This window comes from Gigantopelta aegis, chromosome 8 (assembly GCF_016097555.1).
Source record: "Gigantopelta aegis isolate Gae_Host chromosome 8, Gae_host_genome, whole genome shotgun sequence".
Taxonomy (NCBI): Eukaryota; Metazoa; Mollusca; class Gastropoda; order Neomphalida; family Peltospiridae; genus Gigantopelta; species Gigantopelta aegis.
The window spans coordinates 71,127,122-71,271,300 of record NC_054706.1 but is presented as its reverse complement, the minus strand read 5'-3'; the positions used below and the strand labels follow the sequence as shown (position 1 = coordinate 71,271,300).

The 144,179-nt window shown below is 36.7% G+C and overlaps 2 protein-coding genes across 4 annotated transcripts; one reads left to right on the top strand and one right to left on the bottom strand.

The window, feature by feature from the left end:
- The first annotated feature begins 51,554 nt into the window (after nucleotides 1-51,554).
- On the top strand, nucleotides 51,555-94,365 carry LOC121380080 (Golgi-specific brefeldin A-resistance guanine nucleotide exchange factor 1-like). Of its 2 annotated transcripts, none has more exons than XM_041508832.1 (37): nucleotides 51,555-51,846; nucleotides 52,506-52,614; nucleotides 57,705-57,771; nucleotides 59,433-59,564; nucleotides 60,997-61,224; nucleotides 61,669-61,778; nucleotides 62,152-62,427; nucleotides 62,901-63,098; nucleotides 63,459-63,618; nucleotides 64,269-64,489; nucleotides 65,207-65,305; nucleotides 65,710-65,904; nucleotides 66,406-66,583; nucleotides 67,447-67,560; nucleotides 68,016-68,143; nucleotides 68,636-68,838; nucleotides 69,143-69,266; nucleotides 70,089-70,214; nucleotides 70,536-70,618; nucleotides 71,180-71,243; nucleotides 72,909-73,081; nucleotides 73,531-73,630; nucleotides 74,141-74,317; nucleotides 75,187-75,254; nucleotides 76,724-76,916; nucleotides 77,514-77,629; nucleotides 78,212-78,603; nucleotides 79,312-79,478; nucleotides 80,286-80,511; nucleotides 81,081-81,416; nucleotides 82,349-82,479; nucleotides 83,893-83,994; nucleotides 84,414-84,527; nucleotides 85,214-85,382; nucleotides 86,374-86,505; nucleotides 86,980-87,114; nucleotides 89,524-94,365. In XM_041508832.1, the coding sequence occupies exons 2-37, from the start codon at nucleotides 52,516-52,518 to the stop codon at nucleotides 89,604-89,606; spliced, it is 5,619 nt and encodes a 1,872-aa protein (XP_041364766.1). In that variant the 5' UTR covers nucleotides 51,555-51,846; nucleotides 52,506-52,515; the 3' UTR covers nucleotides 89,607-94,365. The 2 variants fall into 2 exon arrangements, with proteins under 2 accessions (XP_041364766.1, XP_041364765.1); XM_041508831.1 differs by having other exon boundaries at nucleotides 86,980-87,218.
- Nucleotides 94,366-97,080: 2,715 nt separating this feature from the next.
- LOC121378493 (peptidyl-prolyl cis-trans isomerase 7-like) lies at nucleotides 97,081-125,860 on the bottom strand. 2 transcript variants are annotated; one of them, XM_041506687.1, is made up of 5 exons: nucleotides 125,753-125,860; nucleotides 112,316-112,346; nucleotides 110,387-110,575; nucleotides 108,624-108,699; nucleotides 97,081-104,516 (listed from the first exon to the last, which is right to left on the bottom strand). In XM_041506687.1, the coding sequence occupies exons 1-5, from the start codon at nucleotides 125,816-125,818 to the stop codon at nucleotides 104,375-104,377; spliced, it is 504 nt and encodes a 167-aa protein (XP_041362621.1). In that variant the 5' UTR covers nucleotides 125,819-125,860; the 3' UTR covers nucleotides 97,081-104,374. The 2 variants fall into 2 exon arrangements, with proteins under 2 accessions (XP_041362621.1, XP_041362620.1); XM_041506686.1 differs by lacking the exon at nucleotides 125,753-125,860 and adding an exon at nucleotides 124,621-125,057.
- Between the last annotated feature and the right edge of the window lie 18,319 nt (nucleotides 125,861-144,179).

Sequence of the window (144,179 nt, the reverse complement as noted above, 5' to 3'; positions counted from 1 at the left end):
AGTAACCCTAGTAACCCTACGTGTACTTTAACGTTGTTCCATTCCAACCATTGTCGCTAATGGAATAATAATGGAAACAAGACTATTACTGTATCAAACGTTTTATAAATATGACTCTGAGAGCCAAAATCGTCTTACAAATTATATAGATATATATCGTGCTATTTTTTCATGCTACTTCATTTTGGTATGTCTTCTCTAGGTGGATGGCGTTTACTGATGGGGTCTGCCCAAGGAGTGATATGTGGTAGGTCCGCTAATAACATCTATGTGGTTGTTTTCCTTTCCAGTTAGACATAACAAGATCCACGAAATTGTTTTCCTTCCAGTTAGTACTAACAAGATCCATGTGGGTTTTTTACTTTCCAGTTAGACCTAGCAAGATCTATGTGGTTGGTTTCCTTTTCAGTTAGTACTAACACGATCCATGTGGTTGTTTTCCTTTCCAGTTAAACCTAACAAGATCCATGTGGTTGTTTTCCTTTCCAGTTAGTACTAACAAGATCCACGTGGTTGTTTTCCTTTCCAGTTAGTACTAACAAGATCCATGCGGTTGTTTTCCTTTCCAGTTAGTACTAACAAGATCCATGCGGTTTGTTTTCCTTTCCAGTTAGTTCTCCACTACTAGAACACGTAGGTAAAATTATTTGGTATGTATTGTTCTATCAATGCTATGAACACATCATGCTGAAATCCCGATTCTCTTTCTAATATTAAATGAGCAGGAATGGGACCGTTATGGGCTTAGATGTGTGACTGAGTACGATTCATATTACTGGTTCATGACTGGCAATCAAAGATCATGGCATGTGATATTTTGTCTATGGGGGACTGGAGTGCATATAAAAGATGCAATGTCTTGAAATATGTAATCTATGGACCTGACGTTTTGTTTTGATCACGTCACACCATATATACATGTATATCAACAAATAATGATACTCCCATCATGTCAAAGGTCATAGTATGTGATGCCTTGTCTGTGGGAAAGTACATATATATCCTAATTGAAATATGCGACGGGTTTCCACTGAACACTCAGAACTACCAGTATTCAATTATTAACATCCGGTAGCCGATAATTAATTAGTCAATGTGTTCTAGTGGCGTCGGTGTTTTTTGGGGTTTTTTTTTTTGGTGTTGTTGTTTTTGGGGGGGTTTTGGTGGTGGGTTAAAGCATTCATTCCAATGCCGGTCATGGCAGAAAGGTGGTTCTTTCAATTTCTGCATATCTTAGTACATTAAATGTTTTAAAACATAATTGTAAGATGTTCAAAAATTGATATTATAACACGATAGCATGTCACCGACTAGTTAAAAATACGTAATTTGTGGCCTTATGGTTTTAGTATTAATAAGTGTTTATATTCTAGCTGCACAACTAGTCATACCTTCTCTCCGACAAGCTCGGTAAATTAAAGTGTGCTGAGTATTTCAAAATACTAACTCGTATGTCTTTTCTTTTTCTTCTTTTTTAAATTTTCTTTTTTCTGTTTATTATTATTATTATTATTTATTTATTTATTTATTATTATTATTATTATTGTTGTTGTTGTTGTTGTTGTTGTCTTTTCTTTTCTTTTTTCTTTGCTTTCCTTTTTTTCATTTCATTTTTTTCCTTTTCTTTCCTTTCCATTTCTATTCTTTTTCATTCTATTCAATTTTTTTTTTCTTCTGTTTTTTATCCTTTCCTTTTCTTCTCTTTTCTCTTCTTTTCTCTTTCTTTCCTTTTCTTTTCTTTCTTTCTCTTTTCTTTTCTTTTATATTCTTTCATTTTCTTCTTTTTTTTCCTTTCCTTTTTTTTTTTTTTTTTTTTCTTTCCGTTCTGATACTAGGTGTCATCAACTCCTGGTGTTCAGTACAGTTGCCTGGCTCCAGTCGATCCTGTTGCGATCGCAATTCACCGAGTTCGGTGACATAAAGACCGGCAAATCCTCCGTAAGCTCCAGTGAAAGGTGCTAACCAAACAGCTGAAGATGTCTAAAGCTCGTCGGACAGGCGCGGACAGAAGCCCGTATGGATGGACAGGATTATCTGTGAATCACGGGCAAGATTAAATGTCTCTAAATCGCATTTTAACTGACGAGTATCATCTTGGATACGGCTTCCTGTGTATGGCTGGTTAGGCGCGTGTCAAATAAATCACACACCGAGGTAAAACGTGCAAAACGCGAATCGTCAGCCCAATGGAAATTTAATGTTTGCGATAAATAAATAGGAATGTAAAAAAATATATATATGTCCGAGATATTGTGTTTTTGTCTCCTTTGTTTGTTTGTTTGTTTTTTTGTTTGTTTTGTGTTTTGTTTGTTTTGTGTTTTGTTTGTGATTTGGTATGGGGTGGTTTCTTACTTTTTAGTTGTTGGTTTATTTAGTTTTTGTTGTTTTGTTTGTTGTTTGTTGGGTGATTTTTTCTGTTTGTTTGCTTGGTTTAATTTTTTACAAGATGTTTTTAACAAATTAAAAAAAAAAAAAAAAAAAAAAAAAAAAATGTACCGGTATACACATTTTAATTATTTAAGTAATATATTATGCATTACATGTAGGAAAGGAGGAAATGTTTTGTTTAACGACGCACTCAACACATTTTATTTACGGTTATATGGAATTACATGTATACTAGTTCAGTAAATAAATATTGTACAGAATATTGTTAGTAAAATATTGGACAAAGTTATTTTTAAATTATTTAATAGTGTTAATAAAATTAATTATAAGATAATCTTTTAATATATGTATTTGACACATTTCACAAATATTTTCTAGCTGTAATGTACAAAATGCTTTTCATATTTCAATTATGAATTATAACCTGACTAAACCTTACTACAGAATAATAATTCTAAAGAGCTAGTTACGTGAAATAGTAAATTTCTCCATTGTAGTAAGTAATTTATATAGTAATGGTATTGTATTGTATATTTATTTATTTTTGTTTATAAATGTTTGAGGAACGGAAAAAAAGAGAAAGAAAAAGAAAAGAAAATTTATCAAATTTTAAAAATTACAACAAAAATCTTTTGTGAGAGTTGGGGATATTTTTTGTTGTTGATATTTTTGTTTTATTTTGGTCGGTTATTTCTGTAGAAGGACTATGGTGTTTTGCTGTTGATTATCGTTTGTTTCTTTTATATCTGTTTATGATATAAACTGGTTACATATTTATTATGTTCAATTAAACATTTATAAAGACAATTACGTTTTTGTCTAATTTAATATGTACCTTCTACAGCTGTTGTTATTTTAATGTAAAAGTTTTATTTGCTAGGCTGGTTTAATGAAATGAATATGATTTGAATGCGAGGCGTTTATACAGAAATTAATACACTCCTGTTCCAGTTAATAAAACTCGTTTAACATGCAATACGATTTGTCTAACGTTCAGGTGTGGGGTATTAATTACACGGTTCTTCCGACAGACAGATTATCGCATTAGTGCCGCTATCAAACGAACTATCCACGGACTTCTGTTCAAGTAAAAAGTTCACAGTCGCAGTTAGTGTGAATACGAGATGCAGCTTTTCATATTTGCATGTAACTAGCTTCACCTGGCGATTTCAAAGGAAATATTTTGTGAATGTGTTAATGAATAAAACGCCATGAACAATAATTGAACAGCGTATTGAGGAATTACATTTGTCTGTCGGATATCGAATTTCAAGTGAAACCAAATGTTGAATTTTTTATATAATATCTATTATCATATTTCAAAAAGAAACGTTTTAATTTTTTTCTGAGGCTTAGACCTTATAAAAGGTTATTTAAATTTTGTTGTGATGTGTTTTTAAATTACGACTATCATAGGTCTATAGCTCGTGATATCTTGACCAGTTTACTCTAGTTTGTAAAGAACACAAATAAGTGGACTTGTATATAAAACAAAATAAATACTAACCTGTGATATTTGTAATTATACAACGTTTGTTTTTTCACATAATGATATGTTTTATTTTTATGTAAATAATAATTTTCATGTTACTATTTTAATACCCGATTTATTATTTTTATTTTATTTTATTTTGCTTGGGTGTCGCTAAATCAGTTATTCATTATAATCTTATGCATTATAATAACTTGTCTCACATTATGCTATTTCCATTATAATAAAAATGATACTTTAAAATAAAGAAACAAAATATATACGGGTGTACATATAACAAGTAAACCCCAAGTTTGTCCCTCTGAAATAATTTGATATTCGAACTGTGTTCATTGCACTTTTAACTCTTGTCTCATTTTCAAAAGTGTTTAAATTGTCTTTCCTACATGATCAATTTGTATATAATATATTTTATACGCTTTTCGGTCTTTTATTTCTTTATAGAGTTGACTGATATTATCAAAATATATAACAATATTTACCTTTTATGCAATATGTTAATAATATATATCTGTTTAGCCTTATTTCATTCACTTTAAAAAATTTTTTATTGTTAATACAAATATATAAATCATAAATTAGAATCTATATTATTTGTTTTTACACAGGAAGACGACGAAGGCAGTTGAGTTTTGAGTCTAGCTCACCACTCTACGCTAATAGTCTTCGTTTCATGGCAAGAAGGAAAAAACATCGTACACAACGTTATTTAGCCGGTATAATTATAACATTCTCTAAACAAGAACCAAATTATGCATACCAATTATCAAGAATATTATCTTAGAACTTTAGCGACGAACGTGCTCCTTGAAAATACCATTCATTTACAAAATTATATTTCTTTTTTTATTTGTGTTGTGTTTTTAATTTTTTGCAGTGTTAAATATTGTTTGTGTTTCGTTGAGAAATTGAACGAGTGTGTGCGTGCGTGTGTGTATTTATGTGTTTTTATGTGTGAGTGTATGTGTTGTTGTTTGTGTGTGTGTGTGTTTATGTGTGTGTGTGTGTGTGTGTGTGTTGTGTGTGTGTGTGTGTGTGGCGCGCGCGCGGGGTGATATAGTGTTTCTACACGACGTCATTATATACTTGACAAAACAATGAAATTTTGAGAATTATTAATATTTCAAGTTTCATTTATGTCATTTCTTTGTTATTATATGATAAATAATTGCCTTTTAAATATATATATATATATATATATATATATATATATATATATATATATATATATATATATATATATATATATATATATACACACACATATATATTTAAAAGGCAATTATTATCATATATTATAGATGATAGTATCATCTTTATATTAGAATTAATTAATTTTTGCAACACATAAATGTCGGTATGCAAGATACTAGTATGGAAAACCAAGACAACATTTGGTTAAATTATAATTATTTGTATATTTAGATTTATCGTCGCTACTCAAAGATTATTTATTTCCAAGCAGAGAAAAACTGGTTGCGAGATATACATTTTGGAACAGTTCCACCAGTTTAGTAAGAATCATAAATTCATTTTTCAAGTCAGTATAAAAGAGATAATAATTTCTATACGAATTTAGAAAACTTGATTCAGAATTAATACTGACATCAGTATAAAATAAAATAAAACAGTATTCCAATATGGTTAGTAAAATTTATATTCCAATTAAATGCTTATTTCAATATAATTTTTTAATGTGCTTCGGGACCAATTTAAATTTGGATTAATAAACTTTTGATTCCAATTAAATGCTCAAATTAACATAAACTAAAATAAACATGTCTTCGAATTTAGATTGATAAAATTTGATCGTTCTATGAGAAGTCGATCGGCAGTTCTTACCTGCGAATAAAGCTAATTCAGAGAGTTCGCCTGGTGTGTGTTGGATTGTGGGATTCATGCCGTCACTGTGGATACACTCTATCATTTCCAGTTTAAATCACTACACGACTGGTATATCAAAGGGCATGGTATGTGCTGTCCTGTCTGTAAAACTGCAATTAAAAGATACCTTGCTGCTGCTTGATAACAAAAATGGCAACAAAAATTACACAAGCGGGTTTCTTCTCTAGCATTATACACGACTGCGTCAGAATTACTGTATGTTGCATAGCCAATCGTCGCTGGTTGAACAATGTGATGAGATCTTGTAAAAACATATTCTTTTCCTTTCCACATTTCACCGGAAGACGTCTGCTAAATAATTGCGAATCGGCTGCTCATAAAGACAGACGACAGCACAAAATGCGCGTTTTTAAATGTACGGACGACATTTTATATAAACAAAGATACGAGAAGGACTGAACTCTGATCGGTCGGGATTGAAAACACTTCATAAAACAGATCCTCATGCTGTAAGGCTGGGATCAAGAAGGATGAACGCAAATTAGTCGCACATCCAAAAGTTTACTTTTGAGTAATATGGATTACCACTACTGCTAGAAGTTCCTACGAATCCGTCTGCCCGGGGTGTTCAGAAGATCTTACTGTGGTCATAACTTGGTATTTAGAGCATTTGGGCGAAAGGGTCTTAAGCGTTATTTATCCCACGAAGATCAAGCCAGAGCTCCAAAAGGACGCGTTAACTTTATACTGTGAGATCGCAAACATGCGATCGCTCGTAATTATCATTTATTAGTTCATTCGCTTTGACAAACCCGCTTCCACAATGTGGCTGTTGATTCGTGGTCTAGCTGCAGCTCACAACCGGCTCGTTCTTTTGAACTTGGCATCATTTGCAATGCATTATTCATATTAAAATTATAACTCCCTGGATTTAAAACATCACCATAAATCATTTCCCGCTTCAGGACACCTATTCAAGTTTATCTCGTAGTTTCGGAATTGATGACGATCCAAACTTAAAAGACATATTAAAGTTTATATGAACTGGTGAAGCTGAGAACACGATTCGCAGCTTGAATATTTATACAAATGCATTAAAAAGGTTTTTGACTACGCGTTAAGATAAAAATGTATTTTCAACCTTCATTATAAAAATACGTTTTTATAGGAAAATAAGTATAATTTGTTTGAGTCAAGGTGAGAATGCAGAATATAAAGTAGCATGAAACTAATAAAAACAAATTAAAATGTCTACATTACTTGTTTGTTTTTAATCGTGATGTTTACAGAACATATATTTGAAGCATATAAAAAGGAAGATAATATTCGTAATTCTGGAATATTGGTCTACACCTATTTAATAATAATAATAATAATAATAATAATAACAATAACAATAACAATAACAATAATAATAATAATAACAATCACAATCACAATCATAATCATAAAATAATAATAATAATAATAATAATAATCATAAATTTGTTCCAGATTTCTTCATATTCTACTATTAGAAAAGCGAGCATTAAAGTAATGGTAGAACATTAATTACGGGAAAGAGACGGTTTTTTGGGGTTTTTTTAAAGTAATAGTAACCTATTAAAACCATGTCAGGAAAAGTGTATAAATTTACTTGTGATGTGGTTAAGATAATATGCGCGCGCGCACGCACACACACACACACACACACACACACACACACACACACACACACACACACACAAATAGACCCTGCACACGGATTATGATACAAGGCATGACTACGATAAAAATAACATCCACTACATCTTTTAATACATTTTTGTTCAACAGAACTGTTTGCATCGTTACAAGCGTTACTACGACTGTTTGGAATCAAAGCAATGAAGCTAAATCGTATCTATCCACCTGAGTGATCCCAGTGGATATGTTAATAATATTGTAATATTCATGATTAGTGAAAATGGGATATTTTTAAAATGATGGTATGTGGGGAGGAGGGGGGGGGGGGTTCATTCAGATCTGATGAGATTATTTTGTTTAGGATTCAGCTTAATTTGTTTGTAAAGTTTTAACATAATTTTAATACCCCATTAGCACATGACTTGTGTAAACATCCACACACAACAAATGCAGTCATAGTCTCGTGTATGCATTTGCCTGCACTAATCACGGCATTGAAAGAAGATGTAGAATCGTTATCAAGTGTCGTTATAACGTGGGAATTCTTTTTGTCCTTCACTCAAACACGACAGCTGCCCCATCAATAAATCTGTATGTTTAACGCTTCCTACAGGCGTTTAATTTCAACTGTTCTTTATAGCATATTGTTTAGATAGCACAATGTTACAGACATTTTACCTCATTGATCCATTATAATCGGGCGCCCGTAAAATATAAGTCTTTTAATCAAATTTGAATATTTAATCAGTGCGACCTCCACGTAATCAGTCTTTATTAATAAATAATATAGCTGTGATGTTTTTCTTTAGATTAATGAGTCTTTAGCACACTAAGTATAAACAGAATAACGCTCAGTTATTTCCCCATAAAGTGTGGATCGTGGTGAGGTCAACCGAGGATGCACACGTCTCGATTATACAACTTTCTTGTATTTTGGAAACTGTTCGCCGTTATGGGAAGCAATCAGATTATTGTGAAAAATAGTTGGAAGAAAATAAGACTTGTTGCATTAGTTCATTGTTGTTGATGTTTTGTTTTGTTTTTGTTTTGTTGGTATTTTGTTTTGGGGTGTTGCTGTTGTTTGTTCTTTGTTTGTTTGCTGTTGGGTGTTTTGGGGGAAGGTTTGTTGTTGTTTTTTGTTTGTTTGATTTTTTTATTTTGTTTCGGGGGGGGGGGGGGGTAGTGGTGGTGGTGGTATTCATATATGTTGTACAACTTTACCGTCAAAAAGGTGGTACCTGCTAGCGAGCAGGGCCTGGGCCAGTTGCCCCACCCCCACCCCGAAAACATGGAGTATAAATATGTCCTTTTTGTTCAGTTGAAGATGACCGTATTACTGTGTCATGTTTTCGTTCCTGTTTTACTTTACCCCCTCCCGAACTATTTTTTATTGGTTGGGTACGGCCCTTAGAATATGTATTGTTTGCAGTGCTTACTTTGACGAGGAGCGTAATATTTGTGTACAGTCAAAGCTGTCTTTAAGATTATGTACCGCCATTAAATTGTTTTAACATTTATTATTATAATGCGTAATATTTTGTTGCTTAAACAAAAAATTCAGTATATCTGATCTTTTATGTGTGTTTGTTTTATAATTTTCATCATTTGTAATTGCATTTGATATCTAGAAGTTGTAACATGCAATGCATTCTTTTTCTACCATATAGAAACGCCAGGTATGTACTACTCATGCTATTCCATTGTATGGCAAACATTTTGAGGCCAAATTCACAAGACGTTGGAAGTTCATTTGTGTTTGGTATCTATTTAATTCGGAAAATTTCGTGAACACGGAATATGGATCACAGCAAAAAGAAAATTAATCCACGATGTTTGTGAATTTGGCCTCTTGGAGACCAAGTAGATATCCATACTATGGTTGTCATGCTTATGCTGGTGTGGAGTGTCATAACACAGTAGCCTATTTACGTACTAACATTCAAGCAAACTATCATATGCGCTTATTTATAATACTAGTAGTTGTCTAGTCTGCCTCTACAAGACATACGTTAATGACTTAATGCGAGAGAAAAGTCTTAACTATTCTCTGCAAGAGACAGAGCTATGACATGATTACGAATTGTTACTTCGGTTTTCTTGCGACCTTTTCGTTTTACAATTAATACATGCATATACATGTGCATAACACACGTTTCTACTGAAATAGGGTTTGAGCAACCAAGAGAAAAATATTTGTTTTTGTTTACAATCGTTTTGTTGTTTTTTGTAAATTAAGCACCTTCGTTGTACACGTGGGATGGTGTACACGTGGGATGTTATACACGTGGGATGGTGTACACCTCCAGGATACATCCTCCTCTCTGTATATCAGAGGGAGAGACCTATCCCAGTGATAAGGCGCTCGCTTGATGCACAGTCAGTCTGGGATAAAACCCCATTCGGCTATTTCTCGTTCCAACCAGTGCGCCACAATTGGTGTATCAAAGACCGTGTTATGTTCTGTCTGTCTGAGGTTGCATATGCGGCTTCGGGTTTCCTCTGTGTGGTCTTTAAGTACCCCACCACCCCACCCCACGCCAATAATCATGATTCAAAAATATTATTGGTAGTAAATCTTAAGGCAGAGATGAATTTTAATTGTAGAATGCAGGAAATTGCATTTCACATCTTGTTTTCAAAATTTTACGGGATATAATACCCCCGAACCCCAGGAGCAAGAAACTTTGCTTTGCGCCCTCGATCTCAGTCAGCCCCAACCCCCAATGTCTACTTGCTTCCGCCGTGTCTGTAACCACATGTCCGACGACATATGACCGGAATTAAAATATGTCGAGTGCGTAGTTAAACAAAACATTTCTCCCTTTCTTCCTTCCATCCTTCCTTCCTTCTTTCCTCCAGGGGGCGGGACGTAGCCCAATGGTAAAGCGCTCGCTTGATGCTCGGTCGGTCTAGGATCGATCCCTGTCGGTGGGCCCATTGGGCTATTTCTCATTCCAGCCAGTGTACCCCGACTGGTATATCAAAGGCCGTGATATGTGCTATCCTGTCTGTGGGATGGTGCATATAAAATATCCCTTGCTGCTAATCGAAAAGAGTAGCTCTCTCTCTCTCTCTCTCTCTCTCTCTCTCTCTCTCTCTCTCTCTCTCTCTCTCTCTCTCTCTCTCTCAATATCTGTGTGGTCCTTAACCATATGTCCGACGCCATATAACCGTATATAAAATGTGTTCAGTGAGTCGTTAAAAAAACAACACTTTCTTCCTTCCTTCCTATAGATCCCAAATTCTGTCAACATAACCCTTGAGCCGATTTGTGATACCTGCTTTTCTTAAACGTAGGTGTTTATTCAATATAAATACAGGTATGTCTAGACAAACACAGACTTTGTTATTTTGTTCCTTACAAAATCATTGGTTTACGAACATTTAGCAGGCCCGTCTGAGATCACATTTAGGTACGTGTGTGGGGGAGGCTGGGTGTATGGATACGAATAAAGATAAATTCTGAGGCAAATTTGTATTGGGATCATTTTGAGACGTTTAAAATTGATTTACATAATTTATAAACATGGGTGGAATATCTCACCCATCCCAAACCCGAATCCAACGACCCGGAAGTAACAGCCACTTCGGAGTCGTCTAGTTTGACGCCATATTCATTAGTTAGATGGAATCAAATATCGCGTTACTAGCCTATATTACTGTGAATTGGGTGAGAGCGCCATCACTGGGTTAATGGTTCAAGGTTTAATGTTTAATGAAGAAATGTGTTGAGAATGTCAAACCACCATTGTGAAATACCAATAGTGTATCAAACATTTCTAGGTGAGGCAAAAGAACGTAGAGGTTCAACTGTCAGTCCGTAACCAGTGGTTTAGTGGCTATGCGATCGGACGTAAGGCTGGTAGGTACTGGGTTCGCATCTTAGTATTGGCTCCCACCCAGAACGAGTTTAACGATTCAATGGGTAAATATACGGCCTTCTCTCTCATTAATCACTAATCCACTGTCATTCCTAGGACAGCGAGCTTGAACCTTAATTGGATATAAGCACTGGAATAAGTACAAGTGACACTGAAATGTAAGTCCGATGGGTAGTGATCTGTCAGAGAGGGTTCGGGGTCATGATTGCCTGAGAGAATTTTCAATTTCAGGTGTTCAAATACAGTATTTGTAGCATTCTAAGCACAATAACAGCGGTAAGTGGCGCCCCACCCCTTTTTCCAAAGGCCCCTGTTGTAGATTGGTTCTCCGTAATCTTGTAGCAGGGAGAGATTTCGCGTATACGATTGAGCGCTTACCTGAGGTGCTTAGGGCGTAGCATCGAACCATATAGGCGGACTCATGTTTTTAAATTTAGTTTTATCCGGTCCACAAAAACGAAACGAAATAAGAACCAGCCTTAGACAATGTTCTATGGTCGAGAGGCCTAATTCACTAAAGTTTTGCATCTGTGCGATCTCGCAGTGCAACGCAAATGTTGCTTACGAGAGCCCGAGAGAGATGTGTGAATTAGGCCATTTGATATAACAGTCGTTGAGCAATACCCGAGAAGGGGAAATTATCCTGTGTATTTTCAGAGTTGAAGTCGGGACGAAACTCTACTCTTACGCTACAACTCGCTTTTTTCACAACTTGTTTGGTTTTCGGGTGCCCTAAACAGAATAAATCTCGCCGTTTTATTTATACATATGCGCTTACTTAGAGCTTGTTATGTATACAAATAAGTATAATCAGCCCTTGCAGAGAAAACAAAATGAAGGGGGAAAAACACACGTGCATCACATACTTTATTAATTTCGACGCTGTACTCCGCCACCTCATCTAGTTACGGTGCTTCCCTAGTCGGTCGGTTTACGTCGCTTTCTGGCCAAGTCTTTCCGGTGAACACGAAAACAGATCGGCCTATTAGCAAGTACGGGTCTTAATGTTTATAGCATGTGCCAAAATATTCATCTTTAAATACATATTTACCTATTTGAAAGTTAATTTCCAACAGAAAAATGAAATTGCTTTTGCCAAACTACAGCCCCTCTGTGAAACCAGATACTTGTTCGGCGCGTGGTTCGCCTTAATTAAAGGATTTTCGCAGACGAGAGTGAAACATTCTATCATAACTAATATTTCCACAGAGCTTTGAGGAAATAGCTACAGTTTCATTTGCTAAAGCTGTTAGAAACAGTTATCGCAAGAATCAAGGTTAATACTTCTATTTTCAGTGTGGGTTACTGTTTTGAAAATCACATTATTTCACGTTTTGTAACAGGTTTTGTTTGAAATGATGGACAATGAAATGTTTTGTTTTTAGTTTCTTATTGTGAAAGCAAAATACTTTCTTTACAACTTATTTAAAATATGTGTTTACCATAATTTAATTCAATTTAATTTAATAGGTTTTAACTTGATTTATGGTTTTATTTGAACTGGAAATAATAATTTTAAAAAAAGAACTATGGTATTAGTTTAATCTTGGAAAAACAAAAACACTACAACGAAGAAAAGCTACTTTTATGTAAAAAAATATATTTACACAACTTTGGGGTTGTTTAATAAGACCTTTAGCTCGATTACTTTGGAATTCACTCATGACATTAAACTGTAGTAGAAACGCAACGAAAAAACTCAACACCCCTATCCAAAACACAGTCAGACGGTTTTGCGTAGCGGTGTCAGATTTAGTCTTGTAGTATTTTTGCTGATCATTAAAATGTATTAAAAACAGACAATAGTTTAATGTTAATATGAATAAACTCGAAAAGGACCAATCTAGACGTCTGTGGTGTTAGATTTAGGAAAAGAGGTGTATTTTAGATACAGTACTTGGCGGTCGTTTGGTTGTTAACATTGATAGTCAGTTACATACTGTGCACTCCAGCCGTATTCTTATACATCAACAGAATATGGCTTGAGAACATTCTAACTACTAAAAGTTAGTTTGTTTTGTTTCACAACACCACTAGAGCATATTGATTTATTAATTATCAGCTATTGGATGTCAAATATTTGGTAATTTTTACATATAATCTTTTATATGCACCATCCCACAGAAAGAGTAGCACATACGATGACCAGTCGTGGTGCACTGGCTGGAGCGAGAAATAGCCTAATGGTCCCACCGATGCGGATCGATCCCAAACCAACCGCGCATAAAGCAAGCGCTCTACCACTGGGCTACATCCCATATCCGCCCCCACCGTGATTAAAAGTAAGATGTATCTAGGTCAGTTGGTTGAGCTCTCGCCAGAGGTGCTTTGAACAACCTCGGTGGAATCATTTTATGACTGGGGTTTTTTCATTGTCCCCACCAGTGCCCCACAACTGGTATACCAATGGCCGACCTATGTGTTGTCCTGACTGTGGGAAACTGCATATAAAACATCTCTTAATGCCAATAAAAAATGCAGCATGTTTCATCATGATAGAATTACCAATTACTTAACATCCAACAGCCGATTAATAATAAATGAAAGTGTTCTAGAGGTGTCGTTAAACAAACTAAACTTTTAACAGTGGACAATCCCAGTGTTTTTCTCATTCCAACTCGTCTTTCACAGTGCGTCTTTCAAAGGCTATGGTAAATGAAAGGAACATATAAAGACAGCTCAGCACATTTTAAAGTACGGCTATTTGGTCAAGACAAAGAGTCGGTGAGGAATCTGAATGACAAAAATGTTATCCATAGTCAAAACCGTACCTTTGCACAATGTAGAGTCGAATGGGCAGTTGACAAAATAGTGGTTGATTCCATGAATCTCTATCTAATTAGTGCCTCGTCTATATGAAGACAGCCACTCCCGATGTGATCCTTTACTTGACAATACACCCTTATTGCACCGCTCAAAGAGGACAGCCACTGCCAGACTAGCTTATTAAATCAAAACTAGTACAGGACAGAGCTCATTTGAATTACTATAGTTGTGTTAAACTGCACTGTATGTTGATTTCTTTTAGGGGGTGCATTTGTTAACTTTCATAACTCAGTTATTCTCAATAGAGGGTTAACTTGTAGGAAGTCAAATTCTACAACCAAAATGTAGGCACTCGTGCTTAAAACATGTTAGGCATGAAGCCACCAAATATTAATAATCATCCATTGAAGAGATATGTTTTTACAATTACCACCGTCTGTGGGAATGTTATGAAATGGCGCAAAACGCGTTCCAGTGGATTCTTTTCTATTCTTTAAGTCTGGAGCACCCATGGCTAGGGGCGTTCAACCGTGAAATTGGCGGTCATTGTTTGTTAATAAACACACACTTTAGTTTTCATGGCTGCCCATCTCAGCCTTGACAAGGGGTTTTGAAAAAAACAAATTTGATATACTTTGGTGCCACAAGTCCCGTTAAGCTATGAGGTAGAAATGAAAGACGCGGCTAATATTACGGGAGTCTTTCGTCCTATTAGCATTACCTACGCAGCGGTAGGACTCTTTGGAGTCGATAATAATCGGTGCAAAACTCAACCTGTATATCGCTGAAGGCTACGTAAATTACAGTTCATGGTGGAACTTTACACGACAACATACGTATATCCACATTTTGACACGAGAAGCCTCCCCATCGTGGGCTATATTGTTATTACACGGGTATTATGGGAATTAGGTTAAGAAAAATGTTTTTAACTCTTTTTTTAAAATCCAGTTTTACCATTTAACGTCCTGTATGTTTGCGTACTAGTATCTTGAGTCCGATTTCAAAAGGTTTTGTTAAATGTGTTTCGTTGTGAAACAAAATCGCCAGGACTTACATTTGAAATGTTTGACATAATTCAGAAGAATGGAACACAATACAAACTCAAAACAAATGTAGATATTAGTTGCTGTCTTATACTCATGGAGGTTGTACAATTAAATGTTTTTAAAGTAAGTGGAAGTAGTTTCAAGTTTGTTTTGTTTAACGACACCACTAGAGCACATTGATTTATTAATCATCGGCTATTGGATGTCAAACATTTGGTAATTTTGACATATAGTCTTAGAGAGGAAACCCGCTACAATTTTTCCATTAGTAGCAATGGATTTTTTACATCCGCCATTCCACAGACAAGATATCACATATCACTGATATACCAGTCGTGGTGTACTGGCTGGAACGAGAAATTGCCCAATGGGCCCACCAACGGGGATCGATCCTACACCGACCGCGCATCAATCAAGCGAGCGCTTTACCACTGAGCTACGTTCCGCTCTCATTTAAAGAGATGTACACCAAGGTGTTATTTTATCTCCGTATCTGTTAACAGTACTAATTGTGAAAATTGATGTAAACAAGCTATAACGTCAACAAAAATGTAAGTAATGACGAGATAACATTGTGTTTTTATGCAACTACGGTTTAACAGGTGAGGATCCAGGGGCGTCGAGGTATGGACATCCTGCTAATGACGAAATAAAAATTCCCAATTATTTTAAAAGTGCATTTAGCACTAAAATACAACTTCCATTTAAGTAGCTGGATCTAGACACCCCCTCCTTGTTTAAGTACTGCACACTGTCAGGTGAGCGGCCTGCCTGGCCAGAACGCAGGTGGAAGGGTACGTGTTTGAGAATAAACCTGATATAATTAAAAAGCAAGGGATCTTTTACACGCACCTTTTCACAGACAGGACAGTATATACCGTATCCTTTGATAAACCAGTCGTGGGGCATAAGTTAGTACGGGAAAGGAAAACAATCAAAGAATGAGTCCATCGAGGAGATACAATCCTCCGATCCAAGCATCTTAGACGACCGATCTAACGAGTCAGTTAGATCGCGTCTCAATTCTTCTATACAGGCTACTTATAATGATTATCAGCATTTTCTGTAGACAGGCAGTACATACCACGGACTTTGACATTCATGGAGCATTAGTTGGAAAAGAAATAACCCGTTTGTTCTAAGATTGATGATAAATGATGGGCCAGTCATGCACGGGATTTGAACCACTGCCTTCACTGTGAGAGTCCAATGTGCTGATCTAAATATTAGGAAACTCACTGACAGTCATTTGAAGAAGAACTCATTTAAAACACACGCACACACACACACACACACACACACACACGCACACGCATGCGCAATCATAAACTGATTGGGAGCGGCTTAGCCAGAGATTGGACCTGGAACGGACGTGCCTGAAACCGTTGTATAGGCATATGTGGACACGTCAACAGAGTTCTGAGACTGATATTTTAAATATATTTTTTGTTTTATTTTATTTTCGTTTTTACACTGTCTTGGGTGGGAGCGGGACGTAGCCCAGTGGTAAAGTGTTCGCACGATACGCGGTCGGTCTGGGATCGATCCTCGTCGGTGGGCCCATTGGGCTATTTCTCGTTCCAGCCAATGCACTCACGACTGGTATATCAAAGGCCGTGGTATGTACTACCCTGTCTGTGGAATATAAAAGATTCCTTGCTGCTAATCAAAAAGAGCCCATGAAGTGGCGACAGCGGGTTTCCTCTCTCAATAGCTGTGTGGTCCTTAACCATATGTCTGACGCCATATAACTGAGTGCGTCGTTAAATAAACCATTTCTTTCTTCTTCTTTTTTCTTTCTGTCATGGGTAAACACCTCAGCTAACTAGGATGCCAGTCAAGGTTGGGAGTATTAGTTAATAGGGGTTAGTGAGGGAGAAGTAGGTTTAGTGGCCTTACACTTCCCCATTGAGCCGTTAAAACTCGCTCTGGGTGGTGCATACGATGGCTTAACCACAACACTGTCGAGGACCGTGCAAGACCACAAAACGTATGGCAACTTTTTCATCTGGACTTATATTTCCTCTTCAACATAGTAGCATGCTATAATGAGATAATCCTAACATCGTTAGCCAACAATTCTTGGAAGACTAACTTCAGATCCCGATTCTGTCAACATAGTATTACTGTTACAAGCACTAGTCTTCGAGGTTAGCCATCGTTAGCTATTCGCGTCCATTAACCATTGTCGCATGGGATTTTTTTTAAAGCGCAGGTGGAATTAATTTAATTGGTAAATTATCTGACCCGACACCCGAGTTAAGCTTATGTGACTGGGGTAGATATCCTAAAGCAATGGCGGGGTGGCCTCTCCGAGCGCCAGCATCGGTCGTAAAACTTAATATAAGTTGTAAGTATAGAATTGTGTTTACATTTCCAAGATGTGACACGTTCTTTGATTGTCTTCCCATTATGCTGCGGGGATCATTTTCTCGTGATAGATGGGTATATCAAAAACTATAAACCAAAATTACATGGAATGGGCATACATTGGGAACCTCCCGGCTCGAGTGTCTGATCCCCGCGGCTCAAATGTTACAAAAGAATTAACCCACGAAAGAAAACAACTCACGGCGCGTCGCGGTTGGTTTGTTATTAAAATTCGACTCTTGTTCTTTTCAAGCGGAACGAACTTAATCCTCATCTGTACGCACGTCATGGGGTTCCCAGCAAGATGTTCATTCAGAATTCGAGAATCGCTCCCTTCTTTATATCATTCTCGCTAAACTCCTTGTCTCCTTACCTTTTTTTCAGTGAAGAGGGGGAAAAAGAACTCGCCTTCCCAGTGAGATATTATTCGGAAAGCAAGCAGGTTGAATTTGAATAACAAAGTCACTCCAGTACGACTTGGAAATAACACTAAGTCTTTCGTTGTTTGGTGGTGCTTTCTTTTTGCCTTGTGTTGCCATGTGTTGCCTTGTGTTGGTGATATCCAATACTCGATGGATGTTATTTTTCAAAAAGAAAAATAACTGATTTATGACCGTTTTAATCGCACATCGAGAGCATTGTGGACATGCATCTACTTTACAATTTCTAACAAAATCAGTCCTTTGTGGATGCAGAACCACAAGTACAGAGACAGACTGTTTTTAAATGTCGTCTGCGGTTTCTGCATTTTAACTGTTGGTTAGGAATGTTCAAGCGTGAAGTATGGTCAAAAGGCAGGAGATATTCAACATTTACTTCTTCTTTTTTTACGCAATATGATTTTGTTAAGACATGTTTAAAATCCGTAAGGCCATCAATCATAGAAACATAATTTTGAGCCTCTTACCTACTTCCACACCATTGCCATGTGGTGTTTTTGAGGACAGTCATAATATACATCCCGCCAGCTGTTGTATACATTAATCGCTACCAGTAAACGTATTACAGAGCGGCAGTCTTCCTATAGGCGGAGTAAGAAAGATGCAGTGGTAGTTAAGCCTATAGACGAAGTAGGGAGGATGTATAGTTCTGGGTAGTAGCAGTTCTGTGTATAAATGAAGCACCCGATATACAGAGACGTAGGCGAGGGGTTCGGACAAACCCCCAACCCACTGAGTCTAAAACATTTTTTACAATGCTATATTAGGATATTCATATATAGGTATCCAGGGAAAATATAGACCAAAGGGTCCGCTAAAGTAATATTTAACACAACACACACACACACACACACACACACACACAAGTCGAGATAACGCTACGCTCCTGACATTGATTTATGAACATTCCGGACCTGTATTAACGTCCAGTGGTTTGTATTGTGCCGAGATAAGAATTTGAATAAGAGCCTATATTGCCTAAAAGAGGACTGCCACTGTTCATGTCTTTTTCTCTTCTTTTTTTTCTCTTTTTTTTTCTTTTTGTTTTTGTTTTTCAGAGATTTTATTTTGAAAACGTCAACGGTTTTGTCTTTCAAACTGTAATATGAATGTTGTTCAGTTAAATTATTAATCTATTCAATTTTGGGTACATTGAAAACAAAAGTACAGAAATAAGAAATATTCTTAACATGTCAGTCCCCGCCATCAAGTATCAACATATATGTATTTAAAACCACGTAAGAACACTAAACAATTATATAATAATGAGATATCCTAACACAACAGATAATTGGTTAATACAGTGTGCAATATGAAATAATCGAATAATCCAGTCAGTATAAACCCGTATCGTATACTAACCAACGTAATGGCCACTGTCGTTGCATAATGCCTCATCTACTAGCTTAAGAGATTTTCTCTCAAAGTGTTTGTTGTCCGGTCAATTATCACATATTTGGATAATAATGTCTTTCCACTCTGGCTAAATCTCGCGAAGATACTGCTCCAATTTGTTTGTCAATGGATTTCTTGTTAGTGGGGATTTCGCCGAATGTTTTATGTCCGTGGTAAATACCCGAACAAACGTGCGAGGAAATGCGTTCAAAGTCGAGACTGTGTCAATGGGATTTTGATAAATCCAATAACTGTATCGATTATTAGCAAAGCTTGTGATGAATAATCGTACAATAGATTAGTTATCTACGAATGTCGTTGGTTATGCTTAAAATATACACGTTGTAGAGGATCCTACCTTATTAATGCCGTTCGCACCTGTCAGCTTTTGGCGAATTTTTGTGTATGTATTGTGTATATATTAATCAAAAGCAGATTGTGACATATCAATCTGAGTAAACAGGCGTGCATGACCGATTAGGAAGTTATTAATGATACGGTGCTGCTTCAAAGAAATGCTATCGCGTGTAGCTTTGAAGTGTTCCGTATTTCTGTGAAGGAATTTAGCCTGTTCTTGTTAGACAACTTAGTACTACTTTCCAAGCATGTAATAATCATTAGTCATTAACCTTGAAAAAAATTCAGACGTACTGAGAAACTGGCAAGTTTTAGTTTTTCATAATTATGGTCAAGTAGATTCGAAGAGGACTGGTGACATGAAATATACAAAACGTCTTCAGAATTATCTTGGATTAAACCGCAAACCAAGATCCAAAAGACACAGGAACTGGGTCTGGTTCTGGGTGTGGCGAGTATGGTACCAGTCGAAACAGTAACGTACCGCAGACGACATATAATAGAACATGTGCTATATTTTGACAGCGCCAGACTCACCAGTCAGTCACACACACACACACACACACACACACACACACACACACACACACACACACACACACACACACACACATTCACACACACACAAAAGAAAATGTCATCTTTTTCAATATAAAATTCCCCACGCCACAGTCTAGTCATCACACACACACACACACACACACACACACACACACACACACACACACACACACACACACACAATTTCAAGCTCACGTGCATAAAATCTGCATCGAACGCAGACGTCTGTGACAGATCTACGACGTTGAACGGGTTTCAACTCTCCTGGTTCGACGCAGATCGGCAGGAACAGTTACTGTGATCCCATAAAAATGTGTTTGGTCTCTCCACCGGTTGGTGACATGTAACATATTTGATAGAAACCAGCCTTAACCCTTCCGTGGGACTAAACAGTTGGATACCCAAGGTATCTACGGGATACTTTTATACCAGAGTTAAAAACTGTTGGTTGTTTACCCCACCAATTGAAAAACATCTTCGGTTTATTCTTTCTTCCTTTTTTCTTCTTCTTTTTTCAGTTTTTTGCTTTGGCCGAATTTTGTAAAATTGTTTTTCTAAATTGTTTGTTTTGGGGGTCTTTTTTTAAAGAATATTGTTAATTGTTAGTAATTTATCGCTATTTTATTTTTTATTATTCAATTTCAGCACATGCTAGGAGGTATACATTAACAGCAGTGAAAACGAATTTCTGTTGGCTTGAACTTAAGATATTCATTTAACGCTCTTTGAATTCAGAAACAAAATATCTGTACTAACGAACTGTTCTCATTTAACAGGTTGCATCTTACCAGAAACCGATGTTTATGGGATATATATATATATATATATATATTGGTCTCAATTAGTGAAATAACCATTGTACTTGCACAAACACGATGACTTTAACTTTAAGGGTACCGAGAGCAACACACACACACTATCAGGCTTCAAAACAGTTTCCTCGTGAACTCGTTCAAGTATGTACAAGAGGTAGAGCAATTTTACGGACATTAACCTATGCCATAAGCATTGTTCTGTATTCTAGCAGCTAATTAAATGCGAAAAGCAGATACGTCCACTGAAAGGAAGGCAACCCAACGAATTTGTTGTCGGTTTAAAAGTCGCCTACAAATGGCGTGTGTTAGCCGGAAGACATCATTGAAGAAAATGACTTCCATTAATCGGTTGTTTGTACACCACTTGTGCTAAAAGGGTCAGTTTTTCAAGATGCTTCAGCGCCTCGGTTGATGTATGGATTAGGATCACATCTATAGATGCTTCTGTGTACACCTTCTCTGTGAGAACAATGAACTGACCTTGTAGGTATCAACTGGGCAGGACGTAGCTCAGTGACAAAGCGTTTGTCTGACACGCGATTGGTCTAGGATCGATCGCCGTCGGTGCTCCAGTTGGGTTATTTGTTGCTCCTGCCAGTGATCAACAACTGTGTAGCAAAGGCCGTAGTGTATCTTATCCTATCTACGGGCTGGTGCATATAAAACTCCTCTCTTGCTGCTAATCGAAGAGTAGCCCTTGATGTGGTGAAAGCGGGTTTCCTCACTAATTGTCTGTGTAGTCCTCAACCCTATATTCAACGCTATATAACCATAAATACAAATGTTTTGGATGCGTCGTTAAATAAATCTCAGTTTTTTTCTTCTTCTTTTTTTGTATATATGTACGAAAGGCAGTCAAAAGGTTTATAGAACTACATACCAAAGTTTGGTACACCATTATGTGGGGGGTTTTCTGAAAGCTTGTTTGTACATTTATGTATTATTGCTCACCATAATGCCTGAAAAACTATGGATAACTTTTATTAAATTCAGAACATCAAATCATTATCTCCCGATTGAAATAGGACGATGAAATAATACACCAGTAGAAAATAGGTTATGCACTTGTTTTATCTGATGTACATTATTATGACGAATGTGCCATCTTGTCATTTATTTATTTAATTATATTTTTACAATGTACCTCATATGCCGTTGAATTACAGCCAGAGTGTAAATAAAGTTCATTTCAGTTCACACTTTGTGATTCTAGCGATATTGGTGATGAATATCATTATCTATTCACTTGTGCCTTCTTTACCAAGTCTCGAAAAGCACTCCTAAAACAATATTATTATGCGAACCTCCGTACCTTAAAATTTAAAGAATTAATGACTAGTAATAAAATAGATGTCCTAAGAAAAGTCAGCAAATTAATTGAAGAAATTAATGATAAATTTAAAAGACCATAGATATTTGTATCAATATATACCACATGACTCGAGTTAAACATACTTTATTATTATAGCACAGATATTCCTATTAATAAATCGAAATATACTAGTACATGTATAACAAATTATATACTGAACTTCAATATTATTGACTTAGTGTATATATGTATTTTCTGTATACATGTATTTATATAATTTAACTATTCATATACTATATTATTTACTATTTAATGTTCTCCTGTAAACCCTGTCCTGTCTTGTCACATATTATATTATGTAATTGTTTCTGTTTCCCAATATGCCGTTGCCTAACGGCCTGGGTGTAATAAAGTTCTGTTCTGTTCTGCTTAACGGTAACCTACCTGGGCTTGAACCCATGAATTTGATTATATTGGAACAAAGGGCTATCATCAAGTTTCTAACAAAACAAGGTGAAAAATGCTCGTGAAATTCTCAAGCGTATGGTTGGTGATTTAGTTTTTCCGGAATGTGTGCATCTTCCTTCGTGGTACCCGGTTTGAAGGTGATCACAGTTTCAAGACTGTAAAAATGGTGTGCTGATGATTTAGCCAGAAGAGATCTATTTTGTTGACATTAGAAGCTTGAAGGATAGTTAGGCCAAATGCACTGACGCCAAGTATGATTGTATTGAAACGTAATGTGGACACATTTGGTCTATCCTAGTAACTAGTTATTTTGTTGGTGGTGGTGGCGGTTTTGTCGTTCAGATTTGTTGATGGTAGTACTAAACCAAATAACTTCCGGCTGGGTCAAAGTTCGAGGTGCACCGAACTTTTGATAGAGAAGTGAACACCACAAGTCCTGTGATTGGTTATAAATGTGAGTGTGTTAGTTGTACAAAATAATAGTTTCATCTGGGTAAAACAAATATGCAATTTTATTTCATCTAGTACCAATGTGTCAAGTAGTCTTGTGCTTGAAACATGTATGGGGTACCTGTAAAAAAAAGTAGTCGAATTTTGTGCAAAACTAGGGTAGTCATAGACGCTACCCGTTATCTCAGAAACGAGCAGCTTGACCCCCAATTTTTTCTGATTCACTGTAAGTGTGAGGGGTGGTAGTATTTATATCCGTGTCGTTTATGTCGGTTGATACGCTGCAGGTAGGAGTTTTAGCCACATATGTTACTATTGTCGTCTATGGGATTTGATTTGGTAGTATACACCCTGATGGTTGGTTTGTTTGTTTATTTTGGGGAGTTTTCTTTGGCTTCAGGGAATGTGTTTCTCACTATTTACGTACCATTTATTTTATACCCAGAATAGTATGTAGACAATTATGTATCTTTTTGCTTCATCAAAATGTAGATACAGCATCAGCATGTTAGTTAAATCTAACACTAGATATTTTAAAGTATCTTTTCAGAACACGGTGTCCCATTTATTATCTTGTAAATGTTTGGGGGGTTTTAATATCTAAATGAATGACATTAGCATCAGTGCGATTTAGGTGTATGAATATTACGCCTACTAATCTATGTGGGGGTTTTCTACTTGAATGCATTTCATTTCATTTATAGTTATTTCCGTGCTCTTATCCAACTGGGTTTAAACACGCTGTCTAGGGCACGCACCTCAGCTTTCTGGACTGTCTTTCCAGGACGGTGGGTTAGCGGTTAGTGTTAGAGAAGTCAGTGTAGTGGCCTCACCGAGTCGTTAAACTCGCGCTGTGTGGGTGCCGATACCAGGAGGTGAACTCAGTACCTACCAGCCCTATGTCCGATGGATTAGCTACTATACCAACGATTCCGGGACCACTTGAATGTCACCTGCAATGTTAATTTGCAGTTCCTTCCTACATTACTGCTTAACAGCTGAATGTGGGACGGTGTAATTATTGGTGGGGGTGGGGGGTCAGTAACTACCTTCTGATTCTACTTTACCTCCCGTACCACCCGTCTGCTCTTGAAACTAATTACGATAATTGCTTTTAACATAATTAAAACTACTTATAACAGTTTATGTCTCCTTCGATTTGGTCCGGTATTTCAGTCATGCCGAACAGTTATTACAATAAACATGTCCTTGTGGTGCTAGGGACCCCACGTGGGGCTTAGTCCTTTAACGAGGAAATTCAATAAATATTTTTTTTCTTTTTTCCTTAACTTAGGAGAACATAAAACTTACATATTATTTTATTTGTATTAAACATTGTGTTTAACGCCGACGGCAAAAATATTCATTGCTAGTAGAGTATTGCCCGTCATTGTATAATGTTAAAATAATATTTTGATATTCTTGGGGTAAAATTGCATTAACCTTAATTTTACGGCTCATTGCAAAAGATTATTTTAGTTTGAATGCCTGATTTTTTTTTTTATATTAACAACAATTTTGTAAAATAATAACAAGACAAATAAACGTGTAGGGTGTAACAAAAATATAACCTTTATAGAATTTTATTTACTAATCTAGGTCACAGCTAACATTTTCTTTTGGGGGTAGATGATCAAAGGAATATCGCGTGAAAATCAAGTCAATGCAAAGTAGATGTATGTTTAGTTTTCAATTGAGATGGTTGGTAAAATGAGAAGGGCTGGGGAGGGGTGTCACTTTAATATAAATGTTAACAAATATGCCCCTGTATATATTATCTAGTTCAATCCTTATAACTCCAAGCTCATAAAGAAATTAATGTATGTTGACCTACGTTTACTAACAACCATCTGAACAAATATCGCAATATATTATCGTATTATTAGTACCTTACCGGTCCAAGCGGACTATAAATTTCGTCTTCATTCTTCTGTCCGTCCGTCCGTCCGTTCGTTTGACCCACATATAGGTTTTTTTACAATGTCTCAAGATATTTACCCAGGTTTGACGTTTATGGTCCTTGAAATTAGGAGATACGAAAAAAATAATTCTGGATTTTTTTCCCACAATGTCTCAAGATATTGAGCTGCAATTTTGTATATAGCTTTATCATGTACAGTTACAAATCAAGTTTAAGTTGGACGGTGATTTACCTATTTATTACACACTTATGGCTAATGGACGTAGGAGATACTAAAATTGATTGGGCCAGGTAGGAATTTCTTTAGCAGTATGCTTGTTTACATAACACGTTTTAATATGTCACGGTGGGGGTGTTTGTGGGGTGTTTTTGTTAGGGGGTTGCGGGGGTCCTAGTTACGTAACATTAGTTTGACCAATGTAAGTATGGTGTCGGCCCGGGAAGTCGACAAATCTATTTTGTTTAGTACCGGGACGTAGATAATAAAAGTCCCGGGACGTAGACATATCTAATTGGTTTGTAAGTTCTGCGCTGCAGTTACGAGCCGCCTTTTTTGTTAACAACGAGATGAGAATTTGTAATTACGCTTCCATTAATTTGAGTAGGTACCTGTGCGTTTTTGTTTTTTGTTTATTTGCTCGTATTATGCTCTACCAATTTAAGGGATTACTGTTTTGGGTAGTAAATTTATCTTTCTCTTATAATGAGCAGGCGCTTGTGCATTGGTTCTTTTCCCGGTTTAATCTATATAAAGTTTTATATCAAAATGGAAAACTATTTCACATTTAACATTATGGCAGCTGCACAAGTTAGAGTGACTTTTATCGACACGTTAAGAGGCGGACGAAATTTGTATTACAACCAGCACAAATTTCGCGTAAATAGAAAGCGTGGAGAGAAAATTTACTGGAGGTGTACTACGTCGCAATGCAGAGCCTACGTTGTGACTGTGGACAACATGATCCAGATGGCAGACCAGATACAGCACAACCACGTGGTGGTGCCATTTATTAAGCACGTTGATGCGTTCAAGGCGAAACTCATGGACCGAGCTAAAATGGAAACAACGCCAATTCCTAAGATTTACGCCGATGAGATTTCCAATCTCAGGAAGAACCACGACGTTGTTCCTGGCGGATTGTTAGCCGAGATTCCACATTTTAGTGCCATCAAGACGATACTATACCGACAGCGACACAAAACCCTACCCCGACTACCCCAGACAAGACAGGATATCAATTTAGAAGGAGAGTGGACCCGCACCGAGGGAGGAGATCCTTTTCTACACCGAGTTGAACGAGGAGATCTTCACAACTGACAAGAACTTGGAGTTGTTGTGTGACGCTGATGTTGTATTATCAGATGGAACATTTTCTTCAGCACCCAACGTCATATGTTTCCTCTTGTGTATTCACTGATCCCAAACCGCACAGAAGACACATATGTACGGACATTTCAATACTTTCAAGAGGCTTGCCATGATCTGGGTTTCCATTTAAATCCGAGGACCTTTCAGATGGATTTCGATATGAATTCGATATGAATTCGTACTAGTAGGTGCGGGATTAAGCTCGATCGGTAGAGCGTTCGCGTGGGATACTTGACACATAGGATCGAACCTCCTTAGTGGACCCATTGGTTTTTTGGGGGTTTTTGTGTGTGTGTGTGTGTGTGTGTGTGTGTGTGTGTGTGTGTGTGTGTGTGTGTGACAGTGGAGGCATTGAAGATGAATTCCATTTTGTATCAAAATGTTTATTTATAATGATATTAGAGTATCATATTTAAAGAAATATTTGTATACAAGACCATCTAATTTTAACATAATCAATCTTTTGTCTTCAGAAAATATAAAAACTTTAAGAAATCTTGATAAATATGTAATTTAATTTGTAACTACATATATATAACAATTATATGTTTATATTTTTATTATCCTAATTCTTACGTTTAATTTTTTTCCCCTGTATTTGTATACTGTAACCTATTACACAACTGTTTCTGTTTTATAACTGTATTCTTGTCTGTTTTGTGTTTATAGTCATGCTGACTTTGGCAAATAAATAAATTGAACTGAAATTGAATTGTAGTAATATTGGTAGTAGTAGTAATAGCTGCGGTACAGTATCATCTCGTTGTTACCTTTTGACTGCGCACACCGTCAACCAGGTAAAACGGCAATTAATGAGTACCGGGAAATCGACAGATCATCACTGGTACATTTCAGCTTGTCCCGCTAAGTAGACACAATTTTAAGATCATTTATACAAGTTGTCGACTTCGCACGCCATAACCGTAAGTATTATAGCAAATGAGTGATTACAAAATGGAAATACGCATATATATATGTATGATCAAAGATGGTGTAAGATAGGAATTGTATGAAAAGTTAAAACGTTCATTTGGTTTTAAAACACCACTAGAGCACATACATTAATTAACCATCTATTGGGAAGGAAGGAAATGTTTTATTTAACGACGCACTCAACACATTTTATTAACGGTTATATGGCGTCAGACATATGGTTAAGGACCACACAGATATTGAGAGAGGAAACCCGCTGTCGCCACATGGGCTACTCTTTTCGATTAGCAGCAAGGGCTCTTTTATATGCACCATCCCACAGACATGGTGGTACATACTACGGCCTTTGATATACCAGTCGTGGTGCACTGGCTGGAACGTCCCGCCCCTCGTCTATTGAGTGTCAAACATTTGATAATTGTAACATATACCGTAGTCTTTTGAGGAAGCCCACTAGCAACAAATGATATTTTATATGCACTTTCCCATAGATAGGACAGCACATACCATGGCGTTTGATATATTCGTCGCCGGACTGTAGTTGGAACGAACAAAAAACAAAAAGCAATAGAAACAGCTAATGAAGACATTCCTGAAAGGTAATAATAATCTAACTTGGACTGTACGGGGACATTCCGTGACGTTAGACTGTAGATTTCATAATCAATAATAATATCGCTAGAATCCTCATGATCGATTTTATTATTATCGTCGATCATCGGAGCATCACAACATACCTACGGTAGCATGTCCGTCCATCATAAAAGTTTAAATTATAAAACATGTCGAGTTAAAAACTGCAGAGATACGATTTAATGTATTAATTTAAAATAAAACTTTTGTTTTGTTCAACGGCACCACTAGAGCACATTGAGTTATTAAGCATCGGCTATTCGATCTTTCCCACAGGCAGGACAACGCAGCAGTAGCCTTTGATATACCCGTCGTGGGGCATTGGTTGGGCGGGGGTGGGGGGAGTGTCAGAGAATAGGCCCACCGAGCGGATTCGATTGTTCAAGCCAAACACCTCAGGTGACTACCCTACCGACTGAGCTAGATCTGGCCCCTAATTTAAAATAATGAAAATATATCGTGTTCACTTGTTTTAAGCCAAATGATGCCCAACTTATCTTGTATGAGTTGTTAATAAAAACATTCATCAAATCCATTAAATCTTATGTTATCCCCTCCCCCATTTTTTAACATTTTTTAATTATTATTATTTTTTTTTTTTTTTTTTTTTTTTTTTGCAGGTAGATTAAATGTGAGGTGCCACATTTTTTATTGGGATACTACCTGTGTGTTTTGATACGCTGCTTATATCAGTTGTATTAGTAATCGTTGACATTATGAGAAATAGGAATTGATTTCGTACACTGGAACCATAAAGGAGGCGATCAGCTGCAAGACAGACTAAAGGGAAAGAACTCTAACGTAGACGTTTTATATGTCAGTATTTGCTAAGACATTATCTCCCCACTAATAGTGTGAGAATGCTGAATTTCCTCTTCCTATTATCAACAACGCTTTCTTATTTATTTGTTATTTTTATCTGTTGGAACTGTTTTCATATGACGACAAGCGAAGAGATAAATTATGGTTGCTGTCATATCAATTGTGAAATATCTCAATTTTCGTTTCAGATTTCTCGCCAAAGTGAATGCTGTTCAGTGTAATGTAGAGAAGATATTAAATGTCCTTTGAATTCATATCAAGTTTATGGGCTTTCTTTTCGAGTGAAATGTCCTTTCAATTCACATCACCTTTATGTTTTTTAATTGAAATATTTATCTATAATAAAGAGAGTGGACGTAACCACACATGAATAATGTGGCTTTTGTTCTATTTGCTGTCGATATACTTCAATGGCACCCCTTCCTCCCCACCCCACCCCCTTCCCCCACACATCAATCATTAGTTCGGGAAAATGCTATTCGTATGGATTAGTAGTATGTAGTCTTTTAAATACATTTCCACACAAACAATGCCAATTAGCATATAACTTGTGGGGGGAAACTGGTTGGAACTAGAAACTTACAGTGGGTGCTCCTAACATCTAATAAGTAAAATAACTGAATATCCAGTGTCGCAAATAGCAGTGTTGTAAATAACTTATTTTATTTTGTTGAAAATAACTGTAAATGTTTAAAATAACTGAATGTGCAGTGTTGTAAATAACTGTAAATATCTCGTGTTGTAAATAACTGAATTTTCTGAGCAGAAAATAACTGTAAATATATCGTGTTGTAAATAACTTAATTTTGTGTGTTGGAAATAGCTGTATATATCTCGTGTTTGGAAATAATGGAATTTTCTGTGTTGGAAATAACTGTAAATATCGCGTGTAGTAAATAACCGAATGAGCAGTGTTGGAAATAACTAAATATCTTACTTGTAAATAACTATAAATATCCCTTGTTGTTAATAACCGAATGTCTCATATTGAAAATAAATGTATGCCCCTTTGCTGGAAATAAATGTAAATGTCCAGTGTTTGAAATGTGAAAATGCCCTGTGTTAAATACAACTGAAAATGTTCTGTATTGTAAGTAAATGTAAAAGGTAAATGTCCCGAGTGGAAAATAACTATATATCCTATAATATAATTAAATGTAAATATATATCATAGTGGTAATAATTGAAAATGCTGTGGTTTGGAAAAAAACTCTATGTGTCCTCTGTTGTAAGTAAATGTAAATGAACTGTGTTGTCTTTTATTTAAAACGCCATATTAGATATCTGTAAAGGATATATGAAAAAACAAAAATCAACAATTTTATTCATAATGTAATTAATTAAATTAAACTATTCTGGAGTAATTGACTAAACTAGTTTCAATAAATTTATTAGAGTATCTGTTAACTAGAGGCGATACCAATTTCTTATTATTGCTACGTTTTATACTTTGAATGGGGAAAAATGGATATCTTGTAACATGCATTATATCTTTTTTTATGGCTTTTTAGGGTGGACTTTTTTTCAAACAAATTTATGATAGCTAATTGCAAGTAATAAAGTCTAAAGCCCACGCTGACTGCAATTTACCGAAGCGCGAGCAAATTGTCACAAAGTGTGTTCCTTATTTCCTCTCAGAGTATCATATGAATTAAATGGTTCCATGACCCACCAAATTATATACAATTTTCATTTTCCAACAAATAGCCTCACTTCACCGGGGGCACTTTAGGCTGACATTTTCGCCATCAGACTTATTAAGGTCATAGCGATAATTGCAAACTTTTATCGTGCCAAAATTCTTCATTTTGTGACTTTTTTCCCCCGGATGCCCGCAGAGCTTGAGTCCATCCTTTTACGTATTTAACTCTTGTCATTCGATCTTGATAGATGCCTCGTCATGGCCAGCTACTTATCTGTGGAATATCGATACAACCCATAATAGGTATAAGATAAATTCCTGTTTTTAATATTGCTCGAAATCAACAACGCCGGTATACATTTCATGGAGGAGAGATCGCGGGCTGGCTCTAAATCCCCCTTTGTCACAAGTCAGATAAAACACAAATTAATTGGCATTATCTCTATTCAGCTGCCAACACCAGGCCAAATAAGAAGAGGTTTGACGTTGCTTAACAAATCCACGGAGAAATTATCTCATGAAATTGACAAGTATGTCGATTTCTCATCATTTACATTGCACTATCATATTGCGAAGAATATCTCCAAATTGACCTTATTGTCAATTTGTTTCACTCCGCGCTGCAAAATTATTTAGGCTCGCTAATAAGACATAAAATAATTGATGATCATTAACTTTCAGAAGTAATGGCGTCTGGCTTTTAATTCTGTTAAGATATTTTTAAAAATAGGATAGCGTGTCCATGGGCAAAACAAGAGAATCGGGAAGAAGTGAAAGGCGCGCGAGTGTTAGGGTTGTGCAAAGGTCAAAATGGTCAACTGCAAAATATGTTCCTGTTACATTCAAAGAACACTGATATAGTGGTATTAAAATGCCATGTTTCGTCTTTTTAAAGTTTATTTGCGATAATTAACTAATCACTGATCGATGTCAGACATGAACTCTAATACATAATTAACTTTAAAATATCAAAATTTATAGTGTGCCAAGTTACGACGTGAACAGTGGCTTCTCAAAGACGTAGACGCACTCAACACATCTTTATTTATGATTATATTGTCACTAGTTTTATAGACGTAACCCGTGTAACGGACATGTTTAGATGTTTAACGCGTTCCTCCACCCACCCCCCCCACCCACCCCACCCACCCAAAAAAATTAAAAGAAAAAAGAAAAAGAAACAGCCATGTAGATAGTGAGCCCTTATTAGCCGAAGCTATATACACGACCGCCGTCAATATAGCCACCTCTGTGTTAAGTGACAAAGATGGCGACATTCATGACGGTTGTATTTATGGAATTCATCTGTGTACGTAATATTTAGCACGATGTGTGCGCGGTAGTCGACTAGACCCGAGTGCAAAAAGACCCTTGCGAAGTTCGGCATCGGGTAAGTATAGAGAATCTGAACAACAAAACCGTATTCCCATGTCAAATTCGTATCTCTGCACAAGGCAGATTCGAAAGGATTTTTTAGGCAATGTCGTGATTGTTTCCATGATTTACTATCAGGTGCTCCTCTCCCCTAGGAGATCCGTAACAGGATGTTTCATCCCTCCTGCACCGCTCGTAGGAAGACTGCCACTAGACTAGCTTAGAAAACCCAAACTTGCACAGGATAGAGCTCAGTGGAATATATACAGCTGTGCTGTCAGCAGTACACATCATAGACGAGAAGTGGTCAGGAAGATACATACATACGATACATAGATATACATACATCAATGTATACATACATATATACAAGAAAGAAATAGTGTGGCAGATGGGTGCAAAATATTGGAAGAATTATTCACATTATCCTAAAAGTATGAAACTTTGCACACATGTTCAAATTTGGATACATAATCAATATTAATATAAAAACACATTATTAAAAATATGCTGGTTATATTAATCTGTTTTACATATAGTGTATAATATCATCTTTCCCAGTGAATATAAAAACAGACCACGTAAATATAGTATGCAAATTAGCTCAAATATTACCGAAAGTGACTGACTTTTGTACACTTTAAAATTCTTGTGTTGAAGGTTTGATTATTTTCCAAGTTTAATGATGAAATTTAATGTCTGTTGAAAAATACATTTCTTTCATTTTTACAACAATATGGCGGCCATTTTTAATAAAACCGGAAGTCCACTTAAACCAAATTGTTTCTATATCAGATATTTATAAGAACGCTAAAGAATATTTAGAAGAAGTGAACAATAATTATTACAGCTGTCTGCCGTACTTAACGATGCACTCGTGGCATTTTTATTTACTGTTACGTGGATGTCTGACTTAAGGTTAAGGACCGCACAGATAACGAGAGAGAAAACTCGCTGCCACCACGCCATTTTGTTCCATTGGCAGTAAAGGGTCTTTTATATGCACCATCCGACTCAAAGTGTAGTAGATCTACAAAGTTTTATTTAACGACGCACTCAACACATTTTATTTACAGTTATATGGCGTCGGGCATATTGTTAAGGACCACACATATATTAAGAGAGGAAACCCGCTTTGTGGTGCACTGGCTGGAACGAGAAATAGCCCAATGGGCCCACTGACGGGGAACGATCCCAAACCGAGCGCGCATCGAGCAAGCGCTTTACCACTGGACTACGTCTAGCGGAGCACTAGATGGAATGACAAATAGCCCAGTTGAGCCAATGACGGGGATCGATCCTAGATCACAGGCGAGCACTTTACCATTGGAATATGACCCGCATCTGCTGCTCGTACAATTGTGGGTAATAATAAAAAGTAAAGAAAATCCATCTACGTCATGTACCAATCAAAAATACAGTCTGCACATCCTTGCTGACAAATTAAAGAGTTAAGGGTGCAAAACACGAAAGCTATAACTGTCTGCAACCCCCATTCCCCAGTTCAGTTACGTCCACGGGGAGACGGACAAGGACTGAGAGTCTATTCCAGAAGACATCGAGGATCTTTTACATCCTCAATTTAATCCACAGTCTGCTTCTTTTAGCACTGAATTACGACATCAAGGTCGTCTGAGACTCCCAACACACACTGCTTCAGGTAACCAGACCGCATAATGGTCATCCTGCAATTTACGTGCAGATATTATCTACATCTTCCTCTTCGGGACTTAACATTATCTAAAATTATTGTTGCATTTAATTTTGGTCTGAAGGAAATGCGAATGTAATAAATAGCTCGATTAGGGGCACCGTAGTTATTAGAAGGACAATTTCCTGGAGTGCTCCCGGGGGGAGTCCATGATCATATTTGTCAGCTGATTTTATACTGCGGTAAGAGAGATGTGGGAAAATGGAAATTGCACTATAACGTGGTTTGAGGGCATTTCTCTCTCTCTCTCTATCTCTCTCTCTCTCTCTCTCTCTCTCTCTCTCTCTCTCTCTCTCTCTCTCTCTCTCTCTCTCTCTCTCTCTCTCTCTCTCTCCTGTCTGTCTGTCTATCACTCTCTTATTCTCTCTGTCTGTCTGTCTCTCTCTTTCTGTCTGTCTGTGGTTCACTCTCTCATTCTCTGTTTCTGTGTATGTCTGTCTGTGTGTGTGTGTGTGTGTGTGTGTGTTGCTGTGTGTCTCTCTCTCTCTCTCTCTCTCTCTCTCTCTCTCTCTCTCTCTCTCTCTCTCTCTCTCTCTCTCTCTCTCTCTCTCTCTCTCTCTCTCTCTTGGGAGGAGTCAATACCGTGTCAAAACATATTTTGGATTATACCTGTTCAAAGATAGCGTTCAGTCAAACGCGACTTTCAATGATACGGATCAAACAATGGCTTCACGGTGTTTAAATGTTTAAACCTGATGAATTTTGATTTCATGGGAGTATTGACGAATTTTCAAGGCAGGTAATAGGAATGGAAAAGGTATGAAAAGTGTAAAGAAATTGTCTGACAGTATAAACAAAGTCCAGAACAACATGTTATGTTTATTCACAGCACGCTGTTTACCTTGGTATGAATCGGAATAATTGTAAAGTGTTGCTACTTTTGTAACTCTGCGATCTTGTTAGTGTGGTAGAGTTGTAACATATAGAAGTATAATAGTGCAAAATGTGATACTAACATGCTACTTTGCATGCAATTAGGATACCATGTGTAGAGTAAACCCAACCTGGCAGTGTCCCTTATTGGTCGGATGACGTCCCAATTCAAAATGTTCTTTTAATGAGGTTTGCGAGATATATCTGGTTTTCTACAAATTCACTCGTAAATAAATATGTTTGAACCTAGAAGATCGTTTTCTATATGCAAAATTTCAATAAAGATCCTAGTGTTTACGCATCTGCTATGTTTAACCTATATATCCACGAAAATAATTTCTAACTGTCATTTGCATTCTCCTCCCAGATGGCACAAAATCCTCGTATAGTTCACATATCAAAACCAGTTACTCCCGTATCGCTCTACTACAGTCTTTGAGGAACAGTCTAGCTCAGTCGGAAGAACGCTGGACTGGGGACCCATTTTCGGATTGGGGGTTTTCCAAACCAACCAGTGCTCCACGACTGGTATATCAAAGGTCGTTGTATGTATTGTTCTGTCTATGAGAAAATGTATATAAAAGATCCCTTGCTGCTAACGGAAAAATCAAGTGGGTTTACTTTGAGACTACGAGTCAAAAATTACCAAATGATTAATAAATCAGTGCGCTCTAGTGATGTCGTTAAACAAAACAAACACACTGACTTTGATGAACTGTGGCTTCTTGATTCATTCTTACTATGATATTCCGGGTATGCCTTCTGCAGTGAATATTGTTTTGTAGATAAAACTGATACATAAATCGTATTGTTTTAATATTCTTTTCATCAGACAAAGCACCCATGAGGTTATCTATTCAATGTCCTCTTCAAACTTTTCAGCTGCAGTTTGCTTCATCCGTCTTCTGAGTTGTTGACACCATAACTTACCTCTCTCGACTCTCAACTTCTTCCACGGGTGCAGTCTCTATGTACTTCCCCGCACCCATCTGGCAGCCTCGTCCTCTGCCGCTATAAAGCTGGTCTGACCCACAACACTAATTAACGATTTCCAGTAGTAGGGGAATTTAGTAGGTGGTTACAAGTACCTCTTAATAATGCCATAAGTAACCACTAAACACTTGCCGAAATGGTCAGACTGAGCACACAGCTAAAGCTCATGTCGCCAGCACACAGCTAAAGCTCATGTCTCGATTGGAGACGCAAGGAGACGCAAGGACCAGCAGAATGTGGAGAAAGATAGTAAAAGAAGTTGAAAGATAGGAGAATCTGCCAGATCGGCAAGATATAAGATGGAATTCAGGAGAGAAAAAAGAAAGAGTGCATTTGGATTTTTAAAATTATTATTTTAAATCGCTTCGCATGTATATGGTACTATCGTCTGTGGACCTTTATTCTAATAGGTGCAATGTCTGATTAAAGACATATCTGCAGTAGCAGGGTTGTCGCATTTATATCCATAGCTCTTTCAGATGGATGAAATGCATGTTGCTGTTACTAGCCCAAGCAGTGGTGTCCGCAGAACACAAGCTATTTTTCAGAGGTGACTCAATATCTTTGTATCTATAATATAATACCAAAGGCCGTTTTAACAGGTCGGACAACGTCTGTACAGCCGACAGGGTTCTTTGTACTTACCCGATGCTGCATTTCGTAAAGACAGGCACAACGGAAGCATGTAGACATTGGGCTGACTGAGATCGATGGCGCAAAGGGCCCGAGTTTCTAAGGGGGTTGGGGTATGCCCCTTTAAGATTTAATACCAATAATATTTTTTATTCTGAATTATTGGCGGGGCGAGAGACACCCCCCACGCACATACACAGGCACCGCCCCCTGCTCCGTCGTGCCTGAAGGGTCTTTTTGCATTCAGGTTCAGTCGACCATCGTACATAATGGAAAATATTGCGTATAAAAAATACTCTATAAATACAACCATAATGGAGATCGCCATATGTGTTAATTAATCAGAAGTGACGATATACACGGCAGCTGTGTATTTAGCCTCGACTTATCAAAACTGGCTATCTACATTTAGTAGATAAATAATAAATACAATACAATTTTTAAAACCTAAATAATTGCCCCCCCCCCCCCCCCCCCCCCCAAAATATAGTTCTGCCAAATTGTGTTTGAATCAACTGAAAGTATCGGTGTATGTTGGACTATAAATTAGACGCATGACACTTACAGCTGCGGTATTATGTACCTCGTTTTCACAATATGTCGCCAGGTTAATATTACGAGTCGATTAATCCATGACCATGACGTCACTGTCAAATCGACATACGAGGCTTTAGTACATCAGCATATAATGTGGAGATTTTTCAGTTTTGTTGTTGTTTGTTTGTGGGTGGGAGGATGTTTGTTTTGTATCATTTTGTTGGGGGGGTTTTCTTCTTCTTTTTCTTTTTTTTTCGGGTTTTTTTTTTTTTTGGGGGGGGGGGGTTGTTGGGGATTCTTGGTGGTTTCATGTTGGTGGTAGTTTTTTGTGTTTGTTGTTTTTGGTTGCGCTTTATTTTATTTATTTTTTTCCTTTTTTTTCCCCTTTTTTTTCCTTTTTTTTTTTTATTTTTTATTCTTGTTTGGATTTTTTATGGCAGTAGAATGCTTATGGTTATTATTTCGATATAACCATAATTGTATGAAAAATTAAATAAATTCACAATGATGAAAATAGACTTACTGTGAAATATTCTTCAATTGAAGTGGAACGTGTATACAATAACAGTTGTCCAGAATGTATATCAATACTTGAAAGGCGATTTTTACAAATATTATTAAGTGTTTTTATTTTTATTTATCTATGTACGCACCTCATATGAATATTTCGCCAATTTCGCACCAAATTAATTTATTAAAACTAATATCGAAGCCTTGTTCAACATGTTATCTGTTCTCGGTAGTGATGCTTTCACGGAGAAAACCTAACGATTATTTAGCCACGATTGACCTTCAGATTCACCAGCACGTGTAATATAATGCTAGTCGTACAGTATGTTTTACTTGCGATAATTTGTTTTCAAAAAAAAATTAAACATTATTAATTGTTTTCCCCATAGAAATCACGATTGGACGTCAAATGCAGTCAAAGCGCCATATGCAGGGAACAGACAGAGAGCCCAATCGATCCCCGCAAAGAACCGCTCCGTGACAATATGTCACCATTGTGGCCGACAAACGCACAAGGTCAACAGACATGAAAAAGTCAATACAAAATGTTGTCCGATGCTGAGGGTCACTAAATTTGTCCCGGGATCCCCCCATTCAAACCTGAAGGACTGCCCTCGGGATTTGTGTCATTTGATCAGGGTCTGCCCTTGAAGGTTTCTTTGTAGAGGTCTTGTCACCAATAACTTGCAGAAACGGATGCTCCACTCTCTACAGAAAGAAAGAACCTACGTAGTAAAGGTGAATTAAAAGAAAACAGATGAATGCAAACAGTTTGGGGATAGAAATTTACTTTCATTTAATTTATTTCGTTTCATTTATTAATTTATTTGATTACAAAAACATTTAAATGTGATTATTATATTTACATTGCCATCTTATCTATTTTTACATTTATCTGTTACAAACTAATCTATCCTACACGTACTCTTTGTTTAATTAACTCGACCGGCCTCGGTGGTGTCGTGGTTAAGCCATCGGACATAAGGCTGGTAGGTACAGGGTTCGCAGCCCGGTACCAGCTCCCACCCAGAGCGAGTTTTAGCGACTCAATGGGTAGATGTAAGACCACTACACCCTCTTCTCTCTCACTAACCACTAACAACTAACCCACTGTCCTGGACAGCTGAGGTGTATGCCCAGGACAGCGTGCTCGAACTTTAATTGGATATAAGCACGAAAATAAGTTAAAATGAAATAAAAATTGATTAACTCAAGAATATCAAAACTGTTATGTGCTGTCACAGAGCGTAAACAATAGATTCCTCAAGAATTCTAGGAAATCTTCGACTTCAAATCATTATTGGCTGGAAACATGTACGCAATAAGTGTGACGTCACACGCGTAGCCTTTTCATCACTCTCTAAATATTTTCCAATAATTTTGTTTTCCATGGTAAATTATGTGTTTGTGATTTTTATGAGGATATTGTTAAATGAATATTGAACAATAAAAAAGGGAATATTTTAATAAGCATATTTTTCTTAATTTGACAAATAAACTGTTAAAATGCGCAAAACATCTTCGCAAGACTTTGATATTTGTAATACATACAAATACTAATGTGATGCAAACTGAATGATTTAAAATAAATTAAATAAAAAAATTAATTTAGATTCACGTATTTTTTGTTTTCAATATACATGTGTATTAATGTTTTTATTTAAAACAAAAATGTATACATTTGCAACTTTGATTCATTCCCTTTAATTAATATGTTGATTCGTGTCGCTGATTCTTATACTGCTTTGGCATTTGGAAGTTTGCACTGAGATCTTGAATGTATATGTTTTAAGGCAACACCACCATTTGTCATTTTAAAAAAAAAAAGTTCCTGGTAAAAATATACTATAAAATTCTGATATGCCTTTTGAAATCTATCTTTGATTATTACAAGTATGTTGATCTCTGTAGTATTTAAACAACCCATTGGTTTGAAGATACTTGTTATAATGTAGTACTGATAACAACTGTGCAAGTGGTATGGTGTCACAAGTATAACAGCAACACGGGACGGTACTCTGACATGTGGGTGACTGACTGAAAAAATATTGTGGTTGACCTATATTGATTTTTTACACAGTACTTGTCAGTTGAGAGCACTCCCTAAAATTAGTAGTCGGATGATCCTCTCGATAATGTTGTATTTTTCACAGAACTGTATGGAGTAATTAATGGTGGTGTGTAACCTTAATACTTTATTTTCTGTGTGTGTCTTTAGCTTTGGTCGTAGGATCAAACCCTCGACTGGTATATCAAAGGCCGAAGTGGGAGCTGTCCTGTCTGTGGGAAAGGAAGGAAATGTTTTATTTAACGACGCACTCAACACATTTTATTTACGGTTATATGGCGTCAGACATATAGTTAAGGACCACACAGATATTGAGAGAGGAAACCCGCTGTCGCCACTCCATGGGCTACTCTTTTCGATTAACAGCAAGGGACTTTTTATATGCACCATCCCACAGACAGGGTAGTACATACCACGGCCTTTGATATGCCAGTCGTGGTGCACTGGCTATCTGTGGAAAAGTGCATATAAAAGATCCATAATGGAAAAATGTAGCTGGTCTTTTTATGAGACTATCTCAGAAAAATCAAACGTTTGCCATCCAATAGCCGATGACGAAATCAGTGTGCTCTAGTTGTGTCCTTAAACAAAATAGACTTTGTCTCCCGGTGTGGTTTTAGGCATTCGTTAATTTTGGAGTAGTTGAGGCATTTATGGTTTTATTTTATAATTTAAAAAAAACAATTGTACTTTGTAGATTATTAATTTAAACATTAATTTAATTACGGTAAGGCCCCTGAAAAGTGTGTTTCCGGAAAACTGACCCTAGCTAGAAAACAAGGCTGATCTTTTGTATTAATAAGCAGGTGAAAAGACTACATAACGTTTATCTGGACCCGTAGGGATGAATCTAGTAATAAAAAATATATCGTTTTTTAAGCCGACATCTACCATACTTAATTTTTTCAAGACGTTCCCAGACATGCATTTTTTTTAGGTCTAGGATGTACATTTATTATATATTGTGTGCGAAGCAAAACTGATGATCAACGAGACATTGTCGCCGACGTTAGTGTCAGAATAGTGTTAGCATAGTGCCAATGCATACATCTTCCAACAATAAAACTGACACGTTTTTATTGAAATAAAGCGTACATCTTTCAAGCCCTATGTTAAATGCAGTATGAACCATTTGGAGGTGACAAAATAATAAATTAGATGACAGAACTATGACTCAGCTAAACTATTTCAGTTTTATACTGATTATTACACCTTTGTAGTAGATAAACAATGATTCACATTCCATTCTGTTGGGCTTTTTAAAACTTATTGCGGTTTTATAGGAAGGAAGGAAGGAAATGTTTTATTTAACGACACACTCAACACATTTTATTTACGGTTATATGGCGTCAGACATATGGTTAAGGACCACACATATACTGAGAGAGGAAACTCGCTGTCGCCACTTCATGCGCTACACTTTTTGATTAGCAGCAAAGGATCTCTTATATGCACCATCCCACAGACAGGATAGTACATTCCACGGCCTTTGTTAAACCAGCTGTGGAGCACTGGCTGAAACAAAGAATCGGTTTTATAGTACCAATCCAATGTAGTCTCCGTAACATCCCTATGTTGGCAGATGAAAAATATATGTAACCTTTTTAACAGAAATATTTGCAGAACGAAATTTTGGATTTACAATCATTCTACATCAACAGTGCCAGTAAGTTACATTATTTTGGCAACCAAATGCATATATGAATGATGTTCTTTATTGCAAAATAAATAGATAAATTAATTAATTAATTAATTAATTGACAAATAAATAAATAAATAAATAAATAAACAAACAAATAAACAAATTAATTAATTAATTAAATTAAAAAGCCGATGTAGGTCTAATATTGGCAGAAGATAGATTTGTTCGTGAACACTTTGACGCCTGACAAGCTCTTCTAAAATACAAATTTGTGATATTTCATTGTCGAATACATTCCATTTCTTAATGATGCTTATGTTAAAATTACACTTGTGCATTGAATAAGCCATTCATGTGTAGAAGGAAAAACATCATTTCTGTTTACACGCATTCCCTTAGTGACGTCACAATAGTTTCGATTCTCGCCGCATGCAAAGCGCCAGCTTATGGGAAGGTTATATTGTATGTCAAACATTTGGTCATTCTAACACGTTGTCTTATGGGAAGGTTATATTGTATGTCAAACATTTGGTCATTCTAACACGTTGTCTTATGGGAAGGTTATATTGTATGTCAAACATTTGGTCATTCTAATACGTTGTCTTCGGAGGAAACCCGCTACATTTTTCTATTAGAAGCAAGGGATCTTCTATATGCACTTTCCCACAGACAACACAGCACATACCACGACATGTGGGACTGGGGAAAAATACAATATCAGAATGGGTCCACTGAGGAAGGAAGGAAGGAAATGTTTTATTTAACGACACACTCAGCACATTTTATTTACGGTTATATGGCGTCAGACATATGGTTAAGGACCACACAGATACTGAGAGAGGAAACTCGCTGTCGCCACTTCATGGGCTACTCTTTTTGATTAGCAGCAAGGGATCTTTTATATGCACCATTCCACAGACAGGACAGTACATACTACGGCCTTTGTTATACCAGATGTGGAGCACTGGCTGGAAAGAGAAATGGCCCAATGGGTCCACCGAGGAGATTCGATCCTTCGACGAGCGCTCTACCGACTGAACTATGGATTCCGCCCGAGTAGGTACAAGAGATACGTACGCAGTTACTGTACCTACCGGCCCCCAGAACAAATCCGATGACGGAATACTTTGAAACTTTGCTCCACGACCACGTGTGACATGTTAATGATTATTTTATAGCTGAAGCACCGGGCGATAGCATCTGTTGTGATCGTTGACGAGTAATGGTAGACTCTGCCTCGCTCTCCGTTAAGTGAAGATGGTCTTCAAGGCAATTACCCAAATGACACGTAACGTGCTCTGCCCATAACTGTCATAACCCGATACTATAGTCACGCTAGCCGTGCACTTCTGTCATCGATGACAAACTGCCGCTAATGGCTTACTCCAATCAAACCACGTTAACACGTTTTAGCGTGACACTTCATTTTGTCATAGTTAAAGATCACATACACACACAAAGTAATTTTTTAAAAACCCACAAAAATGAAAGAACTTTTTTATATTGGAAATGCTAAAATTAAACAAAATATCCCGAAAGAAGAATATGTATTAGGTTTTATAGATAATATTTGCTTTCATGTGTGGAAAATAACAATTTTTATTAAATACTAAGGCATCAGTAACGTCAGGCGTAAAGTTCATATTGTGTCACGCGATAACTTATTACAACGGGTTAAACTGGTCAAATTACCTTCTTTTCATCACGCATTCCTCTTTCATTTATAAGCATAAGCGAAACATGTAGGTTAATCCTATTTGATATTGTTCTAGAGAAAAAAAATACTACAAAATTCTGACATGCCTTTTAAAACTCCGTAGTATTAAAATAATCCATTGGTTTGAAGTTACTTGTTATATGTAGTATTAACTGATCACAACTGTGCAAGTGGTATAGTGCCACTAGAGAGAGTACCCTTTTAACATGTCCTCATACCACTACGGTTTCGGGCATTAGTTGCCACTAGAATAACAGCAATACGGGGCGGTGCTCAACCATGAGGGTGGTTAACTGAACAAATTCGTGGTCGATCTATGTTGAATTTTTGTAAGGTAGTTGTCAACAGAGAGTATTCCATTTAAAGTAGTAGACATGTGATCCTCTCGATATTGTTGTATCTTTCATATACTTAGTAATAAATTCTGACAGAAATTTAATTGAAATTCACGGAGTAATTAACGGTGGTGTGCAATCTTTGCGATCGCTTGTCGGTCATAATACAAACTTCTGGCTTAGTCCTGTAGAGATGACAGACTTTAGTAGACACGTGAATGAACACAAAAACAGTCTTGTTCTGAAACATAACTGACTGCAACACATGTACAGTTACTATAATACCTAGCATTATACAGACAGTTTGTTTGGTCTGTACTTCACAATTACAGTCTGTTTCTGTAGTTTAAAACAATTGTCATGCTCTTTGAAACATTAGTGACTGCACACAGTATTATAATACCTTGCATTGTACAGACAGTCTGTTGTCTGTAGTTTAAATATATTGCCGTGCCCTGTTCTGTTCTGAAACATTACTGACTGCAGTACAGTATGTAATGCCTAGCATTGTACAGACAGTCTGTTGCCTGTAGTTTAAATATATTGCCGTGCCCTGTTTTGAAACATTACTGACCACAGTACAGTATGTAATACCTAGCATTGTACAGATAGTTTGGCATGTACTTCACAAGTATTGTCGTGTTTTGATCCGAAACATTACTGACAGCACATATTTTATAACATTGTACAGACATTCTGTTGTCTTTAGTTTAAAACGTAATGTCAGGTCATGTTCGGAGACTTTATTGACCGCAACACAATACTGTAATACTTAATATACAGGCAGTTTGTTTGGTCTGTAGTTCACAAATATTGCTCCGAAATATTACTGACTGCACACGGTTTTATAATACCTAGAACATTCAACAGCCTGCTGTCTAATACATGTACATAGCATTCTACAGACAGTAGTTTACAACTATTGCTGAGTAGTGTTGTGAAACAATACTATAATACCAAGCATTCTACAGACAGTAGTTTACAACTATTGCTGAGTAGTGTTGTGAAACACAATACTATAATACCAAGCATTTTACAGACAGTAGTTTACAACTATTGCTGAGTAGTGTTGTGAAACACAATACTATAATACCAAGCATTCTACAGACAGTAGTTTAAAACATTGCTGTATATTGTTCTAAGGCACATTACTGTAGTCTATAATACCAAGCATTCTACAGACAGTAGTTTAAAAACAGTGCCGTATAGTGTTCTAAGACACAGTACTATAGTCTATAATACCGAGCATTCTACAGACAGTAGTTTAAAAACAGTGCCGTATAGTGTTCTAAGACACAGTACTATAGTCTATAATACCGAGCATTCTACAGACAGTAGTTTAAAAACAGTGCCGTATAGTGTTCTAAGACACAGTACTATAGTCTATAATACCAAGCATTCTACAGACAGTAGTTTAAAAACAGTGCCGTATAGTGTTCTAAGACACAGTACTATAGTCTATAATACCGAGCATTCTACAGACAGTAGTTTAAAAACAGTGCCGTATAGTGTTCTAAGACACAGTACTATAGTCTATAATACCGAGCATTCTACAGACAGTAGTTTAAAAACAGTGCCGTATAGTGTTCTAAGACACAATAGTATAGTCTATAATACCAAGCATTTTACAGTTTGGTTTCTGTTGTTTGAAAATATTACTGTGTTTTGTTCTGAAACATTACTGACTGTACAGACAGTTTCATTTGTAGTTTCTAAATATAATACTTAGCATTATACAGACATTCTGTTGTCTGTAGTTTCAAAATAATGTCAGGTCAAGTTCGGAGGCTTTATTAACCGCAACATTTAATATACAGGCAGTTTGTTTGGTCTGTAGTTAACAGTTATTGCTTCGAAACATTACTGACTGCACACAGTTTTATAATACCTAGAACATTCTATTGTCTGTAGTTTAAAAATACCGTCGGGTCATGTTCGTGGACATTACTGACTGCAACACAGTACTATAATCCCATTACGAACTGTGTCATCGCTTCGACACAACTTCCCATTTGGCGATTGTATTAGCAGGTTCATCTATCACTTTCCGTGTCAGCTGGGCGATAAATTTCTTTAAAAGCATAATCCATCAATTATCTGTTTTGTTTAACGAGACATTTGCTGGACGGCATTTTATAAAAGAAAATCTTGTTTAAATGTGCGGATTATCGCTAAATTATTCCAGTGGTGAATGGCGCGAGGTATGGTTCTAGGCAGACACCAAGGGGAATCCAAATAATGTTTAAAAAGTAAAAGTCACCACACCGTGACATGGTTTCATTTGATCATTAAATTAGTTGGCAATAATTGTGAAATAAAACGGAAAGAGTAGGTAAAAAAAAAAAAAATTAGTGTTTCACGTATACTGATGTTACTTACTTACTTACTCTAACTTATTTGCGTGCTTATATCCAATTAAGGTTCAAGCACGCTGTTATAGGCACACACACACCTCAGCTATCTGGGATGTCTGTCCAGGGCAGTGGGTTAGTTGTTAGTTGGTTAGTGGTTATTGAGAGAGAAGAGGGTGTAGTAGCCGTACACCTACCTATTGAGCCCTTAAGAACTCGCTGTGGGCTGGGCTGCGAACCCTGTACCCAGTCTGTTGTCCGATGGCTTAACCATTGCGCCACCGAGGCCAGTGGAACTGATGTTACAAGCTTGCTTCACCATATTATGACATCATAAAATTTGGGTGGTTTTAATGACACCACTAGAGCACATTGATTTATTGATCATCGGCTATTGGATGTCAAACATTCGGTAATTTTGACATATAGTCTTAGAGAGGAAACCCGCTACCATTTTCCATTAGGAGTAGCAAAGGATCTTTTATATGCACCATCCCATAGACCACGGCCTTTGATATACCAGGCTGGAACGAGAAATAGTCTAATGGGCCCACCGATGGGGATCGATCCTAGACCGACCGCTTGTCCACTTTCGAACCCTTTACCACAAGTCTACTTCCCGCTCGAACAACATCATTATTACAAATAATGCAAACACAGAAACAACTAAAGTATACAATAATTGGGTTTTCATATTAAAGTCAATATCCTAAGTTTTCGACGGTTGTTAAGATAATGTCAATTAATACAGACTTTTTAACGACTGTAATTACATATTTAATATATTTTTTTAATAACATATTAGTGGTTGTATATTAAACGTGTTTCTGACCATCCTAGTGTTTGCACTAGATCAAACTTCATTTTATTTCGTAATATATATTTTTGTAGTACGAGATTGTCGGATAGGACAGTAGGATTTGATTTCAGCCATGGTTTTGCGATGGCTGTCACTGTTTTAAGCAGAAACAATTTAATGTTTGTTTTCTAGAGTACACTACTAGAACACATTGATTAATCATCATCATCATCATCATTATCATCATCGGCCATTGGATGTCAAACATTTGTTAATTCTAACACAGTCAGAAGAAAACAGCCAGGTTTTTTCATAAGTAGAAAGGATCTTTTATATGCAATTTAGCACAGACAAGACAGCACATAGCACATACTGGTTGGAACGGGGGGGGGGGGGGGTCCAATCAGAGAATGGGTCCACCGAGAGAGGGGCGGGACGTAGCCCAGTGGTAAAGCGTCCGTTTAAAGGCATATTGTCACAGACCACTGACCTATTTAATGGTCTAACAAAGTATTACCTGAACAAATATAATTTGATTTGTCCCTAAATGTACTTTTTTCAACCATCTTCATAACCACCATACTCCATTTATTAATTACATTTTGTAAAACTAATTGAATTATGGCAATGGTCCATAAGTCAAAAACCAAAACTGCCGAGAGGGATGACATAGATTTCACTCCATCATGGTTCAGTTAAGGTGATGCAATAGCTAGATTTGGTTTCCAACAATTAATGTAATTTTTATTTATTATCAATTTTTAGAGAAATAAGGTCCTTAAATATGTGACAGTATGCTTTTAATGCGTGGTCGGTCTGTGATCGATTCCCGTCGGTGGACCCATTGGGCTGTTTATCGCTTTAGCCAGTGCACCACGAATGGTATATCAAAGACCGTGGTATGTGTTATCCTGTCTGTGGAATGGTGCATATAAAATATCCCTGGCTGCTAATCAAAAGGAGTAGCTCATGAAGTGGCATAGCCTGTCTGTTGATCAATCCCTGACAATAAAAAATATATTTTAAAAATAAATAAAAACAATCATATTAGTGATTCGCCGTGTTATGAAATAACTAAAAACGGTTTCCATTTAAAAAATAAAACTTTCTGAAACTAGAAATCATAAATACGTGTACATGTCGACTATATACTTTTGTTTTGTTTGTTTTGTTTGTTTGGTTGGTTGGGAGGTAGGTTGGTGCTGGTGGGGGTTGTTGTTGTTGTTGTTGTTGTTGTTGTTGTGTTTGGTGGTGGGATTGTTGTTGTTGTTACTGTTATTGTTATTGTTGCTGTTGTTGTTGTTTGGTGGTGGGGTGTTGTTGTTGTTACTGTTATTTTTATTGTTGCTGTTGTTGTTGTTATTGTTGTTGTTGTTGTTGTTTGTTTTTGTTGTTGTTGTTGTTGTTATTGTTGTTGTTGTTGTTGTTGTTGTTTTTTGTTGTTTTGTTTTGGGGGGAGGTAGATTTGGGGGTTGTTATGTTTTGTTATTTATTTATTTATTTTTACCACACACACACACAGACACACGGACAAACACACACACACACACACAGACTAACGGACGCGCAGACACACACACACACATTATATATTATGTACACGGCATCTCCTCCAGTAAGGAATATTTCCCGCCATGTTAATGCATTTGCTAGTTGGAGTATGTTTATTTCACAAGCAGTAAATCAATCGTGTTTGAGCAACTAAAGGGAGACTACAAGAAAGCCTTATTCGATAGGACGATCAATACTCAAAGAGTTATTTCCCTCTACATGTGGTGTCCAATACCTCCATATGGTTTTATTACTCATGCTTTTATCAATATTGTTAATATGTAGGATGTGAGAGCTAAAAGTTAAATACTCTCTATTCATTCAAACCCGTAAGTGTTTCGTGTATGATAAGAGCTTTAGATTGCTCGGTGTTTCATATATAAGATTAAATGTCTCTTGTTGATCGTTAAAATCATTTACTTAATTAATATTTCGATGTTTGACACTTAATTGCCGATGTTTTTCGTTTATGTAATCGTTAAATATCCTTCATTTGATTTGTTTTTAGTTCGTGTTATTTCGATTGCTGACATGATGTTCCTGAGAGCCCAGTTTTACGAAGTGATTTTACGTGACCTTAGCGCTAAGATTATCTGAAGTGCATTAGGCAGATATGCATTTTAGGTGGTCTTAATCTGTCTTTCTTTTATTATGTTTTAGGATAACAGTTTTTGGACGATTCAAATAATATTATATATAGCAGCCTGATTACATTTTACTACTTAGATTATAAGTATCTGTATATATCAGGGCCGTACCCTCCGGGGGAAGTTGTCCCCCAGAGAATCTCACCTCTGTTTTTTTTACTCCAGAAAATAGCATACACATCTCAGGGTGTAATTTGTATAGTGTTTCATTTGTTTAGAAAAGGTAATAATTTAATAATTATATCCCAAAACATGCCGTTGGTGTAGTTTGGTTCTGGTTGTTTATAATAGAATAATAGAATATTGTGTAGATTTTTGTCACCATGTCCTTATGTAATGGAATCATAAATCAGTAGGTAAATTATTAATAAAGATATATAAAAGCTTCATAACTCTTTTTGGTATTGGGGTTGTTGTTTTTTTCCGTGTTTTGCTTTTTCGTTGTTGTTGTTGTTTGTTTGTTTGGTGCGGGATTTGGGGGGGGGGGGGTGTTATTGCTGCTGTTGTTCTGACTTTTTGTGATATATTTGAGAGGTTTATTTTGAGGAATGTTTTCTTCTTTTTTTTTCTTCTTTTTTTTTCCCTTTTTTTTTTGGGAGGTGGGTATTGTTTGCTTTGGCTTTTGAAGGTATTTTATTTTGTTGGTTTTATATTTTTGTGCATTTTGTAGGTTTTTGGAGGATGGAGTGGTGATCTTTTGGCGTAATAAAAGCACATAAGATACTTTTTAATAAATGCCAAAAGTTCAATGAAATACAACATGCATCATTTATTCGTTTTTGTAGTCAAAATCAAAATTAAGATAACACATTTTATAATTAACTTTTTGAACTATGGTATATATATATTATATATATATATATATATATATATATATATATATATATATATATATATATATATATATATATATATATATATATATATATATATATATATATATATATATATATATATATATATATATAATATTGCAGTATACTCGCATATTTCGCCACCCTACAAATTTGTGAATTGATAATGCATTGATCGATTTATTTTTGACGATTAAAGGGAAATAATCGCAAAAAAAAAAAATCCGAAAATTAGCTAGGGTTAGAAGAGTAATCGTTATTAAAAGGAACACTCGTTTTCAGCGCTTTTGGGGCTGATCAATATGCATATTTTAAATTTAAAGCAGTCTGTTACTTGCTGTAAATAAGTGTACAATAATTGGTATATTAAAGACTTCCAAATCAAGTCTTTGTGCGCTGGGCCAGATATTTGGTACCTAAAAATATGTCGATTTGGTGTACTCAACACATTTTATTTACGGTTAAGGACCACACAGATATTGAGAGAGGAAACCCGCTGTCGCCACTTCATGGGCTACTCTTTTCGATTAGCAGCAAGGGATCTTTTACATGCACCATCCCACAGACAGGATAACACATACCACGGCCTTTGAGATACCAGTCGTGGTGCACTGGCTGGAGCGAGAAATCCATAACCAATGTGCCCAATGCCTAAAAAAAATTGTTTTTAATTGGGACCCAACCATACCTAGAAAAGGGGCCGACCCTAAATCGTTTCACTATATTTCAATAATCTAACACATGAGTGAGTGAGTGAGTGAGTGAGTGAGTGAGTGAATACATATATTTTAAAATCTACCCCTTGCTACCACCCCTTCTCACTCCCATGGCAAAAACCCTACGGTTATGCTGCAAAATTGTGGAATTTTCAATCCGTAAACTATCCGTAAAGTGATCGGATACGCTAACTCATACGCACACGCATGAGGAGACTCATAAATGGAAGCTTTTCAACCTGTTTGCTGTGATTTGTACTGATTACGTTTAGGTATCTGGATTACGAAAATTTAATTTGCCCTACTCTTAGAATGGTTTCTGCTAAAACAATTTCTCCAAGTTGCGGTATAAATTTATGAATGGATGTATATTTTTCCTATTTGGTTTTATTCTGCAGTAAAAAAAATTAATGAGATTTGTGTTTGTGTGTGTGTGTGTGTTTGTGTGTGTGTGTGTGTGTGTGTGTGTGTGTGTGTGTGTGTGTGTGTGTGTGTGTGTGTGTGTTTGGAATTGGGGTTTTTTGGAGGGTCTTTGGGTGTTTTTGTTTGTTTTGTTTTGTTTGTTTGTTTTTGTTGTTGAGTTTTTAGTCTTGTTTATGATTTACAGAGAATAACAAAACAGAAACAAAACAACATTACAGCACCTATACAGAATAAACTAAATGTTTAAAATACTGTTTAGTAATATACCACGATAATGGCCATAACCTACTAAATGGACCATGGATTTCAAAAAGTCTGCGTTATTTCGTAAAATAATATTTTTTACTATACAATTAAACATGTCTACATTTGCAAAAATGTATACAGTTTTACATGGGTTTTTTTTTGGGGGGGGATTGAGGGTGTTGCTAGGGGTTGTGGGTTGTTGTTGTTCTTCTTCCTGGGGGGGGGGGGGGGGGGGCAAATACGGCCGCGTATCCTACAGTCAGTTCATTTTAAATAATTGTGAGGAGTTCACTTGTTCTTTGAGGTTGTTGTTTGGGGGGTTTTTGGGTTGTTGTTTTTTTTTTTTGTTTTTTTTCTTTCTTTTTTTTTCCTGTCTTCATCTTTGTGAACATACTGAATCAAGAAAAGTAAAGGATTCGTTGTTCAACCACACCTCACAGCACAATTTTTGTGTCTAGCATGATTGTCATTTTTGACAATTTGGTCGAGATAAAGAAACAGAGGGATGATGATGATAATTATTTGCTGATAATTGCGATTATGTTGTTAATGTTTGGCATTCATTACTTTTGGAGGGGCGGGACGTAGCCCAGTGGTAAAGCGCTCGCTCGACGCGCGGTCGGTCTGGGATCGATCCCCGTCGGTGAGCCCATTGGGCTATTTCTCGATTGGTATATTAAAGGCCGTGGTATGTACTACCCTGTCTGTGGGATGGTGCATATAAAAGATCCCTTGCTGCTAATCGGAAAGAATAGCCCATGAAGTGGCGACAGCGGGTTTCCGCCCTCAATATCTGTGTGGTCCTTAACCATATGTCCGACGCCATATAACCGTAAATAAAATGTGCTGAGTGCGTCGTTAAATAAAACATTTCCTTCCTTCATCACTTTTGGAAGACGGAAACATTTCAACTTCGGTCTTTTTACGGATTCGCCCGAAGTATGCAGAAATGACACCAGTTGCGTCCCTTGGATAATTTTGCAAATAGCGCCACCTAATTCATAACCACGTCACTTGACAAGTCGTGTTTTCCCAACAACCTGGAAGTGTTGTTTGAAATAATCTGTGAATTGTTTTTCTTGATAACCGTTTCTACAGGTGACATTATGTGCACGCTCAATTTAAGACACAAAATTATACGAGGTCGGTAAAGAGAACTGGTTAAAATTGTTCGTAGTAGTCCAGTGACGGGCAGCCATGTTTTCTTTCTTGTAGCAGTTCTCAGGAAGGTGGTGGTGTGCTTACCCGACGCAGTTCACTGAACTTGTCAGTCGTCTGTTGACTGATTTCTGGTAAGATAACGTTGATAGGAATCATGGGCGTACATAGGATTTTGAAAAGGGGGGTTCCAATACATAGGATTTTGAAAAGGGGGGGTTCCAAAATAGATTGCAGAGATATTGGGCATATATTTCTATGTTGAGTAAATATAATAATGTCAGATATATTAAATTATAAAAAAAGCGATTTCAGGGGGGGGTTCGGTTGAACCCATCGAATCCCCCCCCCCCCCCATGTACGCCCATGGGAATGTAATTGTTTGTGGTGTTGTCATTGTATTTAGCTAACCATATCTCTTATAGCTTGCTAATGAATATTTAATTTTATAGATATGATAATGAATTTGTTGAATAACAATTGTATCATTAGATCTGTCATATTTGGAAATTGAATTAGAAACCACTTAGAAATATAGGCATCCAGGCCCCTATATTTGTCAGTGAATTATTGAAATGCAATGGAAATTGTTTATTATTAACTGAAAAGCAATACAACTGTTGACAGAAGAATGAAAGGTTTCACATTAAAAAATATATTTGACATTTCGATATCCTTGACCTTATTGAAAACAAACTCAACAGGGTAGACCTGTTTATCTTTATTGATAATATTAATAAAGTCTAATACTAGCTAACAGATGTTTGTATGTGTTACTTTTTATTTATTTCAGCATTTAAAAGATGAGTCCTCCCAATGGAATTTATATCATCCAGGGAGAAGTGTCGCTGGTTGTCACGGCAATGCGGCGTACCTCCAGGTGGACAACACACAGTCATCTTGTAAGTGGAAGTGTTTATAGAATTGTAGACCACCAAACAAAAGTAATATTTGTTTTAACTTGGTTCAACAACATCTCAGCACATTTTGAGCTACAATTACAAGTGTTGGGCAATTTTGACAAAAGGATGCCTGCTGCCACCATATAAGCTACTCCTACCAATTAATCAGCAAGGGAGCTTTCCCATAGACTGGGAAGTTCTTGATGTATCAATCATGGGGTACTGGTTTGGATGGGGGGTGGGGGGGACCGAGTATTAACCTTAAAACTGATCAATAATGCAATGGATAGCATTTCAGAAGAATGATCTACTGGTACATGATGACATCCCAGCCCAATTGTAGACCAGTGCTGCTGTTTTTTCCACTTTATGGAATTTAAAATGAAGTTGACTCATTGGTTAAACAGGATGCAAACTTGTACCAAATGGTTATATAGACCCAGTGATTTTCCGTGATCGTGGAAAATGGACGGAATTCCCATTGTGAAATGGAATTACGATTTTCCGCGAAGTTAAAAAAATTAATACCATTTTACTATTGCCACACACTGTAAAACTGACGATTGGCCCGTGTGCTGTACTATTGGCAAACACGTAGTGTCGTATTTACCGGTGCTACATTCAGCCAGACCGAGCGGAAAACGTAAACCAAATGGCCACATTGGGAACTAAATACTTCGCGAACGTTAGCGAAACGTTTGCTGGCTGAACTTGGGACTGGTTCACGGCTTAGTCTGTTGCGCCTGCGCAGACGGGACAGTTTTTTTTCAGGAGTAAGTTCCGTTAGCGGTTTGTCACTAATGTTTGTCATGGAAGACTGATTTTTACGTTTTGTTAACAGTGTATACACTAAGCCCCGTTGAATAAAACAGTGCACTCAATTGTTGGACAAATATGCTTTACGTAGTTGTTATAACTGTAACCTTTGCTCCGATTTTTTACTACTAATATGAAGGCCTACTTTGATTTAACAACAAATAGCGATGTATGTCGACACCAGTCAATTTTCGAACCTTTGTTTTGGTTTCGTACAAAGTAAATAAAACAGACCCAACAGTATTTTTTTTTATATATAATATATTTGACAACGGTACTTTTAATATATTTTTTTCATTTTTTAAAAATTTAATATTTAATATTTTGTCAAGAATGATGAAAAAGTAAAAAGTAAACAGCGTTGTTTGCGTGTTATGTTAATTTGTCACAGCTTGTGTTATTTAAATTGTTAATTAGGCCTACACATTGTATTCTGAAATGGAAATGAAACGGAATTTACAAAAACATGAAACGGAAAATAGTTTTTTTTGAAACGGGAAAACCACTGGGTCTAGTTATAGTCTTCCGGATATTTTGACTTTTAATGCTGAATGGTTTTACCTTATTACATAATCTGAAGCAGGCCTCTGAGAATTGTAAATTTGTGTAAACAATTTATGGGTTACGCAAAAACAAGTTTGGTAACCCATTTTGTTTTTAGGTAACCCAAAATGAAAGAAAGAAAGAAATGTTTTATTTAACGACGCACTCAACACATTTTATTTACGGTTATATGGCGTCAGACATATGGTTAAGGACCACACAGATTTGGAGAGGAAACCCGCTGTCGCCACATAGGCTACTCTTTTACGACAGGCAGCAAGGGATCTTTTATTTGCACTTCCCACAGGCAGGTTAGCACAAACCATGGCCTTTGTTGAACCAGTTATGGATCACTGGTCGGTGCAAGTGGTTTACACCTACCCATTGAGCCTTGCGGAGCACTCACTCAGGGTTTGGAGTCGGTATCTGAATTAAAAATCCCATGCCTCGACTGGGATCCGAACCCAGTACCTACCAGCCTGTAAACCGATGGCCTGCCACGACGCCACCGAGGCCGGTCACCCAAAATGAACGTAAATGATGTCATAAATTCAAGGCATGAACGAAAAATGGGTTACGCAAAATATACTTACGCAAGTAACACACAAACAAAACTATTATCGCTCAATATCAATTTTCATACACCTGTGAAGTTGATGAAGACAAAGTAGTGATGATATTAACTACTGTTATTTGTCAGTGCAGACAAAATAAATTAGTCATTCAACTGTATCACAGTAATATGGACAAATATCTAGTTTTAGTGCTCAGCAAATGCAAACCTGTTTTTCTTTGTGTTGTTTTAGTTAACAAGTCTTGTCCAAAATGTCAATAATAGTAGTAATAACATGAAGTGATAATAAATACAGATTTTCTTTGTCACTAGTTCTTGGTGTAGAGTTGATTATATTTAGGTTCCTCAAGTGTTTTCTGCTGGAAACCTATTATTTTTGCTTGGATTATTGTTATTTTTGTCACCTCGGTTGTGTTATTTTGTAAGAAAAGTTCCAGGCCAATTTTGTTGAATTTTTGTAGGTAATTGGGTACCTCGAGGGGATTGATTGTATTAAAACATTGTGTCTATAGGTGATGTGTATTGGCCTTTATCACAAATTATGTATAGTTTCTATTTATACGGCAGTTCTATGAATCTGACAAGTGTAATATTTTGAAAATGTAGATTTGATTTCTTCTGCCTATGTACAAAAAAAGTATCAAAATATTGAATTAATCCAGTACCTACTTTCAGAGGAATGGAGATTTCTACCTTTTCAGGCAATTTTGTTTTATTTCTAAAACACTAAAATCAGTGTAACTCGAGAAGTTTTCAACTTGCACAAATATTGTTTTCACTGTTATAAGCTACTCATTAGAGTGCAATAAACTGTCAATTTACTTCTTTTTTAAAAACAATTTCAGATAGATTCTTCAAATGAACGATACACATTTTTGTACTTTGTACAGGGCTTCTAGATTATGGTAGCCCCACTCCCATGGCTAGTGATATTCAATGTAGTAAATAACTACTATTGCCATGCCAGACAGGGCTTCTAGATTATGGTAGCCCCACTCCCATGGCCAGTGATATTCAATGTAGTAAATAACTACTATTGCCATGCCCGATGGCTAGTGAATTTTTGTTGTCGGATGTTGCAGTTAAAGTCTTATTTTGTAAATATGAATATCCTGCCCACACTACAACCCCCAATCCCCAGTGTTTTTAAGCTCTATCTCCCTCTTTAGGTGACATACCTGATTATTACTATTATTTAGTAAACTTGTATTAACTTAAAGTAAAGTACGGCTAGTACATTTTTTAAATCACTGATCCCATGGCTAGTGGATTTTATAAAAATTTATAGACGCGCTGCTTTCAGAGTATGACAAATATTTTAAAAAGTCACTAGCCACAGGGCTAGTGGGTTTGTGAAAACCACTAGCCCACCAAGATAAAGCACTAGCCCAAATTCCTGATCAGTTATAACTGGATTTTTATATAATTTTTGTAACATTACACATTTACGAGTATAACAGTAAAATAAAACAAACATTTAAATCATGTTGCAACTTTCAGTTTTTTGTCGTGGTGTTGTAAGTTTGTTTTTTTGTCAAGTATGATCCATTGTCATTGTTCCGTTTTCGCTCTCGCTCTCATTTCTCCCTCCCTCCCCCCCCCCCCCCCCCCCCCCCCCGGGAAAAATAATTGAGCAAACTCATGGTTGATATCTAAAACCACTATCAAAATAATTAAGTTTAAATGAGGGTACGACAGTGTGACACACGGTAATGGATGGTTCAGTGTATTCGGTAGTGTGTTATAAATTTAGGGCCCTACTATTTATGTCGCCAGGAACAGTGATTTCAATTGCTAAAATATAGGGCATTATAGACCGATATCAAAAGAATATAACAGCGACATCTAATCCGTTGTTAGTTGATGAACAAAAAAGGTATCATCTTGTATCGGCAGCTGTGACGCATTATCCAGACCGCTACACGTCAATAGGCCAAGCAGAGTCACTGTATGTGCGGTTACCATTAAAGTAAATTGTTGTCAGTGAAGTGTTAAATTAGAAAACAATACTAGTAGGTAAATAAAACAAACACTGAAATTCAAAGCATGGCTGGGGTTTACTTGATTGAGATTAACCTGTCATCGCGATTGGTGATTTTAAAGTTCTTAGCCTAAAACATGTGCGAGATTAACCACCATGTGACGTGTCCAACCAATCAAAACACGCATGTCATTAGACTTATTTCCTGTGCCAGAAACTTGAAAGGGAAAAGTAAACAGTGCATGCTGTAACTGTGACGATGTAGAGATAGCATGTTACTGCAGTTTGCAGACCTAGATCAAGTTGATTATTATTATATACTGATTGTGTTGTTGATATTATTCGATGACAAACGTCACAATGAATTTTATTAAACAAAATTTCAGCCGAGAGAAAAAAAAAAAAAAAAAACCCACGATCGAGCGATAAGTAAGGGGGTGGAAACCACTCGCCCACGGAGCAAGTGCTTTTGTGTTTCTCACTAGCCCGAACTTAAAAAACACTAGCCACTGGCATCGGGCTAGCGGATTTGTCGCAAACTCTGGCTGCTTTGTATCTTTAAATCTATGACGTTGACAGAAATAAAATTTATGTTAGGATTAATAATGTACTGCTTTGTTAATGTGTTTCAAAGTAAGAAACAAGTGCAATGTTATTTGTTAATATGGAAAGACATTTAATGAAATAGCTTAACCAAGATACATTCTGCATGCGTGACAACTGGTCGAAATGCAGTGGGCAATAGTCAACTCTTGTGTGTAAGAGGTCAGCCATCGATAGCTGGCCCTGTTCGTAAAGGGCCCGTATAGGCTTTTAGGTGTGGTGTTTGTAAAAAGTATTATTGTTGTTTGTAAATTAAGTTCTAGAACGATTTGGCTGAAATGTGGTAGTTTGTTAGGGAACAGTGTGTGGATGTGGTGGGGTAATTATTCATATAATTAGATAATATAAGTAAGTCTGAGTAATAAGTGACAGTATGTGCATGTATGTGGGTTGGAAGGTTGGGGGGGGGGGGGGGTAATTATTGACAGTATGTGCATGTACGTGGGTTGGAGGGGGTGTAATTATTGCTGTAATTAAATAACGTATAAATATGTCTGAGTAATGTATAGCTATCATAGCTTGGGAATCCATCATTACTGCTTGCGGTTATATTTTATTGTTGTTATTATTCAGGATGAAGATGCCGATCCACTGTTAAGCAGTTTCTCTCAGCTCAAAGATGTGCTGAATAGCATCACAGGTAATAGAATTGTTCTGGTAATTCATTTTAGCATTTTGTCTGTTATCTGTAGGGGCGGGACGTAGCCCAGTGGTAAAGCCCCCATTTGATGCACGGTCGGTTTGGGATCGATCCCTGTCAGTGGGCCCATTGGGCTATTTCTCGTTCCAGCCAGTGCCCCACGACTGGTATATCAAAGGTCGTGGTATGTGCTATCCTGTCTGTGAGATGGTGCATATAAAAAAAAAACTTGCTACTAATGGGGAACATTTTTAGCAGGTTTCCTCTCTATGACTGTCAAAATTACCATATGTTTGACATCCAATAGCCAGTGATTAATAAATCAGTGTGCTCTAGTGGTGTCATTAAACTAAACAAAAAAAAAATCTTCTTTTTTTTGGGGTCTGTTATCTGGAACATCTGTTAGTTGAACAAACATAATTAATATTTTCTTTTACATATTCAGTTTATTGGTTTCTCATTGAAAAACAACCTGCAGTAGCCAATAATTAATAAATCAATGGTCTCTAGTTGTGTCACTAAACAAAACAAGTCTGATTTATACATGTAAAACAGTAAACTTATTGTTTGGAAGGAACCGATTCGACGAAGATACCAGAACATACTTTTTCATAGCATCAACTTATTTTTATGAGGTTACATGAATTTCATATACCGTATATCTTCGCCTGTAAGTCGATCTCGGCTATGTCGAGTCCCTAATTTCAAGCCCTGAAAACTTATTTTTTTATTGACCCGTTTATAAGTCGACCCATGAAAAACTACTTATAAATATTGAAATATTTCTTATTTTCAGCACATGAGAACAATAATATTTGAACAAAAGAAAATTATTTTACAAACTTCGGTTTTCACGTTTTGTACATCGCAATATAATCAGACTATTCCAATCAAATTATCATTATTACATAGCATCAAAACGAAATATTCCCTTAGTAGAGAGTGAAAGCTGTTTGACTGTTACTGTATAGTACTGTACAGATGGTTTTGTGCACAGACAACAACTTTATTTATAAACACTGACAACAGATCACTACGATAAAACTGAAAGTATCACGTTTTGCCGCCATATTAATACATGTAAGGAGGATAACTCTGGAAAGTACACTGGTTTTTGTACCAAATGATGTGTGTCCCTATTGCTCTAGATAGTGAACTGCAGAGATCAGTCTATTTTAAGGGAAAGCTCAGTAATATTCATGAAGTTAATCACCGCCAAAACATTGTTTGAACAACCATTAATGCCAGTGACCAGATTTCAAAATAAACTCAGGCAACAGGTAGTTAGTATTGTTTACATTTTTACTATTAGTGATGACTGTTAATTTAACTAAGTGGACTGTTGTCTTGGCATGTGAGTGAGATCGTACGCCTTTTCGCATAACCAAAACCGTTCTGATGCAAAAAAAAAAGGTTATAAAAAATAAATGTGTCAAATTAACATATTTGAGTATAAATACATGGCATACTTCAACAATAAAACTTGTAAAATAATCCCCAAAACAGTAATATTTTTTGGTGAATTTTTTTTACCCTCTTTTAAGTCGACCCCCCAAGTTATAAAATAATTTTTGGGTGAAAAAAATTCGACTTATAGGCGAAGATATACGGTAGTTCTTTTTGTGTTTCATGTTTTTTTTAAATTTATGTTTCGTTTCCAGCTTTGGATGAGTTGGAACCGAATGTTTTTCTGAGTCCGTTTTTAGAGGTGATTCGTTCCGAAGACACAACTGGTCCGATAACCGGCTTGGCTCTGACATCAGTGAACAAATTCCTGTCCTATGGACTTGTCGGTAAGCTTTTTCTTCCAGCATTGTAACTAGAGCTGAAATCAACATTGTCAAAGAGTATAGTTGATCTTTATTACGTATATAATACAGCTCTTTGACAGTGCACTTCTAATAACCCAAATTTCCAAAATTGTTATCACATTCACAGTATTTTATGCCAGTTCAAATAGTCGACTGGTGAAATCAGTGATATATTATTATTTCAGATACCATATAAAAATAGTGATATGAGTATTAAACTATTATTTATGGTCGATGACAGTCACTTCCCACATCCTCAGTTTGGCTTCATACACAATAAATATAACATATCTTAACATTATTTTACTTAGTGGTAAATTTTATAAATGATAAAACTTTTACATCATAATATTTTCTTCAAAAACACTGAAATGCACATGGTTATCTTGAAACAAAACAAATTTCAAAAGCATTTTTACCTTGAAAGTTATCCAACATTCTAAACATGGAAGCATTATGCACTCATTTAGAAAACTGACATCATTTAAATTTAAAACCAGTAATTTTATTATAATGCTTCACCACATTAACTGAAAAAACTGATTAGTCCCCTTCACTCGGGTCAATCATAATAATTTCATATTGAGCACACAATGCTGTTTACATGTTGGTATGTTTGAATTTTTCACAATTTTAGACAAAATTTTAACTTTTTAAAGTGTAAAAAGATGAAAGCAAAAAAAAGTATCATTCATATTATTACCAAAGTGGTGGGGCATAGACCAGTGGTAAAGCACTCGCATTATGCATGATCAGTTTAGTCTATTTCTCGAACCAGCCAATGCACATTGACTGGTATATCAAAGGACCTTAGTGCTTTCCCTAGAAATTTGGCACGGCATGGTAGATTAACCACTTTCAGGGCATTTTCACAATTTTTAGGGCACTTTTTTTAAATTAATTTTTTAAAATAATAATGAAATTAAAATAAATGTAATTAATGTGTTTGCTTTAATAAATGAATTGCACAGTATATACCAGGCATATTATTATAATACATTTTTCTAAGTGTTTTGTAACGGCAGTTTTAGAATTAATTACTGAAAAAGGCTTGTTTAATCTCAGGGCAGCATGGTGCTAGATTATTGAGGCATGGTGCCGCACCATGCTAAAACAAGCTAGAGAAAACACTAGACATAGGATGGTGCATATAACAGATCTCTTGTAATTAATGAACAAAATGTAGCGTGTTTTCTCTCTAAGACTGTCAGAATTATCAATTATCAGATCCCTTGTTGTTAATAGGGAAAATGTAGCGGGTTTCCGCTAAGACTGAGTAAAAATATTACCAAATGTTCGACATTCAATAGCTGATGATCAATAACTCAACGTGTTCTAGTGGTGTCGTTAAACGAAACAAACAAACTTTTACACGATGCCATTTTTATCATTGTGTTTTTAAAATTAATTTCAGACCCGATGAGCGAGATGGCTGCAGCTGCGATAGAGAACGTTGCGGACGCTGTGACCCACGCGCGGTTCGTGGGGACGGACCCGTCATCAGACGAGGTGGTGCTCATGAAGATCCTGCACGTGTTGCGCACGATGCTGCTGTGCACGGCCGGCATCCTCCTCACCAATGAGTCTGTCTGCGAGATCATGCAGTCCTGCTTCAGAATCTGCTTCGAGATGAGGCTCAGTGGTCAGTGGGGGTTTTCATTTTATCAGGCTGATAATTTCCTCTAGCCCAGATAAAAAATTCACTACCTGAGACAGAGGGCTAGTGGGTTTGTCAAAACCTGACTACATTGGGTGGTTTGGCATTGTGGGCCATAACAAGAGTATACAACAGTATAACGGGGGAGGGGGAGGGGGAGTGAGCCAAGAAAAAATTAAATAAGAGAAAGTGTTATGTGGTTTAAAAGTGCCATATTTGTCTAGCGTAACACCTTATAATATTGTGCATTCATTTGTGGGCGTTTTTGTTTTTTACTTCCTTGGTTTGGCCCAGGTATTACTTTTCTATATTGATGTACATTTTAAAACTGGCGCAATTATTTGGGATTTCATTGAGGCCACTAGCAAATGATGTTTCAATTTTGTATTGTTTCATGGATAGTTTATGTAAAATATTTGTTTTTAACAGAATTGCTTCGTAAAGCTGCAGAACATACTCTGATGGATATGGTTCAACTTCTGTTTACTAGACTTCCACAGTTTAAAGAAGACACCAAATGGAGTGCCAACATGAAAAAGGTCAGTACTTTGGGAGTTATATTTGAATTTAAAGTATTTTATATTGGAATTAATGCTCAAATGCAATGGAATGTTGAAGAAAATTCAGAGTTTTATTGTATCCTAAATCAAATGAGGCCTACAGGTCACATGGAAACATGTTTCTGGTTTTGTGTCATGTGGTCGTCCTACATGTGTAGCCAAATTCGAAAGCAAATGCATGCAATTAAAGGCTCATTTGAGAACATAGAATTTATTATGAAATGCAATTGCCAATTTCATTTTCACTTCATGCTTAAAACAAAGCTGTTATTTTTGGTTCTGTAGGTAATAAATTTGTGTCTATTTTGTACTGAAGTCCATATTTTTATTTTGTAAAATTATAATTTTACAGTTGAAAATGAGAGCGGGTGTTGTGGACCCATCAAGACTCTCCAAGCGAAAACGTTCACCTAAGCCGCGAACCAAGAAGAATCACTCACAACAGCAGCATGGTACTGATGGCACCAAGACGCAGCCAGCCATTTCAGAGAACGCTGAAGATCTGACCGATTGTGTCATGCAGATGGAAGTCTCTGAATTCGAGCATATTGCAAACGATCGAGTTATAGCAACGACTCCAGTAGCAACAACAGATGAGGGGGTTATTGATATAGCAAAAAGTTTTGAGGTATGGATAACCTACCTGTTCAATGGAGCTAAAATTTCACTCTCTATCTGATCATATTTGAATATAAAAAATTTCAACATTTACAACATAATCTCACTCACTCACTCACTCACTCACTCACTCGCACACACAAGAGTCCATCTCTCTATCTCTCTCTCTGCTTCTTTCTTTCTCAAGTGCAAACAGTCGGTCTATTTTTATTTGTTAATTTAAATTTAATGAATTATAAAGTGTTTGCCAAATGTTTGAGAAAGCCACTAGCCCTCACAGAAATTTTGGATAGTGCCCTATGTATTATAGTAAGCTGATAATTTCCACTGGTCCAGGCCGTAACTTGAGTAGCCTGGACTCTGTGGTAGTGGATTTGTTGAACCCTGGTATTACTGGTTTCTTGATTATTGTAAACAATAAATGACTACTTACACATGTATCCTAATTAACTTTGACACTCAGCTTTATTCATGTTTCTTTAGGCAGCATCCCGGGATGACCAAGAACAATACCAGCTTGTCGTACCTCATGACATCAAGGAACAGGTGACAGAGGCCACAGACAGACCTCCAACAGAGGGAGCCGATCAAGGGGAAGAACTCCAGTCAGAAGCAGCTAATAGTGTTCCATGTGATAGTGCTATTGTGACTCTGACAGTGCAAGAGGACACAGTTTTAAAAGTATGAAGACATTTATTTATACATTACTATTTTACATTTACATCATATTTTGTTGGTAAAAAGGGTTGAGAGAGAAAATCATTGTTAGGACGGAAGGTAGTGCAATATTTAATGGTCGCCAAGTTGATAATGAATTGACTTTTTCTGCAGGTACTATGGTGGGTTTTTTCCTTTTTTTTTGTTTTTGTTTTATCCGATTTCAATTTTACACAAATTACACTGGTTTTACAGAATTGTATACATAATAGTTCCATATACTTACCTTCTATGACACCCAATAGGCGATGTGTATTTTTGTGCTGTGGCCTCGTTGAATATTCATTCATTCAATTTTACACTAGGTTGTATTTTCTTTTTCAGAAATGTCCGAGTGACTCAGAGTTGACCTCTGACCTTGGCGATGACAACGAGTCGATACAGTCCACCACTGATTCCATAGATACGGCTTCCTCATTCCAGGAGAGTGATTTCATAAATCCGAAAGGGGTTCGCTTTACGCAGATTCAGGGCTACAGAGAAGGTACATTGATCAGAAGCTATCATCTGTTTTGTTGCAATGCTATTTTTGTTGACTTGTTCCCAATTTATTAGCAGGTTTAGATTTTTTATGATTAGGAGAATTGTTGGCTACACATTTGTAGCCACAGTTACCCCACATAATAGTATGTAACTTTAATAGAACATTTTATGTTTCTCCATCAACTGGAAGAAAATGTGCCTGTTGTAAATGAGACATTTTAAAGATTTGCAATAATACCTTTGGGTTAACCATGTTAGACACCTTTTTTTCTTTCTTTTTGTTTTGACATCAAATAGTCATAGTGTAGAATGTTACAAAGTGTCGTTAAATAAATATTTCATTCCTTTTTTTAAATAGGAACATTTCATCGAAAGGCTAAAAAGCTCATTGTTGACATACTTGCACAGGCACTTTTTATTTCATTTGGATTAACTACTATAAAACCCAATTTACATTTTAATTTTAATTTTAATTTTGTATTGATGTTGATCATCAATTCATAAATATTTGTACCATTATTTGACACCCAATAGCCGGTATATTTTGGTGCTGCAGTGTCCTAAAATATTTATTCATTCATATGCTATAAAATCCCAAAACATTTGCCGATATTTCAGTAGAAAAGTGTATCATGTAAAATAAATTTTCAGGATCATACCCTCTGATTCCATATGGACTGCCATGTGTACGAGAGTTGTACCGGTTTCTAGTGTCGCTGACGAACCCGATCGATCGTCACAACACGGACGTGATGATTCACATGGGACTCAGTCTTCTGACCGTGGCACTGGAAGCTGGCGCTGATCACATCAGCTCGTTCAACTCGCTGCTGTATCTAGTCAAGGATGAAATGTGCCGCAACTTATTCATGGTATGTATTCACATGTATTTTCAATGTTTTGTAAAATGGTAAAAGTAAGTATAATTCATTAAAATTGTCATATTAGTTTTAATACCTTTCAGTTGAGAATCATAACTAAAAACTTTTTTTTTTTTAATTAATTTTTTGTGTAGTAAGGTGTGATAACAATATAGTTTCAGCTGTGTAATCTGGGCACTTTTTTCAAAATTTACACATCTATCTTGTTGACTTTATTCATCTAGACATGATAAATTTGTTTCATACTACACTACTACACTGGGACTATTGGCAGAGTTTTCTTTTTACACACACACACACACACACACACACACACACACACACACACCAAAAAACATTACAAAAATTTCCTCATTTTCTATGTGTTCTGAAATGCCAGCATCCTCCATCTTTGTAGGTTGTTTTTGTTGGGGGTTTTTCAAATTGAATGGGTTGGCCACTTTCCATGGGAACCACTATTGGTTAATAATTCTTATATCCCATAATTTCAGAATTTACTCTTCCCGAAAATGTATGATTTAGTTGGACATTTTCAATACGGATACTCAAATTTTTTTTTTTTATAAGTAAGGTACCTTTTATTTGGTGACAACTTAGTGGGTTCAACTCTTTTTAATTAGAGATAATATTTTTGTGGCATTTTGTTAGTATCATTGAAGAGAAGCTGTTTTCTTATATGGCATTGTCATATTGTTTTCTTTATTTTAGCTGTTGCAGGTAGAACGCTTGTCGCTGTTTGCTGCATCTCTCAGGGTCTGCTTTCTCTTGTTCGAGTCGATGAGGAGTCATCTTAAACTGCAGCTAGAGGTAGCAGATTCTTCTTTATTTACAGTATATAATCTCTCAAAGTTTAGTTGGATTAATGGGGTTGACATACATTTGTTTTTGGGGGGGATTATTAATTTTAATTTTGCCTGAAACCGTAGTTGTTTATGGGCATGTTAAAATAATTCAAATTTTTTTTTTAGTTTTATAACTATGCCCAAATAAGTGATAATATGGACAGAAATGACTGGCCTTTGCTTTCTTTTTCCTTTCCTCATCAAATCCTCTGATCAGTATTAATGTTTTGAGGGTTGAAAGAAAGAATTTAGTCTTAAAATGAAAACAGGTACCTAAATTAGACATAAAATGAAGTTAATTGATATCAATGCTGGCAGTTTTAAGTCTGAACCACACTGGATAATCCTTTTTCTTATTTTTATTTTCAGAATTTCTTGATCAAGCTGAGTGACATTGTGATCTCGGAATCCCCGAAGGTGTCGTATGAGGTTCGTGAGATCACACTAGAGTCGATCGTACAGCTGTGGAGGATTCCCGGGCTTGTCACTGAGCTTTATCTTAACTACGACTGTGATCTCTACTGCTCCAACCTGTTTGAAGAAGTCACCAAACTTCTCTCCAAGGTAAGAAAGAAAACACATTGAGCTTTTCTTAGACAAAATATACTTTTGTTTGGCTGATTTACAGTATGTTAAGTTGGTCAGAAATTAAGAATGAAATCGATGTTTTTCACATTTGTGTGTCGCAAAATGAGCTTTGGTTCAGTACGGTTAAAAAATTTGGGTTTTTTTAATAGTTATGCTGCATTCATTTGGTGCTTGTGAATATCGTGAATTCACAAGTTCCAAATTGTGAACATGACTTCACCAAGTGGAGAGCGTTCAGGCGATTTATAGACAAGTCTGCACTGTCACTCCAGTCTCACATACCCTAACTCATAATTGCAAGAATAATTTGTGTTTATTCTGCCATTTTTCTACGAGTTGTGAAGATTGAGATAGAAAATCCTACCGCATTTCACAAGTTGTGTTCACAGGTTATTTCGCCAAATGTATGCCCTTCACAACTTCAACGTACACAGCCATATATTGTATCTTTCTCAAGTGAGTGATTTTTTTTTTCAGAATGCGTTTCCGGTGTCGGGACTGTTCACGACTCACCTTCTATCGCTGGATGCTCTGTTGACGGTCATTGACAGTGTGGAGCAGCACTGTCACAGCAGAATCCTCAACTTGAACAAATCAGCATCGGGAAGTCAGCTGGCAGACAGCGAGGAAAAGACTCCAAACGATGGTCCTGAATGTAAGCATAATCAATACTAGACATACTCACAGCTTGTGTTTTAAACATTAAACGGGCTGCCCCAAATTTACTGCCATTAAGATGTTTATGACTAACAATGTTCTTTTATTAACTAAACTAATATATTAAATATATTTTCTTGTTTAGAATATTGGTGTGTTTCTGATTGGCCAAATGTATGTAATAGCTCAAAATGGATATTAATTATAAAATCATTGGTAGTTGAAGTCTAGCTTGATGATAATTATTAGAAATATATTGAATAGGCACTGATATTCTAACGAAGAAAATATATATAATTTTACAGCAAACCAAGGCCAGTCCTTCAAAGCATAACCAGACAGTTAACTATCTAATGATACAGATTATACCAGTAAGCTTTATATATAGAGGATTCGTCACAAGTATTTTTTAATATGGAAAATATCAACCGAGTCAATGTTAATCGGCAGAGCCTCGACAAATACTGATTAACTAGACGGGGTTGATATTTTACATATTAAAAAACACGAGTAGCAAATTCTATTTATTCTATAACACTTCTAAAATAACATTTTAATTCAGTTTTTTAGTAAATCACAGTACTGAATTCGCTACCATCGATAATATGATGTCATCACAATTAGCACAGATTAGTTTGACGTCACGCATTTTAAACAAATGTTTGAAAACGTTACGCTCAGGTACACAGGTCTTGTTAGCTTGTAAGCAAATGACCCATCCACAGCAACACATTACCTAGAGACCTTGCAAATTTGCATACCATTAACCGGGTTAATAAAGTAAATTATGACATGGATATCATGGGTAAGTTATAGGATAAATATGTATATGTATACAAACAATTTTGGTTTTATTTTCAGTGAAAACTGGCGATGCAGGAACAAACTACGAGAATGAACAGTCCGAGTCGAGATTGCTGGGTCCTCCAACCACTGGATACTGCATGGCTCAGCAGGCCAAACAGTACACACAGGGTTTGTAATCCATCACAGCTTTCTTCTTAAATATTGTTCATGCAAGTTTTTGTTTTTTGTTGCCTGTCAGTATTAAGTGCATTGATAGTTTGTAGGTTTTCCAAGTCTCATCTATTTACAAGGGTATGATTTAAGCTTTCATGTGGGGAAAAAATTATATGTGAAAGACCCATTTCTTGGAAGGTTTCAATTCTAATATGACTAAATAATACAACAAATAAAGATCTTGATTAAACAATGTGCTAATGTGTTGGTCCATTCTGTATTCATTCAGGTTTATAAGATAATTAATAATATGAATTGTCTCCCTCTAAATATTAAATTTCCTTGGATTATTTTAATTAATAGCTATTTTTATCATGTCAAATACCTGTTAAAAGTTTGTGAAAACAGTAAACATTTTAATAATAGTCCATCATGATTTGATTTTCATTGTCTTTTGATTTATATTTCAGATTGGTCAAAAAGCAACAAGGTGCCAAAAGAATCTAAGAAAGGACCACAGATAAAGCCAAACAGAATGAGGATCACATCAAAAATACCAACTCCAGAGGAAATATCAATTATCAAGCACAAGAAAAAGGTAAAATAAAAACAGTATTTTACCCTGAAATGTTTATATTATTTTATCATATGATGTACTACATTTAACACGCTCAAGAACATTAACTATAGATGATCTAAGACATCAGGTGCAGTCTGGACTATTTGTAATAAACAATATTTATTATCAAAATTTAATACCTTTACAGTTGCAATAAAAATATACAAGTGTGACTGTTTATTTGTATATGGACCATTTTTGTGAAATGCTTAAATCATTGTTTAAAATATTGTGGGGAGATGGGTACGGAAAGATGAAGTATGCATCCATATTCATTATTGGAGATTTTTTTTCACAATTAAACTGTTTTGAAAGTAGTACTCCCAAAGTGAATATTTTAAAATAAAGGGGTGGAGTTGAGAGAAGAGAATGCTATTTTCATAGCTAGGTATATATTTTTCTTAAGTGTTGTGTTCATAGTAACTTCTTTCTGTCATTTTTAAAACAATATTTGAATGTTGAAACTTCCAGCTGTATCAGATGGGTACGGAACTGTTCAACAACAAGCCATCGAAGGGGATTGCGTTCCTCCAGGAGCAGGGTCTGTTTGCCACGCCCCTTGAAGAGGGGGAGGTGGTCAGCTTCCTGAAGGAGAACCCCAAGCTGGACAAGAAGATGATTGGAGAATACATTGCCAACAAGAAAAACAAAAACGTCCTGGAAGCATTTGTTAAGTGAGTTTACTGATATTTTGATGTCATTATTTGTCACATATACGAATAAGAACTGGTGACCAAAATTATAGATTCTATCATTTGTCCATCCTGAAGAAAAGCTTTAAAAATATATATATATAGTAAAATAATGTGTAATTACACTTTTCTTTTTTATTGATATAAAAGGGTAAGAAAACTAAGAAGTAAATTAATATTTTAACATAGCTGTCTTTAAATTTGACACAAAAAATTCTTGACCGACAAGAAAAATAAAGTGTAAAACTTGCGGACCTTCTTTACTAACAAAGAATCTTTATTATAGATCATTCAACTTTGAGGATATCCGCATTGACGAAGCACTTCGCTGGTACCTCGAAGCATTTCGATTACCTGGAGAGGCACCGGTCATTTCATTCCTTATGGAGCACTTTGCTGATCACTGGCATGTAAGTACACTACAGTGTTTTGTTTGTGTTGTTTTATCAAATTGCATTGAGAACATGTCACATTAAACTTCATACTACATATAGCAGGGTTGTTTTAAAGTTGAATTTGGCAAATCTGTTTCATTACTAATTTGCTGAAAAGCTAATTCGATAATTGTCTGTTTTTACTGTTTGGCTAAATAAAACTTGAATTTGGTGACAGATTTTCTTAGCAAATTTGCCAAATTGTTGATATTTTATGGGTTTTTGTTTGATTGAAAAAAAATAAAACACATGCCCATAATTCATTTTTAAGGTTTTGGGGTTTTTTAAAAAATGTATTGAATAAAATATGTGCAAGATTATTTGTTCTGTTCAGAATACATGGTACAGGGTTCACATCGTTGATATTTTTTACTTACCCATATGTTATAAAAAGTATTATTAACTTACATTTCAGACATGCATTATCTCATTTATATAATGTAAAATTAATTGTTATGTTTATTATTTACAAAAAGTAACATGTTTTATTGCCCATTTATCTCTGTTTCTTGCCAAATGAAAATATCTCATTAAGACTTACAAATTTGTATTAAGTTGAAAAGACAAAATTAAAAAAAAAAATGTTCCTATCGACTTTTGCGATGTTTTTATTATTTTTAAAACCATGACATGATTTACATATAAATTATAAAGTTAATGGTGGTCAATGCATATTACTCGAATATAGTATCAATGAAAATAGTAAAATGTGTACCAGTCTAGCTATAGACATATGCTTAAAAATAAGAATGCTGTATTAATTGAAGTCAAATACAGTTAGCATGATTTTGATTACAGAAAATGAACGGAGAACCATTTGCCAATGCTGACGCAGCCTTCACCTTGTCGTACGCTGTTATCATGCTGAATGTCGACCAGCATAACCACAATGTGAAGAAACAAAACACCCCAATGACAGTTGCAGTAAGAAGTCATTTTTACTCAGTTATCATTCATTGTTAAAATTAAAATGACATTTTATTTGCTTCTTTTTACTTTTAAACTTTACAGTAATACAGAATTGAAATGTAGTTTGGGTTTTTTCATGTATATTAATTATTTGGGCTTTTTTTTACACTAGGAAATAAAATGTTTGTGCAATAAATGTATTCTAAAACATCTTTATTTAAAGTAATATTAACTTTATTGTTATTTTAATACTAGCTGTGTATACAATATATTTTACATTTAAAATAATAAATTATTATTATCCTCCAATGCATGCTATGTTTTGACTGTTTGTAGGAATTCAAGAAAAATGTGTCTAAAACAAATGGAGGTCAAGATTTTGATCCAGACATGTTAGACGACATCTATCAAGCAATACGGTAAAACACTGCAACACATCTTGTAAATGGTCAATAGGTTTCATATTTTAAATTGTCATTAGTGATGCAGCTGACTACTACATTTGCCTGACAATGGCCTGATAGTCTAGAATAATTTAGATTGTGGATTCTACTTTTAGAAAAACTTAAAATATTTGTGAAAGATGGCCATTATTAGGGCCTGAGGCCATGTAAAAAGTAATGTCTTTATTTTAGAAGTCCAATGCCATGTAACCATAATTAAAATGTGTTGAGTGCTTTGTTAAATAAAATATTGCTTTCCTGTCCTTTTTTTTAAATTCTGGAAATGAGTAATAGTTGACAGATTTTGTACAAACTGAATATTTGTTATCACTTGTTAAAGATTAGAGGATAAACCAATATGATCAGGTTACAGAATATGAGTGGACATAGCATAGTTGTGTCCATGTCACATTTTAGATATATTAAAGTGGCAGGTAAGGCAGTTTACATTATGTGATATTGCTGTTTTGTAATACTCAAAATGTTTTTAGCTTATGAAAATTAAAACCATCACTTGTTTGGGGTTTTTATTCTCAGAAATGATGAGATTGTAATGCCGGCCGAGCACACGGGTCTAGTGAAAGAAAATTACTACTGGAAGGTAACAATGATTTTCACTTGTGTGTATTTATTATTAAACAGCGCGGGACGTAGCCCAGTGCTAAAGCGTTAGCTTGATGCGTGGTCGGTCTGAGATCGATCCCCATCTATGGGCCCATTGCGCTATTTCTCATTCTAGCCAGGGCAACACGACTAGTATATCAAAGGCTGTGGTATGTGCTATCCTGTCTGAAATAGTGCATATAAAAGACCCCTTCCAACTAATGGAAAAATGTGGGTTTCCTCTCTAAGACTATTTCTAAATTACCAAATGTTTGATAAATCAGTGTGCTTTAGTGGTGGTGTTAAAGAAAACAAACTTTCTTGGGGGGAGTTGACATGATAAAAAGTAAAAGTTATTTACGAAGTGAAAAGGTGAGATATAAATATGAGTTTTCCAGCATCAGTGTCAACTTTGCATTAAAGTTTTACCTTTAGATCAGTTTCTCAGTGAAACTTGGTTCATAGTTATGCCTATGGATGCTCATCACAGTGCATTGAACTATTTTAGGAAAGGTGAGACCTATAATTCATAGAATTGTTAAAATAACACCAATTTTAAAGTCCAGCAATTAGCTTCAAAACATGGTAATATTATTACATTATGTAAATAATCATAGAAAAATCCTTTAGGTCATGAAAAATGTCTAGACAAGTCATGGAATTTGGTTGATAACAAAATATTCATGACCTTATTCTCAGCTCTTTAACTTTAACCATCTATTGGCAAACGGTTTGGCCACATATCTCAACAACTAGAGGTGTATCTGGGAGACCTGATTGCTAGTAAAAGAGGGTTTTCCGGTGTAATTTGAAAGAATATGTTGTTATCTCAACAACCAGAGGTGTGTCTGGGAGACCTGATTGCTAGTAAAAGAGTGGGTTTTCCGGTGTAATTTGAAAGAATATGTTGATATCTCAACAACCAGAGGTGTATCTGGGAGACCTGATTGCTAGTAAAAGAGGGGGTTTTCCGGTGTAATTTGAAAGAATATGTTGATATCTCAACAACCAGAGGTGTGTCTGGGAGACCTGATTGCTAGTAAAAGAGGGGGTTTTCCGGTGTAATTTGAAACAATATGTTGTTATCTCAACAACCAGAGGTGTATCTGGGAGACCTGATTGCTAGTAAAAGAGGGGTTTTTCCGGTGTAATTTGAAACAATGTGTTGATACTTTGGGGTGGGATTTAGCTCAGTCGATGCTTGCCTGATGTGCTTGTATCGCAGGATCAAACCATCTCTGTGGATCCATTCAACTGATTGGGTTTTTTCTCGTTCCAACCAGTGCACCAGAACTGGTCAACGGCCATGGTATGTGGTTTCCTGTCTGTTGGAAAGTGCATATAAAAGATATGTTACTGCTAATGGAAAAATGTAGCAGGTTTCTTCTGATGAATATATGTCAAAATTATTAAATGTTTGGCATCCAATAGCCGATGATTAGTCAATCAAGGTGCTCTAGTGGTGTCGTCAAACAAAATAAACTTTTATCTTCTACTGTCTAAACAAAGGTTAACACAAACGTTTTATAATTGCTACTACAGGAGTGGGTTCCTCCAATGTGATTTGAGACAATCTGTTGATAATTGATGTGTGCTAATTGCTTTAACTAAAAAAAAAGTAGTAAAATTTAAAAGCAATTTTTAAGAATTATTTTTATTTCAGGTTCTGTTAAGACGTGGAGCCACTAAAGAAGGAATTTTCCTTCACGCTCCGACTGGCGCGTTCGACCACGAGCTGTTTACTCTGGTGTGGGGATCAACAGTGGCGGCCATGTCGTTCGTCTTTGATAAGAGCTCCGATGAATCTATAATACAGAAATCCATTGCTGGATTCAGGTAGAGGCAGATTGTATGATATTTTAGATAGTGTTTTTTCAGTTTTTCACTTTTTATAAATAATTATAAATGTTTAGAATGGAGGCTAAGAATAATTAACATTATTTGAAGCTGTAATTATGAGTATATCTTCATTACTAAGCCGCTTATAGAAGGCAAATTACCTTCAATTTTATTACTTGATTTAACTGGGATATATATGCTATTCTAGGATGAATAACAATGTATTAGTCTTCATTTTAAGTCAGAAGTTAGGCATAAGGACCATGGTTTTGTATATATTCTAGACCAGCAACTTAGACTGACAGTTGAGATCAGTTAATAGTAACTGTTGTGTTTGTGTTTTACATTCGCAATATTTTTTTCAATAAAAACTAAGTACTTTCTTTACAAATTGATGCAGTTATAAAATATTTGAGTAATAATAAAACTGTTTTGTTTTATTTCAGAAAATGTGCAATGATCTCAGCTCACTATGGGATGAGTGACGTCTTTGACAATCTCGTCATCTCTCTCTGCAAGTTCACCACACTTCTTAGTTCACCTGAGGTACTGTGAATTAATAGCTGAGTTTTTTTTTTTATTATTATTATTTCACTCAGTGTTTCTCTAAAGACACTTCTAATAAAATAGTGAACATTTTCCAGAGTTAATTATCAATTTGAAATACATTTTGTGCAGTGTTGATTGGTAAGGTTTTCGGGAGGTGGTTTGTTTTGGGGGATTTTTGTTGGGGCTTTTTTTTGGATGAGGAAGGTGGGGGCTTGGGTTTCATGTACAGACATATTGATAAGTTGTAGAAACAATTTTCTTTGGATGCTTTAGATGTTTTAGTGCATAATGCATGCTTGAAGGATTCTTAAAGGTTTTTTTACTAAATATTAATTGTAATCTGTTGGCCAAAATGCATGTTGCATTGTTTTATTACAAATTTCAAATTAGTTTAGAAAATGTTGAAGAAATGTTGACTCTTATATAATTAAGAGTTGGTGCTCTTTTGGAGGAGGTTGGGTATTTTTCAGTCATACGATTGTAGCCAAGTTGTGTTGTTATTTTTAGACCCCAGAAAACATCCCTGCTGCGTTTGGCAGTAACCTGAAGGCTCAGCTAGCGGCGCGGACTGTTTTCGGCCTCGCTCACCGACACGGGGATATTCTCAGGGAGGGCTGGAAGAACATCATGGACTGCATGCTACAGCTCTACAGAGCCAAGCTTCTACCCAAGACCATGATAGAAGTAGGTACACTTGTAGCTAAAGGAGGCCCAGTCAATCTAGATTGTGCCCAGTTTTAAATAAATCAATATGACTGGATTGTACAAGATGGAAGTCATTAAAATTGTCTGTGATTTCTCGACTTCTTGAAAATATTGCTGATTATCAAATGTGCAATGTCCATTATAGGATGTAAATGTTTGTCATGGGGTGGAATGTAGGTTAGTTGGTAAAGTGTTTGCCTGTAATACTTAGAGTTGAAGGATTCAATTCACTCGGTAGACCTAGTCTCTGATTGGGGTTTATCATGTTCAAATAATTTCCCATGACTTATGTCAAAGGTCGTGGTGTGTGCTGTCTGGGAAAGTGCATTTAAAAGATTCCTTGCTGCTAATGGAAAATGTAGCAGGTGTTCTTTGTGTCAGAAAGACCAAATGTTTTACATAAAATAGCTGATAATTTATAAATCAATATGCCCTATTGGTGTCTGTAAATAAAACAAAATTTAATTTATAAGTTTGTCATTAGTGTCATTATCAAACATCAGTTCTTAATCCTAATTGTAATATATTTAATGTATAGGTTTGTCATTAGTGTCATTATCAAACATCAGTTCTTAATCCTAATTGTAATATATTTAATGTATAGGTTTGTCATTAGTGTCATTATCAAACATCAGTTCTTAATCCTAATTGTAATATATTTAATTTATAGGTTTGTCATTAGTGTCATTATCAAACATCAGTTCTTAATCCTAATTGTAATATATTTACTTCACAAAAAACTCCTACATATATCTGCAGTTAAGAACAAGTCTTTTAATACGTCCGAAATGAGCTGTGTGTAAAATGTATGTGCTTGCGAATAATGCTAATAATAATATCTTTTGTAGGTTGAAGATTTTGCTGATGATAGTGGGAAAATATCTATAATGAGGGAAGAAAACACGTCATCACAGAGGTTAGTTCTGTTTTTAATGGTGTCATGTATTGAAGTATAATTAGGTACATCATTTCATGTGTTACATTTTGTTGGTATTTCAGCAGATTTTAGAATGTTTAAGACGAACAAAAAGAAATTGTGAGTAGCTGAGCATTTTTGTGGGGGTTTTCACTTTTTAATAAGTTCGTTATATAATTTACCTTCCAAATTCAACTGCCTTATATAATAAGTTAACCTTGTTTTTCTTCAATACTCACTCTTATTTTAATCAGTCCATTTGGCTATATTGAACACAAAGTAATTATAAAAATTATACAACTACTCTGGTCTACTCTTACATTGTGGTAAGTACTGGGTGAGATTTAGCTCAGTCTGTTGAGCACTCGCCTGAGGCACTTACGTCCCAGGTTTTCTTGTTCCAACCAGTGCACCACAACTGGTCAAAGCCGTGGTATGTGCATTTCTATCTCTGGGAAAGTGCATATAAAAGATCCCTTACTGTTAATGGGAAAATGTAGCAGCTTTCCTCCAATGACTACAAGTCATAATTACCAAATTTTTGACATCCAATAGCCAATGATAAATTAAAGGGACACGCCCTAGTTGTTAACCATTACGCCGTTGTTTTTCGCTATTAAACCCATGTTTCACAAATAAAATTACACTTTACTTACATTTTATTATTTAGAATATACATTTCCATTCTCCTGAAGTATTTTTTGGTAATCTTGGTAATCCTGATGTTTGTAATACCACGAAATGCATTTTTTGTATTTCTTAAAAACACGTGCCACTGAGGAAAAAAACGTTGAGCAGACGAGGTCCAATCTATTTTTAGAGGGGATCTTCCCGTTTCAACGTCACAGATGTTGGTATACCACGTGACCGTTATCATTTTGGTTCGGTTTGTTTTCTCGTGCACGGTTCGCGCAATCAACATCTGATTTGTTGTCGTTCATTTGTGAGGTTTTTCTTCACAGTTCGTGCACATTTTCATTAACAATAAAGTTCAGACAAGTAAGTATCTCAATACGAAACGTTACAAACCCTTAAAACCAATAAGTCTTAAGATATCTGGAGAGGACAGAACAGTTGGAACATGCCCAGGAGAGGTGAAAGGAACGCACCCCAAGTCTGTGCACTCTGGGAAATTTGTCGTGACATAGGCATTTCTGTGCTTCGAGCGACATCTACCGGTGACATCAGAATACTAACTTTCAAAATTATTTCAAGTAATTGAGTCACGGGGATTCCCATGGTATTTATCGATATAAAACCTTCTGTTTTTACTCCATTTTATAAAAATGTGATCTAAGTGTGTTACAGGTTTGTAGATTAACCAGAATTATAATTAATTTTCGCGGGCTGAAACTAGGGTGTGCGACTTTAATCAATGTACTCTTATGGTGTTTAAACAAAACAAACTTTAACTTTGTTGAAAGTTCCATCCATAGTTCCCAATCTATTTTGTGTGTGAAATATTTCAGGTCCGATTCCGGGGTCCTCAGTAGTTTCTACTCGTACTTCTCGCTGTCGGACTCTGCGAGTCAGAAGGGTCCTTCGCCCGAGGAACAGGAGGCATTCCGCCAGTCTCAGGGGGTGATCCGAGACTGCCACCTAGATCTGCTCATCCTCGACAGCAAGTTCCTCAGAGAAGACTCACTGCAGGAGCTAGTAAAGGTTACTTTACTTATCATCTCTTCATGCTGGTAGAAATGGCAGCTTGCATCTCTGAGTAGTGGCAGGTTTCTCCTCTATCTGTAGACCATGACCAATGCTATAAAACTTTTGAAGTCTAGACTTGAGACTTATAATGTTTATTTGTGTCTTGGTGTCATTAAACATTCATTCATTTTATAATGTCTTAAAACTTCAACGTAATGGCAATGCTTACAAATTCAATGCATGGGACATCATTTGAGATTTGAATCTTAACCTAAAGTTTTATAAGCATTGACCCAGGTGTCAAAATAACCATATATTTGACACCAAATAGCTGTGGTTTAAAAATGTACAGAGTTATTTTGTTCAAGTTTTTGGGTTTTTTTAGACTGCATATTAAAATTACTTGTTTTGGAGGGGTTTTTTTTTTGTGGTTTTGAATGCATTTTGTGGTATCGGGGCTGCATTCAGTACAGGCAAACAAGCTTTTCGTAATGTCACAGATGCTCATATCAGTTAAATGTAGCTGATTTCTAGTACACGTGTTGTGGCCATCTTTTAAGAGATCCTCTAACATTGAAATTGCCCAGTGACTGACTGTATTTATATTAACAGGCACTGATCATGGCGTGTCAGGGCTCGGAGGATCACAACTCTGTCGGGGCTCAGTACGACGAGGATTCAACCATTTTCTTCCTCGAGTTACTCATCAAAGTTGTACTACAAAATAGGTAACTTGTTATCCTTCATACAGAGGGTTTTTAAAATTATTTGCAATTTTATGACCAATCTTAAACACATGTTGGTGATCTTAGTATTTTTTTGGTATTTTTTTATATTTTTTATTTTCAATCTTATATACATTTATTTAGTGCAGTCAACTCATCTATATGGGCTCAGTCTGTTTAGTACAAGGGTTAATGGTCAGTTACAATAAAAATGTTTTGTTGAAGAAGCAGCAACAAATCAAGCGAACAAAATGTAAGGATTGCAATGCATTTGAATCATTGTTTTCAGAGATAACATCTTGCTTATCTGGCAATCAATGTGCGATTGCCTGTATAATATTGTAGTTAATGTATTAATGTATATTAATAATGTTTTGTTTGTTTTCAAAAATCACTCATCAAATATCTCGCAGTCACACAGTGAAGTATTTTAGTCAACGTCTCAGAATGTAATAATGTCCTGCTTGTTTTCAGAGAGAATGTCTAGTAATAATGTCCTCCTTGTTTTCAGAGAGAATGTCTAGTAATAATGTCCTGCTTGTTTTCAGAGAGAATGTCTAGTAATAATGTCCTGCTTGTTTTCAGAGACCGTGTCTCACCTATATGGCAGTCAGTGCGTGACCATCTATACAATATTGTAGTGAATGCCTCGGAACACACTTTCCTTGTGGAACGTGCTGTAGTCGGTTTGCTCCGACTGGCAATCCGTCTGTTACGACGTGAAGACATTGCCCCCCAGGTCCTTACCTCTCTGAGGATGCTGTTAATGATGAGACCAAATGTCATTCACAGTATGAGTCGACAGGTGGCGTACGGCCTGCACGATCTACTCAAGACGAATGCAGCCAACATCCACTCCAGTACAGATTGGTTCACGCTCTTCATGATTCTTGAGGTGGTGGGGGCAGGTGCAAACCCTCCCCCACTTCTGCAAGTCTGTTCTGGGGTAGACGTGGCTGATGTCTTGTACGATGCTGGTATGTACTGCAGGGAGTTTGTTTCTGTTATGTTTGTGTTAATATAATTGGTAAAGTTCTCTCTCTCTCTCTCTCTCTCTCTCTCTCTCTCTCTCTCTCTCTCTCTCTCTCTCTCTTTCTGAACACTGAACATTCAATCTCTCTCAATATCTGTCTGTCTGTCTCCCCCCCCCCCCTCTCTCTCTCTCTCTCTCTCTCCCTCTCCCTCTCCCGCTCCCTCTCCCCCTCCCTCTCATCCTCCCTCTCTCTCTCTGCGCCAAGTGTCAAAATAATCATATGATAAATACCAAATGGCTATCATTTTGGAATGTTCTACGATGCTAAACAAATGTTCCTTTTCTCGCACTGTAAAAGAATAGTCTTATAGAGAGCTACTTCACATGGGATATTATTAGTTACCTTGCTTTATTATTTACTTCATATTGCTTGACCAATAGTTGCATAAAATTGATGAAAGGGAGGGTTAAAATTAAGAACCATTGCATGTTTTGGTTGGGGGGGGTGGGGGTGGGTAATTTAAAAAAGAAGAAGAATCCCACTTAACCAAACAAACTTTAAAGGTAGCACAATTCACAAGTCCACTTGAAAAAGCAATAGCTTTGGTTCATAGGCTGCATTTAAGATTGTTTCTTTGATGGTTGTAGACGGAGACTTGATGTAGAGAAAGACCCTATCTGTATTGAGTGTTGTGTATGTCCTGACTTACAGGTGCCCAGAGTGACAGCGAGGTGTCTGGTAGAAGCTGTCATACGGACGTCAGCGACCGTGGCTACACATCCGACAGTGAGCTGTACGAGAGTCAGAACAAACACCAGCCGCCTGAATCCACCGAGCTGCATCTCAGACCCATTCCGGACAACGGCAGCTGGATGCTGGTGAGTTGACATTCATAGTCAAACAATTAATGTAGTCGGAATCCACTGAGCTGCATCTCACAACCATTCCAGACAACGGTAGCTGGATGCTGGTGAGTCAACATTCATAGTCAAACAATTAATGTAGTCAGAATCCACCAAATTTCATCTCAGACCTATTCCGGACGGCAGCTGGATGCTGGTGAGTTAACATTGATAGTCATATAATAATACTGAAGGATCCGAAAGAATATGCTTGTCATGTAACTGTGATGAGATGTAGATGAATTTAATTTTATGCATTTTTGTAAAACTGCTCTAAACAAGAAATTCACAGGTTTGAGTAAAAAGTCTGCCTTTAAGGAGTATCCGCTTTTAGAGATTAAATAATAACAGAAAGTTATTTTACCTTTCTTTCTTTATTTATTGTACTATTTTTCATTCCAGTTAGTGCACCACGACTGGCATATCAAAGGCCGTGGTATATGCTATCCTGTCTGTGGGATGGTGCATATAAAAGAACCCTTATTACTGATAGAAAAAAAATGTAGCAGGTTTCCTCTCGAAAACTATATGTCAAAAATACCAAATGTTTGACATCCAGTAGCTGATGATTAATAAATCAATGTGCTCTAGTGATGTCGTTAAACAAAACAAACTTTAACAAACTCTTGCTCTAAACCAGACATTAACAGGAGTAAAACGTCCGGTTTTAAGGAGTATCTGCTTTTAGAAATTGTATAACAACAGAAAGTGTCATTTTACATTTTATCTTTGTTATATTTATATATTTAGATTTTATTTTAAAAAGACATGATTGTATTATAGGTGAACAAAGAAGAGCCGGCAGCCCCTCCACGGAAACGGTCTGTCCCCATTAATCAGTTCAGCATCGACCTGAAGGAAACTCTTCATTACTGTGATAGCAAGGCTCTGCAGAAATCATCTGAAACACTCTCATTCCTTGTGCGCGATGCAGCACATGTCACTCCGCACAATTTTGAAAGTTGTGTACACGCAATAAGAACATTTGTCGAGGCCAGTTTAAATGGAGGTAAGATTTGCTGGAGGTAGTCATGGGTCAAAGAGTCATATTTATAATTATGTCAGTTTTCTGAAACAAAATTCATCATTTAAGTGTAGCTAGGCTCCGATTGTTTGCTGTTTTTCATAATGGCATAAAAGTGAGTTGGGTGATTTGTTTTGTGATGTCAGGTTATAGCAAAATGAAAAAGATTGTTTATTTATTGATCAAAGTGGCTTTATTCTGACATCTAATACCATGAGCTGGAATATTGTGAAATATTTCAATCAAAAAGAATTCTTGCTGCTAATTAGAAAGACTGGCCACTATGACAGCAGTGGTTTTCTTTTTTCTTGTTCTTTTGGAGTTCACATATGATACATATTTAAGAGCTCTTCTTTGAAGGTGATACATAATATATCATACGTGTGAGCAGGTAGAAACAAAAGTGCAATTCAATTTAGGAATTTATTGACAAAGTATTTATTTATTATTTTTGAAGGTGATGCTTATTACATTATGATTTGTGAGAGGGTAGAAATAAAAGTGCAATTAAATATAGGAATTTGTTGTCAAACTATTTATTTATTATATTTCAGGCCATCTTAAAGTTCCAACAAAACCTCATACCCACGAAAAGAAGACGTACCGTAAGTCTCACCGATCAAAAAATAAAGCCAACGCTCTGAAGAAGTCGAAGTCTTCCCCAAGCCACCTGTCGCATCACTCGTCTGATGACGAAGGCGACATGGAGACCGCGGGGCTGCACTCGCTGTCTATACAGCTGCTCGATCTGATGCACACGCTACACACGCGCGCGGCCACAATCTTCAGCTCGTGGGCCAAGGAGGAGAAAGAGGGGGAGGAGACCAGGGAGCATATTGATGCTGGGATGAGTACCCTGTGGGCCAAGTGCTGGTGTCCGTTACTTCAAGGTACGGGAATGTTGTAGTTTTCAGAGATGTGGAAATGGATTCAGATGTTTTACATGTGTTCTTTGAATAAGTTATGGGCCAAGATTGGGTGTCCATGACTGCATACAGTTAGTATAGGATAAGTACACTGCAAGATATATAGTTTTCAAAGAGGCAGGGCTGGAAAAATACATTTACTTATTTTCTTAAAATAGGCACACAAAAATCCCTTAAAAAAAACTGCCAGCAAGTTGAGCCATAAACCCACTAATTAGCTGGATTAGTTGTTAATTTTGAGTTTGATCTTGCATTAAGGAAAACATTTGGGCTAGTGATAACATCTATGGACTTACAGAGTTTGTTATTTACTAGCCCTGCTGATTCTGATCTTTTAGGTGATTTGGGGAGAGCCGTAGCCCAGTGGTAAAGTGCTCGCTTGATGTGTGGTCGGTTTGGGATTGATCCCCGTGAGTGGGGCCATTAGGCTATTTCTCGCTCCAGCCAGTGTACCACGACTGGTACATCAAAGGCCGTGGTATATGTTATCCTGTCTATGGGATGGTGCATATAAAAGATCCCTTGCTGCTAATCGGAAAAAGTAGCCCATGAGGTGCCAACAGCGGGTTTCCTCCCTCAATATCTGTGTGGTCCTTAGTCATATGTCCGACCCCATATAACTGTAAATAAAATGTTCTGAGTGCGTCATTAAAATAAACTATTTCCTTTTAGGTGATCATAAAATAAATCCTAGATTTTAATTCCCACCAGTCCTTAAGGACTGTGTTGGGGACTTTTTTGTTGTGCAGATTTTTTTAAAAATGTTTTCTTTTAAACATATATGATATGTGATGTTACAAATTTAAATTTCGCCCCCAGCCCCCATTATTATTGGCTTATTTTCTTCATAAAGTAATGATTATTGAATATTTAAACACTGTTACTGCTGTTTGCAGGTATAGCCCGGCTGTGTTGTGACTCGAGGCGCCAGGTGCGCAGTCAGGCCCTGACCTACTTACAGAGAGCGTTGTTGGTCCACGATCTCCAGACTCTCTCCGCCGTTGAGTGGGAGGCCTGCTTCAACAAGGTGCTGATAAAAAATCACGTCACAGGTTTTTAGTGTCCACTGGCAGTTATTATTTTACACAGTTGCTGCAATAATTCTTTAGGATTTCATCAGTGGAATATGTTCTAGTTGTTAACCTTTTGTTTAACCTTCTGACTACTGCAGGCGAGATATCTCGCCCGACGTCACGTCAGTCGATATACTGTACACTGTATACAGTGCATTCCCCAATTCATATTTCCTGCCGTTTTGCACACGACACTCACCGGAAACGGAAATATAATTAAAGAAAAAAGATTTTTTTTCAAAATGGTGGTTTTTGTTTTGATTTTTTCAATTGAAAATACCTTGACAAGTATTTTCGCTTGACAACAATGGCGGCACGTCGCGGTAATTTTCAGGGATCGATAGCTGATTGTAACAGCTAATTTGATAATAAATTTGATCGTTTTACCAACAAAGAAAATTACCAAATATTGCAATATGAATCGTAGTTCGGGTTTTAAAAAAAATTCTGTTCAGAAAACCACTGTTATCGGGAATAATGGACATAAATACTGGACAGCTGGCCACAAATGCCCGTAAATAAACGCAACTTTTTCGATTTTTTGCCTAATTTTAATCACCATTAGCCGATCTAAAATAATAAAAATTACAAAAAAAGACACGAAAATAATACTTACCGATTCATATATGAACTTTATTTCATGTATTTATGAAACATTTAAGTGAATATATGTGAGTAAAAATTATAAACTTGTACCCACTCAACGTGGTTTTTGTTAAAAATTAATCCAGTAGTCTAAAGGTTAAGGGACCCAAGTAAATTTTTTTGTTGCATTTGGGTAATCGTATTAAATGTTTAAAAAAAAAAGTGTAATGTAGTCTTAAAACGTTCTTGCTTAGAGATTTTGTAGCCATTATGACATGTTTCCAGTAATATTACTGAATAATTATCCCCTTAACTGTGTATTTACTTACCCCTGTGGTGGATAACGATTTTGCTATGCTGTAGTAGTTCAATGTTGCACACTTTTTTTTCCCTTTTGCAAATGACAGGTAAATGGCTTGAACAGGTTTTAAAAAGAAAAGAGTGCAAAAGGATTAACTGGCAGTTTTGATCAGTGGGGTACAGACTAAAGTATGCTGTATGGGGCCATGCAACACACATCATGCCACTGTCCATCTGTCCCACATATATAGTTTTCGTGATTATTTTTCACAGAGCCTCAAGATATGGAGCTGACATTTTGTGTATAGCTTTTTTTTCATGTTAAGTTATCTGTAGATTAATTAATTTCATGGAGATTTATTCCTTTTTGAGTTGTGGCCCTTGGAATTAAAACAATTTGTTGGGCCCGGTAGTTCACAAGTATATCTTTAGCAGTACTGTCAGAATGTTTGTTGTTTCTCAAGGATGTTTCTGTGCTACAGGTATGGTTTCCGTTGTTGACGAAGCTGCTTGAGAACATCAACCCTCAAGATCCATCAGGGATGGAGGAGACGAGAATGAGAGCGTCCACCCTCCTCTGTAAGGTGAGTCGGCTATCAGTGGCTGGGATAGCAAAGATAAAAGGAAAATATGTTTTAAACTTTTTTTTTTAAATATCAATAGGAACAAAGAAAATGCAATACAAACTGGTCAACAAAAGAATAGTGTTTGTACGCAGTGTACCTGGTGAAATGGTTTGTCTGTAAAGTAGCGTAGACAGTTCATGTGCATTTTAAATCCAGTGACTTTAATTCATAGTCTATGATATAACAAAGTGTTATGTTGCACTGTAATTTTTCATGTTGAAACAAATGATGTCCTAGCTGTATGAAGATGTATTTTTTTTAAAGTCACTGACCCTAATTTCTGAAGTATGTACCGTTCCTGTTTTGTATAAAATGTATTTTGGAGCTTCTCAAACATCGGGATATACAGAAAACCTTTTAACATGTTTTAATTTCAGGTCTTCCTACAGCACCTGAGTCCTCTCCTCTCCCTGTCCACCTTTACCGCTCTCTGGCTGACCATCCTCGACTTCATGGAGAAATACATGAAAGCAGACAGGAGTGATCTTCTGGTATTAGTGTTTTCTTCTTGTCGTAGAAACAGATACGTGTCTTTAAAATCTGTCTCTCTGCTAAAGTGTGTAGCAATTGGCTTAAATGGGATTTTTGTCAAAATTTAAATAAAATCATGTATGTCTTGATGGATATTTTAAAGATCAAACATTGTTGTCAGAAACAAGAATACTTCTAGAAATCCATGGTATATAGATCGCGGTGTGATATTAATTTATTTTAACATATTTTCTTATTTATATTAGTTGTGTTTCGCGCATGTTGTCCTGGGCACACGCCTTTACAATGTGAGCTGTTTGTCCAAGACAGTGGGTTTGTGGTTAATGAGCAAGAAGTCAGTGTAGTGGCCATTGTTTTAACTTGCTGTGGGTGGGAGTCGGTACCTACCAGCCTTAAGTTATGGCTTAACCACATCAGTACAGAGATCCATCCGTCTTGTATTGAGGAACTCCACAATCAGCAGAAGGTCGTCTCTTTTGCCCCAAAAATTTTCTCCAATTGTTCTGGGTTGTGGCTAGGTGTTTTCTCTGATACTGGCATATGTTGGACATCTTTGTAGTACATGCTTTGGAGTTTGGGATTCAGTGTTAAGTGGCAATGAGGTGTTGTTACCACTTTTAATTTATAGAGATTGAAAGTTTATAAGAACGATGCCTGAAGTTACAGGAGTGTTGTTTGATTTCAGTCGGAGGCGATCCCGGAGTCCCTGAAGAACATGCTGCTGGTGATGGACACGGCTGCAATATTCCAGACGGGCGAGAACATGGAGTCGCAGCTGTGGCGGCTCACCTGGGACAAGATCGACACCTTCCTACCCAACCTGAAGGGAGATCTCTTCAAACCGTTCGAACCAGGTTTGTTGTCTGTCCAGGGCCTAATTCACTAAATTGAAGCTACTTTGCGATCTCGCAGTGCAATGCTAAAAGACTTGCAAAGAGAATAATTTGTTGTCTAGCAGAGCCTAAGAGACCTTTGTGAATTAGGCACCTGGTTATTATGCTGAAAACACGCGATATGTTATTTCTGCCAATTGCAACTTTTATAGCTAGAATCTTGCAAATCATTTAACATTACACTTGCTGTTCATCCACATTTTTGTCCATTTATCCATACATCCTCAGGAAATGTTTTATTTAACGACGCACTCGACACATTTTATTTGCGGTTATATGGCATCAGACATATGGTTAAGGACCACACAGATATTGAGGGAGGAAACCCGCTGTCGCCACCATATATCAAATGCATAAAAGTATATCCAGTAACTGCACATCATTTTTAGTCCTGTTCTGGATCAACTATAGGTTTCGCCTCTGTCTGTCAATCTGTCTGTCGTATGTCCCACATATAGTTTTCCAGACTTTTTTTTAACATTGCAGCATGATACTGGTCTGAAATTTTTTGTATAGTGTTATCATGTACTTTACCAAATCATGTTTGACTTTTATAGCGATTTTCCCATTTTTCACAGTGTTATGGCTCTTGAGCATTGGAGATAAGTAAATTTGTTGGAGCTGATAGGGGACATGTATGACTTTTATAGCGATTTTCCCATTTTCCACAGAGTTATGGCTCTTGAGCATTGGAGATAAGTAAATTTGTTGGAGCTGATAGGGGACATGTATGGCTTTAGCAGTACTCTCAGGATGCTTGTTGATGTTCTGCTGAAGTGTATATGTATACATTCTAAAAGCCTATTTTGTGCAATCAAATGTGTTATTACAGCAAATAAAATATTAATATTGGAAACGGCTGAACATTTGTTATTGTATATCTTTATAAATCTGAATATTCTCTTGATATATTTAGATTTAAAACGGTCAGTGGTATAATATTTTTTTTCAGAAGTTAAGAAGATTGACCGATGTGAAAATAATTCCGCAGATACAGACTCCAGCGTGGTTTCACCAGGAGATACACCCCATGAGCCAGTTTGTGATAACCTACCTCTGGAAAGGGTTACTGTTGTAGAACAAGGTATCACAAGATTGATTTCAGTTTTATTTCAGAAATTATCGAAAATCATTTATGACATTGATTTTGTAGTTGTTCTGGTGGAAAATGTAGTCGAATGAATGATCAGAATTTGTTGCACTGAAATAAAGATTAAAAAGAGAAAGGTCTAATTTACATTATTGAAGTAATGAACAATTCATAGGTAGTTGATGTGAATCCCAAGAAGGACTATTTATTTTAAGTTCTAAATGATAATTCTACCCCCATTCATTCATCAGTCTGTCTGTCTGTCTCTCTCTCTCTCTCTCTCTCTCTCTCTCTCTCTCTCTCTCTCTCTCTCTCTCTCATAATCATCTATCTGTGTGTGTCATTTTTTCTGTGGCCTATATGGTCGAATTAGGTTGTTTCCTCTGTCTGGAACAAAGGTCACACAATTACCATGTATTAAGACATCAAATAACTGTATGTATGTATGTCTGTTTGTCTTTTTTACAGATTCAGGCAGCCAATCTCCACAACGATCCATTAGCCCACTGATGACTGCCCCACAAGAGACCACGCCTGGCTCCGCCTATATTCTGCATCCACCTCTACCGAACATCACAACCCCCACCCCAGGCCAACCTTCAGGTACCAATGAGCCCCCCAGCGAGGGCTATACCTCTGCTCATATTCCTCTTCTGTTAAACCCAGACATCATTCAAAGTACAACTATACCATATATATCGCCGCAAGTGAGTATAGCATGTCTCAGTGTCAGTCTGGGTAAATACAGCCTAAATGGTGCTGCAGTTTATCACTTTTTGAAAACATTTTACTGTGATTATTTCTGAAGTTTCAGATCTATTCTTTTTTATTTATTCTTCTTTTTTTTAATATAAGTTGTCAGTAAATAAATGTTGGTATTTAACAGGCAGTTTGGTACAGGAAGCCTCAGAAACAATTATATCAGTATGCTAAGGAAGGCTTACAGTTGACTAGAAAATAGCAAGCTGCCTAAATAAAATTTTGTGGATGATCGGGATTAAAAAAAAATATATATATCCCCACCCCAATGTGGTCAATTTTGAAAAAGTCTAGCTGATGAATTGTGTGTGGATAATTGCTTGTTTAAAGACTTGAAACTGGTATTGTGTCAAATTAATTATAGAAACTACATTGTTACATGGCGGCTGTCATGACTCAAACAGAAAATTAAAAACATTTTACTTGATTAATGTTTTAAATTTAAGACACTGCTCAATAGACCTCTTTCACATTCCCATAACGTCCCTTGCCGAAGTGGATGGTATCGAGGCTATATACAAATTGGGGGCATGATCGACAGTTGTCATGAGCGTAGTAAGTAGCTTCATAGGAGCTGTGAATCTGTAGCGACTAACGTACATATTTCGTATCAGATGGTAAAATGGCTGCAAAAAACGGTATACTAAAGTTTTCATTGAAATGGTTTAAGACCAAAAGCAGAGAAACATTAACTTAGAGGATGTCTCTGGAGCCACCTGTCAAGGGTTTTCTAACAATGTAAATTAAAAGATTCATACAATAAAATTAACTTTAGTGGAATGTGTTTGCTACTTTTAACAATTAGAATTATAGCTAAATATTCACGCGGATTTCCAGTGATTTTTAATTCTCCACATGTATCAGTTTTTAAAATTTAATAAAATATGCCTCCCCTTCCTCCTAAAAAAAAAAAAAAAAACCCCTAACTCACATAGACCTTTATCACAGCTTTATTTTCCCCTTATCGTTTCGTTAAAAAAAGACAATCATACAACTACTAATCAGTGTTACATGTCTATCCACAAATTATTTATTGATGTATTTGTTTATTTATTTATTTATCTTTTATTTATTTATTTTATTTTATTTTCTCTATCATTTATATCAGATACATACCACTTCACTTGAAATAATATTTGATATTTACGAAGTTTTAAAACATATATATATTGTATGTGTAGCGCTGAGACCTTGTTTATTATTTTATTTATCTTATTTTATTACATTTCTTTCTTTCTTTTATTTACTTTTGACTCGTTTACATCAGTCACATACAACTTCATTTGAAATATTTGGTATTTACGAAGTTTTAAAACTATTTATTTATTTATTAGGCCCTATTTCTTCATTTTCATTCACCGTTTTAATTATTTCGGCTTAAATTCAGACTTGGCCTGTTTACTTTTCTTGATTGTCCGTCGTCTGAGACATGGTACTTAATGTGTTTGCTTCAAACATTCAAACGAAGTACCTTATGACTGGGCATAATAAACCCTCATGAGTTTATAATAAAGAGACCATCCTGAGTTTGTAGCCATGTTATCAAGCTGTCAGCTAGTCTAATCTGTTTTAAATAAAACTTACATGTTTTTGAGATTAAATAATCTTGCATCGAATTTAAATAGCTGTATATGCAATACAGTTACATTTCTGACCATTCTCAAGTCGGTAGCAACCAAGAAGTCAGAGGGGTGGGGGCTGTAGCCCCACTTTTATAAACCTGGTTTAAAATACGGCTTCCCCCTCCCACCACCAACTAGACTGTGTCCCTCCACTACAGATTGTGCCCCCTCCCCTCCCCCAACTCCAACAGGCCTGATTCTAATGTTTTATAGTACCATAACTCAAATTTCATATGTATCATTTAATTTTATTCCAAATACCAAACAAAATTTTAAACAACTTGGTGAAAAGAAATCCCGACAAGAATCCTGAATGTATTTATTTGTATAATGCTTTATAAATATTTAAATCATGTTAAATACAATAAATATTTGCATACATACATGCGTGCACTCATTAATATTATTTCAGCCCATATCCGATGTGTATTTGCGTACAAATCCGAACCGATGGTTTGTCGGGCGTTAATAACCAAATTTATTTTCATGATAAGCAACAGGCACAGTGGAATGTGACAGAGGTCTATTAATACCTGTAGTGTGATTTTGTTGTTGTTTTATTATTATTATTTATTAAGAGCCTTAAAATATTGTACTGTTTAATATTAGGCAATGTATTTTTCCATTTCAGTCACAGATGAACAATCTGACCGCAAGCAGCCCCTGATTTTTGGTTCGGTGCCATGTCAGTCAACAGTCATTCACACAATTTAATCTGTTTTTTCTTCATCTTCTCTTCATCTTCTCATTACCTGTAGTATATGGACATCACTAGTTGTTAGTCAACATCATGTCCATTAAAATGCATCGCCAGTTCTCGGTAAAAATACCAGGTTCAGAATTTTATACGGGGAATTATAAAATTAGAAAAAGGTTGATTTGAGTTTGTTGAAGGCAAATGAGCGGAGCTTCCTCAAAGAGCGATATCTGTAGCCGGAGAGGCTTGGGTGAATGCTGTCCGGGAATTGTTTACCTAAAGATGCTCAGGAAGGCATTTTCAGATCAATTTGGTTTTGTATATTGTGGTTGGTGAAGTTTATAAAACCCCAAAAGTCATTAAAAAGGGCACTTGAAAGGGGTAGGGAGGGGGTCACAGGACCCTGGGAGCCCCCTTCTGGATCAGCCAATACAGATCAGTGTATTGACCAATCCCAGTTCAATGTATTGACCAATCATAGTCCAGTGTAATGATCAATCCCAATTCAATGTATTGACCAATGATAGTCCAGTGTGTTGACCAATTGAGACGGTTTAGTGCCAGCTGAAAACTTATTCTGGCCTTGTTAGTTGAAAATTCACAGTAACACACACACACTTTTGAAGATTCATCAAGTTTTCCTCATTGTTAAAAGTAGTTTGCATCTCGGAAAGTTGTAGTTTTTACCACTGTTAAGTGTTTGTCTTGTAGATTGTTTTATGGCTTGTAAAATATCACATTATATAGAATGTGGATGAATTTCTACACATTCTTCGACATTCTCATGTTTATAGTACATGTAGGTCAAAAACAAATCATTTTAAGGATGTCCCAGTATTGAGAGAACCTATTGAGGCATCTAACTAGGTGGCTGATGTTTGTTACTTTATAGCTGGTGGGGTTTTTTCTTCATGCTGGGAAGTCTAGACATATATTCATTAAACTATTAAACTAGTGTCTAAAGTATTTGGAACATCTGCCAGTTTGTTCTTATAAAGATCAATGCTCTAATAACAATTATTTGGCTTAGCAATTTCCAGGCCTGTACCGTGCCTAATATAATGGGGTTTGAAGAAGACAGTAAAACTAGTAATATGGAGCACAGTAATATGGAGACACTGGCAGCTAGATGTGAAAAAAAGGGGGGGGGGGGGGGGGGGGTTGACTTGTAAACAAAAAGGGCACTTTTTGTATTTTTCCGAATACTTTTCATCAACTATGCTTCATGATTGATATAATAAATTGCCGGGTAACTGAGTTTAGCAAACATATTTGATAAAAATTATTTTAGCAAGCTTATCCAGTTGTGGGTTTTGTGTGTTAATTATTAATTTTAATTAGTACAATTTTATTGTCATTATTTAAAACAATTTCTATTATTTCATTTAATGTGTGTAATATTTTGTATTATATTTCATTCTATTTATTGGATCTCACAGAATTGGCTCATACTCAAGATTTTTAAATATATTTTTTCTTGTAATGTGTGTATGTGATCACAAGTATGTGCTTGCTGTAATAGATTGGTCGCTTAATCTTGCTATATTGTTTCATTACTACTTCAGTTTGTTTTTTCTGTGATAACAAAAATAAATAATAATAATATCACTCATGAGTACTTTCATAACAAGCTTTATTAATATTTTTCATTTAATTGAGATTCCCTCTCTCCCCCCCCCCCACCCCCCCGATTTTTATGTTTGTAATAAAATGGGAATTGTTTTTGTTCATCACTGATGGTAATGTTTTTAGCTTACTCTTTAGACCTAAATGAAATGATTTTGTAGTAATGACCATTTATGGTCAAATGTTGATTATACACCATCTGTCAGTTTACAAAGATAAAAACATGCATGTTGGGTTGAAATCCGTGATCGTTTTGTCTGTAAGGTGTAACCACATTAAGAAGGAAAGTATTTTGAAAATTTATGTAGATATATACCAGTTTTTGTTGTCATTACTGAAAATCTGATGTAATACTATTAAAGATAGTTTCTGCGTGTTAGAGAAGTTATTTATAGACCGATATAAATCATTTAGGTTTCGTTGTAGAAACATTAGAACCATCGTAAACCATAACAGTGATCTTGACAGACTGTTACACTCTGTGGTGTAAATGTTAAAATATATATCTGTGAAAGCTAAAAGTACTGTAGGATCTATGCTTACCAAACTGTAGTTTTTAGAAATATCTGAATTCTTGTTTCAAAAAAAGGTGTCATTTTGATTGCAACTGTATGATTTTAAACATACCGGTAGTTGAGCCTACTAAAGTCTAGGCTCGTGTTTTTGTTAACTTGTGTGCAGAAAACCTATCAGTTAGTTGATCCTCTTTCCTTACTAACATTTATGATCTGTACTTAGCATCTTGTGATGACATCGTTGAACAATTATGAGTACCATGGGTTATTGTGATGTGTGGATAGTTCCATCGAGTAGAACTAGAAGTATATACGAGACTGCATACACAGCCTGTTGGTAAAAGACAACCTGAATATTTATTTTTATTGTGTATATATATATATATATATATAAATAATAGGTCTAGCTACAAATGTGGTGTTGACTTAGAAACTGACATTTGTGTATCAGAGATTCTCTATTTTTCTCTAGATGTTCTTTTATTCGTGTGTTTGTATATAAATGTATGTACAGATTTGTTTTTGGTTCCTTGTTATTGCTTGATATATGCTCATTTCTTACTGTTCCCGCTTGTTGTAAATTGTACTTGTTAGCTCAACTTTCCATGTACATGTTTCACACACATTTATTTATCAATACATTGTGCAATGTTTTGTGCTTTAGAAAGAATCCTTTCTTCGACATTATTGCAAGTGTTTTAAAATTTTGTTTGTTTTTCAATGCTTGTTAGTGTGTACATTACAGTCTGAATTGGATTGAATCTGTTGGGCTGCTTATTTAAAAACATCTCTGAAAAGTGAAAGCAGGTGACAATAGGTGCCAAGTTTTTCTGCAAACTTTGACATAAAATCTGTGCTATTGCCATCACATTCTGTGTTGTACAGTTCTCCATTTCTGTTGCAAATAATGAACTACTTCATTATCATAAGCCATGTTCACTTTATTAGCAAATGCTGATGAACCAAATTTGTTTTTTTTTGTTTTGTTGTAGGTTTTTGGGGTTTTTTTTTTTTTTGAGGGGTGGAATTGAATCCACTGAAAGCACTCATGAAAATGTATGCATGGAAATATATACAGGTATATGCATGGAATATTAATTTCTATACAAGAAATCGGGTACACACAAAGTGGGCCTTGGGGAAAACATGCTATAAATTATTAGATTCTGTGAATTTATATGCACATCAATGACATGATAATTTATTTTCTCATTTGCAAGTGTTACCAACAATAAATATTAATGAAATTTACTTGAATTTTATCTTTAGTCTTTATCAACTAGCTTATGAAGATTTTTTGTTTGTAATGGCAAACAGACGGAACTAATCTTACCACATTAAAATGTGCAGCTGTTTTAAACACATTACTCTTAAAGGGACACACCTTAGTTTTAAACACTACAGCATATTTCTCGCTATTAGAGCGGTTTATGATCACTTAAATCAAACATTACTTATATTTTATTGTTTAGAACCGAAGTATTTCTGGTCATCCTCCTGTTTCTAATAACACAAAATGCATTTTTCATATTTTTTAAAATGCATGTGCGTCTGAGCAGTTACTGATTATAGTTCTAGTCTATTTGTAAGGATATTTTCCAGTTTTAATATCACACTCTTCTTTCACTCTGTTGTAACTTTATCCAAATATGTTACAAGTTTGTATATTAAATAAACTTAGTGTCCATTTTTACGGGTTGAAACTAGGATCTGCGCCTTTAAGAAAAGTTCCAGAACAGAATGTTTGGCATTCATTCAACTTTTATGAGCAATTGTGCAAATATTTTTAAAACATTGATATCGTGGAAATAAATTTGCCGATGGTATGGGATGAAAGATATAAAATAATGTAATTTTTATTGATAAAGTACAAGTAAAAAGTGAAACCTGAGTGATTACTTAAATAATGGGTTTTTTAATCAATGAAACTGTCATCTGTTACATGAAGTCACCTCTAGTTACTATAATCTCGAACCTAATCTTAAAGAGATGTTTATTTTAAGACTTGTATGTTAATAACAATTTTAATATTATGATGATTACTATTATTGATTACGTACATTTTTTTTGCTTAGAATGCTTAGAATATCAAGGTCAGTAAGAAAAACCCTCATTAATATGTAATGTTAATCATTAAAAAGGTCTTGTTAATCGCAAACATGTTACCACAAAGTCAAGAATATCCCTTGATTTGTCCACTTGGACAACTCCCAAAGATGAATTTAGAGCTTAAAACACAGGTCATGATTATTTCTTCAAAACCGTGTATATTGGTGAATGTTACATGTAGTTGTAGACGTCAAATATTCCAGTTTCCACTGTGGGACATAGTAAGTACAATTCAGGGCTGTAAAAATTTTATGGGTGGGGCAAATATCAATCTCTTTTTTTCTCTCTCTGTGTAAACAATGTATTTAATTACTGGGGGAAAAAAGAGAATGAAATTGTGGTGCAGCTTCTGATTGCAATTAAGTGAAATTGCCATTAACCATTATGTAAATTCATTGATGCGTCCGTTCACATGCCTTTATCCAAACTAATGGAATTTAATGTTTGGACGGTTCCTCGAATGTATAGTATACATATCTGTACAGTATCTTCATTTGTGAATTTGTGAAATAAATTATTACTGTTGTCACTTGCTTTATTTTTGGCTCACTTGTGCAGAACAGTTCATTGTATTGCCAAGGGTGGTGACGTGGCTATATTGGAAAAAACGGCGTGCTTGCAGGCGTCCAAATTGGCTGAAATTTCTGCTGGACATTTGGGAAACCTATAAATTCTGCTGGACAAAATCAAAACATGCCAGACAATACATTATCATGAAGTATAAATGCAAAATAATTGTCGGTCCGATGGGACGGCAGGCAAAAATATCTCCTGGCTCGTGGTGGGGTTGACTGGCGAAATCTGGTAGGGATGGCAATATTTCAACCACTGGCTTGGTTAACAAGGAATGTTTAACAACACCTGAGCACATTTTAAATTACTACTATTTGGTGTCAAACATATGGTTTCAACACTTGGTTGGGAGAGAGGAAGGAAACCTGCTGCCAACAGACTAGCTGTTTCTTTAAAAATCAGCAAAGGAGACTTGTATCGGCTTTGATGTAACAATCATGAGGCACTTGGACAAGATACACATACACACACAATGTATTGATTTTCTAACAAAATTTGGACATCCAACAGCCAATGATTAGAAAATCAATGTGCTCTAGTGGTGTCATTAAAGAAAAAACACTTCTAACCAAATATCTATGCCATCGGATTTTAAAATGTTTTAGCAACAATCTGAACACATTGATTAATTAATCAGTCATCAGCTACTGGATGTTAAAATAGTAATTTAGATATGTAGTCTTAGAGGAAAAACAGCATTGTTTTCATTATCAGCAGAGGATCTTTTATATGCACTTTCCCCATAATTAGGACAGCACATACCACAGCCATTGATACATACCAGTCATGAGGCACTGGTGGGAATCGGGGACTCGGTGGTCTCCCAAGGAAGTTCTATATCCCATCCTGTTAGAAGGAAGGAAATGTTTTATTTTACGACACTCGACACATTTTATTTACAGTTATATGGTTAAGGACCACAGATACTAAGAGAAGAAACCTGCTGTCGCCACTTCATGGGCTACTCGTTTCGATTAGCAGCAAGGGATCTTTTATATGCACCATCCCACAGACGGGATAATACATACCACAGCCTTCGTTACATCAGTTGTGGAGCACTGGTTGGAATGAGAAATGGCCCAATGGGCCCACCGACGAGAATCGATCCTAGATTAATCGCGCATCAGGCGAATGCTGTACCACTGAACTACATCCTGCCCCTCCTGTTTAAGGTTTCTCTTGTACAACATTATAAACCAATATAAATCCAACAAACAGCACTTGTCTCAGGTGCTATGAGGCATCTTCAATGGATGTGTGGTCTACTCCCCATCACAACCAGTGCCTCAAAATCAATACATTAAAGGCTGTGATACGGGAAAGTGATTGGTCAAGGACCCATTGCAGGTTGTTTGTGTACCCACCACCCACAATATAAATTTTATTTAAATAACAAACAAAAATATTTAGCAGACGTACCAAGGATAAAATAATAATTAGGTCTCCCTACAAAGATGTCATCTGCCATTGTTAACCCATGTTAAATTGCCTAACTTCAAATGAATATTACCAATAGGACATAATCTTGTTAGCACTAACAACATACACCATTGCGAAAATACATTATATAAGCTTTTATTTTCACTCCAAAATTGAGAAATTTCTGTCTCAGTTTTTTGCTATACAACCGCATCTGGCTGGTCAGGTGGTTCATTAACCAATTCACTCTGGCTGTCTCTTACACTACACACCCAGGTCCCAATAGGTCAATGCACAATATTACAAAATAACATGGGCAAAATAGTCCGAAGGCTTACCATTAAACATACATATTGTTTTAATTCTTCACCAATTCCTACAAGTGAATATGTGAACCATAACATGTGTCACAATTAGGAACTATAGTGGACCGTGATCAATGAACTCTCACCTGGACGTGAACTGTGTAGTGAGACCTTAGGTGACTCATTCCACTTGCCTCCAGGGGTGAGACGTAGCCCAGTGGTAAAGCACTCGATGTGTGGTCAAGTTATCTATTCCTGTCAGTGGGCCCATTGGACTATTTTTCATTCAAGCCAGTGCACCACAACTGGTATATCAAAGGCTGTGGTATGTTCTATCCTGTCTATAGGATGGTGCACATAAAAGATCTCTTGCTACTAATGGAACAATGTAGCAGGTTTCTTCTCTAAGACTATAATATGTCAGTATTACTGATGATTAATAAATGAATGTGCTCTAATGAAGGAAATGTTTTTATTTAATGACGCACTCAACACATTTTATTTACGGTTATATTACATCAGACCACATACACATGTAGATTGAGAGAGGAAACCCGATGTCGCCACTTCATGGGCTACTCTTTTTCGATTAGAAACAAGGGATCTTTTATATGCACCATCCCACAGAGACAGGGTAGTACATACCACAGCCTTTGATATACCAGTTGTGGTGCACTAGCTGGAGCGAGAAATAGCCCAATGGGCCCACTGACTGGGATCGATCCCAGACCGGCCACGCATCAAGCAGGCACTTTACCACTGGGCTACATCCCGCCCTGTGCTCGAGTGTTGTCATAAACAAAACAAACTCTCTGGGTTTTTGTGTCCCTCTTGCCTCCCACCAACCCCGTTACTGTAAGATCAATTTTGGAATAGCCCCAATTGGCTTACAGGAATATCATGAATCAAGGCACATCACCATCTTCAAGTGCAAATGAACATTCTTACAGTGATAAAAATTTTTAATTTATAAACAAATATAAATAAAAGAATTCATTGTCATGATGTGCAACAATATAGAAAACAAACTGACACATAACAGACATATATTGTATACAATACAGGAAGAAAATTGTGACATCTGGTGACTAAACATCCATTGTAACAGAGTTACATAAGTTCACTTGCAAGGGGAAAAAATATAATATCAACAAAACATTAACCATAACCCTAATGACAAATACTGTATTGTATAATCTTTAAATTTAATAAATCTCCACAGTATAATTTCATCGTTTACAAATATATGTTTATATTAAATTTTTTTTAAAGAGGTACTGTTTTAAGACATGCAAAGCTAAAACTACTGTTTTTAAAAAGCAGTACAATATATATGTATTTGATTACTCTCAAACAAAAAGCACTGAAATAGTATAATAAAAATAGAAAATAAAAATCATATACACGGGGTTTAACCTAAAACAAAAGTCATCAGCATCTAGGAAAATTTAGTCAGAAAATTCAAGTTGCAGTTAGCTAAAAAAACAACTAAATTGATGTTCTTTAAAACAAATTGTGTTTTCTTATTTTCATAAAAGCTTTTTTGCAATTTAATAATGCAAAATATTCAGTAATTTTAATTTTGATATGCTTTTAGCACCCAGCATATATCATAATCACTTGTTACTCTTTTACCATACACAATATTCTGTGATCATTTGTTGGTCTTTCACCATACACAATTATACTGTGGTTCCTTTCTTGGTCTTTTACCACATATCATTATTCCATTCTTTGCTGGTTTATCACTATGCACAATATGCTGTTGTGACTTTGTTGGTCTATCATCATATATTATTATACTGTTATCACTTTTTTGATGGTCTTTCACCATTCATAATATACTGTGGTCCCATTGTTGGTCTCACCATACACAATATACTGTGGTCCCATTGTTGGTCTCACCATACACAATATAATGCTATTACTTTTTTGGTTTCACCATACACAATATACTGTCATCACTTTGTTGGTCTTTTACCATACACAACATACTGTCATCACTTTGTTGGTTTCACCATACACAATATACTGTCATCATTTTGTTGGTTTCACCATACACAATATACTGTCATCACTTTGTTGGTTTCACCATACACAATATACTGTGGTCCCATTGTTGGTCTCACCATACACAATATACTGTGGTCCCATTGTTGGTCTCACCATACACAATATACTGTCATCATTTTGTTGGTTTCACCATACACAATATACTGTCATCAGTTTGTTGGTTTCACCATACACAATATACTGTCATCACTTTGTTGGTTTCACCATACACAATATACTGTTATCACTTTGTTGGTCTTTCACCATACACAATATACTGTCATCATTTTGTTGGTTTCACCATACACAATATACTGTTATCACTTTGTTGGGTTTCACCATACACAATATACTGTCATCACTTTGTTGGTCTTTCACCATACACAATATACTGTTATCACTGATGGTTTTATCATACACAATATACGGTCATAATTTTGTTGGTTTCACCATACACAATATAATGTGATCATTTTGTTGGTTTCACCATACACAATATACTGTTATCACTTTGTTGGTCTTTTACCATACATAATATACTGTCATCATTGTTGGTTTTACCATACACAATATACTGTCATTATTTTGTTGGTTTCACCATATACAATATATAGAGGATATTATATGAGTGTCCATGACAGACGATGTTTATGACACGAGTGCCTAAATTATCATATTATCATTGCGATGCATTATCACCATACACAATATACTGTCATCACTTTGTTGGTTTCACCATACACAATATACTGTCATCACTTTGTTGGTCTCACCATACACAATATACTGTCATCACTTTGTTGGTCTCACCATACACAATATACTGTCATCACTTTGTTGGTCTCACCATACACAATATACTGTCATCACTTTGTTGGTCTTTCACCATACACAATATACTGTTATCATTTTGTTGGCTTCACCATACACAATATACTGTCATCACTTTGTTGGTCTCACCATACACAATATACTGTCATCACTTTGTTGGTCTCACCATACACAATATACTTTCATCACTTTGTTGGTCTCACCATACACAATATACTGTCATCACTTTGTTGGTCTTTCACCATACACAATATACTGTTATCATTTTGTTGGCTTCACCATACACAATATACTGTCATCACTTTGTTGGTCTCACCATACACAATATACTGTCATCACTTTGTTGGTCTCACCATACACAATATACTGTCATCACTTTGTTGGTCTTTCACCATACACAATATACTGTTATCACTGATGGTTTTATCATACACAATATACGGTCATAATTTTGTTGGTTTCACCATACACAATATAATGTGATCATTTTGTTGGTTTCACCATACACAATATACTGTTATCACTGATGGTTTTATCATACACAATATACGGTCATAATTTTGTTGGTTTCACCATACACAATATACTATTATCACTTTGTTGGTCTTTTACCATACATAATATACTGTCATCATTGTTGGTTTTACCATACACAATATACTGTCATTATTTTGTTGGTTTCACCATATACAATATATAGAGGATATTATATGAGTGTCCATGACAGACGATGTTTATGACACGAGTGCCTAAATTATCATATTATCATTGCGATGCATTATCACCATACACAATATACTGTCATCATTTTGTTGGTTTCACCATACATAATATACTGTCATCACTTTGTTGGTCTTTCACCATACACAATATACTGTTATCATTTTGTTGGCTTCACCATACACAATATACTGTCATCACTTTGTTGGTCTCACCATACACAATATACTGTCATCACTTTGTTGGTCTCACCATACACAATATACTGTCATCACTTTGTTGGTCTCACCATACACAATATACTGTCATCACTTTGTTGGTCTTTCACCATACACAATATACTGTTATCATTTTGTTGGCTTCACCATACACAATATACTGTCATCACTTTGTCGGCTTCACCACATAATATACTGTCATCATTTTGTTGGCTTCACCACACAATATACTGTCATCATTTTGTTGGTTTCACCATATACAATATACTGTCATCACTGTTGGTTTCACCATATACAATATACTGTCATAATTTTGTTGGTTTCACCATACACAATATACTGTTGTCACTTTGTTGGTATTTCACCATACACAATATACTGTCATCATTTTGTTGGTTTCACCATACACAATATACTGTCATCACTTTGTCGGCTTCACCACATAATATACTGTCATCATTTTGTTGGCTTCACCACACAATATACTGTCATCATTTTGTTGGCTTCACCACACAATATACTGTCATCATTTTGTCGGTTTCACCAATATACTGTCATCACTTTGTTGGCTTCACCACACAATATACTGTCATCATTTTGTCGGTTTCACCACACAATATACTGTCATCACTTTGTCGGTTTCACCACACAATATACTGTCATCATTTTGTCGGTTTCACCACACAATATACTGTCATCATTTTGTCGGTTTCACCACACAATATACTGTCATCATTTTGTCGGTTTCACCACACAATATACTGTCATCACTTTGTCGGTTTCACCACACAATATACTGTCATCATTTTGTCGGTTTCACCACACAATATACTGTCATCATTTTGTCGGTTTCACCACACAATATACTGTCATCATTTTGTCGGTTTCACCACACAATATACTGTCATCATTTTGTCGGTTTCACCACACAATATACTGTCATCACTTTGTCGGCTTCACCACATAATATACTGTCATCATTTTGTTGGCTTCACCACACAATATACTGTCATCATTTTGTTGGCTTCACCACACAATATACTGTCATCATTTTGTCGGTTTCACCAATATACTGTCATCACTTTGTTGGCTTCACCACACAATATACTGTCATCATTTTGTCGGTTTCACCACACAATATACTGTCATCACTTTGTTGGCTTCACCACACAATATACTGTCATCATTTTGTTGGCTTCACCACACAATATACTGTCATCATTTTGTTGGCTTCACCACACAATATACTGTCATCATTTTGTTGGCTTCACCACACAATATACTGTCATCATTTTGTCGGTTTCACCAATATACTGTCATCACTTTGTTGGCTTCACCACACAATATACTGTCATCATTTTGTTGGTCTTTCACCATAAACAATATACTATGATCATCTTGTTGGTCCTTTAAAACTACATTGTATCAGACAATTAAAAAATTAAAATAATAAGAGCATTAGGCAGGCAAGTGTTTAATATCATTACAGAGATTCTAATGTTTAGATGCTAGAGGTAGGGCATGGGGAGTGTGGGGGAGGGGGTTACTTTCATGAGGTGAGCATTATCAAACACTGGTGAGTGAACTGCCAGATTATCAGACCTGAGTAAACAACAACTACACATGACAATTAATTGATGTGACGAATTATTCACAAACAAACCAAAATACGATGACAACACAGAGGGTAAACTTAAAAAGTGCAGACAAATTTTTTGGAACATTCATTTTACCAACAACAGAATTTTGGGGGAATAAACTAAACTTTTCTTTGTCATGGCTGGATGAAAGAATAGATGTGATTTGTTTAGGGCACATTACAGTAATATTCTAAAGTGCTTCAACATGGCTAATATGCCAGTCTATCCCAAATATTGTCATATTCGTTAAACACTGGATTTTCTAGTGGGGGGATCTTCAGTATTTAAGGCAGTGGTACGCACACCCCAGTATTCACCCCTAGGATCTGTGCCTGGGTTTGATACATTTATTTCAAATTGTGAATTAGATATCCATTAATCATAATCATATTTAGTGTAGATACAACAATAACATGGATGGTTTTTTTTACATATTTAAAAATAAATTGGTTTTAAAACATTAAAAATAATAATAATAACTCACAACATAAATAAATAAACAAAACTGCAATTACAATAGTCAGGAATGGTAACCTGTATCAACAGACAAAAAACATACATGGTTTCCATGGTGATAAACTAATATTCAGACAGAGTTAACAAAAGATAACCAAATGCGTATATCTAAAATTAACAATACATCTTACAAAGGTAACACCAATATCCTGAAAAACTAAAAATAATGTGATTTATAATAAAATACAATAAAAACATATTTTATATTTCAATATTCACTCAGTCATCCTTTTATCAAAAATAGTAAACCAAAAAACTTAAATTTATATCATGGAGTGTATATGACAATTTGAAAGAGTGGATTTGTAAAAAATAATTCACATACTAAATGTGTAACTTGAGACTGCTGATTTAGCATCCAACAATCTTCATTGTATTCCATCGACAATAATGTCATTAATAAGCATCGGTCAGCGATTATTTTGCCCATTTAATAAAAGTTCACCGGGTATACAATTACCAAGAAAACATACACCCAGTGCAGACAAATGTTGGTATTTTACATAATTTGTGCATATTGATAACCTTATGATATGTTTTTGAAAGTTCATCCCTTATTGGTTAAAATTAGCTGGTAATTAACGTATGGTGTTAATATTTAAGATAAACCAATGAAATTGTGTCACTCATTTGACTCCGGTTTCTTTCAACTTGTTTGGGTCACATGATATTCATAGCAGATGGCAACACCTGCCTATAAATTCACTTTCACCTGTTCTTTCTATTGTGATCAGAACACATGCCTGATGTCTGGTTTCCCAGGCTTAATACACTACATGTTCATTGTAAATGTATGGCCTGCTGGGCTAAGGCTCTGCATCTAATTCAGGCACAGAGAAGCAGGAAGGACTGGGGGAGGGGGGGGGGGCTACAGCCAATAATACTGTATCAAAAATATTATTGATAGTAAACCTTAATGCAGAGATCAGTTTTACTTGTAGAATACAGGAAATTGCATTCCAGGACATCTAGTTTTCAAACTTTTACGGGGGAACATACCCAGTCAGCCCCCCAATGTCTACTTGGTTCCACTGTGCCTGTAATTACAACATACAGGTTCAATCATTTATAAGTTCAGCCGGGCTGAGCCCTAGACCTGAATACAGAGACAAATTTAAAATGACACAGTTCACAAGTGTGATTGACAGCTGTAAACTCTTGAGAAATGAGTTAACACAAAGCTATACATCACAGGGATGGATTAATAGTTGTGTAGGGGTGTGTGTGTGTGTGCGTTTTGCATTAATAAAATCAATACACGATGTAGAACAGGGAGATGAGTTTCCAGACTGAAGATGCTATAACAAAATAAAGAGTAAAATAACAAATAAACGGCAATACAACAACAATGAAGACTAGAGCAAATTGAGTAGTGAGACAGTGTATCTAAGCAACACAAAGTAACACAAAATAGGGGTGGAGTGGTTTTGTTTAAATTTCCATTTTAATATTTTAAAAATAAAAGACAATAATAATTTGTTCAAATATTTCAAAACCCAGAGTAAAACTTGTTTCAAATATTTCTGAAACCTGAGTAAACTTGTTTCAAATATTTCTGAAACCAGAGTGAAAAACATTTTAAACTATACATAAAAAATATTAATACATGTATCGGACCCTGATTTTTCCAATATCTGTTGATAAATAGTTTCATTCAAATTATGTAGTTTTACAGGCATCGAAATAAGCATATAGAATGGTAACAAATGTTCATGTTACCACAAAATATGATTCTGGTAACGTATAGGTTATAACATATTTATCAAGTTTATAATTCCCATTTGTAATAATGGGAATTATAAACTTGATAAATATGTTATAACCTATACGTTACCAGATCCATATTTTGCAGTAAAATTTCATTGGCTTGTATGCCCATTGGTCTAATAATAGTACCCGGTAATATATGTTCAAAACAAGAACAAAGTTATGATTTTTTCCAGCTATTCAACCCATTTTATTAGGTGTTGGTAACATAAATTTGAATAACACACAAATGATCAACATTTCCAAGTGGTGTTTTTATTTAATAAGCTTTTGAGGAGAACGAAGTACTCAACTTTCTTAACATCTTTTCGATGCCTGTTTTAACAAACATTTTTGACTAAAACTGACGATAAAGCGTTACGACACGTAAGATGTATGCCGTCAATAAAGAGAGGAATGAACACAGGTGGTTGTTACGTGGTTTCTAGGTATTGCTACACTCAGCTAAGGAAGGGAGTGAGTTATGAAGTATAGAAGCCGAGTCGAGCTATACGTTAATCTCTTATTTCTCCACAGTCAGCGATTACTACTTTGCTCATCGGTGTCCCGTCCGACCGTCCTACAGCCTCTATCTTCTTGATCACCGAATTGAAACCCTCGATAACCTTGCCGAACACGACATGCTTATCATCGAGCCTGGAAAATAATCAAAATGTTCAGTGTAAGCCCTCAAAACCTGACCTCCTGTAAACTGGAATTCCCTCAAAACCAGACCTCCTGTAAACTGGAATTCCCTCAAAACCAGACCTCCTGTAAACTGGAATTCCCTCAAAACCAGACCTCCTGTAAACTGTAAGCCCTCAAAACCAGACCTGTAAACTGGAATTCCCTCAAAATCAGACCTCCTGTAAACTGGAATTCCCTCAAAACCAGACCTCCTGTAAACTGGAATTCCCTCAAAACCAGACCTCCTGTAAACTGGAATTCCCCCAAAACCAGACCTCCTGTAAACTGGAATTCCCGCAAAACCAGACCTCCTGTAAACTGGAATTCCTTCAAAACCTGACCTCCTGGAAACTGTAAGCCCTCAAAACCTGACCTCCTGTAAACTGGAATTCCCTCAAAACCAGACCTCCTGTAAACTGGAATTCCCTCAAAACCAGACCTCCTGTAAACTGGAATTCCCCCAAAACCAGACCTCCTGTAAACTGGAATTCCCGCAAAACCAGACCTCCTGTAAACTGGAATTCCTTCAAAACCTGACCTCCTGGAAACTGTAAGCCCTCAAAACCTGACCTCCTGTAAACTGGAATTCCCTCAAAACCAGACCTCCTGTAAACTGGAATCCCCTCAAAACCAGACCTCCTGTAAACTGTAATCCCTCGATACCTGACCTCCTGTAAACTGGAATTCCCTCAAAACCAGACCTCCTGTAAACTGTAATCCCCCTGAAACCAGACCTCCTGTAAACTGGAATCCCCTCAAAACCAGACCTCCTGTAAACTGGAATTCATTCAAAACCAGACCTCCTGTAAACTGGAATTCCCTCAAAACCAGACCTCCTGTAAACTGTAAGCCTTCAAAACCTGACCTCCTGTAAACTGGAATTTCCTCAAAACCAGACCTCCTGTAAACTGGAATTCCCTCAAAACCAGACCTCCTGTAAACTGGAATTCTCTCAAAACCTGACATTTTTCACTGTACCTTATTAAATATCAGTACAAAACAGAACCTCTTTAAAATGAATACCCTTTAAAACCAGATTTTTTATTTGGTCCCATGGGTGTCCAGTTTAGAGGTTTTTCATTGTATAAGGCGGGTTTTATTTTTTTGGGGTAGGGTTTTTTATTGTAAACATTCACATAAATAAAAAACACCTGAAAATGTAATATATGAAGTTATTTTGTTGGTACATTATTTATGAAAAACCCTAAATATTCCCCTTTTGGGTTCCACCCTCCAGACCTCTAGGGGGGCTCAGAATGACCAAATTCACAATTTAGTTGTCTATGGGTCAAGGATGTTTCCTACCAAAGTTAGTTAAACATGGTATAGATAGTAGATCTGAAAACATTACAGTTTAAATTCATTTCTCTATATAATTATGTATAGTAAACTTCACCTCTTGCCTGGGACAAACAGGGGACCCAATATTAATTATATTCACAAATTATAGTCCATCCCATCATCCTACAATGATGGTTTTGTAAATAATTTCAGTTTGATTTGATGTAAGAAAAAAAGTAAAGTGTTTTGGAAATAACAATAAAAACTATTTCTGTGTGCAATTTAGAAAACAATAGGCTCAGAAATAAATAATGTAGTAGTAAATTCCATAGTATGAAAAAAAGGCGCTCCATGTGGGAAGGACTATAGATCAACCATCTATTGACTTTACATATATGGAAATTCTAACACTCACCAAGATTTGCAATGTGTGTGCACCCATTTTAACCCATCCTTAACCATATGTCTGACGACATATAACCGTAAATGAAATGTGTTGAGTGCGTCGTTAAATAAATAATTTTCTTGCTTTTTCTTCCATGCTAACCCACAAAGGTTTGAAATATGTGCACCCGTTCTAACCCACTTACTGTACCAACACCACCCCCAATGTACCAAGCCGTGAAATATGTGTGCACTCCTGTTCTAACCCACTTACATGTACCAACACCACTCCCAATGTACCAAGCTGTGAAATCTGTGTGCACTCCTGTTCCAACCCACTTACATGTACCAACACCACTCCCAATGTATTAAGCTGTGAAATATGTGTGCACTCCTGTTCTAACCCACTTACATGTACCAACACCACCCCCAATGTATCAAGCCGTGAAATATGTGTGCACTCCTGTTCCAACCCACTTACATGTACCAACACCACTCCCAATGTACCAAGCTGTGAAATCTGTGTGCACTCCTGTTCCAACCCACTTACATGTACCAACACCACTCCCAATGTATTAAGCTGTGAAATATGTGTGCACTCCTGTTCTAACCCACTTACATGTACCAACACCACCCCCAATGTATCAAGCTGTGAAATATGTGTGCACTCCTGTTCTAACCCACTTACATGTACCAACACCACCCCCAATGTACCAAGCCGTGAAATATGTGTGCACTCCTGTTCTAACCCACTTACATGTACCAACACCACCCCCAATGTACCAAGCTGTGAAATATGTGTGCACTCCTGTTCTAACCCACTTACATGTACCAACACCACCCTCAATGTACCAAGCTGTGAAATATGTGTGCACTCCTGTTCTAACCCACTTACATGTACCAACACCACCCCCAATGTATCAAGCTGTGAAATATGTGTGCACTCCTGTTCTAACCCACTTACATGTACCAACACCACCCCCAATGTATCAAGCCGTGAAATATGTGTGCACTCCTGTTCTAACCCACTTACATGTACCAACACCACCCCCAATGTATCAAGCTGTGAAATATGTGTGCACTCCTGTTCTAACCCACTTACATGTACCAACACCACCCCCAATGTATCAAGCTGTGAAATATGTGTGCACTCCTGTTCTAACCCACTTACATGTACCAACACCACCCCCAATGTATCAAGCTGTGAAATATGTGTGCACTCCTGTTCTAACCCACTTACATGTACCAACACCACCCTCAATGTACCAAGCCATGAAATATGTGTGCACTCCTGTTCTAACCCACTTACATGTACCAACACCACCCCCAATGTATCAAGCTGTGAAATATGTGTGCACTCCTGTTCTAACCCACTTACATGTACCAACACCACCCCAATGTATCAAGCTGTGAAATATGTGTGCACTCCTGTTCTAACCCACTTACATGTACCAACACCACTCCCAATGTATCAAGCTGTGAAATATGTGTGCACTCCTGTTCTAACCCACTTACATGTACCAACACCACCCTCAATGTACCAAGCCATGAAATATGTGTGCACTCCTGTTCTAACCCACTTACATGTACCAACACCACCCCCAATGTATCAAGCTGTGAAATATGTGTGCACTCCTGTTCTAACCCACTTACATGTACCAACACCACCCCCAATGTATCAAGCTGTGAAATATGTGTGCACTCCTGTTCTAACCCACTTACATGTACCAACACCACCCCCAATGTATCAAGCTGTGAAATATGTGTGCACTCCTGTTCTAACCCACTTACATGTACCAACACCACCCCCAATGTATCAAGCTGTGAAATATGTGTGCACTCCTGTTCTAACCCACTTACATGTACCAACACCACTCCCAATGTATCAAGCTGTGAAATATGTGTGCACTCCTGTTCTAACCCACTTACATGTACCAACACCACTCCCAATGTATCAAGCTGTGAAATATGTGTGCACTCCTGTTCTAACCCACTTACATGTACCAACACCACCCCCAATGTATCAAGCTGTGAAATATGTGTGCACTCCTGTTCTAACCCACTTACATGTACCAACACCACCCTCAATGTACCAAGCCGTGAAATATGTGTGCACTCCTGTTCTAACCCACTTACATGTACCAACACCACCCCCAATGTACCAAGCTGTGAAATATGTGTGCACTCCTGTTCTAACCCACTTACATGTACCAACACCACCCCCAATGTACCAAGCCGTGAAATATGTGTGCACTCCTGTTCTAACCCACTTACATGTACCAACACCACCCCCAATGTACCAAGCTGTGAAATATGTGTGCACTCCTGTTCTAACCCACTTACATGTACCAACACCACCCCCAATGTATCAAGCTGTGAAATATGTGTGCACTATTGTTCCAACCCACTTACCAAGGTGTCGATGCTACAGTAATGAAAAACTGTGACCCATTGGAGTTTGGTCCGGCATTTGCCATTGAGAGCAAACCTGCAATACAAACCCAATTAAATATTTTATCCAGCAATCACTGTATACATTGGCAAGATATGATGACTAGATAAATCTCTAGATTTTCAATCACTGTATACATTGGCAAGATATGATGACTAGATAAATCTCTAGATTTTTGGTCACTGACCAAAAATGTAGGTCATGTGACATAAGCCCGACTCAACAGCATTTCAGAGTAGATTTTCAACAAACATAGTCTTTAAATCAATTGTTGAAGTACAGTAAATACAAATAACTTTTAGTTTTGCAATAACAATACAAAACTTATAAATTTATTTATGAATTAGAGTTTAAAAACGCATTTTTAATGTGACAGAATGTAGCTAGCATCTTACAAACAATGATGTCATGTATCATGTATGACGTCATACGGAAAAAGCCTTGCTACATGTATGTTGACAATACTCGATTTGTGTACACAAAATTGGAATAAATATTGATTTTCCGAATATTCGGCAGAGCCTTGCTGCATTCGCCATTCTAACCTTCGCAAGATAAAGCCGATATCTAAGACAATAACCAGTTATTCCCTATTTATAATAATTAAATTTGTTTTTAAAATGATGACATAAATATAATTAAGCAGTAATTAAATAACAAACAAGTAATATAAACACAATTAAAATGCATGCCCAGGGTGACTATCAATCTTATTAAGATAATATCTTTAGCTATTACTGCATTTTCTACCATATCTTAGAAAACATATTTTTACCACTTTTTTGTTTATATAATCAAGTTTGATAAATTCAATGTGTTTTAGGTTACCACGGTGTTTGTAGTAACTCCGTGTGTATTTTATGTCAAACTTTGAAAAAATAGGGTCAACAGCTTAAAGACGTAAATAGCAAAGCAAATACATATTCAATGAATCAGGGGAAAACAATTATGTTCATTATTTGTTTTCTTTATGTGTATGAAAACAAATACCAAACCTAACAGACTTTATACATAATAATTTACCTACACTAAAAACATAATAGCAGTTAATATTTCAGATAGTATTTTCGTGGAAAAGCCCAGTTAAGAAGGACATGCAGACTCTAGTTCTTAAACTCCAAGGCATATTGTTCACCTAGACTCTAGTTCTTAAACTCCAAGGCATATTGTTCACCTAGACTCTAGTTCTTAAACTCCAAGGCATATTGTTCACCTAGACTCTAGTTCTTAAACTCCAAGGCATATTTTTCACCTAGACTCTAGTTCTTAAACTCCAAGGCATATTTTTCACCTAGACTCTAGTTTCAACCTGTAAAAATAGACATTAAGTTTGGTTAATTTACAAACCTGTAACAAATTTGGATAAAACAGAGTGAAACAAGAGTTTGTGACATTGAAATACCCTTAAAAATAGACTAAAACATAACTGTTACTTCTCTGATGCATGTGCATTTTTAAAAATATGAAAAATGCATTTTGTGGTATTAGAAACACCAGGATGACCAGAAACACTTTGGCGGTACGGAAATGGATAATCTAAACAATAAAATATAAGTAATGTTTGATTTCAATTATCATAAACGGCTCTAATAGTGAAATATACGCCTTAGTGTTTAAAAACTAGGGTCTGTCCCTTGAAGGCCATCAAACCTAACATTTTCCCATGATAAGCATGGGTTAGATCTAGTATTAAAAAAATAATGTTGACCAACATTATATTTACCTGGTGCATCATGACGTTTCTTAAAGTTTTCATCAGGAAATTTTTCGCCGTATATACTGATGCCTCCAGTGCCATTGTGTTGGGTAAAATCACCCCCTTGACACATGAAGCCAGGAATTATACGATGAAACGTAGACCCTTTAAACTCAACACCTGCTTTCTCTCCTGTACACAGGACTCGGAAATTTTCTGCAAAAAAAAAAAATGAAAATGTTTCATCTAATAATTGACAGCGAGGTAAACTGGCTTCTAGAATAAGTCTCCAGTCTATGCTATGAGCCAAATCAAGGCGGCTGTATAACACTCTCCTAAAATGGTGTTAGGCGATCAGTCACATAGCATTTCACATGCAATGTATTAAAACATCTTAGTGCCAGATGATTAATTTACCACTCTCCTAAAATGGTGTTAGGCAATCAGTCACATAGCATTTCACATGCAATGTATTAAAACATCTTAGTGCCAGATGATTAATTTACCACTCTCCTAAAATGGTGTTAGGCGATCAGTCACATAGCATTTCACATGCAATGTATTAAAACATCTTAGTGCCAGATGATTAATTTACCACTCTCCTAAAATGTTCCTTCCAGGAAACATGTTAATTTCTCATCTATCACCCTCTGCCTATCATTATCACCCCTTCTGTCAGTTTCCTCCAACTCTGTCTTCTGAGCTGTCCACACCATTGCCTACCTGTCTCAACTTCCTCCATGGGTGCAGTCTCTGTGTATTTCCTGCACCCACCTGGTGTCCTCATCCTCTGCAGCTAATAAAGCTGGTCTGACCCACGGCACTAACTAACGACTGCCGGTAGTAGGGGTGTATAGTAGGTGGTTACAAGTGCCTCTTAACAATGCCAGAAGTAACTACTGAACACTCCCCGAAGAGGTCAGACTAATTCCATAGCTAAAAGCTGATGGGGAATGGCAGGTGTGTGGCACAGATAGCCACAAGAGACAAGCACATGTTGTGGTTGTAAAGACAAGGACTGGGATGTGGAGGTGGACACCAAAAGAAGTTGAAAGATAGGAGGAGTTGCCAGATCGGGAAGAAATGAGACGGAATTCAAAGGAGAGAAAGAAAAGGGGGCATAAAAAAAACCATTACTGGTGACTGGTAACAGTAGTGGCAGCAGGTTTCTTCTCTCATTGGCTAGTCACTCGGTCTCCACATCATTCACTAATCAAGCTTTAGGATTTCAAAGTTTATGGGAAACACTGGTCTTCAGTAATCATGATAATGGGGGATAACGTCATAGGAAAACAGGTTTTGTCAGTAATCATGATAATGGGGGATAACATCATAGGAAAACAGGTTTTGTCAGTAATCATGATAATGCCATTAATGGGGGGTAATGTCAAAGGAAAACTGGTTTAGTCAGTAATCATGATAATGGGGGATAACATCATAGGAAAACTGGTTTTGTCAGTAATCATGATAATGGGGGATAACGTCATAGGAAAACAGGTTTTGTCAGTAATCATGATAATGGGGGATACTGTCATGATAATGGGGGATAATGTCATACATGTATGAAAACAAGTTTTTTTAGTAATGATGATAATGGGGGATAATGTATGAAAACTGTTTTTTAGTAATCATAATAATGTGGGATAATTTATGTGGGATGCTGATTTTTGTGTGTTTTTAACTAAATAAGTTGTGTTATTTGTAATTATAAGAATTTTTTGCAATTTTTTGTGAATTTATCAATGTATAATAATCACAAATTTAGTATAAAATCGCTTTGCTACACTAAGCAATTTTATACAATTTGTGACTGTTATACATCAATAAATTCATAAAAAATTACAAACACTTGTTATATAAAATGTATTCAGAATGTGTTGTAAAACTGATTTGTAGCTGAGAATTAGACAATATTTGGTTTAGTCGGTGTGCATTAAACACAAAACACTCACATACCTGCCGTTTTGGGTACAATCTTATCAAAGAGCTGAAATAAATAGAAAAAACTTTAAACTGTAATTTAAATGTATCTGTAATAACATGAAACAAATAATCAGATAATCAGTGCCAACAAAAATATCATTAACAGGCAACACATGACAAATTTCTATGGCCTATTTAATTGATGTTCACCAGGCCTGGTGCTTATAAAAAAATTAGACTCTAGACTCGAGACTCTAACAGAGTCTGAGACACTAATGTCACGACAACGCCATACAAATTGTATGCGTGTGACGTCATTAACGATTAAGTATGGACTCTATAAGTTTTATAAGCACGGGCCCTGGTATAGAATTAAGAAGAATAAATGTTTCTTGATCAACTAAATGTTGCTATCTTAACAATCTAATTTGCACCTTGATAACCCTGTCACACAGGTGTCAGGAGAGGAGAGGTGGCACTGGCTCCCTCAACTCATAAGATATTCACTGTGTGGACACCATGGACACTTTATATTGCTACTATCATAGCTAAAATCTTCCTACATATCTCAGCTCTACAACTGAACTATGGTAATAAAAATATTTTAACATATAACTGAAAGTTATAACTGATAATAAAGCAGTTACAGGGCACAATATTTCATGCGAACCACCATTCTGTTCGCATGTCAGTTACGCAAAATTAAATTTACGCAAACCGCAAATTGGTTACGTCATGACCTGTAAATGTTCATAAATTAAAACATGCAAACTTCACGATTACAGGAAGTTTATTCACGCAGACATACTACTAGTATTCTGACAAATGTTTTAGGCTGAATTTTAGATACTTGATGCACAGCAAACCAGTAGACAACGTTATATTGCAACCAGTCTAAACTTTTAAAAAGGTTTTAAAGAAATGTGCTCAGACCTCTAGGGATGGCTAAATTATCTGCTGCTATTTTATCTCTAAAGGAATATATGCAGACATAATATTGGACTGCCTATAATTTTACATATGTTAAAAACAGTTAACGTACACAGGAATCCAAAAGTGTCACAAAAATTGAAAAATATTAACATCGCATAATGAGCTTTAAAAAACAAACGTTTGGAATGTCACTGTAGTATAGAAGTACCATCGATAAAGTGAAAGTAGCATAACCAGCGCAAAACAAAAAAAAGAATCCCTTCAAATGATTATGTATCTATTTAAAAGGCGTAGCACCTATTACGCACAGTACGCATGTGTGCAATGCAAAAACATAATCCGGGAATAGGATCGAGGCTGTATGTAATTGTTTTATAAAATATCAATCTGATTAAAATTAGCTCTACTGGTATATACCAGTAGATCTAACAGCACTGCGTGGACTCCCTGGTCCAGGTGACATTTCATCTATAAATAACAATTTAAATATCGACCAATTACACTTCTCCTTTTATAGCGTTATTCAGGAGCATACAAATTCTAAAAATATCGGGCGAGACTATTTATGCAATAGGCGAACTTGTTGGTCCATTTCAACATTGAAAAAAACAGGGGGGAAAGTGCAATAATAAACTCTGGATTGTATACTGGTATAAACGGATTTTATGGCTATACCATCACGGGGTGTTTTTTCATGTTAATTTTTTTTTATATAAAATTTTATATTGAAATTAGTTTCCGGCATACTTCGTAATTCACCCGAATCATTTCATATACCCTCGGTATAATTCCAAATGTTTTCAAATCACTGGCATAATTTTGCAAGTACGGTTTTGATTGGTCGAATGAAAGGTCAATTGGACATGAGCTCCAACGGGCTGCTGTTAGATCCACATGTAATAGTGGTGCTAATTTTAATTAGATTGTATAAAATATCCTCTTAAAATTGACTCAAAAAAAGATAGAAAAAAAATGCCTCCGAAAAGGCTTAGAATGCATCTACAGCGGTTCTGAGTTTCAACATTTTCACAGGGGGAGACCTCCCGAATCCCCCGGCTCGGGCACGCCTTTAGCGAGTGTAATGCTAAAAAAAATGTCTGGTTATGCCCCTGTATTTTATTTCAATACTGGGGCTGATATTCAGTTCTTTTACAATATTGTTAACTTTAGCAAGCATTAAAGACATATTTTTTTGGTAAAATGTTTTCTTTTGTATTTGTTTTAACTTTATGTTTGAGCTAAAAACTATGTATTTAAAATATAATTTCAATGTAATTTTGAGGTAACCAATCGGGTAACCCACGGGTTATGCAAATATAATTCATGTAACCGAACAATTGGTTACCTAGGTAAAAACAATGTGAACCGACTTCCGGTTCCCTCAGATTTCGAAATATTGTCCTCTGAGTTATAAACCTATATTTAAGACTTTTGGCAAACAAATATGCCAATATTTAATTCTCAGTAATAAATGTAAATGTCATTCAAAATTATAAAAATTAACTGGAATACAGGGGACAATATTTCGAAATCTGAGGTAACCGGAAGTCGGTTCACGTGGTTTTTATCTAGGTAACCAATTGTTCGGTTATGTGAATTATATTTGCGTAACCTGTGGATTACCTGATCGGATACCTCAAAGTTACATTGAAATTATATTTAAATACATAATTTTTTAGCTCAAACATAAAGTTAAAACAAAATACAAAAGAAAACGTTTTATAGAACAGTTTCTTTAATGCTTGCAAATCGAAAGAAGTGACTTGTAGATGTTTCTTTTGTTTTCGTACGATCGTAGCGTTGTAGATATATATTTATTATTATTATTATTATTATTATTATTATTATTATTATTATTCACCATTTGCCATCGGGATCGCAAAAAATAATTTTTAGTTGCCCGAATTTAAAAACCACTGTCCTCGGACATCGGGCCACCGTATTCTATAACCTCTGTGCAACTTGCGGAAGTTAACACTATTGTAAAATGACTAAATATCAGCCCAGTACTGAAACAAAATAGATACATTTGGAGGAAAAATGCCCATTCCCTGGTGTATGATTAGACTAATAATTTTCTTTTATAAATAACAAATAAAGGCTACCATTTGTCACTGATATGTAAAATTTAGTATACAGCAGACTGGAAAAAAAAAAAAAAAAAAACACCCACCAAAAACCCAAGCAACAAATGTCCTGTTCCTCTGAACTATAAAACAGGCTACTCATTGGTGCATGCTTAGATTAATAAACATAAATCTTATAATAACATAAAAAGAAAGATCACAATTTGACACCGATATTTTGCGGTCGTGATGCTACTTTCACTTTATCGCTGGTACTTCTATAGTAAAGCTCATTATGCGATGTTAGTATTTTTCAGCTTTTGTGACATTTTTGCATTTTTGTTTACGTTAAAATTGTTTTCAACCTTTCTAAAATTATAGGCAATCCAATATTATGTCTACATATATTCCTTTAGAGATAGAATAGCAGCAGATAATTTAGGCGCCTTAGTGATCCGTGCACATTTCTTTAAAACTTTTGGCTCGACTCTATACTGAGTCTTCGGTCACAAGTTACAACCGTTGCAATATACCGTTGGCTACTGGTTTGCTGCACATCAAGTATCTAAAAATCAGTCTAAAACATTTGTCGGAATACTAGTAGTATGTCTGCATGAATAAACTTACTGTAATCGTGAAGTCTGCAAGTTTTAATTTCTGAACGTCTATAGGTCACGACGTAACCGATTTGCGGTTCGCGTAAATTTAATTTTGCGTAACCGACACGCGAACAAAACGGCGGTTCGCGTGAAATATTGTGCCCTGGAATATCAATTCACCGTATAAATATAAATTTTTAATGAAAGAGCTGTGTTATTATATGTAATGAGTTTTGCAATGTTAAAGTATTATGAACTTGTACGAACCTGAATAATGGTGAAAAACCTTCAACAGTAAGTCATTAATAAAAAACAAAACTTTAATGATTATTTTCTCAACTTCAGCTAGCAACATTTGAACTGTTACGACAGTACCAATATCTGGTGTTGGTCCCACACAGTGATAATGAATTGGCCCCTTCCAACTGAAAATCAAACATATATATATATATAAACCCTCTCCATCCCTCACCCCCACCCCCACCACCCAGTTGCAGCCAGCTCCTGATACCAATGCATTTGAAAGCTCACTCCTTATTAGTCAATCAGTTCACTGGGTTTTCTTCTTTATATATGCTTCGGTATCACCTGATCAAAGTTTGTTTTGTTTAACAACACCACTAGAGCCCATTAATTTATTAATCATCGGTCATTGGATGTCTAACATTTGGTAATTCTGACATATAGTCTTAGACAGGAAACCTGTGGTGCACTGGCTGGAATGAGAAATAGCCCAATGGGTCCACTGACAGGGATTGATCCCAAACTGACCACACAACAAACGAGCACTTTACCACTGGGCTAAATCCCGCCCTTTTATGTGATCATGTCAGTGATGTAGTGGTTAATCCACCAGACCTAAGGCTGGTAGGTACTGGGTTCGCCTCTCAGTACCGGCTCCCACCCAGAGCCAGTTTAACAACTCTATGGGTAGGTGTAAGGCCACTGTACCAACTTCTATCTCACTAACCACTAACAACTAACTCACTGTCCTGGATAGTCCAGAAAGCTGGTGAGTGTGCCAAGGACATCGTGCTTGAACCGTAATTAGATAGCACAAAAATAGCACTGAATGAAATGATCATATCATATGCTTTGAAGTTCTGCAGATAGTAACAGCCAGCTCAGGGTTTCTGCCAGAGGGTACGAAGGATAAACTTATGTACCCTAAAATCTTAGAAATTAATGGATACTTTTTTTAAAATAATTTTTCGAAAGATTATATAGTGCGAGAACTGGGGTCTAATTCACAAAGGTCTCTTAAGCTCTGTTATACAACAGAGCAGCCTCTATGTAAGTCTTTTAGCATTGCACTGCGAGATAGCAAAATAGCAAGACTTTAGTGAATTAGGCCCCTGCTGTTTATAACTGGTCAAAGTACATGAAATGCAGTGTCCACTTTAAAAAGATTTTAAACCCAGAACCACCTAGTAGAGGCATTTATGTTCTGTTTTGGCAGTGGGATGTAGCTCAACCAGCAGCGTGTCTGCCTGTGAAGCGGTCGGTCATCGGATCGATCCTTCTCAGTAGACACATTTGCAGTTTGGGCTATTTTCCGTTCCAACCAGTGGTCCACAACTGGTTCATCAAAGGCTGTGGTATGTGCTATCCTGTCTGTGGGAAAGTGCATATAAAAGACCCCTTGCTGCTTATCGGAAAGAGTAGTCTATGTGGCAGCAGCGGGTTTCCTCTAAAGAAATATGTCCAAATTACCATATGTTTGATGTCCAATAGCCGATGATAAAATAAAAATCAATGTGCTCTAAAGGCGTCGTTAAATAAAACAAACTTTACTTTTTTTTATGATCTGTTTTGTTTTTATTACATACCATCAAATAATTTTTCTGACAAAAAGCCTAATAAAGGCTATAAACTGCCTGAGGTTTACTATACAGCTTTGTGACACAGCTTCACAGGTGTAAGGAAAGAAATGCAAAATAAAAACAAAAATAAAAAAGTTTGTTTTGTTTTAACGACACTACCACATTGATTAATTATCAGCTATTGGATGTCAAACATTTGGTAATTATAACATATAGTCTTAGAGAGGAAACCTGCTACATTTATCCATTTGTAGTATCTTGTATATGCACCATCGCACAGATGGGATAGCACATACCACTGCCTTTGGTATACCAGTCATGGTGCACTGATTGGAACGAGAAATAGCCTACTGAGCCCATGATCCTAGACCGACAGCGCATCAAGGAAGCGCTTTACCAATGGGCTATGTTTCGCCTGCAAAACAAAGCCAAACAGACGGAAAGGAAATCAATACTGACTTAGTTTTTAAAAACATGATAAGCATATTTTGAACAGAACAATTTTAAATACCATATGGCGATTTCAGGGCTCTGAGTGAGCAAAACATTTCATCAAATTAAAAAACAAAAAAACTTCACAAATTTCAGAAACCCAGTTATTTTCTAACAAATTTATCAATTATTACATTAAAAAAATTATTTTGCCAAATTTTTAAAATAAAATTTGTCAAATGTTTTTCAAATTCTCAACTGACGAATTTCACAGAGCTAGCTCTGCTATTTGGTGTCAAGCATGTGGTTAGTTCAACAGTGGTTAGTTCAACAGTTGGTAGTTCAACAGTTGGTGGAGAGAAGAAACCTGCTGATGATACATGCATGTAACTGTAGGCGACTCCAACTGATATGGCATGGTATTGTATATAGGGATTAACGTGTACATTTAGCACATGCCTGTCATGGGCACAGGTGCCAGCCTCAGCCTGAGTTGGGGTGGGTGGGAGAAGGGACCGACTACATTGGCAGGTACAAGAGAGTACCAGCAGCCAGACCGGGATCGGTAACAGGTGGGGGGGGGGGGGGGGGGGGGGGGGGGGGGTAGTTTTGGTGCTATGGAATTTGGAATGTCCCATAGGATTAATGCCAATGGGGGAAAAGGTGTGTAATTTGAATGAAGGAAATTTGGCTCATCTTTTATCAGTCCACCAAATTGGAAAGAGGGAGCTCCAACTGATAAACAGTTTTTTTTTATATGCACAAATTTTCTCATGCATGACCATACATGGTCTTTGATCTACCAGTCTATTCTAGTTCACCTGCTGGTTAGGTAGAAAAATTAATGATCTTCAATGTCCTTTTGCAGGCTGCTATTCTGAATCCTGGTGTACTATTCAGTATGTGGCAGCACGGTGCATACTATAATTCTGAATCCTGGTGTACTATTCAGTATGTGGCAGCACGGTGCATACTATAATTCTGAATCCGTGTGTACTATTCAGTATGTGGCAGCACGGTGCATACTATAATTCTGAATCCTTGTGTACTATTCAGTATGTGGCAGCACGGTGCATACTATAATTCTGAATCCTTGTGTACTATTCAGTATGTGGCAGCACGGTGCATACTATAATTCTGAATCCTGGTGTACTATTCAGTATGTGGCAGCACGGTGCATACTATAATTCTGAATCCTTGTGTACTATTCAGTATCTGGTGCTATGGAATTTGGAATGTCCCATAGGATTAATGCCAATGGGGGAAAAGGTGTGTAATTTGAATGAAGGAAATTTGGCTCATCTTTTATCAGTCCACCAAATTGGAAAGGGGGAGCTCCAACTGATAAACAGGAGGTTTTTTTTATATGCACAAATTTTCTCATGCATGACCATACATGGTCTTTGATCTACCAGTCTATTCTAGTTCACCTGCTGGTTAGGTAGAAAAATGAATGTTCTTCAATGTCCTTTTGCAGGCTGCTATTCTGAATCCTGGTGTACTATTCAGTATGTGGCAGCAGTATGTGGCAGCATGGTGCATACTATAATTCTGAATCCTGGTGTACTATTCAGTGTGTGGCAGCAGTATGTGGCAGCAGTATGTGGCAGCACGGTGCATACTATAATTCTGAATCCTTGTGTATTATTCAGTATGTGGCAGAACGGTGCATACTATAATTCTGAATCCTGGTGTACTATTCAGTATGTGGCAGTAGGGTGCATACTATAATTCTGAATCCGTGTGTACTATTCAGTATGTGGCAGCACAGTGCATACTATAATTCTGAATCCTTGTGTATTATTCAGTATGTGGCAGCAGTATGTGGCAGCATGGTGCATACTATAATTCTGAATCCTGGTGTACTATTCAGTATGTGGCAGCAGTATGTGGCAGCACGGTGCATACTATAATTCTGAATCCTGGTGTACTATTCAGTATGTGGCAGCAGTATGTGGCAGCACGGTGCATACTATAATTCTGAATCCTGGTGTACTATTCAGTATGTGGCAGCAGTATGTGGCAGCACGGTGCATACTATAATTCTGAATCCTGGTGTACTATTCAGTATGTGGCAGCAGTATGTGGCAGCAGTATGTGGCAGCAGTATGTGGCAGCAGTATGTGGCAGCAGTATGTGGCAGCACGGTGCATACTATAATTCTGAATCCTGGTGTACTATTCAGTATGTGGCAGCAGTATGTGGCAGCACGGTGCATACTATAATTCCCTGTCAGGGACAGAACTCTGGCGAAGTTAGAGGTATGGGGAAGGACGTAGCTCAGTGGTACAGTGCTCGCTTGATGCACGGTCTGTCTGGGAACGATCCCCGTCGGTGGGCCCAATGGGCTATTTCTCGTTCCAGCCAGTGCACCACGACAGGTATATCAAAGGCCATGGTATGTGCTATCCTGTTTGTGGGATGGTGCATATAAAATCCCTTGCTGTTAATCGAAAAGAGTCGCTCATGAAGTGGTGACAGCAGGTTTCCTCTCTCAATATCTGTGTGGTCCTTAACAATATGTCCAACGCCATGTAACCGTAAATAAACGTATATGCTTGATTCATTGCCTGTACCGCCATAGCTCGGCAAAGCACAAACGACAGCCTGTTGTCAGTTTCAGTTAACATGTGCGTTTGCCGATTTCAAATTGTAGGGTTCATCTCAAAAAATTACAAGAGAAATCTTTCGCTGTACTAAGAACGTTCGGTTGAGGATTCAAATTCAAATAAATATTATTTCGTTTGGAAAGGGTAAAGTTGGGGGCGGGGGTGAGGGTGTTGTTTAATGACATCAAAGATAAAGCATATTGATTTAATAATCATCCGTCCCCAAACAACCGTAAATAAAATGTGTTGAGTACATCGTTAAATAAAACATATCTTATCCTTCCTTCCATCTGCTGTTGGATGTCTAACATTTGGTAATTTTGACATATAATCTTAGAGAGGAATCGGGTGCATGTGCAGGGAGAGGGTATTGGAGGTCGAAACCCTTACTTGCCCAAGCTTAAAAAAAAATGAAATGTATTTTTTGAGGGAGCCTGGCCCCATATAAACTTCGCTCAACACAGTCTATAACCCCAACCTCGCTGAAGTCCCTGCACACGTGCCTTGGAAACCCGCTACATTTTTTTTTTAGCAAGGGATCGTTTATATGTACCATTCCACAGACAGGTTATCACATACTATGGTCTTTTTGTATACCCGCCGATGGGGATCGATCCTAGACTGACTGCGCATTTCCAAAAAAGACCTTTTTAGGTATAAGTAATGAATAAAAATAATATACAGTCTTGAAAAATGTTACGTAAATCAAACATAGTACCCTCTTCATCTACCCCTAGAGCGTTACATAATTAGTAACACCCCCTTACATGTAACGCGTATGCCAACAGCTGGCCACTGTCAAAATTTCAAGGCAAATCCCCCACTCACCGACCCCTGGAAAGGCGTTGTACCATACCTCTATGGATACAAATGTTTTGGAGATATGAGATGACCCCTCAATTAAGACAGTTAAATTTGTTCAAAAATTGCGAAATCTCACGTGATCTCTTGTTGGGGAATTCTATACTTGTGATAAGCCAATGAAAACCGAGATCGGTACGATTCCATCAAAAGTGTCCCACTTTCAAAATACTGGCTTTATTTTTGACCTGGATAAGCCAGCGTAGTGAAACCAATGCAGAATGCAGCGTCATATATGCACCAAACGTAATTGGATTTTCTGTTCTATATGCTTAAATAATAAAAATATTCCAGGGAATGAAGTTTTAATTATACAGTGAAACCCTTTAAAATCAGACTCTCAGTATACCAGATTTCCCTCAAACATTTTTAATAGTGCATAACTATGGTGGGTTAATTTCTAGCTGTTATTAGTTTTAATATTTTATTTACTTTAATACTACCGATAGCCAGACTACATTGTAATACAATGTATGTTTGATCGAGTGGGATTTAGCTCAGTCGGTTGAGTGCTTGCATGAGATGCTTGTGTCGCAGGATCTAACCACCACAGTGGATCCATTCAACTGATTGGGTTTTTTCTCATTCCAACCACAACTGGTGAAAGGCTGTGATGTGTGCTTATCTATCTGTGTGAAAGTGCATATAAAAGATCCCTTGTTGCTAATGAAATCATGTATGCCTAGCGCGTTTCCTCTTATGACTACGTGTCAGAATTACAAAATGTTTGACATCCAACAGCAGATGTTTTATTAATCAATGTGCTCCAGTGGTGTTATTAAACAAAAACAAACTGTATGTTTGCTAGTTAACCAGACTACAAACTTATATGAACATGGAAATAAAGTTATTGCATTGTATTGTACTGTATTGTACTGTACTGTCTTATATTTTAATTGTAGTCTTGTATTGTTCTGTCTTGTATTGTATTGTATTCAGTATTGTATTGTATTGTATTCAGTATTGCAATGTATTCAGTATTATATTGTATTGTATTGCATATTACATGTGTAGTCAGGACTCACATTTAAAAGAATTTTGGTTTTGCCAATTTTCACATATGTAGCCCATCTAGTATTTTCTAAAAAATCATTAAAAAGTACCTATATAATTTAAAGAACATTTTATTAGCCCAATACTTAAATTTTGTAGCCACTCAATTAGCAGTTGGCTAATTTAGCAATGGACTGAGTGAGCCCTTGTAGTGTAAGGCAACTTAATAAGATCATGCACCATTTTGAGATGTTTAAAAGAGTAAAAACCTTGTTCAGAGACATTTGTAAGCCTAAACACATACAGCTGCAATCTTCCAAAAATAGATCTCACCCCCCCCCCCACCCCACCCAACACATACATACACACTACACAGAATCTGCTTCCTTTTACAGAAACACATTTGCAACTTAAAGGTCAATGACCTCAATAGACTCGTTGGAATAAACAATGTATACTCTGTACCAGATTGATGGGAAATAAAAATAAAAATTATTTTGTTTAATGACACCACTAGAGTGCATTGATTTATTAATCATCAGCTATTGGATGTCAAACTAATGGTCATTTTGACAGTCATAGAGAGGAAATCTGCTACATTTTTCCATTAGCAGCAAGTGATCTTTTATATGCATCATCCAACAGACAGGATAGCACATACCACAGCATTGATATACCAGTCGTGGTGCACTGGCTGGAACGAGAAATAGCCCAATGGGTCCACCGATACAGACTGATCCTAGACCGACCGCGCATCAGGCTTGCACTTACCACTCCTGGTGAGAAATAGCGCAGTGGTAAAGTGTTCACCTGATGTGCGGTCGGTCGACTGGTATATCAAAGGCTGTGGTATGTGCTATCCTGTCTATGGGACGGTGCATATATAGAAGGTCCCTTGCTAAAATTGGAAAAATTGTAGCAGGTTTTTTCTCTAGGACTATATGTCAAAATGACCAAATCTGACATCCACTAGCTGATGATTAACAAAATCAATGTGCTCTGGTGGTGTTGTTTAAAACAAATAAACAAACAAAAACAACAAAAAACAGATTTTACACATAATATAAACCATTTACTTAGTATTTCATTTTAAATTCACAAACAAAATGTGTTACAATGTACCTTTTTGTTTTACTTAACATTTAACATAAAAACTATTACATTAACATAGTTCTAATATATAACTGAAACATTGTTTGTATGTGTGTGTGTATGTGTGTGTGTGTCTGTGTGTGCATGCATGCGTGCGTGTGTGTGTGTGCCTGCATGGTGTCTGTGTGTGGGTGGGTTGTTGAACATTGTTTTTTGTCAATGGTTCCAGTTTAGCATGATGTAAAATAACATAAATATACTATTTTATCAGCAATATTTTTACAAATTGCACTTTTTGTTTTCAAGCTAAGTCTAGGTCAAACCAAAATTGAATTACATGTATTACACAATAAAAATAATAATAAAAAAAGAAAGAAAAGAACACTTAAAAGTTTTGCTGAAACGAAGAATTGGGCTATTTCTCGTTCCAGCTGATGCACCACAACCGGTATATCAAAGGCCAAGGTATGTGCTTTCCTGTCTGTGAGATGGTGCATATAAAAGATCTCTTGCTACTAAAGGAAAAATGTAGTGGGTTTCCTCTATAACATTATATGTAAACAAATTATGAAATGTTTGACATCTGACAGCCCATGATTAATAAATCAATGTGCTCTAGTGGTGTCGCTAAACAAGACAAACTTGTAGGCCTATCCAAAATATAACAGTATATGAAGAATGCCAGACAACTCGGACCCGTGGACAACTCGGCCCAGACAACTCGGCCCACGTCGAGACAGCTCGGCCCATAGTTCTGAGACAACTCGGCCCACCTCAAGACAACTCGGCCCGGAGTCCAGAGACGACTCGGCACATGCACAATATTGTATATTGTTGAAAAATATTGTTGAACAAGTGTTGTTTTTTAAATTAAAGTATTCTCACAGAAATAAAAGAGTGTGTTTTTTGTTAGTTTTGAATTAGTCTCACCTTAACATAAACGTCCCGAAACGAAGTGTCATGTCGGATTGATAAATTGCTGATCCATTTATCTTTGAAGATAGTTTCCGCTGTTCGAATAATTTGTTTTTGTTCTACAATCAGTGACCTAAACATTGGAGATGATCCCAGAAAAAACATGCAAAAGTTATTTATCCATGTAACAACACTCGCGGATATAGGCTAGCCTCCTGACTTCCTGCTTTTAAGAAGTAATTCCAATTGGTGAGCATGATGCCATTTTCAAATAATGTATATAACCGTCCGAATTATTGGACTTATCACTTTCTAATATCACTTTCCAACAAAATGCCGACATATCCGTGTTCCTTTTGTTCCAATGAAGTTCGACCCAGACAACATGCATTACGCTGCGACGTTTGTTCACGATGGCAACACCGCACCTGTAATACTGTCGTAATTTTACTGCTTTGGCATATGAATACTGTATTGATTGATAAATACTAGGATAAACTGTTCAATTCTGTTACTTGAAAATCTGATTTCGACATATAGCCGCTTTCCGCAAGTATCAATGAACCCGTATCAATAACTCGGGGCCGAGTTGTCTCGGACAGCTCGGCCCCGAGGCCGAGTTGTCCATGGGTCCGAGTTGTCTGGTCAACTCCTATATGAAGGGGAGTGGTTTGTTATTTAAACTGAACTGGTTTTACACCTGAGTTTCTTTATTATGTAAGACCTATTTTATTATTTAAATGAGAAGTTATTTAAGACCTATTTTACTGATTTGAATTAGAAGTCATTCGAACTATTTCCAAAATGTGCATTTACACGTTGTCGTGAAGCGGCACAGTCCATTTCTTTTTCTTTTTATCATATTCATACATAATTTGCATAACGCATGTAACGGCGACCATAGCTATGATAGCACAAATCAATTTAAAACAATAACAAACATGCACAATTTGTGACTGTTAAGGGCGACTTGATTTTAAATGTTTATACATAAATAAATACAGATTTTTATTTTTTGTCATTTCTTAAGTGTTACCGGCCGGTGCTGCACTGTAAGCTTGGCCAAGCCCGTACCGTTTTAACAGTGAAAGTACTCAAATTAAGCGCCGTGTGCGGTTCGTACTAGTTTCTACATTCTCACACTTACCTCCATGATGATTCTTCCGACATTTTTGCCGTCGATTGTTATATCAAAAAAGACTTTTTTCACCATCTTTGTGTTATTAGTTGCAACTGAATTCCGGGATGTTCTGGAAATAGCCTTGACCTTCAGTGTAAAATGAGTCAACGTATCTGTGGTAAAGCTTTGCCCGATGTTTTTTGATGCATAACGAAGGTGACAAAACCATAGTCGATAATGTTCGTAATTTTCCGTACAATGCTAATGTCACCTTGAAGTGTCCTTGAACCACGATCGGAATGTTCCGTTCAATTCCGATAATAGAATCGTCAAATAGGCTTACTTTTGCAAATGGTAAAGAACATGTACAAACTACTTAAAGGAGAGGACAATTAAGGCATTTGGCCTGGTATGCATATTCAACGATATATAATGCACATTATTGCTTAATATCAACACGTATAATCGTATAGTTAATTAATAAAACGGTTAAATGTGACGGCTATTATATATAACGGGCGCAGCCATTTTGTACCATCTCAGTGAGTACGCCCCGATCAGCCACCGTTGGAAAGAGGAAGGCCGTCGCCCAGCCGAGCGACCAACCTGACAAGACCCGGCCTCCACCTTCACAAGCACCGTCCCCCTCCGACTCTGAAGCCGTCGGGAAAATCAGGTCCGGCTTCCTGAAGTTCGTTCAGGGGGACACCTCGGATCCGGCATCGCTGATGGTCGGACTAGTGAAACCAGAACTAAAACAACTGCCTGATGGAAGCGCTTACGAGCTATACACCATCAAATCTACAGCCGGCAAGACGGGGTTGGTACTAACTCAGCGCCGAGAAGGAGTCTACCGACAAGCGGTCCTGGTTAGAGAGATGAATAGCCACACCATCCACAGGATCGTCAAGGCCCTTTTCGGCAACGACTACCGGAGTGTCATAACCATCCTCGCCGACCAGAGATGGAAGCACTTCCTCGCCGCCTTTGCCGGTTCTCCGCTCATCGGTTCGCCGTAGGCCAACCTCCAACAGCCTTAACGAGGCCACTCCCGTGATCGGACTTTAAACATTAGACCTTCGTTCAATATTTTATGTCGAAATTACTTTCTTTTTTTTTATATTATTAAATAGTCCGATCCTCTCTTCTTTCTCTTATTTATTTTTGGACTGTCCATCTAAAATGCTCCAAATTATATAAATATTCGGCCGAGCAGTCAATTCCTTTTTATTTTTCGCTTGTAATTTTTTTTTTAAATTCTATTAACTTTTTACTAATTGCTATTTTCAACACACCCCCCCCCCCCCCCCCCCCACGCACACACACACACACACACACACATCCCGAGTCCGGCCACAGATTTTATCGGAGGTCAGACTCGGGATGGGCGTTTTCGAAACCCTAGTGGTATATGGGCACGTTAAACTAGTTATCATCATCATCATCTGGCGAGCTGGGGCCAATTCACAAAAGCTTGCTAAGCCTAGTTACTTGTTAAACTGGCTTCTAACTCCATTTTGTTGCTAAGTGTTATTCATAAAACCCTTCTAATGGTAGCAAGCTTCTAAGTTGCTTGTTAAAGGTAGAGTAAACTCAAACAAGAGATTTATGTGTTGGAAAGATGCATACCCAGACCACCAACACATACTGACACTTTAACAAATGAAAAACGCGTAATTTTAGAGTTAATAAAAAACCCTGATTATTCCTGCTAACTGGGGGCAGCCATTTTGTTTCGTTTTTGTGACGTCCGGTGGTATAGCTTGGGGCGAAGGGACGTCAGCTCCGTCCATCTGCTCTATGCACAGTGTAAACAAACGCTTTAATTTACAAGGCGCTTCGCTTTCATCAACCTGACTTGTAAAACAACATAAATGACTTGATAGTATAATAAACTATTTAACTAAATATATTTTAACAGAACGAAATGGAGTTATAGTATTTTTCTTTTTTTTTAAATCCAAAGAAAAAATGCATATTATTAGGCCTATTGGTATGCTACGTTCGAGCAAAAACGACCACCCACGATACCCAAGTGATAATTTTATTTTCTGTGGGACTACGTAATTGGTCAGTTTTGTGATTTTAGATGGGAAAGTCTACTTAATCAAGGATTTTACAGAATTACTTACAGTAATAAAGCAGGGCGGCTGATCGATTACGATTAGGGGGGTGTCCGTTCGGTTAACACACAATACCCTGTGATCTTAATAAAAGAGGCACGTCTTTTTAGTGTGTCTAGACACAGTGTCTGGGGACCGTCTAAATATACACCTGCCAATCAGGTACCACAGGTACAGACCACGGAAAGAAAAGACCAATTAACTAAGAAAACACTCCGATTATTATTTCAGTACGTGGGTTAATGTACAAACCATAATACGTGGGTTAATGTACAAACCATAATACAGTTATTTCAACACTTTGACAATGGTGGTTTATTTTGTATTAAACATAAATATATAATTGTTGCTGGCTTACTGGGATGACTATTATTACAGAATATTGCGATGCATCCGCAAAAATCAGGTATGTTTTGTTTCTTCAGTTCGAAGACTAATTCCTGACGTGACACGTTAGGTATTACGTAACCACCAGCTCGCCAGAGGGCGTATTCACTGGGATGATACAAAATGGCTGCGCCCGTTATATATAATAGCCGTCACATTTAACCGTTTTATTAATTAACTATACGATTATACTTGTTGATATTAAGCAATAATGTGCATTATATATCGTTGAATATGCATACCAGGTCAAATGCCTTGATTGTCCCTTCCTTTAAGTGTAGAGTTGATCGGGAGTACCTCTAACTCATTAGCAAGCTGCTATAAACACACATTTTATTTTTGCCAAAAAAATATACATTTTGTAGGCATACATACATATTTATATATAAAATAAGGCACACTGCGGGGGATGGTATGTAGCATCGGGTTACAACCGATAAAATTCTATAGTAAATGGGTAATGCATGCATAGCAATAATATACAATAATAACATGTCATGTATCAATGTTGTCTGTTCTATGCGTGGTAGCAGTTTTCAAATACTTACATAATTTAATTAGCTGTTTTGAATTGTCGCTGGACAGTAGTTGCGTTAATTTAAATGCTGATGGTTTATTGTAATAAAAAGGTTTAATATATTTATCTCTTATGTTACCGAAGAAAGGACACACTAGAACAAAGTGATATTCGTCTTCTACAACAGTCACTTGCTAAGTCACTTGTTTGTGTTACGTCGTGCAGTCAAGATGGCACGTAGAATGTTACAGTTGGCGGGGTTACCACGAGCAATGCGACGGGAATGTATTTTGATGGATCGTAAGAACCCTTTGGATGTGTTTTTCGACTCTGAACTTATAAAACGCTATAGATTTTTGCGCATGGGAATAATGCGTATTACGGATATAGTAGCCGTGGACACTGAACATGAAACAAGACGAAACTGCGCCCTTCTGCCCTATCAGCAAGTCATCATAGCTTTGCAATACTGTGTCTGGAACAGTTCATATCATTGTTAGCGATCTTCTACATATATCACAATCTACAGCTTGCAGATCGATCCACCGTGTATCCACTTCCTTAGCACAGAAAATTGATGGCTTTGTGAAATTTCCAAATAACGCCGAGACTCTAAGAATTAAGGACGAGTTTTTCCAAATAGGACAGTTCTCTCTGTTATCGGATGTGTAGATGGCAAACATCTTTGTGGGGTGCGTCGAGTGTATCTTTACATTCCTCGTACTTGCCGAAAATAAATTTTCATTTTGCGAATAATTAGACTTCTGCTTTTTTGTTGCTACATTTAACTCACAACTCATATTGAATGTTCAATAAAGATGTAACTATTATCCTATCACAAAAATACCAACATTACATTTGAAATGGGCATGTGTGTAAAGAAATTGACATGGTATTGTCAAGGATTGGACGTGTGCCAATATGCTTATCGGGCAACTATGGAGCGGCATGTTTAACATGCTTTTATGAATTACATTTTAGCTACCAGCTCTGTAGAAATGAACTAGGCATTTAGAAACTGTCTAACATCTAGCAATCAACTAAGTTCGATGCCTTTTATGAATTTGGCCCCTGGTGGTTACGTAATACTTAACGCGTAACGTCAGGAATGAGCCTTAGAACTAGTGAAAGACAATCTACCTGGTTTTTTCGGGATGATAAATAGTAATACATTGCAATGTTCTGTAATAATACACATCCCTGAAAGCCAGCAATAAGTATATCCAGCACTATATATATTATTTTTCAATACAAAATAAAATACCATTGTCAAAGTGGCTACACAATAAGTCGTAACAATTAACAATGTTTTGCCCATGCATTAACCTACGTACTGAAATGATACACGGAGTGTTTTCTTAGTTAATTGGTCTATGCTGTTAGTTGCTTCTACCTGTGATTCCTGATTGGCAGGTGTGTATTTGATTGGTAACCAGACGAGCCAATTAATTGACGCTGTCTAGACACAAAAATACATACCGGTATTGTGGAATATTACCTGTCGCCCCTAAAATTGTAATGGACATGGTTTATTACTGGAAATAGTTCTGTAAAACTATTGATTAAGTAGACTTTTCCATCTAAAACCACAGAACTGACCAATTACGCAGTCCCAAAGAAAAGAAAAGTATCACTTCGGTATCGTGGGTTGTCTATTTTGCTCCAACGTAGCATATCAATAGGCCAATCTAATTAAAATTAGCACCACTATTACATGTGGATCTAACTGCAGCCAGTTGGAGCTCATGTCCACCAATCAAAACCTTACTTGCAGAATCATGCCAGTGATTTAAAAATAATTTGAAAACATTCCGAATTATCCTGAGGGTATACGACATGTTTGGTGTGAATTACGAATGCCTTAAAACATGTTTTATTTTATAAAATAAATAATTTGTAATGTAAAACTGAAGACTGATTTAGTTTTTAGTTTTTTAATAAATAAATAATTTGTAATGTAAAATTGAAGACTGATAACCCATCCCGTACGTATTGGTATGGTTCGCTATACTGCGGCCACTAAAATAGACTCGCCCGATATTTGTAGAATTTGTATGCTCTCAAATAACGTTTTATTATCCCGGCGGTCACTCATAACAGGGAAAATATTTTCGATATTTTCTCAGTGAGAAATATTCTGCATTGGTCTAAGGGACAATACTATTGGACAACTTGACGCTTACAAACCAATGACCTAGTCGGTACTAAATATGACGTCATTACGATTTGGCAAACACAAAATGACGTCATGTAGTTTAAAGAGTTTGCGTTTACGGCTCTCTGTTTTTTGGTGTTAAATATATTTAAGCATTGTCTGTTGTTTCTTTTGCGTTCATCGGGGTATGAACAAAAAAAATCATCCGCAAACTGTGTGAATCGGCGAAGCCGTTCTCACATAACTTTGCGGATGATTTTTTTTTTCATACCCAGATGAACGTAAAAGAAATAACAGACAATACTTATAATTAAATTTGAATGATACATGCTAATAATAAAACTAAAACATCATACTTTATTTTGAATTATTTTTTATCCATAAACAATAACGCTCATTAAGACAACTTGCCCATATAAAATGACGTCATCACATATGACGTTCCCTGATGACGTAATTTTTACGTTCATCGAAAAATGAACAAACTCCTGTTGCTACGTCTGGACCAATCGGATGACGTTACGTTGTAATGAATGTAACAGAAATTTAATTATAACAAAATATCATTTTAATGCAATTCATTATAGCTTTTGTAGCAGAATAAAAATAACTTTTGTTTTGATTAAATCACACAGCTATAGCAATTATCAGCACAGTGCGTAAAGTGGTTGATATCGTTTCTATACATGTACGTGCATGTGCGTAAAAAATAAAGGTTTTTAGAGAAAAAATAGCTGAGGTAATAAAGCTCGTGACAACTGAAACTTATTTCACTCGGGACATAAATTTGATAATAACTGGTAACTCGTTTATTATCCTCTATATAAAAGGCGAAGTGTGATTGGTCAATATTGCTTGTTCTGAATGTGCACGTAAAACCCTATGACATGACATGGTCAATATTTAAATTATTATTTACAGACGAAATGTTACTTGGACATTGGAGACTACGCAGTGTTGTTAGCAATCTGATTAAAATTAGTTCTACTGGTCTAAATAAGGCATTCGTAATTCACATGAAACATGTCGTATACCCTCAGGATAATTCGGAATGTTTTCAAATTATTTTCAAATCACTGGCATGATTCTGCAAGTAAGGTTTTGATTGGTGGACATGAGCTCCAACTGGCTGCTGTTAGATCCACATGTAATAGTGGAGCTAATTTTAATTAGATTGATCAATAGGCCTAATAGTGTAAATTGTTCCTTTGGATTATTTAACAGAGAAAAATACTATAACCCCATTTTGTTCCGTTAATGCAACTTGAAATATATTTAGTTAAATAGTTTATTATATTATTACTTCATTTATGCTGTTTTACAAGTCAGGTTCATGGGCGTACATAGGATTTTGAAAAGGGGGGTTCCAAAATAGATTGCAGAGATATTGGGCATATATTTCTATGTTGAGTAAATATAATAATGTCAGATATCAATGTCAGATATATTAAATTATAAAAAAAGCGATTTCAGGGGGGGTTCGGTCGAACCCATCGAAACACACACACACACACACACACACACACACACACACACACACACACACACACACACACACACCTATGTACGCCCATGAGGTTGATCAAAGAGAAGCGCCGTGTCGAAAATTACTGCTTTTGTTTACACTGTACATACAGTGGTAAAGCGCTCGCCTGATGTGCGGTCTGTCTAGGATCAACGAAACCCGCTAAACATTTCCATTAGTAGCAAGCTAGGTATCTTTCATATGCACCATCCCCCAGGTTTTTTTTTTTTTTTTTTTACTACTAGCTATATCGTTTTTAAAAGTTTTAACGTTCACACTCAATACATTGTTAGTATTACGTCATATTTAATTCGAAGATGCAAACGACTTAGTTAAAACACAATAAAGCGTTCACATTTAATACCTAAACTGTTCCAGCTTATATGTTTTAGCTGAAACGGTGTAAAAATTGTCCAGACACTTTTTGTTTGAAACGATCGAAACATTTTTGTTGTCAAAACATTTCCAAAACGGTTCTGAAACGTTTTAAGACGCTGATGGGAACATCGCTAAAATTGCTGGGCCCCGTTCCACGAAGCGATTTTAGCACTAAAATCTCCTTAGCGCATAAGGTAGCTGTGCACTTAAGATGATCTTAGGGCTAAGATCGCTTTGTGGAACGGGGTCCTGGCCGATAAGCACAACCTCAAATGCGTGTTCTGGTTTCAAGTGATGCGATGTAGGCACTATTGATGACCATAATTATACAAAGTACGTATGTGTCAGCAGAGTGCCAACAGTTTGAGTATTTGCTATTCTGTTTGTCGAGATGTTAACTATTTTATCTGAGAGTTCAGCATTTCCGTTATTGAAAAATCACGTGAATATGAAGTTGCTTGGCCATCATAGTTAAACAATGTCAGTGCGACATGAACCAAAAAAGTCTTCCTATTAATATTCCACAAGATGTGTTGGGCGAGTATTACACAAGATCAAAGATTTTGGTACAGTGGGGTGCTTGAGAGTGTATGCTAATTAAAGTTATGAAGTTTTGCGAACGTACTCTGTATATGGTGTCTTGTGTCAGTAGCCTGCTGACTAACATTACTATAGATTTTATCGGCCCTTGCAGGCAAATTAAGTTTAAAACCATGAATTTAAACATTGGCAACTTAATCACAGTCAGTTGATATACTAGCAGGCTACTTGATATCGGTAACCTGAACAGACACGATGTAATGGCCGGACACATGTAAGGTACACGTCAGTGTTTTAGATGTACTAATCAAAGACCGAGAACAACTCAACATTAGTGTTTCCTAGAGTGCCCGATCTTTTTTCGATAAATTGTATTTGGGTATGACGCTTACAAAAACAACATGAAATGCCTGTTCTTTCTTTTTTCTCTTTCTTTTTTTTTGTAAAGGAAAAATCATCTTCATTTGACGGATTTAAGTCCTGTATTAAATGAATGGCAACTATTCTACATAAAATGTATTGCATTAAGTAGCATAAAACATTACATCTCTGTGACGAAATCTCTTAATTTCTTTTCGCCTGTGGCGATATTAATTGTTTTAGAGGACCGTATGCAGTTCCAATTGCACTTAAGCCCAGATGGGCAATTTGTTACGTAATACCTTCGCGCGACCGTGCATTCCAATATGCACTTAGTCCAGCTGTGGAGGCCATGTGGCCAGTAGTTACGTAATACCTCTGCGAGTGCGGATTTTACAACCGTGATTTGGCGAATGGCGACAGCCAGTCTGACGATCAGAGAAAGATATGCCGGCGTGGTGGCTGTGGAAAATCCACATGATAAGATTCAGTACCGCCTTGTACCCCCAGGCGATATTCGCTGTCTCTGAGAAATTTGAATAAATAGCTAGGGTTTTAGAGATATCGGGGAGAAACATTGGAAGTATCCAGGGGCACGGACGTCGTCCACTGAACGATCTATATTAGTTCAGACGGGACTTTGGTAAATATATTTTTTCTGCTCTGTGTATAACCTTGATGTGATTGATGTGACTTTAAATATTTTAATACTGTATTATACCAATATTATTTTAGACGGTGCTGCCGGTCATCTGACGCAGTATACTGTAGGCTCACCGTTCTGATATATATATATATATATATATATATATATATATATATATATATATATATATATATATATATATATATATATATAAAGCTTAGCCAGTCATCCTAGAGGACCTAGGTAAACTGCAGGTTATTGTCTTTATTGTGATAGGTACCAGTATTAAGTCTGTATTATAAGGTTACTGAATGAGTAGTAAGGGTTAATTAAAAATTAACCAGTTAGGAATAGAGTTGTAATTCCTTTATTAATTAAGTTCCCCTGGAAGCGTTTCTCAATTATCACACGTTATTGAACGAGTAGTAAGGGTTAATTAAAAATTAACCAGTTAGGAATAGAGTTGTAATTCCTTTATTAAGTAAGTTCTCCTGGGAGCGTTTCTCAATTATCACACGTGTGGGTGTTGTGTCACGGTGAAGTGATTAGCATATTGTGTAAACTAGACACCTAGAGATTAACTAATTAAGTGATCAGTTCTGGGTTGTTATTATTTGTTGTTGTTAATTAACTACTGCGGCTGTACATTTGTCAGCGTAGGTTAAGATTCCAAAGTGTATTGTGTTTTTGTTGTGTTTTCTAGTGAACTAAACGTGCTATAATAATATAAGATCGTATCTCTGATCATACCTAGAGACGAGCCACAGCGGGTATAACTGCCTGTTACAGAGAGATCTAATAGATATACAGTAAGGAGAGATATTTGGATAATCGTGTTTCATCCAGTTACGGGTATTATAGGATCCCCGTGACAATCTCAATAATTCAGTGACGGCTGCAGTTTTGTAATGAGGGGTTGCAACATCAAACATGCCTTTTGTCGTACTGTAAGTTAAACAAACATACATTATATGTTGACGAAAGCAATCTTAGAGTCATTGTGAAGTTCGGTGGGTGTGTGGATGGGATGTGGATAAGATTGCCAACATCCTCCTCTAGGAGAGGGTCCACACCAGAAAAAATACTGGTAGCTATAAACTAACTATGCAAAGTTTCCTGCCATTTCAAAAACATACTGTATTAAATATTTTGAGAAGTTCGATTTAATACGTGAAACAGTACGAATACTTTATTAGGTAGTTTTGAGTTATTTTCGTCTAATTTAGTATACTACTATATAAAATGACAAATATTAATATCTATTTTGCACTTTATGGTACCCATTATGTGAGTCATTATGTAATAATGCGTCAGTACCGTAACGAAAACATGTTACGGTACTGACGTTACGGTACTGACTACATTTTACAGGAAGGACACTATTTACTTAAAATGCATAGCTGTATGCAATGTTTCATGGCGCCATAGCCAACACGCCATTCCGTTTTACATAGTCATATGGTTATTTAACTGCCAAACTCGCAGAATCCATTGTGAATCTGCGTTACGGTACTGACGTTGAATAAACATACCAATTCCACATCTAGTAGCAAATTGATCAAAAATTTGTAATCACACAAGAGATTTTACCTGTGACGCTCGTAAAATAGTGGTTATGACAACTTTTAAATGATCAGACAATAACTTTATTTAAATCAACATAAGTTATATTAATGTTGCTTCTGTTAACGTCGCGTTACGATACTGACATAAAAGTTGGCGACAGAGTAACATTTGTCTCCAAAATATTTTTAATAAAAAAAACGTAATTTTTACATGCTGTAGTATGAAAAAAAAAATCACTTAATAATATTAAAAAACCTTATTTATTTGTTAATTATTTACCCATATCGATGATAAAAAAAAAAAGAAGCCTTGACAATATATCGCTTCCCTCTATATTGACGACATGCTGATTTTGCTGACCCGTGATAGCATTAGCATAAAAAAAGTTCATAATCAGCGAACTTGAGAAACAATATCTTGTATAGAATAATGGCTTAATATTGTAAGTCACTATTTAGTTACAAATCATGACAATATTGTGAGTATTATAATAAAAATATAAGCTCCTAGAGGCTGGCGACATCAAAATGGGACTTTATCTGATAATGACTCATATACGTGGCGACTAAATTACATAACTACGTACATTTAAACATTTAAAGATAACCAGAGGAAGAAAATATATTATATATACTAAAGAATATGAAGAAAAAAAAGATAGAGAGAAAAAAGGAAAGAAATGGTGATGCAAGAAATTACACAAATAATATTTCACCTGCAGTCAAACTCTCATTATCTCATAAATAATTCATACGGTAATTTAAATTATACTTTATTAATCAAAACGGTGAGTTCGTTTGATATATATTAGTATCGTTTAATGTATTTCGACCATATAATAATAATAATTGTCAATTTATTGGTTGAAAATGCTGTAAGGAATTAAACAGAACCTGTCTCTGCTGTTCATATTTTTTTACAATCAAAGATAAAATGGACATTGTTTTCGAACCGGTATCCACATCTGTGGCAAGTCCATATCTGTATAAATCAGCATTTAAAGGGCTACATATTTACTTATTGAATCTTTACTTACCACTGGTGCCACTGGTTTTTTGTGTGTTTTTTGTTTTGTTTTTGTTTGTTTGTTTGTTTGTTGTTGGGGGTTTTTGGTGTTTTTTTGAAAGGCGATATTGTTTCACACTTTCTAAAATCTGGGTTTAAATTATTCCATAAATCAATTGCAGAGTAAATAAATGATTTTGGTAAACTTTTTCTAGTGAAAAGTGTAAATATGTCCTCCCGATTTTTTAACATATAAGGCAGGCGTGGATTCAGGAGAGACCCAAGGGGACCGCCCCCCCCCCCCCCCATCTATTTTTTAGTGAAACAATATATATTACATAATACACAAAAATGCAAAGTTATCATGTCCTCACTCGTAACTCCTTCTTTATATGACATTAAGTGTGGATATTAACTGGTAGACACAATTTTGCTTCGCTTATTAAATTTTTATTATTTTATTGTTTTTGAATTAGCCTGAACCCCATAAACAAATCGTTTCTTTCTCCACTCTGTCTTTTCTGTCTTTCTTTCCTTTTCTTCCCTATTTCTCTTTTCTTTTCTTTTTTCTTTTTTTTCTTTGACTCAGATCAAAATCATTTCAGATAATTATGGGCGTACATATACATTAATAGGGTATGACTATGTTTTGAAAGTATATATGAAGTATTGGTATATGTAATATGAGTGTACATATGTATGTATGTATGTATGTATGTATGTATGTATGTATGTATGCACTACGTATGTATAACTATATGTAAATATTATGAAATGTAAGACAATGCTTCAAGGCACCCCAACCTGGGGACAATAAATCATTAAAAAAAAGAAAAAGAAAAAAAAAAAAAAGTTATCACGTCCACCTATCAAGGACCTTTAAATACTATTTTCAAAAAAACAACTACAACGGGTTTTGGGCCCTCTATTAAAATGCCTGGAAGTAGTATAGGGGCCTGTATGGGGGCATGACCTACTTTCCCGTGATCACGTGACCTTGGTAGGAGACAATGGGCTTGGTATAGACAATGGGCTTTTGTGTAGGAAACAATGGCCTTTGTATAGTGGGGTGCAGGTGTCTGACCTTGGTAGGAGACAATGGGCTTGGTATAGACAATGGCTTTTGTGCAGGAAACAATGGCTTTTGTGTAGGAAACAATGACACAATGGTATTTGTGTATGAGACAATGGCACAATGGCCTTTGTGTAGGAAACAATGGTATTTGTGTATGAGACAATGGCCTGGGTACAGGTGTGCGTCCTTGGACTGAGCTGGGGGTGCCTCCCTCGGGTATAAAAAGGGTACTTTTGGTTTCATTGTCATTCGTTCGCCGAAAAGTCTACAGATCTACGTTCATGTTTGTTGAAAGAAAATAGGCTCGTATTTGGATATAAAAAGGGGTGTGTTGTTAGTAGCGTCATTTGCTTGCCGAAAGTTCTGTGAAGGAGATCTATTTTTGCTTTTGGAGTTTGAAGATATTCTGATAGAAGACGATGGCATCGGGATATTCGAGCAGTGTTAGTAGAAGCAGCAGTAGCGACGAGGACGACGTCTTGGTCTGCAAATGTTCAGAAAGACATACAATCAAATGTAAAGGAGTGACTACCAAACAAGATGAGAAGAAGACGAGTATTCATTATACGGATCAAACGGATGCTACACGTGAAATTGGGGTTGGAACTGAAGATGGCGAACTCGTGGATGAACCCACAGATCAGACGGATGCTGCCTGTGAAACAGATGCTGCCTGTGAGGAAGACTGCTATTCGAGACGTTACTTGTTCTGTCATCGTCCCGAAATGAGACATTTCTATGCCCGGATGCTGACGTATGCTCGGTGGCCCATACAATTACGTCAAAAACCAAAAGAACTTGCCAAGGCCGGTTTCTACTACACGGGAGACCACGATGCCATCACCTGTTACTGTTGCGGACTTCGCATCTACCGATGGAAGAAGACAGACGACCCAGTGATGGAACATTACAGATTCTTTCCAAGATGTCCCTATGTGAACAACATTTTCAGACATTAAATATTTCAGACACTTGTGTGCTATGTTTTCATGTTGTATGTTGTGAATAAAACCGTGAATAACATGTTTTGCTTTCTTAGTTATGTCCTGCGTCCATGAGTGTGTCTCTGGACGTATCCCTATGGTAGTGACACTGGTAAAGGGTAATATGTTGGTAACGATGTTTTTTGGGGAGCTCACACGACGAGATTCGTGTTTGGGAGAAGGGGCACTGGTCATACGTATCACACACATTCAAACATTCCTGTACCATATCTTTATGCGTCATAAGGTATATAAGTAAAATAGTTTTGGAAAACTCGTCATTTGAGGTAAAACCTTCAGAGGAGCAACATGTCAGACCAGTACAAGTTATATGTACCCGACGTGGATAAGTGGACCCGTTTCTATAAACTGCAGGCAGAAGGTAAACTTCAACCTCATTTTCCAGTGCAACGTGGTGGGAAAAGTCAGATGATGTACAGTGTAGATCGATGTCTAAAACTGTATGACCCTACATGGAAAAAAGAAAAAGAGGAACAGAAGAAGCCCACGGCACCCAAAGTCGTCATGGTCTCCCCAACGCAGCAGGTGGTAGAGCAAGCCAAGGCCGAGCAGAAACGGAAACGTCAAGAGAGTGGCGTGGAACAGAAACGACGAGAGCAGACTGGGCAAAAACGGCACAAGCATTTTTGAGAAGACTATAAAAGGGGGCATGGCAGCTTCAACATCGTCAGTTCACGTCGAACACTTCAATAGTCAACATCATGAATCAGAATTGGTTTATTCCGGAACATGTCATGAACAAAAGATCGTGTCCCGTATGTCCAAAGACTTTTTCAAAACCATCAAATATGCTACGTCATTGGAAGACCTTCCATTCAGCTCAACTCCAGGCTCCTATGGCTCCTATAGCTCCTGCTCCGGCTCCTATAGCTCCTATGGCTCCTGCTCCTCTGGCTCATATAGCTCCTATGGCTCCTGCTCCTATGGCTCCTGCTCCTCTGGCTCATATAGCTCCGGCTCCTCTGGCTCCTATGGCTCCTCTGCTCCTATAGCTCCTGCTCCGGCTCCTCTAGCTCGTATAGCTCCTGCTCCGGCTCCTAGGGCTCATATAGCTCCCAGGGCTCATATAGCTCCTAGGGCTCCTATAGCTCCTGCTCCTATAGCTACTGCTCCTGCTCCTCTGGCTCCTATAGCTCCTGCTCCCGCTCCTATAGCTCCTCTGGCTCCTGCTCCTAGGGCTCCTATAGCTCCTGCTCCGGCTCCTCTGGCTCCTATAGCTCCTGCTCCTATAGCTCCTCTGGCTCCTCTAGCTCATATAGCTCCTGCTCCTCTGGCTCCTATAGCTCCTGCTCATAGGGCTCCTATAGCTCCTGCTCCGCTGCAGCAGCAGCCCCTAAGATTGTTACATCCGTTTACCATGATCGTGTCGGGACCCACGTCGTGTGGAAAAACATCTTTGTTGTACAAACTGCTAAGGGATGGTAAAATCCACCCGCCTCCTCAGCGCATCATCTGGCTCTACAAACGATGGCAACCTCTCTATGATACGATCAAAATGGTTGCTCGAGTAAAATTTGTTCAAGGTATACCTGCGAATTTGGAAAAGGATCGTTATTTAGATCCAGGAGTCAGAAATCTCATCGTGTTGGACGACCTGATGTCTACAGCTGGAAAAGACCCTCGCATCACCGATCTGTTCACGGAAGGAAGTCACCACAGAAACCTCTCTGTGATTGCCATCAACCAGAACCTCTATAACAGCAAGGACCCGACACAAAGAAGAAACTGTCATTACCTGGCACTGTTCAACAACCCCATCGACAAGCAGCAAGTCCTAACCTTGGCACAGCAGATGTATCCTGGAAATACTCGTCATTTCATGCAGCGGTTTGAGGAAGCTACCCACAGGCCCTACGGACATCTCTTGGTGGACTTGAAACCGACCACGCCCGAACATTGGTGCCTTCGACCTAATGGTTTAGAGACGGGGCCGTCCGAATGGTATGAAAGCACGAGCGTAACGGCGAATGTCTCAGAAGAGTTTCAACTACCGTCGGAGAAAGAGCTCTACGTGCAAATCATGCAAAGAAACGCATTCAAGAGAAAACTACCAGGCATACCCGCCTACGAAAGTGACGACGACGAAGAAGAAGATGAGGTAGAGCCCTATCTGAAAAAGGTCAAGAGGATGCAGTCTTGCGATACGTGCGGTCTGGTCTTTAAAGACGGGAGTGACTTGCAGCGACACGTGAAAACGTGCGAGGAGGAAAATGAAGAGCCGTCGTCCGATCTGGAAAACGAAGGCGTACGTCTGATGATCGAGCGTGAATTCGACATCAATCGTGACTATTTCGAAAGCAAGAGGAAACGCTACGAAGAAAAAAACATGTCCCAAGATGCCATCGAAAGAAACATGAAGACACTGCAATGGAAGTTATTTAAAGACACGTACTCTCGCTTTCTGACGTATATGCATTACTTTGACAAAGGCCCCAACACGAGAAAAATTCTACAGTTTGTGAATCCAGACAGAGATCTCAGACCTCAGATTCTTTCTAAATTAAATCAGTATCGTTCATGGATTGGCGAATATTTGGACGAACAAGACGACGACGATACCGACGATGAGGAGGACGACGAAGATGAAGAGAAATGAACACTCATATTATTCACATGTCACCCTTAAGGCCTCTCGATGTAACCCAATGTGTGTCCATTGCATGTGTAGTTGTCTATAGTGATTGTAATTTAGAAATAAAAAATGAAAAACCAAACCATTGCGTTTTTTTGTGTTTTTTACTCTATGACTAGATTTGTGATTGGATATGTCTACCCAGCTACTTTATAGTAGCAAGAGCTGTATGTACAGGACAGCACATACCACTGCCTTTGATATACCAGACATAATGCACTGGTTGGCTATAGACTATTTGGCCATCGATGGGGATCGATGCTAGATCGATCACTGTATTTACCCATTTGGTAATTAAAAAGTCCTGTACGAAGGCTAGTACTCTAGAGAAATTTTCTGTTTAAAAATAGCAGCTATTTCCCTTTGGTTAACACGTATTACTTGTTAAACCCATGGCGGCGCGCGTGTCGCCGACTTACACTAATGGATTAATCACGTGTGACATCTCTCTCTCTCTCTCTCTCTCTCTCTCTCTCTCTCTCTCTCTCTCTCTCTCTCTCTCTCTCTCTCTCTTTCTAGCTGTCTCTTTCTCTGTCTATCTCGGTCTCTCTGTCTCTCTCTCTCTCTCAACCATTGCGTTTGTTTTTTGTGTATTCTACTCTATAACTAGATTTGTGATTGAATATTTCTGCCGCTACTTTATAGTAGCAAGAGTTGTGTGTACAGGACAGCACATACCACGGCCTTTGATATACCAGACATAATACACTGGTTGTCTATAAAGGCTTGTACTCTTGGGAAATACTCGTGTTTAAAATGTAGTTAAAAGAGCATAGGTTAGGTTGGAGCGTTAAGTTGTAGTCACACGTTCTTTGTTCATAGGAATGGGCTGTAGTGTTTCACACACACACACGCACGCACACGCACACGCACGCACGCACGCACAAAACGTTTGTGTTTAATTATGAAATACTGGCCCCATAAGGGGTATGAGATTGTATATATAAAAGATCCCTTGCTACTCATGGAAAAAATGTAGCGGGTTTCCTCTCTAAAACTGTCAAAATTATGTTTTTTCATCCAATAACCGATGATTCATAAATCAATGTCCTCTAGTGATGTCGCTAAACACAAACAAACTTTGACGGTCAGTGTGCATACCATAACAAATTTATTCTGCTACTTAAGACGGGCACGCGTCGGTATGTCTTTTGCAGTTCACCTGGTTTCATAAACACTCGGAGAGGCGTAATAAAATGCCTTTGTATGAGGGCTGATGAAGAGGTCTGATAAAGTACTCCTCTATTATAAAGCGAATGAATGGCTCAATGATCCTTTGCTTTTATTTGTTTGCTGACACCAGTTTGTTTGGTAATATGCAATACATTGAATTGAATACACCATGATCGCACACCTGCACAGAGGCCATTGTATCTTACCATGATCGCACACCTACACAGAGAGCCATATTGTCGGCTTACCATGATCGAATAAAACACTTTCAAAAAACAGCCATTGTTGTTCTAAACCGAGACCATACACCAACGTCAGACTTACACCCCCTGTACATATTGTTATTACAAAGGACATTGTTTCCTACACCAAAAGCCCATTGTTTCCTACCGAGGCCATTGTATACACCATGATCGCACACCTACACACCCCTCTATACATAAAAGCCATGTGTTTCTACCGAGACCATACACCTGCACCCCCCTATACAAAGGCCATTGTTTCCTACACAAAAGCCCATTGTTTCTCCTACCAAGGCCATTGTTTCAGAGGCCATACACCTGTACGAAGCCCATTGTCTCCTACACAAAAGCCCATTGCTCATACCAAGGTCTCCTACCAAGCCCATTGTCACGTGGGTCACGTGATCACGGGAAAGTAGGTCATGACCCCATACAGTCCCCTATACTACTCCTGGATACACGCCTGTAAGAAACCCTTTCTTCTAATATTATCTTTGTGCAATACAATTAATTAAGCAATTACGGCTTTTACACGTAGCCTACTTATAATTTTTGAGTTCGCTGATAAACATTTCACATATTAATCACCAATACACCAATACACCAATACACACACCACAGGAAGAAATTCAAGAGCACCTCTTATCAGAATAATACGATAGCAGAATGTACGTATTACTATAAGGGCGACGCCACACGATACGAGTGCCTCGTACGAGAATACTCACGAGAATAACCGATTGCTAAAATCGTAATGTTTGTCCTGTCAATCGGTTATTATCGTACGAGGCACTCGATCGTATCGTGTGGCGTCGCATTAACCGTCCTTGCAAATGTCCATCCATCTCCCGAATGAATGAATGAATGAATGAATGAATGTATTAATTAATTAATTAATGTTTAACGACACCTCAGTACAAAAATACACATTGGCTATTGGGTGTCACAAATGATATGAAAATATTATTTATATATTTATGTAAAACCACTGCAGTGTAGTCCCATCTCGGGAATGACAGTTATGGAAGTTTGTTTTGTTTAACAACACCACTAGAGCACGTTGATTAATTAATCATCGGCCATTGGATGTCAAACATTTGGTAATTCTGACTTGTAGTCATCAGAG

Excerpts from the sequence above, each read along its gene's own strand:
- LOC121378493 (XM_041506686.1), bottom strand. The coding sequence starts at position 124,770 with ATGTTTTTTCTGGGATCATCTCCAATGTTTAGGTCACTGATTGTAGAA. Across the intron at positions 110,576-112,315 it reads GATTGTACCCAAAACGGCAG|AAAATTTCCGAGTCCTGTGT; the intron begins GTATGTGAGTGT and ends TTTTTTTTGCAG. Across the intron at positions 108,700-110,386 it reads GAAACGTCATGATGCACCAG|GTTTGCTCTCAATGGCAAAT; the intron begins GTAAATATAATG and ends TTTGTATTGCAG.
- LOC121380080 (XM_041508831.1), top strand. The coding sequence starts at position 52,516 with ATGAGTCCTCCCAATGGAATTTATATCATCCAGGGAGAAGTGTCGCTG. Across the intron at positions 73,631-74,140 it reads CACTTCTTAGTTCACCTGAG|ACCCCAGAAAACATCCCTGC; the intron begins GTACTGTGAATT and ends TGTTATTTTTAG. Across the intron at positions 83,995-84,413 it reads CGTCCACCCTCCTCTGTAAG|GTCTTCCTACAGCACCTGAG; the intron begins GTGAGTCGGCTA and ends TTTTAATTTCAG.